A 144,179-nucleotide genomic window follows, 5' to 3' on the forward strand; every position below is an offset into this window, starting at 1 on the left:
GGGGAGGGGTGAGGGAGGAGCAGCTGGGAGGCGGGAGCGGGGCGGAGTTCAGGGCAGGGAGGCACAAACAACAACAAGGCACAAAATGGCAGTCAGCCCAAAAGCGCAATCGGGTTGGGGCACACTATGAGCAACAGAACGCGATCTGTAGGTCAGTGGAACCGGCACAAGTCACAATCAGGCACAAAAAATCCAACACACAGGCAGCACACTTAATCAGAGCGTTGCAGCGCGCTTTGTCAGACTAGCACCGCGATAATATGCAAATGAGCTCTCGTGAACTCAGCAGGGCAGCGCAACAATGCAGCAATTAATTTGAGCGTTCTAACTCGAACTGGCACAACGAGCAATGCGGTAATTAAATTAATTCAGGCACAAGTCTAGCAAGATGTGGGCGGTACGATACCAGACGGTCTCGCAGGGCAGGGAGCAGCGTGGAGGAGCGACCGCCTCCGATGAAATCAGGACGGTCTCACACCTCTTCTTATGTTAAATTTCGCAGAACATTCTCCCCTCCTACCATACCGTACCCTGGCCCCGCATCCCTATATAATTCCTTGATAAATGATAGAATCTGCTGATCTATGCCCATATCACCAAGCGCCTTCCATAACATAACATGGTCCACGCAGTCGAAGGCGGAACTCAAGTCCACAAATGTCACAAAGAAGTTTCCTCTCTTAGCTTGAGTATATTTAGCTGTTAGTAGTGCTAAATTAAGGCCTTGTTCGATTGTGCCCTCGCCTGTGCGGAATCCATATTGCAAGTTAGTGATAATATCCGTTTCTTCCGCCCAGTCCTGCAACCTATTGAGGATTATCCTGCCAGCCACCTTCAATAAAGCGTCTAATAGGGATATCGGGCGGTAGCATATTGGGTTGTTTCTGTCCCCTTTTTTAAAGATTGGTATTACAATCGCTTCCGGCCAGGTTGAAATAAGGCCGGAAGCATTGGAACAATTTAACACATTTGTTAACAGAGGTGCCCATAGACCTAGCTCTGCTTTATGTATGTCTATCGGGACGCCATCCGGGCCTGGCGCTTTCCCCGAAGCACTTTCCCTAAGTGCTCTAATCATCTCTTTGTAATCAAATACAATCCCCAGGGGGAACATGCCTGCTGGGACAACCTCTTCATGTAATACGGTTGAATTATCTATGTCTTTATCGATCTCAGCTGTAATCGGATTATCATATAAATTGGTGAAATGGGTGACCCAGATGTCCCCTGGAATAGCTAGGTCGATAATATCTAATTCCTTATCTTGCAAAAAGGGTGTATTAACTCCTTTCCAAAATGCTATGTTATCATTCCTTAGACATGCCTCTTGAAGGGTCTGCCAGGTTTCACTTTTTAGCTCTCTTTTCCTTCTAGCTAGGGCGGCATGATAAGATCTTTTTGTCTGTCTTACTAACTCCGTTGATCTAGGGACTTCATGTAGTGCATGCTTCAGGTTGTGATGAGCCCTAGAACAGTCTTTATCAAACCAGCCCTGAACTTTGTGGGTGTTATTTTTATATTCCCTTGTTAGTTGTTTTTAAATTTCCTCCGTGATTTTACCGAAGGAATCAAGCACTTTGTAGTTCTCTTCAGACGGTGAAAGACATATTTTCATATGGTCGTAAGTGTTAATTACCAATTTTCGAGTGAAGGCTTCGGGATCAACTTTGCCCCATTTGATGGTATAACCATTGGAGCTTGCAAGGTTAATGGGGGACTTATGAATAACCTTAGGGTTTGCTTCCTCCCCCTTGGTTTTCAAGCAAAAAGAAATGGGATAATGATCACTCATGGGGGTATCAAGTGTCTCCCATGACGACACAAGGGCTGAGTATCTAGAAGATAAAAGGGTAAAATCAATTATAGAATTAACCCCTCTCCCATTAAAGGTTCGTTGGAAATTTACCATTGGGGAACAGATTTAATTTACATAAGTTAGATCGAAATGGAATAACAATGTATTCAACAAATCCCCTAACTTGAAGTGGGTAAAGTGGGTTGGGACATCTTCCTTATCCTCCCCCAGGCCACATATACCAGAAGCGCTGCGTGGACACAGCATACAATTAAAGTCACCCACCCATAGAAGTGCCAAGTCACCATCCCCCTGATCCTCTAAACTGAGCAACGAGCTCTTGAGAGTGTTAATAATCTCTTCCCTTAGGGATGTATAGGCATTGTTATAAAAGTTAATGATGGCCATATTTTTCATTCCTGACCAGTTAACTAATAACATCTGGTAATAATCCCTTGAAATGAATTTAGCAACTGAGATCCCTGCTGTATTTGAAATGTAAGTACACAGACCCCCTTTGTTTCTACCATGTGGACTTACACTAGCGGGTGTATTAAAGTTTGATATCCTATTAAGTTAATTTCTTGAACCACCCAGGTTTCTTGGAAGCACAATATGTTATAATTGGTCACTATATCTAACCATTCTTGGCGATCTAATTTATCTTTTAATCCCGCTACGTTCCAGGATATAATTGGTTGGCCCCTGGTGAGTCTCCTTCCTGTCATTACAACCTCCACATCCTTAGTTCTCGTGTCAATTGTCCCTTCTTTTCTATGTATCAGACCATCCTTTAATAAAGGATGTATAATATGGTTAGGTGTTATGGGGATTTCTAGGTGGGTCAGTTTTTGGACTGTTTTAATTTCAGCATCTATAACCCCCCCTATGTTATCATCACCATTGCTTTTTCTCCCGCCATATTCTCCTAACTGAATACATCCTTCTGAGGTCTGTTCCTTCCTACTAGTCCTTGCTTGTCAATCCTGGTCTTCCAGGCCAGATAACACTTCGTAGTGGCTGCTCAGAGGTATATTCCACCTAGCCATATATCTGTCATGCTGCAGTTTATCATTAAAGGTGGAAGGGGGCCTACCTGAGTTTAAACTCGGGGATAGAAGGACCCTAATGGGTTAATGCTTATGGTGTTGTTTCTGTTAGATCTTATTAAGATTTCATGCACAAGACCGGGATCACAAAAGGTCAACACTATACAATCTCCAGACATCGTCTTATTCTCTTTACCTAACCAGGCCACCCTTCTTGCCATTTTAAAGCAATTAAATAGATCATGGGTTAAGCCAATTTGATTCCCCAACCAATGGAGGGACTTATTCCTCAATTCCCCCCATGTCTCAGTCTTCCCCTACGGTAGAGTGGGAACATTGGCCAATACTACCACATTTGGCGTGGCAGCAGGAGGTATATCTAAGTGATCCCTGTTTTGGCGGATGTTAGGGGTTATAATTTCTTTTATTTTAGGGGCATTAGAAGTGCTGGAGATTTTATGAAGGGCACTTGCCTGAGCTAGGGGATTCATCCAGTCGGGATGCATCAATGAAGTGCTTCTATTTATTACAGTTCTTGCTTCTAAACGCTTAGATGGTGCTTTTCTTATAGGACCCGTTGCACTGGGTGGGCCAGATATAATGTGTGGATGATTGATAACTGTGTTTTGGGGACCCGTCAGTGTCCTGCTATCATTGTCCCCCCCCCGTGGTGGAATGCTTCAGGTTGAATGCCAGCTCCAGATTATTCATTCTATTAGTAAGTGGCTCTAGTGATTCACCAGGGGGTGACGGATGGTGTCAATGACTTTGAAGAGGATATCAATGGCGATTATGTTACCTTCTGATAATGTTGGAAGCGTTCCTTTTGTTGCCTTATTTTTATTTGGGTTGCTTGATTTGCATGCGTGAGTTTTTTTCAATGGCAGTTTCCCTTTAAGTTTGTTCCTAGACGTATGCTGTCTAGGAGGACTAATATGAATGATGCTCTCATTAGTAGTTTTATTAGTTATACCCCCCGTTAGGTCTGGGTTCTTACTGCGCTTATAGGGGGGTTGAGCCTCTTCTTCCGAGGCACTCGCTTCTATCTCTTCCATGAGAACCAGTACGCAACCATTGCGCACGTTATCCCGCTGATGTACCTTTTCAATGGGATTCGCCCCGGGTGATATGGATACGCTCGCCTCGGGGTTCAGGATGGAAGCTCCTTTCCCCAAGGTCTCTTCTACTGTATTGATTTGTTTTTCTATAACCCCCATGGCCCCCACAAGATACGAGAGTAGTGACACTTGGCCCCCTGTTGGTGTCTCTAAGGCACCCTTTGCTCCAGCTTGGGTCTTTTTCCTTTTACTCATATTCTTGATTTTTTAATTATCACCCTGATAAGATAACCAGTATGCTATAAATTCCGGTTGATAGTAGCAATAACAGGAGTCAACAGTTAAACAGTTATTCAGAAGTAACAGAAAAGTGTACCAGTTATTGAAGCAAATTTTAGAGGGGTTGCCCCAGCTTAGCCTCCTTCGGGCTCTGACGGGCGCGGACGGGCCCGGGCTTCGCCCGCGCGCGTCCTCCGCCGCGGGAGGGCTCCTCAGTTTTTTTGCGCCTCCCGGCGCAGCCGACGATGATCCGGTCTGAGCGCGCCCCGGGGACTCCGGGTGTTGTAGTCCGAGCGCGCTCAGACAGCTGCAGGCCCCCCTCAGGCTGTGCGACGATGTCCCGGGGCTTGTAGAGAGGAGGAGACAGGTAGCGGAGGCAAGGGTCCAAGTAGATAGGATTCAGAAATGCTTGTTGTGTTAAAATCTCTATCAATATCCTTTTACCTTTTCCCACAGGTGCACACTTCTTATTTTTTGATTTATTGGAGTACAAACCGGTTGTTACATACAACGGAAGAAGCAAATTGATATACTCCATTTTTTGCACCAGTGTAATGTTTCTGTTAAATGGCCATTTGATTAAGAGGTAAGTCACATTCCTTTGGGAAGAATTTTTTTTTCAACCTTAGCCTGGAGAGAAACCTCATATCCCAGAAGGCTGGCACAGGTGGATATGGATTTAAATGAACAAAGATATCTGAGCCTGAAGGCTAGATTGTTTGTTTGAATGTTTACAACCACAAAAAGGCTTTTTTTTTAATTCACTAAACCCTTTTGGAGATTTGATAAAGGTTTAACAAATCACAAAAAGGATTTAGGAATGGATACTGAATTGTAATTTGGGAGAGGTACATTTCAGGCGTCCCTTCCCAATTGTTATTTAGTACCAGATGTATTAATGGTTTACAACTACAATTCTGGTTGCAAAACATTGAAATATAATTAGTACTTCAAATAAGGATAGTAACTCATTAGGTCTCTTTCCACTTTGTGAATGTTAAAAAGGTTTTTGGGGGAGTAGTCAATGGTCCGCGGGACCACTGCACACTCCCAGTGAAATTTGAAAAAAGTTAACTTTTCTTATTGAATGCAGCCATGTTTCCTTTAGGGAAAATGGATGCAGTGAGAAAAAAGTTTGCTTTAACTATTTCCAATCACAGATATGGTGATCCGCTGACCCTAGCAGGACACCATCTCTGCGATGGCCTCCAATCAGAGAGATGCGCAATTTGCTACCTGCGTCATTAATATTCATGAGATAGGTCGAATTGATTCCTATTTTGATTGGGAGATTGGGGATTTTGTGAACTGATGTACTAGTTCATAGGTCAGTTTGAAAGATCAGAAATGATTTGCAAAAATTCGGTGTGCAATTTGTAACTGCTTTTTGCAAAAAAGATTCAGAGTACAGCTGGCCCTTGGGTGTGTTTTGCAACACCCACAAAAACAGAGCAAACTGGGTGCAGTACTTTGAGTAGTGCAAGTGAGAGCAGCCAAGAACAAAACCAATGACAGGAATAACATGTTGGCAGCTAAAATATTTCCGTACAGAACATTTCTAAGTCTCCTCCACCCAAAGGAGTTCACAGTGTTATACCTGGCAAGCACGCCCAGATTCAAACTGCAATGGAACTGTTTTCCTTTGAACCCTCTTGTGTAAACACTTGTGAAAGGTGCATAGTTGGACCTAGCCAGCAAAACAGATTACAACACGTTTTGACAATGTTGAAAAAACTGCCAAACTGTTGCCCAGCCCCCCATTACAGCTTTATAGTGACTGTGAGCGTACTTGAGCCTGGCTAATCCCAATCCTTGTGGTATTCCACAGCAAATACACTGTTTCATGTTCATTGTTAACCTTTGAAAGGAAAAAACCTTCTGATACAAAACAAATTATATCATATCAGAATTGAATGCTGAAATGGAAGAAAGTCATAAAAGGTGATAACCAACTCCTTCCCACTCTAGTCTTCTACACCAGCCAATGTGTGTGCACACAAGGACTAACTAACATAAGTGTGGGAGATCTGTTAGTTATCCTCTAGATTAAAACGTATCAGGTTAGGGCTGACCCACCCCCTTACCTAAAGAGATGGCCCCTGGAATTATGCAGCTGTGGAGAGCTACATTATGCCACAGGGTAATCGGAAAATGCAATGGAACAAAACATGCAGGAAATAGCGACTCTCTAATTGCGACTACTTAAGAATCGTAAATGCAATTAGGGAATCGCTATTTGTAATTACGACTCCATTTGTTCCTATGGGCTTCAAGGCCCATAGGTGGGAATGGTCTTGCATTATGTAAATTGAGATTACCTAATCGCAAATTAGGTAATGCAAAGCCAAGGGTGCCCAGGGGCCTATGGACCCCTGAGGCGCCTCTAACAAAAAAAGGTGCAAATGTAAGGCACACCCATGCCCTAGGGGCATGGGTGCGCCACATGGCACGAAAAGTATGCACATGGTTACCGTCATCTTGAAGTTGACGGTAATTAGCATTTTCTAAATGCACAGCAGCTAATTTATGAAAGGCTTCTTACATTTGCATTAGGGAATCACAAATTGTGATTCCCTATTTGCATTCCCAATTTAGAGAATCGAAAATAAGTGCGATTCCCTAAATTGCGATTTAAGAAAACTTTCATACATTAGAATGCAGCACATATGGAAAGATGAAATGGCGAGGAGGATAAAGATATTACTCCTCGTTCCTCCTCTCTGTGGTAGGCACACCTTTTTGGCACAATCCCGGATTTTCTGGAGCTTACAGCCTGATTCATCAAGCCGAAATCGGCTCGCAAAGGGCCAGATTCTGAGAATCTGGCCCTTTGCGAGCGCTATTTTTGCATTTGGGATTCATCATCCCAAATGCAAAAATCGGTAATAGTGATTTCGCAATTTAGCGAGGAATTACATTTAAGGAATCTCTATTTGAGATTCCTTAAATGCAATTCATCATCCATTTAAAAATTGCGAATTCGCATTTTCGGCCCGCTATTTACCGCGAGGTCAAACCTCGTGGTAAATAGCGAAAACTTAGAAAAATGCTTTTAAAAGCATTTTTCTAAGTTGCATGTTGCACACACACATGTCCTTTGGACATGTGTGTGTGCAACACCTGTTTCAATTTGCATTTAAGGGGTGCTACAGGGTGTCCTTTGGACACCCCTGGCACCCTTAAAATCGCTATCTTATTTGCGATTAGCTAATTGCTAATCGCAAATAAGGAATACTCCCCATTCAATTCAATTCAATTCAAAAAATCTTTATTTCGGTAAAATTTTTACCATAAAAGACGTTTAGAACATTCATTTAAAAACTTTGTTTAAAAAATGGAAATGTATACAGTATAGAGTCAACATTGTCGTTAAAAACAGAGTTCTTATTACACTATCAAGTCCTTGGTGCATTAGGGTCAGTTGCCAGCCCTAATACATTTCCTTCTCAGACACCAGATAGCACCCAGGTATTTGGCCACTGCGAACACAATGTGATCAGTCAGATTGGATTTCAGTACTCTATGAGCAACCAAACACTCCACAAAACCCAGATTCCTGCATAGGGGAACTATCCATTTCTTGCGAACTTCTCGGTTTGGCCCATAGGAATGAATGGGGAGTTATTTCTTATTTGCGATTAGCAATTTGCTAATCGCAAATAAGGAATCAGTAGGAATCGCAAAAAATATTGCTATTCCTACATGATTCTGTTTTGCGAGTCTGGAATAGCAATTCCTTATGAATCGCTATTTCAGACTCGCAAAACGTCCCAATGATGAATCAGGCTGATAGTCACTACTCCACTAAACTGAGAGCCCCTGACGAAGGGCTCTTTGCCCGAAATGCATCGGGATGGAGGAGGGATTGTAACTAAGAGTTTGGTCAGATATACACATCACTGCTGAAGTAATGTGATTTTGAGGAATTTGAACAGAAGATGGCAGATGACAAATGCATTTTGCCTAACAACAAGAAAGACTCAGTGTCTGAATTTATTTAAAAAAAACATTATAATTGAACAACCCCAGGACGACGGGGCCACACAGTGCAATGGGGGACGGACCCTAACAGGGGACGCTACAATTTGCAATCCCAAATTTACCAATGTTTGTAAATATGGGACTGCGTCAATTTTCATGGGTGGCTGCATAGGAATACCCATGCTCCACCCGCATAATGACTACAGCAGCAAAATGTAACGCAGAGCAAGCTCCGGCATTGGATTGCGTTTCTGGACAAGGTCCTGCGAGGTGGCACAAACCGTCCCTTGCATAGCTTTGTAAATCCTAGTTAAGGGGTTGCGTGGCCTTGTGATAAATTTTGTTACGCAAGGACAATGCTTGTCCTTGGGAAATCAGGGCCTCAGTGTTGAGCTGTGTGAACACCTAGGCTATAAATGCAAACTTCTGTGATAAAACAGTGTGCCTCGTTAAGTCAATGCACTTCAGTTCTATTCTAAAACCTATATTCAGTTTTGATTTCCTATAGGGACTCAGAAAGCACGTTTTCCATTAAAAACAAGGCCTGCAGAGTGAGGTAGTGCACATCATACTGGTTTCGGTTCATTTGACCTGCAAGCAATATTTTTTTGCTAAACTATGTAAATTATGCAGCAGGTGATAGATTATGCCGCTGTTGCAAAAAAACATATTTATTGAGGAAAAGCCAAGGCTGCTAAAGATAGTTAATTAATAGCCCTGACCTAGGCCAGGAAAGATGCTAATCTGTCAGAGACCTGAGCTTTTGAGGAGAGGAGGTTTACGGGAGTGGCAACCTGTTCAACTGGTGAAGCAGATGGATGAGGTGAACAGTAGGCACGCCTAGAGAAAATGAGAAATCTAGGCCAAAGAATCTTTGAATAAGAATGCAGGATTTAAGGAACAAAACGTGCAGTAAGCAGGTCTTGGTGAAGCATGATCCTGCTTGCTTAAATCACCTGGCACATGAGCTCAAAAGTCAATAGTCTGCCGTTAGTATATGTTAACGATGCTGTTTTGATAGGTCCAGATTTACACCATCTACTATAATAGATAGGTTTGGCATACCGACTCATGTAGCAATGAAACAACTTTCAGAAGATTAATTCTATCACAATTTACAGGGGCAGCGACCTACACTGACCTCACAGAGACTGCAAAAGAAGGGCAAATAGTTAATTTAATTCCCAGCTAGGAAGATTATTGCCCTCTCATCCACTTCCCTGGCCAATTCCTTACTGAGGAGGACACTCCATTCCCTCAGGCCAGGTACCCATGTAGAACAGTATCAAACCTTCGAAAATTGAAGATGTTGCCTCAGTCCCTGCACAGGCTAAGCCCTCCCTGTATGAGGATTTGAAGGAAGCAGAGACCTGTGTAGAGAATGAGGCTAAATCCTAATATTTCAAAGGATTAGGGAGCATGACATGGGCAGCCTGACATGATCTTCTTATGGCATAAGAACTGAGGAATGTATGTCATCACATCGCATGCTAATACCACGCATGCCATTACAACGCGGGTATTACTACGCGATGTCAATGACAACGACATGCCATTACATCGCATACTTTTACCACGAGTATGCCTTTACCACGCATGCCATTACAACGCAAAGGCATGCGTGGTAAAGCTATACTTGTGGTAAAAGTATGCAAGGTAAGTTACATCCCTAACCCTACGCCTACACAACAGCCTACTCCCACCCCTTCGCTACCACAACCCAAAAACACTACACACTACCCACACTACTCCCACCCCTATACTACCCTAAACTCTAAAACACTACTATGCTACCCACACTACTCCCACCCCTACACTACCTCAAACCAAAAACCCTACCACACTACCCACACTACTCCCACCCCTATACTACCCTAAACCCTAAAACACTACTACGCTACCCACACTACTCCCACCCCTACACTACACCAAACCAAAAACACTACAACACTACCCACACTACTCCCACCCCTACAATACCCTAAACTCTAAAACACTACTACGCTACCCACACTACTCCCACCCCTACACTTCCCTAAACCCTAAAACACTACTAGGCTAACCACACTACTCCCACCCTTACACTACCCTAAACCCTAAAACACTACTACACTAACCACACTACTCCCACCCCTACACTACCCTAAACCCTAAAACACTACTACGCTAACCACACTACTCCCACCCCTACACTACCCAAAACCCAAAAACACTACTACGCTACCTACACTACTCCAACCCTTACACTACCCTAAACCCTAAAACACTACTACGCTACCCACACTACTCCTACCCCTAAACTACCCCAAACCCTAAAACACTACTACGCTACCCACACTACTCCCACCCCTACACTACCCTAAACCCTAAAACACTACTATGCTACCCACACTACTCCTACCCCTACACTACCCTTAACCCTAAACAACTACTACGCTACCCACACTACTCCCACCCCACCACTACCCTATACCCTAAAACACTACTAAGCTACCCACACTACTCCCACTCCTACACTACCCCAACCCAAAAAGACTACCACACTACTGCACTACCACACTAATCCCACCCCTACACTACCCTAAACCCTAAGACACTACTACGCTACCCACACTACTCCCACCCCTACACTACCCCAAACCAAAAACACTACCACACTACCCACACTACTCCCACCCCTATACTACCCTAAACCCTAAAACACTACTACGCTACCTACACTACTCCCACCCCTACACTACCCCAAACCAAAAACACTACAACACTACCCACACTACTCCCACCCCTACAATACCCTAAACTCTAAAACACTACTACGCTACCCACACTACTCCCACCCTTACACTACCCTAAACCCTAAAACACTACTACGCTAACCACACTACTCCCACCCCTACACTGCCCTAAACCCTAAAACACTACTACGCTAACCACACTACTCCCACTCCTACACTACCCCAACCCAAAAAGACTACCACACTACTACACTACCACACTACTCCCACCCCTACACTACCCCAAACCAAAAACACTACCACACTACCCACAGTACTCCCACCCCTATACTACCCTAAACCCTAAAACACTACTACGCTACCCACACTACTCCCACCCCTACACTACCCCAAACCAAAAACACTACAACACTACCCACACTTCTCCCACCCCTACAATACCCTAAACTCTGAAACACTACTACGCTACCCACACTACTCCCACCCCTACACTTCCCTAAACCCTAAAACACTACTAGGCTAACCACACTACTCCCACCCTTACACTACCCTAAACCCTAAAACACGACTACGCTAACCACACTACTCCCACCCCTACACTACCCTAAACCCTAAAACACTCCTTCGCTAACCACACTACTCCCACCCCTACACTACCCAAACCCAAAAACACTACTACGCTACCCACACTACTCCAACCCTTACACTACCCTAAACCCTAAAACACTACTACGCTACCCACACTACTCCTACCCCATAACTACCCCAAACACTAAAACACTACTACGCTACCCACACTACTCCCACCCCTACACTACCCTAAACCCTAAAACTCTACTATGCTACCCACACTACTCCTACCCCTACACTACCCTAAACCCTAAAAAACTACTACGCTACCCACACTACTCCCTTCCCTACACTACCCTAAACCCTAAAACACTACTACGCTATCCACACTACTCCCACCCTTACACTACCCTAAACCCTAAAACACTACTACGCTACCCACACTACTCCCACCCCTACACTACCCTAAACCCTAAAACACTACTACGCTATCCACACTACTCCCACCCCTACACTACCCCAAACCCTAAAACACTACTAAGCTACCCACACTACTCCCACCCCTACACTACCCCAACCAAAAAGCACTACTACGCTACCCACACTACTCCCACCCCTACACTACCCTATACCCTAAAACACTACTACGCTACCCACACTACTCCCACTCCTACACTACCCCAACCCAAAAAGACTACCACACTACTGCACTACCACACTACTCCCACCCCTACACTACCCTAAACCCTAAGACACTACTACGCTACCCACACTACTCCCACCCCTACACTACCCCAAACCAAAAACACTACCACCCTACCCACACTACTCCCACCCCTATACTTCCCTAAACCCTAAAACGCTACTACGCTACCTACACTACTCCCACCCCTACATTACCCCAAACCAAAAACACTACAACACTACCCACACTACTCCCACCCCTACAATACCCTAAACTCTAAAACACTACTACGCTACCCACACTACTCCCACCCCTACACTTCCCTAAACCGTAAAACACTACTAGGCTAACCACACTACTCCCACCCTTACACTACCCTAAACCCTAAAACACTACTACGCTAACCACACTACTCCCACCCCTACACTGCCCTAAACCCTAAAACACTACTACACTAACCACACTACTCCCACTCCTACACTACCCCAACCCAAAAAGACTACCACACTACTACACTACCACACTACTCCCACCCCTACACTACCCCAAACCAAAAACACTACCACACTACACACAGTACTCCCACCCCTATACTACCCTAAACCCTAAAACACTACTACGCTACCCACACTACTCCCATCCCTACACTACCCCAAACCAAAAACACTACAACACTACCCACACTACTCCCACCCCTACAATACCCTAAACTCTAAAACACTACTACGCTTCCCACACTACTCCCACCCCTACACTTCCCTAAACCCTAAAACACTACTAGGCTAACCACACTACTCCCACCCTTACACTATCCTAAACCCTAAAACACTACTACGCTAACCACACTACTCCCACCCCTACACTACCCTAAACCCTAAAACACTCCTTCGCTAACCACACTACTCCCACCCCTACACTACCCAAACCCAAAAACACTACTACGCTACCCACACTACTCCAACCCTTACACTACCCTAAACCCTAAAACACTACTACGCTACCCACACTACTCCTACCCCTAAACTAACCCAAACCCTAAAACACTACTACGCTACCCACACTACTCCCACCCCTACACTACCCTAAACCCTAAAACACTACTATGCTACCCACACTACTCCTACCCCTACACTACCCTAAACCCTAAAAAACTACTACGCTACCCACACTACTCCCTTCCCTACACTACCCTAAACCCTAAAACACTACTACGCTATCCACACTACTCCCACCCTTACACTACCCTAAACCCTAAAACACTACTACGCTACCCACACTACTCCCACCCCTACACTACCCTAAACCCTAAAACACTACTACGCTATCCACACTACTCCCAACCCTACACTACCCCAAACCCTAAAACACTACTAAGCTACCCACACTACTCCCACCCCTACACTACCCCAACCAAAAAGCACTACTACGCTACCCACACTACCCCCACCCCTACCCTAAACCCTAAGACACTACTATGCTACCCACACTACTCCCACCCCTACACTACCCCAACCCAAAAACACTACCACACTACTACACTACCCACACTACTCCCACCCGACACTACCCTAAAACACTACTACACTACCCACGCCACTCCCACCCCAACACTACCCTTAACCCTAAAACACTACTACGCTACCCACACTACTCCCACCCCTACACTACCCTAAACCCTAATACACTACAATAAACAAACACTACAACACTACACTACCCTAAAACCTAAATCACTACACTACATAAACACTACACTACACTCCCCAATACACTACACTAAACAAACACGACAACACCACAACATACACTAAAATGTTTTTAAAAAACACACACAACACAAACATTACCACACTACTTTTAAACTACCCTAAAACCTACAAAATTACCCCCCCTTGTACAAACCCCCTTACCTCTCTCCTCTCCAGCTTTGCCGTCGGATCCTGCTTCCTCCTTCCTGCTTGCTTCACGTCGTTGTGAGGAAACAGCCTAAATTTCCTCACAACGACGTGGATAGCCTCCCTGCCGCCGCCGCTGCCATTACACATTACATCGCATGCATTGTAAAGCCGCATGCAATGTAATGGTATGCGTGGTTTTACCACGCGTTGTAACATCGCATGCGTTGTAATGCATGCAATGTAAAAGCACCGCGTGGTAAAACCCGCGTTGTAATGGCTGTTCTCCGAACTGAAGCTAGGAAAGGAGAACTGGAGTAATGAAGAGTACCTGTAAATAATACGACCAATAGATGCTATTCCCAAAACAGAACACTCTCTATGGCACTGGAGACAGATTTGCAACTTTAAGAATGGTCTTTTGTGTAGGTCATTAGAGTAGGACACAGACTTGTGAAATTGAAGAGTCAGGCTAATGTACTGAAGAGAAGTGTTGCAGGAACCAAGCTGAGCTGATCACAAGATGGGCTGAAGGTCTTCAGGCCTTAGCCAAATAGTAAATAACAGGGTGTTACTGTGTTTTCTGTGGGCAAGGCAGCAGAAGACCTAGGCTCTCATTTACAAGGTTTTGCCATAGGGCAGCACTGCAGGCTTTATTCCTGCACTTCCCCACGGCAAAAGGAAAGGGCAGGAATGCGCTGTATCTATAAGATACAGCGCATTCCTGTCCTTTTTCACTGCGCTGGCGCACAATGGGCTGCAGTGTGCCAAAGCAGGCACCTTTGCACCATGGTGCAAGGTGCCTGCATTACGGGGATCATTATTTATGTACAGGAAGGGAAACCTTTCTGTACAAAAATAATCACTAGAGGCTTTTTCCTCTTTCACATAGAAAAAGAAAAAACGAGGAGAAATAAACATATTTCTCCTCAGTGTTCCTCCCTTACGCCTCCCCTAGGGAGGCGTGAGCTTTTGGCGCTGCCTGAGATTTATGATTTCTCGTAAATTTGGGGCAGTGTCAAAAGGCCGTGGATGTTTCTGGGAACGCCCCCAGCAACACCCATTGCACGCCCCTTTTATGCAGAACACTGCATTAAAGGAACTGATATTTATCAGGCAGCATTAAGCCCAAAGAAGTGGCTTAGTGGTGCCTGATAAATATCACGCAGGCTTCTGCGCCATGGAACATCACAAAAAAGTGACGTTTCTGAGGCGCAAGGAGTCTCTGAAATGATCCCCAGAGTGTTTCACTATGATCCTGTGGCAGGTCCCTATTCATGGTACAACATTAAATTATTTGTCTTGAGATAACCTGCACACCTTCTTTATATCTACTGTTTAAACTCTGTTTTTATCTTATTTGTTTATTGGTGCAACCCTGCTCTGCCTGACTAACCCCTGTCAGGTCTCTAATATGTCTAAGGGTTTCTAAACACAAATGTGTCTAGTCGCTGGGATGCACTGTTCAAGTTGCCCTGTAAGGTGCAATTAAATTATTAAATGCTGCAGTATCACAAACTTTTCTATTATCAACCTAAATTCTTTTTCAACATTTCATTTTTAATTTTTTATGATGTATTATTTGACAATATGCATATTTCCAAAATTTTAAGCATACAACTATGCGTACATATTCCGAAATCAAGAAAAACTCAAAATAATGCTTCACTCAATTATTCATATATGATTTCAAAATGTTCAATGTTCTGCGTTTTAATTCCAAATAACATAAACCATGTTCCACAATTCCATTCACAATTTCGAAATTTCCAAAATCTTCTTTTTCACAAATCTTCCCAATGCATTTCGGTGCCTTGCACCTTCGTCAGGGGAAGACTGTTAAAACCAAAATAACATAATGACACCATTTGTTATACTTCAAGTGTAACTACTGACATTTTATCATCAAAATTCTCTTTAACAATCAATATCTACAACACGTTTTCCACCGTGTTACATTTACTTGTTATTTTTGGGTTTCACCAGCACAAATCATTTATCATTTACGTTTTTATATTCAGGTATATATGCTGCCAAAGTGCAATTTGTGCTCTCATTGGAACCACCTCTATTATATGCGTACCTTTATGTGAGTCATTTTTTAAATGGGCACCTTACTAGAAGAATATCATGTCGCATAGGGTAATTTTGAGCGCACTCTCGTGTTGTTACAGATTCCCTTTTCACAAAATACTATGGACGACTTAAGAAGCATGTAAGGCATGACAGTACCTGCATAGGTAAGACATTATTACCTAGAACAACACATATTGGGTGGCATTTTACTAAAAAGGGTGTGTAAAATAGAAGGTCAGGCACAGAAAGGTACGCATATAATAGAGGTAAGATTTTGGAAATTTCTTGATTTCGGAATATGTAAGCAAAATTGGATGCTTAAAATTCTGGAAATATGCATATTGTCGGATAATACATCATAACAATTAAAAATTAAATGTTGAAAAATAATTTAGGTTGATAATAGAAAAGGTTGTGACACTGCAGCATTTAATAATGTAATTGCACCTTACAGGGCAACTTGAACAGTGCATCACAGCGACTAAACACATTTGTGTTTAGAAACCCTTAGACAACATTAAATTACCCATCAGTCAAGTCATACGTTGCAGGGGGCTTACACATATGCTGGCTTTTGCATAGTATTCATAGTATGGATATGTCATTGTTTTGGGCCATCATAAAACACATCCTCTTTCTGTTGTGATGGTCAGTAAAGAATCAGAAGCCAGATATACCTAAGTCCTAAAGAAAAACATATTTGTCTCTCTTTATTTAGCAGCCCAACTAAGGTGTTTAGTAGTCAGTAAGTGGAGAAGCGTATTGTTGAATACTCGGGACACCTGCCTAAGACAAGCAAACCAACATTAGAGTCATTTCCCTTAATTACGCAGCCAGTGACTGCTCATCAGCTGTACAGTGCTGCTGTGGAAATGGGGATAATATAGCTTCGTTGGTACTAATGTGCAGGTATTTCATAATTCACTTATTTTATATAAAATTCAGAATCTGTGTCTGCTTTATTTTCGGTTTCAACTCAATGTTTCACTTCTACTCTTATTCTGTACTTGGATACCATTATGCCTGGACATGCTATGAACTATAGATACAAAGTGAAGAGCGTTTTTAACAGCAATAGAACATGTTTCCCATGTAGGTGTCCACCAGTCTGAACTATAGGCAACCTAATGCTTGGTGGACAGGGTACTCAGTCAAAAGGTGGCAGGTGCACTGTGGACCATATTTTGAGTGCCACTGAACACAATGCACTTATAATACAATGGGCAGGACATCCGCCATGTTTATGATGGAGTAGGAACCTGACCACCAAACTCTAAATAAGACCTTAAGTCTGGATTAAAGAAATAACAAAATGCCTAGCATTCATCTAGTGATCAATGGGGCCATTTGGCGGTTCAGTGTAGCTCTTGCATTTCCATCCTTCAACATACTGTTGTCTATTGGGTCAGAAAAGCAAAAAAAAAATGAAAAATGAAAAAATCATTGTTCTGCCATAAACCAGAGGCCAATATATACATGTAAATAGGAAATGCTATATATGTAATTAATGACAGGTATAACAAACAATTATTGGAACGAAGGATCATCACAATGTAAATAAAGATACCTGCCCTAAACAGAAGTTTTTGACAGTACCAGCACTGATTAGGTGATTTCGGCCACTGCACAGAATACTTAGGGCATTGCAAAAATTGTGTGTCAGGACAAGTTCTGTATTCATGACCATGTACACTAACAACATTGTCAAGCTTAGTATCGAAGATCAGTCACTGCATGGAGTGCCTGCAAATATTAATGGTGACATCCTGTGCAGACGACAATGAACCTAGTGAGAATGCTCTAATCTTGCTGGTGTTTCTTCTCCAACTAACAAAGGTTTGTATCTGCACCTGCAGAGGAGAAAATATGCAAGCAAAACAATCCTCATGTGAAAGTTAAACATCGGATCTCAGGAATTTGAGGCCTGCAATTAAGCTAAGTTAGCACAGCAGTTAAAGTGCACTTGACATTTGAATATAGGTGTACTCACATTCACAATTAGAACATATATGGAATATCATGTGGAATAAAATTGTGACTACATATGGCTGTGTGTTAGATTAATAAAGCATGTGTATAGCTATGAATGAGAACTACATTTTAATTAAAATCTTCAACATTAGTATGCACACATTAAGTGATGCTATTAAGTTTGTATCATTAAATACTTCAGAAATACATTAGAAATCACATTTGTTTATTAGAATGTCAGGCCACACAAAATAAAATAAGTGGCAATCAGCACAAATCAACGTAAGTAAGTAAGCCAAAATTAAGCTGCTCCCAGTGGAACATTGCAAAGGGAGGGGGTTCAATATGTTCATGTTGTTTTATTCTGTATATTCTTTATTTCGACGATATGTAACCTAAATGTCAATGACAAAACTTTGTGGTGTATGATTTGGAGGATGCCTTTTGTATTAAGGGGCTCTGCCCTATGTTTGACTATTGACACAATAAAATGTGTTTCTAAAAAAAAAAAATTAAGCTGCTCCACTAGTAGTTAGGTTCAGTGGCCCCACACAATGCATGCATCATTGAGCCTAGTAGCGAGCATCAGTGACTCCACATTTAATGAATCAATGACTAAAAGTGCCAGCGCCAGTCACTCAACACAGCGGGAGTCAGCGGTTCTACGCAGTGCATCGGGATGAAAATGGCATTGTGCATATCAGTGGCCTGTATTAATTCAAGCATTTCCATCCATCACTATTTTTCAGAATATTCTGTAAGAAAAGTAAAAAAAAAACGTATTTACTCACGACTTCCTAAAACAAACGTGCTACAGAGTTGAAATGCGCAAAATGTTATCTTCAAACGGAAATGTGTGAAAAAAGACATGCTCAAAATTACTATTGGATCACTTACTTATGTAAACTGTCCCATATTTCTATGATTAAATACTAGAGGAAATGTACAAAACGTATGTCGTCATTCTTTTTCTCTTTGTGGTAGCACTTGTGGATAGGTTTTTCTTTTTTCCGAGGTCACACACCACACAACATGCTTCAAGTATATTTTCAATGAGTTGACAGGTACAAATAACATATGCATTATTTAAAAGTTACTACTCTGCCAGAGGTAAACTTAATTATAGCAAGCATTGGCAAAGCCAATACGTCTGGCTTATTTTAGGTGTGTGTTCTTTGTTGCAAGAACTGCAATGACAAATTCTGCAATTATCCTTCCGAAATGCAGAGTTCAAAAGTTATGGAATTAGGAGTTGGAGCAGTGCTCAGAAGCACTGCTCCAGCTCCTCCCAAGGCGGTGTAAAAAGCTGGCAGTGTTGTGTGTAATGCATAAACACCACATCTCCTGGAGCCTTTGAGAAGCCAAAGCCCAGGCCAAATCCTGGACAGGGAGAGTGTGGCAGGACTTAGTGTGGTTGCCCTGGGTGCTCTGACCCAAAGCACCACCTTCCCAATGAGCAGCCATCCAAAGAGTGATCTAGAGTTGCTATCCCCATACGCTGAAGCCCCTTAGGTCTGGCGAGGAAATTAGAAATAAAAGCAGTGCTGAGCAACTTTCACCATTTGCCCAGGTGAGAGCCCCAAGGTCCACCATTGCTGGTCCAAATACCTACACGATACCCCGCCGTACACCAGCTGGACTTGTCAATGCGGGGTGCCATCAATGACAATTAAAAGGGTGCATCACCCTCCACGTGTGACCAGGGCAGACATCTTTGAGTCACGCTGAGGTTGGACAGCTCCTTGGAGTAGGTTTCTACTGTTTAAATTTTAAGCTCTCTTCAGAACCCTCTGAGAAATTGCAAAAGTGACTTTCCTACGCCAGCACTAGTGTGTGTGCACATGCGCTAACTAGCACCATCAGATGACTCAACTTGAAAAGTATGGGGTGTTTCAATGGGAAAGCTATCTTCAAGATAAGACTTTCTGCACGAAAACTATATAAGCAGGGCTACCAGTTTTATGGAATTTTTGACAGTTCTGTATTTATCAATATATCTTTTCTCATTGTATTGATATTTATACATATTTACTTTTTTCCAAAGAAAAAATAAAATTGCAACTAGCATTGTTCCTCGATTATGTCAATATGGTTTTTTGTGTATTAGTGTGCTAAGTAAAGGTTTACATTAATCGATATATTCACTTGAAAATATTAAAAGCCCAGCTTCAGCAATGTTATCTTCATCTTGAAATGTTGTTCTTATCTCGCCTTTCTGTCAGTATGCACAGCTATTGGAATGGCAGTCATGACTGATGGAATGGGAAAGTACACCAGATACCGTCACATTTCTGTATTTTTCAATTTTGTTTTTTTTATATTTAAATGCAGATGGAAAAACTGAATGTCATCTATATTTACATGCACAAATCAGTAAAGATGGAAACCCGTGAGCTTTAAATATAATCCAAGTGACATTTACTGAAAGTGTAACCGAGATAAGAACATTAGATCATTATTATAGTTATCAGGGCATGTTTTACAAACAAATCATTTGTTTTTGAATCCCAAAAGTTATTTTCTTGAAAATAAGATTTAATTATAACAGTGAATGTATGTACTGTCTAGTTAACACTTCAAGTAAACCTTATTTTTGCTTTCAGAGGAAAAAGTCTGCCTTACAAGATGGCTTCCATGTTGAAGTCCTCCAGGAGCAGCTTAAACAACCCTGCCAGCTGCTGCTCTTCTCTAGGTCATGTTTCTTCATGTTTCCATCTCTCACACTAATAGCATGTTTTGCAGGGCTGAAGTTCATATACGATGCTCCATTTTAAAGTCTTGCCAGTGTGAGGCACAAAATAGGACACCACCTCTATGTGGACAATCAATATTACACCAGTAATAGGGCTGCATGCAAACGGTTTCCTGCGGCCTGCCTTTGCCACACACAGAGGTAAAATGCCACGTGTCATGATGAATGACATTGCCAGCAACAAATGGCTATCCAGTGGGCTGATCTAAAATGTGAATGACACTTACAACAAAGCAAGGGCTGAAAGGGCTGACAGAGAGCCCTCACTCTTTGTACATTTCATCATATCTGTACCGATTCACACAAAGGTAAACTGAGATGAAAGTCTAACTTTACGACTTTTGTCTCAGTTAAACGTAAGTTTTGGTCTTAAATTTAACTGAGACAAAAGTCTAACTTTACTACTCACAAATGCCCTTTGCGAATACGGAAATTCGTAAAGTTAGTTTACCATTGTGAATCGGGCCCAACATCTTTATTTCGGCCAAGAATTACCATAAAAGCACATGCTAACACAAAAGTAATCAACATCACCATACAAAACCAACACAGGTAAAATCATTAGTTAAAAGTAAATATACATAATCCATATAATAAAAAGTAAGAAATGGGGATAAATTAAGATTATACATAAAATATATTTAAAAGAGCATTTAATCACGAAGTTTGACAGCTAATTTTAAACATTAGCCCATCAATAGACGTATTCCATGTGTACATAATGACTGCAAATAAATAAACTCAGCTCTGCAACCTATTTCCCTTGGTCTTTCTTACTATTGGCACGAGCAAGCCCTTAGATAGTTCTCTATATTATCTGGAAAAGAACAAGCAGTGCAACAAGGTTTAGTCCGATATTTCAGCACAAGGTGAGCAAAGAATGGTGGTAGCATCATATTGACCAAGATGAGTTAACGGTTTCAATTTACCAGTACCCCAGTGAAATCTGGTAAGAAGAGATCTCTCCCAAGGGGGGTTGACTCACTCCAGCTATGGCTCGATCCTGGGTCATGTTTCCAACAACACAAAGCCTCTGAAGAAAGCTAGATTGGACAGGGCCAGCTCCCTGTCCCTGTCCCTTGTTAACAAAAAGTTGTCCTTCAGCCATCTCTTGTCCTCCTTCTTATTAGAGGTTGCGTCGAAAAAGAGGCTAGATTTTCCAAGGCTAAGAAAAGTGGTCTGTACGTACAATACTCACAGGGGCGGCTCTAGGCTCATGGTGGCCCTGGGCAGGGAGCGTAGGTTGGGGGCCCCGGAAGAGGGGGTCCGGGCGGGGCGGAGCGCAGAGGCCAGTGAAGAGGGGGGGGGGGGGGGGGGGATCAGGGTGTTTGGAAGTGGAACAGAGCCGGAGGCCGCCAAATCCGTGCCAGGGGCCGCCACACAAATATGTATCCATCCTCAGAGGATTATTATATTAAGGATATATATTGGCGTGGGGGCCCCTGGGGTTTGGTGGCCCTGTGCAGGTGCACAGCTTGCACATGCCTAAAGCCGCCCCTGATACCCATGATACTGAGGGACCAAGAGTGCTCACCAGGCAGTCTTCGATAACCTCTCTCGAGAGACAGGCCTGGGTTTTACACCAAATACAGAACCAGAGCAGAAGAGGAGTTAATTTAACGTGACCCTCTACATAATCCAGCCCAAGCTTCTCCTGCACCATAAAGTTGCAGGTGATTGGGGAACCCCCAAAAGCCTACGGAGCACGCAATTTTTTTCGACCTGTCAGCTGATGCGCATTTCTTTTTCATTACATTGAGATCATGTCGGGTATAAAAAGTGCGCTTCACTAAAAAAAGACAAACATTTAACATTGATTACCGGTGAGTTATCCCTTTGCTTCAATGCAAAGAACATGTAAGTAGGGATGCAGTGAGTGTCTAGTATGGCCTTGTGTAGCCTTGTTATTTCCAGTCTACATTAGGGGAACCATATGAGTCTATTTTAACAAGCAGTGAATGCTTTCATTCCGAATTTACAACGATTGAAGTCTGACTGTTATTGTGTTATAGGTCTTTAAATTGCCAACTCTGGTAAACTTCGCCAACTTTTCAGGTAGGTAAGAGAGCTGTGGTGGTGGGGCGAGGTGGGGGGGTTTCGATAGACAACGATGACGAGGGAAAATTAATTATTTATTTAATTTCCCCTCGTTGTCATCTGTAGTATACCCCCAACCCGGCCCCACCCCTCTTACCTACACAGGCCGCAGCTGCCACTTTGCTTAGTTTTCTCAGTGTATAAACTACCAGGGGCCTGATTACAAGTAGATTGTCGTTTTCTGACCCCTGTGTAAACCCCTGTTTGAGCAGGGGTGGGGTATTATGAGATTAGAGCTATTTAAATAACTCAACCTTCTTTAAATTGGGGCAGGTCAAGACTGCCAACATTTTACTCAGGAAAAGCATACAGTATTTACTGTATCATGCAGATTTTGTTGCGTTAAACACCAAAATCCAGATGTTATTCCCCACAAACTTTTAATAGGTGCTATTTATTGCACAGATAAATAACATGCGCCATTTTATTGGTATTTATCAGGTGCAATTATTAGCACATTTACTCGTAACCAGGGCCTAGATGTTTTCAAAACCAACCTCAAAAAATTGCACAAAATCTTCTTTCAAAATCTTTTCTTTAAAAAAAGTGTTGAGATAGAGGCGTTTTCTACAAGTGTTGTTCTCTATAGAACTCTGTAAGCTAAATAAGCCTCACAAATATTGCAAACGTATTTAAACAAAATCCTCAACAAATGTGCAGGGTTAGTACCTTTGCAACTTAGTGCACTCCTTGTTGCCTAAAGGTACCACTTTACTCTTGCCTTATTTTTATTTTGCCACTTGTAGCTTGCTGCAGCTGGGCTCCAGACCTTGAAACAACTCTTAAGGTTACCAGAGGACAGCAAATAAATCAAACTTGCAGAACATCACTCCAAATAACTTACCACAACGATGGTAAATGCCGTGCTCTTGTAAATTTCTACTCATCCATGTTAAGAGAGATTAGCACATGGATAAACAGACAAATGCATGTATAAGGTTTATGGTAATGTAAAAACTATCTTCCTCCCATTAAAGTTGTTTGTGACTAAAGAAAGGAGGGAAGATTGTTTGCAATGTAGTATCCTCTGCCAAGTATGAGAGTGTCTGGAACAGCTCCCATATGTACCAAAGATTAAGGAAGAGATGAATTTAGGTGTCTGGCATGGTACCAACCTAGAAGACTCATGACCTGGGATGAACTGCTCTGGTCACATGAAGCTGTACTACAGCAATGCCGACATGCATTCAGACCTATGCAGAGACAGTTAATTTTTTCAGGACAATGAAACAAAATAGGACAAATTACTGACATTGCACCACTGAATGAGCAGTTCTGCACTAGTGGCATTGCAATATTGTAAACATATTTGCATTGAGAGAGCAGTGCAAAATTACATTTTCAATCTGTGCAATGTCGTTTATGCACTGATCAGTGAACGTGAATGTGTTTTGGCATTGGTCTGCGCTTTCAAATGCTGGTGGAAAATTTCCCATTTATGAGTAAAAAATAGCTCAGCCACAAGTTCAGCTCAAGTGACTAATCAACTGGGATGTTTTATTTTTTTGTTAATTTTATTAGCACAAACATGGCCCAGGGGTATCAGAGCGGTTTACAAGAGAGAGTACAGTTACCATTAATCATTGTGAGAATATATTTGAGACACAGCTCTGGAAAAGATAAACAAAAGACAGAAACGTGTGTGGGAGATCATAGTTTTAGCCCAAGTGTCTTTCAAAAAGAAGAACATTACGTTTCTTTTTAAAGCTAACAATGCCTGGAGGTTCAGAGGAAGGGAGTTCCAGATTTCTGTCGTGCTTCTTGAGAATTATTGGTTCATGTGTCATTCTCGTTTAAAGATCGGAAGCTCGAGGAGAAGGGATTGTGCATTTCTTGGGCCCTGTTTTGCTACTGGGCTTTTCAAATGTTATGCTAGGTAGATGGACAAAGAGGAATACAGGGCCTTTCGAATGGTGCAAGCAGTTTTGAATTGAGCTCTCGCCTCAATAGGGAGCCACTAGAGGGATTGTAGGATCAGTGTAATGTGGTCAAATGTCTACTGTCCTGTAACAAAAATGGCCAAAGCATGAAGAGCTGGGTATACAGACAAAATATCGAATCAAAAATATAGAATAGCAATAATATCGAAGTGAAAATATAGAATGGACAAAATATCGAATGGACAGAATATAGTCAACAAAAATATCGAATTTAAGGCAAGTAATTTAATATCGATTTTCATAAATATAGAAAGTCAAAATATCGAAGTATATAACATAGGTATTAAATATATCGAATTTTAATAATATCGATTTTTTTAAAGTGTTTTGTATGTTAGTATATGTGTGAAAAGTGTATATTTATTTTATAATTTATTTTAAGTAATGAATGTTATGTTATTTAATTTTTGCGTAATTTAATTCTGTAGCGGGTTGTGGGTTTATAGGGGAATAGGGTGGGGAGTAATTTAATTATAATTAATTAAATATTTAAATGTATTTATTGGTATTTATTTTGAATTAATTGTTAAATAATTTTTAATTGTTAATTAATTACATTTTAATTGGTAATGAATTTGTATTAATTGATTAATTGATAATTATGTTAATTTTATAAATGTATTTCCCGTAGCGGGTTGTGGGATTATAGGGGAATAGGGTGGGAAGTAATTTAATTGTAATTAATTCAATATTTTAATTTATTTATTGGTATTTATTTTGAATTAATTATTAATTAATTTTTAATTGCTAATTATTTAATTGTTAATTGGTAGTTAATTTGTATTAATATGTAATGAATTTTAATAATTCATTTTTATTTGTATTTTTAATTGATTAATTATTATATTATATTTACTTGGTAATTACTTTTAATTAATTTTTTATTGGTATTAATATTTAATTTATTTTTATTAATGTATGAAGTATTTACTTTCCCTACTGTTGCACTCACTGGAGTGGGAATAGTAATTTTTTCCCCTATGCTTTCCAACGCTTTCCCTACTGTTGCACTCTCTGGAGTGGGAATAGTAATTTGTACCCCTACGCTATACAACGCTTTCCATACTGTTGCACTCTCTGGAGTGGGAATAGTAATTTTTACCCCTACGCTATCCAATGCTTTCCCTACTGTTGCATTCACTGGAGTGGGAATAGTAATTTTTACCCCTACGCTATCCAACGCTTTCCCTGCTGTTGCACCCTCTGGAGTGGGAATAGTCATTTTTACCCCTACGCTATCCAACGCTTTCCCTACTGTTGCACTCTCTGGAGTCGGAATAGTAATTTTTACCCCTACGCTATCCAACACTTTCCCTACTGTTGGCCTCACTGGAGTGGGAATAGTAATTTTTTACCCCTAAGCTATCCAACGCTTTCCCTACTGTTCACTGTCTGGAGTGGGAATAGTAATTTTTACCCCTACGCTATCCAACGCTTTCCCTGCTATTGAACATGGCCGCGATTTGACTCTGGAGGCTGAGCTGATTGTTGAAGATGAAACCAAGCTACTTGACAATGACAATGGTGGATTGGAGCTACATGGCGGGCAGGGATTTTATCCGTTGTTGCTAAGCTGCGTTGGGTGACATTTTTGTCAATCTGGCGCCAGGTCTCCGAGACCTGTGCCGCTCATCTCAACCTTTGAACTTTTAGGAGCTACTGGCAAGCCCATAAAGAAGCAATTCCTCTTAACTACAGAGAGCATGCATCCTACAAAGTACACCTAATCACTCATCCAGCGGAAGCTGGAGAGCACCATATCTACAGAGATATGTCACTCTCCTCCCATCTTCCTACCACCGGTGCAGAATTTTGGCGACGAGCGCCACGCGCACACCTTTGCACCATACTGCAAGGATGTGCGAACGAGTCTAGCATAGATTTTGTATTTGAAGGGTTTCCTTCCAGTACAAAATACTATGTCTAGATAACTTTCAAACCTTTTCCTACGTTATATGTGTGCTGTACAGTGCATCACACATGCAAAGGTGGAAAAGAAAGAAGAAAAGAAAACACCTCCTTTTAAAGCCTGCTTTCGAGTGGCGTTAATATTTGATGCAAAACCCTGCCTACTTTTGTTAGTAGATAGGGTTCTGCATCAAAAAGCAGCAGCAAAGCAAATATCATGGACAGCAGACAAAAAACATGGATGGACTGTGTTGGCCACATATGGGAAGCCGGAGCCACAACCATATTTAGTCAACCATATATCCCCAGCTGCTCAAAAAACACTTTTAAAATTACGGCTGGGAACCACCATATTAAAATATCACACATCTGCATGGAAGCAAACATGGCTGACACCCTCTTGTAGACTATGTGGGGAAATGGAAGAATCCTTGATGCACATATTGTGTATTTGTCCATCTTTAACAAATTTGAGACGTTATTACCTAATTCATGTTTTTCGACTTTCTCAAATTAGATCATGCCGCCCGGCCGTCATGCTGGCCCTGAACAGCTACAAACTGCAGACAGCTTGTAGGGCCGCTAGATTTTGCCAAAAGGCACTTCAGCTAATCACGAACACTGAGGTAAAGGACGGCAAAGGTCCGAATCTGACTGTGCGAAGTGCAAATACAACTGAAAAATCACTATGTACACAGACATTTTAGAAAGTTTCTCTATTTTAATGTATCTTTAGTTTATATACTTTAATTTTAAAGTACAAGTTGCTTCTTTTATACAACAATATTGTAAAGGTTTTAATTAACTATATACAATAAAAATTTACTCTCTGCATCAAAAAGCATGGGTGGTTGCAAGGGAAGGCTCATGTACCACCCATGTAATGCCCCCATGATGCTCAGTAACGCATAGCAGTGCTTTGAGGTGCTTTGTGTTACTTTTAGGCAACTTTCCAGTTCAAAACTAGTTTTGTGCTGGAAAGTAAAGAGGAAAAAAAACAATTTGCGCTGGTGTGCATCACTTTTGTGATGCAAAAACAATGCAAAATGCTTGTAAATCCGGCACATGTGTGCTGCTTTGTGCAGCACACGTAAAAGTTGCAACTTGGCATTTTTAATGTGCAGGAAGGGACACCTTCCTGCACATAAATAATCATGCATGATGTTTTGCTGTATGACAGAAGACCGAAACGTAGCGACTACATTGTCTGTTTCCTTACCAATTGTTGTGTCAGTGAAGACAATATGCTCTATTATGACATTTGTCAAATTTTTGATTTAATGAGGAATGGACATTTTCATTCATGAAGCATAGGTCAGAGTTTACTGTACCTTTTTCATGTCTTTGCATTTGAAGTAATGTGATTTTTTATATGTACCCTATCAATTTATTCAAAAATGTTGATAAGATATTTTCGTGTCTCTTTTGCTCCCTTCTCATTGCTTTTGATACCTTGTGCTTTAATGGCATAATTTGTCCAATTTATTAGATTGATTGGTTTAAAATTGATAAACTATGAACCACGAGAAATTATTTTAAGAATTCTTTGAATCAGTACACATTTCTAAATGAAATCCCTTGTTGACATACTGTACCCGTCATTATAACCACCCAAGCCTCCAAGGGTATATTGGGTTACCCCATTTAACTATTCTAGTTATTTACAAGGCAGCATTAACTCACGTTACGTAGCCTAGCACTGCCTTGTAAATAAGGCGGAGCCAGTATCGCCACAGGAACATCGAAAAAAGTGACGTTCCTGTGGCGATAGTGGCTTGTAAATATACCCCAAAGTATTGATTAAACAATACAAATCTGTATTGTGGCAAATGATTAGTTATCATGGCACAGGAAGATGTTGTGAGTGTCTTCAATGGGAGCTTGGGTGATCGTTTTCAGTCATAGTTCATCATATTAGCACCCTTGTAATTTCTTCTGTTGTGAGAGGGGCCACTTATCTTTACAAGAAGAGCCCTCCAACTCCTCTACGCAGACTAGGAAGGTACCATTTCAGTTTTCTCATGAAAGTGATGTGCCACAGTAAAGGCGCATTCCCCAATTCCCCCCCCCCCCTTGTGGGGGGCAAAACTAAACTGGTATCAATCTATCAATCAATGCAGCTATAAGTCAGATCTTATAATCTGTGAGGTTGTGTCTCCTAATTTGTCAGAAACATTCTATGTGTAGTATTAACTAAAGAAAAATAACTCTTTGATCCAGCTATGGCAGAGAGATAACCCTAGCATAATTATTGTAGTAAGAAGGCTAAAAATTTGAGAAAAATATTAAAAGAGCGCTGAGAAAAGAAAAAGGTAAAAATATTATTATAAGCCCCGAAATGTGGCTAATGCACTGAGTAATTGCCTAGGCAAATCAGAAAGGTGCTAGCTGGCTCTGTTAGCTCAGTGGATTAATGGATCCACTCCGGGGGCGGAATTTGACATGCAGGCAAGAGGCTTGAATTCCAGGAGGACCATTGAGCCATTCATTCTTCCAAAGTCAGCAAAATTAGCGTTGTAGGTTAAAATAAACATCTGTTATTTCGGCGCAAAGAGGGCCGAGAGTAAACGTGAGCTTTACAAATAAACCTAATGTTTAAATTCTAATACCAACTTTGCTCCACGGAAATTCCACAATCATTGGTAAGGTGAGCCAAGATGTACATCAGTATTCCCTATAACATGATCCTGGTCCCAGAGTCCCTGGGCATGACTACAATGAGCCAGCTAAATGATGCCCCTTGTGCAAACCTCCGTTTTCCCAGTGATTGAAATTCTAAGTTGTGTGTACTATAGCAGCAGATAAGTATCGGGTATGATAAGGTCAACATCACAGATACGTTTCAGCAGGTCAATCCTAAAGGGTGTAAAAGGCCCTGTATTCACAAATATCCCATTATCCAGTGAAAACTAAGTGGAACTTATTGCATCTGATAACTCGTGAATCCAGGGGAATTGGATTTTATCGTGTGCGATAAATTCTGTATAGCCTGTGTGTAGAAAAAGGGTAGGGCTGATGGCCAGTTTCAAGATTGCCCGGCGTTAACCGCCTCTATACCGCTCTAGTTACCAAACAAAGAGGCAGGCGCTGGAGACCGGAAGGCAGGAAACAGAAGTTTTTATTCCGACGGAGCAGAACACATCAGATCAGACAACAAGGTATCGTCTCGAGGTGCTCTAACAGCCTCTCTGAGGTCTGGCCTCTTATACCCTGGTTTATGACATGTGAGCATTCTTTATTGTATAAAAACTCTGTGAACTCATAAAAAAACATCCCCGTAATCCTCGTGTCAGACCCACCCCCACATGTATCCACAATAGAGGTCCTCACCCTACTGATAATAAGAGGGGGTTATCACGCAGCTGAGTGTTCCGCCGATTCTTAGGATGTGTGCGCCTGATCGTATCCCAGGGGGTGGGGAGGCCAGGATCAATAGTGGGCCCTTTGAAGAGGAGCGACTTCATACAATAGGGGGCAGTAAGCTGTATCTCCCGGCTAGGCGATGGCCTCGGACCTGTGTGGACAATCGGACTCGGGGGAAGGGGTCATCAAAGGAGAGGTATTCATGCCGCGTGGACAATCAAGCGCGGAGGGAGAGTTTACCAACAGAGGGGTATTCTTGAAAGGAAAGGAGGTGTTGGTCAGGTGCGAGCATGACTCCCAAGGACAGAGTCATGCAGAAGAAGAAGGTTTATGACTTGCCCATTTGAGGGAGGGGGGGGAACCAGGGTGCGCGGAGGATGCTCGCAGGGTCAGGGGAGCACGCTGGCGATCGATCGTGGACAGGGAGACCATGATACCTAAAATGGCTGTCGTGCATGTTGTACGTGGGTGACAAGCTGGCGCAGATGATGTTCAGCTCGTGTAATAAAATTCCACAGTCCTCCCTTTTAACATGTCTCGCCAACTTGTCAGTTCAGATTTATCCCCATAAGGCCACGTATTTCTACGTCATAGAGGGGACTCATGCGCTCATTTCTGAAGTCCAAAGTCTTTGGGCACATACAGTTAGTAGCGAGTGCACACAAGGATGGCAGGCATTGGATACTTAAGCAACACACACATAGTATCACAATCGGTATCAATAAAAAGGAAAACAACCTCCAACCCCAGTCCTTCAAAGTGTCCCAGAACCAGCTCCCAAGCGATCATCCTTCTTGTTCTTGGTGAACCTCCGAGGAAAGTCTGTGGAGGTGTTCAATTGCTTTGTAGACTGAGGGCGAGTTATCTGGCAAGTAGGTGCAACAGCTAGACCCGATGATGCGGCATGCTCCTCCTCGATCGGCTAGAACCACATCTAGAACAAGGCGGTTTTGAAGGGCCACAAGGCGGACCGCCTGAAGCTCAGCCGTGTTGTTAGCGAGGATGCCAGCCGTGAGGTTGATCGTTGTTTCTACTGCCTGGGTCAGGTGTCGGATAGCGCGACTGTTCGCCATTGGGCCCCACAGAGGAACAAGTCCCTTTGCTGTATCCAGGAACTGTGCTCCAGTGGAGTCGGCTTGTCCAATGTCATTTGCGCGCCTCTGCCGGTGATGGTTAGCAGGGGCTACATATGTGGGAGGGAGAACGAAGGCGATGTAGCAGGTACCCTTCCAACCTTTCGGGAGCCAGGTGTAAGCTTTGGGGCCACAAACAAAGTACATATTTGGAGAAGCAACAAAGGAAGGGGGATCAACTGAGTCCAATGTTCTGGTGATGCGGCAAGAACTGTGACCCACCAGCTGCGTTCCCCGGCCTTCAAGGCACACAAGACCTGTGACTTTGATAACGGACAGGGCCACAGTCAGAGTGGCGGCAGTCTGTTTCTGCAGATTAGAGAAGGTGGGTCTAGCTGGATTGTGGAGCACTTGCACTTCAACACGTTCTTTGGCTGGGATGTTCATAAGGAAGGCGGCACCCGAGGGCACAGGACACAGGGGAGCAGAGGTCCTTCCGGTTTTGTTCAGCCAAAACACATAGTAGAAGTGTGATACTGTCTGGCCGGAAGAGGCGTTGTCCTTGTGGCTCTCTTGCATGAGGATCAACCAGGCGAGGCAGGAGCCGTGAACTGAGAAAGGAGAAAGGAGAAGGGATGAAGGGGATGGAGTGTCCAGTGGCATGCGGGAGCAACCCGCAGATCCAGCAGTTCGTGGCATTTGCAGCAAGGTTGTGTTGGTGCAACAGTTGCACGAAGGAATTGTTCCAGAATTCCCTGTGCCTTTCTCGGAGCTGAGGCGGCAGGGAGATCAGGTGATGCTCTTTCATGGAGGTCGGTTGTGCAGTGGGCAGCAACGCCTGATGAGCGGGGGTGCTTCCCTCCAGAATCCAGAAGGAGGTCATGAGGAGGAGGCAGAAGAGGAGGACAATGAAGAGGGCAATTGTCTTTGATTTGTGCAAATTGTCAGTCTTTGGGTTTCTATAGTGGGTATTTCCGGTTGCTTCCATCATCTTCTTATCTGGCGCTTCCATCATCTTCAAGGTGCTCGGTAATGGGCAGAACCACAGACTTCGTTTAGCTTCTCTCCGGGTAACCCTTAGTTGTGCTTAGGTCACCGTTCTGAGATTTAACTTAGTCCGTGGCCTGCTTAGCCGAAGCTCCTTCCTTTCGTCGCAGGAAATACCCTTCTCTAGATGGCACAGTGGGATCAGGGAATTTTGCAAGTTCAAGTGCCTCAGTATCGGGATAACAGTTCAATGCTGGCCGGTCTTTGTTCAGGAGCTCTTCTTGGGTGTTGACGTTTTCTGTCGTGGCCAGGGTCGGGGAGACCCTCCTGCAGTGGTGCGCGTGCAGCCAGTGCCTCTTCCCCTCCACTCGAAGCGCCGTCCGGGTGGTGATCAGTACTTGCCAGGGGCCCGTCCACCAGGGTTCTAGACTCTTGGCCCGTTGAAAGTTCCGGACTAATACATAGTCCCCCGGTTGGATGTCGTGACCCGGACCCCTGGAAGCATCGGGGATGGCCTGCTGCACCTGTTGATGAATGACAGACAACGTTTTAGTTAACTTGCCCAAATAATCAGACAGTAGGACGTCCGGGACGTCATGAATGGAGGTCGGTTTGGGGGCAGCCCAGAGATTCATCGGTCGCCTGAATACAACCTCGTAGGGGGTCAAATGGTGTTTGGTGGGAGTGGAGCGCATCAATAGCAATGTCAGTGGGAGGGCATCTGGCCACTTAAGTCCAGTGGTGGCCACTATTTTTGACAGTTTCAGCTTCAATGTGGCATTATGTCGTTCCACCAAACCGGCGGATTGGGGGTGGAAGACTGCATGAAATCTCTGCTTCACCCCCAACCCTTTCAAGATTAGTTGGATGACCTCAGCTATGAAGTGGGGGCCATTGTCGCTCCATAAAATTCGACAAAGGCCATAGCGAGGGAGGAACTCTTTCAGTAGTACTTTGGCAGTAGTCATGGCAGTGTTGTCACGGGTTGGATAGGCCTCTACCCATTTGCTGAAGGCACATACAATGACTAGTACATACTTCAAGCCTTGGCATCTCTCTAGCTGGATGTAATCCATCTGGAGGACCTCAAAGGGGTGATCGGGGATCCCAAACCCTCCCTGGGGCACCACAGTTCCCTTCCCGGGGTTGTGTTGCAAACAGATAAGGCACTGCTGGACCAGGTGTTTGGCTGAGTCGGGGATTTTGTCGTTGTACCAGACTTTGGAAATGAGTTCGATCATGGGTGCAGATCCTATGTGTGCGGGGGAATGTGCCATAGTCAGTATCGGGATCAGGTATGAGTCAGGCAGCAGCCATCTGTTTGCATCTTTTGTCCGCCAGCAGCCCTCATCGTCCTTCAAACCCACCCGTGCCCACTCGGTCAGTTCGTGAGGGGTGCTGGCCGACTGGATGTCTCTAATCATTTCCCTAGCGTCAGTCCATTTCTCTGCTTGGGACCTGGTCACATATATGCGTGTCACCGTCTTATTCTCAGCTGTGGTTCGTGCAGTGATGTCGGCCAGTGCGTTCCCTTGTCCGACTAAGTCTGTCACCTTCTTGTGCGCCTGGCATTTGATCACTGCTAATCGTTTGGGGAGGAGAACTGCTTCAATCAAAGCAGAAACCAGATCTCCGTGAAGGATGGGTGTGCCGTGGGACGTCAGGAATCCCCTTTCCCTCCACAGGAGCCCTAAATGGTGAACCACCCCGAATGCATACTGGCTGTCTGCGTATACGTTCGCGGTGCTTCCTGTTGCTATGATGCATGCTCGTGTGAGGGCTATCAGCTCTGCCGCCTGTGCAGATCGTTGTGTGATGCGGGCTGTCTCAACTACTGTTCGGGCTGTCGTTACTGCATAAGCAGCTGAAGTGGTGCCATCTGGGAGTTTGATGCATGAGCCGTCTACCCATAGCTCTCCATCAGGGTCTGTAAAAGCAGTGTCTCGGAGTTCAACTCTACTCCTAGTCTGTTCGTCCGTGAGGGTCACACAGTCGTGTATGGGAGGCACGTCGGGGTCATTTCCAGGCAGGGGCAACAGTGTGGCAGGATTCAAAGTCGTGCATCTCTTTAGTGTGATGTGGGGTGCAAGTAGCGTCAATTCGTACCCTGTCAGTCGTGCGCTAGTCAGGTGTTGAGTCTTGGTTTGGTTCAAAAGGGTGTCGACCGCATGGGGTACTAACACGGTGAGGTAGTTTGAAAGTACGATTCCCTCGCTCTGACGGATAGAAACAGCAGCGGCAGCGACCGCTCGAAGGCAGGCAGGCAAAGCTCTGGCTACAGGGTCAAGAGTGGCAGAGAAGTAGGCACAAGGGCGCTGCTTAGGACCGATAGACTGTGTTAGGACAGACAATGCACACCCCTCCCTTTCGTGGGTGAAGAGGGAAAAGGGCTTGGAGTAATCCGGTGTTCCCAGGACGGGGGCCGAGCAAAGGGCATCCCGTAGCTCCTTAAAGGATGCTTGACACTCAGGGGTCCAAGGAAGCGGGAAGGGGGCATCTTTGGCCAGCAAGGCAAGTAGAGGTTTTACAATGAGGCTGAAATTTGGTAACCATTGTCTGCAAAAAGAGGTAAGGCCAACCAAAGAGCGGACTTGCTTTTGTGTTTTTGGGATGGGGGTGTCTAGGATGGTTTGGATTCGATCGGGCGTAAGTTTCCTCCCTTCTTTGGACAGGAGATGGCCTAGGTATGTCACTTGTGGCTGGCAGAACTGTAATTTCTTTTTGGAGACTTTGTGGCCATTTTCTGCGAGAAAGTGCAGGAGTTGGACAGTGGCTGTGATTGCAAGTGGGGTGTTGTCAGCCGCCAAAAGGATATCATCGACATATTGGATCAACACCACTCCATCTGGTAGCTGGACGGCGTCCAGCTGTCTTTTGATGGCCTGGCTGTAAATGCTGGGACTTTCAGTGTACCCCTGGGGAGCTCTACAAAATCGGTACGAGCGGGATTTTAGGGTGAAGCCGAAGAGATAACGGCTGTCTGGGTGGATGGGGATAGAGAAAAACGCATTTTTTAGATCAATAACAGTGAAGGTGGTAGCAGTGGACGGGATGAGGGTCAGAATGGTGGTGATGTCTGAGACTACGGGGTATTGGGGTACAACCACTTTGTTAATCTCTCGCAGGTCGATGATGAAGCGGTACGCTTTCTCATCTCCCTCGCCTTGCTTCTTAACAATGGGTAGGATAGGGCTGTTGCAGACATTGCTAACCACTTCTTCGACCACTCCTGCATCTACCAGAGACTGAATGATCGCTACCAGTGCCTTCTCGCCCTCGGGCGATATCCGATACTGTGGGAGTTTCGGGAGCATGGTGTCCTGCCTTACAGTTATATGAATGGGGTCAATCATCATTCGTCCCACATCAGAGTAATTTTTGGCCCATAGGTACGGGGGCAGGGCGTCGAGCAAGGACAGATCACAGTCAGTCAGGGAGTACATGTGTCGTGTTGGGCAAGATTTAGGCACGCTCGGGTTGTCGTACAGGATGACTCGGACTCAATCTGGGGAACACCTGATAGTAGCTCGAAAATGTTTCAGCAAATCAATGCCCATAATGGCATCAGGGGAGTTGGAGGAGAGCAAAAATGTTGTGACAGTGGTGTTGTTATCTAGGTCAAAGGGGATAGGTACGGACAGGGGGTTAGTGGAGGGCGTCCCATCGAAACCTATCGATGTAATGTGTGAGCCAGACAAGGGTGCCCTTGGAATCAGTCGTTTCGATAACACACTACGTGTCGCCCTAGTGTCTACCAAAAATGGAGACTCTGTACCCAGGACCTTAGCAGTGACGTAAGGACCTTGCTGGTCAACACAGAGCTCGACTGGATCCCTCCCTTGCCCCTGGCAGTCCTATGCAAAATCAGGGGCATTCTCACCATCGGACAGTTGATACTGGTTCTGTCGGGGACGGTCAAATGTGTTCGATCTCCCTGGTCTGTCATTGTTGGTGTCGTTTGTGTACCCTCGTCCTTGTCCCCTATTTCTCGGCCCACCCGCTACGTCCTTGGGGTCCCTATTTCTGTTCATCTCTAATAGAACCGGACACTGGGATTTCCAATGACAGAATCCTTTGCAGAAGGCACACTGGTCCCCGCTAATGTCTCTACGTCCAATGTGGGGTGTCGGGGTGTGGTCTTTGGGAGGTGGATTTCTAGGGGTGGTCGATTGGTAGTTCCTCCCGTGGGGTTCCCGTCCGACCGCTATACCTTGTATCTGGGCTATCATCACCCTTTCTTTCAAATCTTTCTTCTTTTTCTCGGATGCCCTATCACTCTCATTCTTCTGGTGCTCGTAATACTGAGCCATCTGAAGGATAGCTGCGGGTTTGGAGGCCCCCCAACTACTCTCACTCGTCTGCAGTTTTTGGGAAACCTCTTGCGATAGACCCTTTACATAATTTTGCACAAACAGGTGTTGTCCGGTTGCGGTGGTCATGTTTTGGCGACTGTAGTCGGAGAACACTGTCTCGAATCGGGAGAAGTATCCCGATACATCTTCCTGGGGTTTCTGACGACAGGCCGTGACTACCGACCAATCTACCTTTTTCTCTGGGATCAGTGTCTTTAACTTCTGAACTAATTTGTCTGGGAGTTCTAATATGTCCTTTACTGGTTTTCTTCTGGGCTCTCGCTGTCTATCTAGCTCACTGAGTTGCTTCCAGGTATGTCCGAACAGATCCGTGTGGTCAGCCTTCCGGATTTGCTTCCACACGTCAGCTGGCAGGCATAACCCGAAAAACAAGTCAATGTCCGCTAAAGTCATTATCGTCGAACCCAAGGCTGTGCCTAATTCGGTATAGAATGCTGTCGGGTTCTTTCTTAAATCGGGCAGAGTTTGTCTAAAGGTTAAGATGTCTTGTCGGTCCCATGGTTCGTAAACCCAATTGTACACAACCCTCCCCTTTGCATCTGCATGGTTATTATCGTTGTTTGTTCCCTGGCCACGCGGCGGAACCCAGTAAGGGGCCGCCTCTCTGATGGGCATCATAGTGTTGGCTACTTCTACTGAGGACTCGGTTGTTTCAGGGACGGTAACCTTGAATTCTGGTTTCTGTTCCGTGAGGTGGCGGAAGACCTCAAGCATTTGCATGAAGAGGTCCGTCGCATCACGTTCAGTCCCATCTCCAACATCAATCTTTCTATATAGCGCTGTCAGTTTAGCGGGGCCCTTACTCTGATATCTATCCTCATATGCGTTCAGGGTGTGGTAGCTGAATCGTAAAATGAAATGCCGTCTGTGGCTATCGGCATGTGAATTATACATGTTCATTGTGTATTCCTCGCTCTCCTTCCGTTCTACTAGTGTCTTTGCTATTTTGTCAATCCCATCCCGCTCATCTTTACTCAACCTATTTGGTCTGGCTGGTGGTTGCTTGCTAGCCTCGGGGTCATCTGGTGGTGTTGCTAATGTGGCTGGTGCGGAGGCCGTGAGGGCTGGTGCACTAGCGCTAAGGTCGCTCTCGTTCGCACTTAGGGCTTGCAGGTGTTGTTGGCAGGGGGCATATGGAGGGGGCATGTATATGATTGGGGGACCTAGCAGTAACTCATCGTTCGCCCGTTGTTTGGAGGGCAATTCAGGGTAGAGCGTAGAGGGGGTCCTAACAGGACATTGACCTGTCAACCCTGATTCTTGTTTTTGTGTAGCTTTCTTTCTTTCTTTTATTTCTTTTTCTAGTTGCTTAGCGGCTAGGTGGGCTGCCTTTCGTAATTCTTTCCCTATTTTTGCTTCTTCTCTTTTTCTTCGTTGTTCCGTTTCTTTGCGCCACATGCCGATACTATCGAGCATAGTGGGTGTAGTCTTATTTTTCTGGAGCGCTATTTCTAATGTTTTTATTTTATGATCATCAAAGGAACCTATCAGTGGCCACTGACTTTCGGGGTTCTTCTTTGTATATTTATGCCATAACTTAGTATAAGCTATAGCGACTAGTCCATGCTTAGTGAACATGTCCTTATTAGGGGTGCCCTCCAGTGGAGCTGGATGGTTCATCTCTAATAAGCGGTCCGGGCTAAACAGGCTACCAATCAGTGGGGAGAAGATAGGCATGACGGGTTACAATGGGGACAAAGGTCTGCACTACCTATCTTATCACGGCGTGCAAAGACTAGACAGAATATTTCTATTCTCCGTTGTTTGCAGGCGGTGAATACCTCAAAAGAACCAATACCGAACACTTAATGTACGGTCAATCAAACAATCAGTGGGGAGAGTAAGTAGGTACGACGGGTTAAAAGTTTGCGTTACCTACTTTTTCTCTACCTGCAAAGAGAGACCTTGTTCTTCCCTGTTTGCAGACAGAGAATCTCCAGACAACAATCCGCGAACAACAGTTCGGGAAAACAGTGGGGGAGGAAGATAGGCACGACGGATTACAACGGGGACAAAAGTCTGCGTTACCTATCCTTCACTGCTTGCAAAGGGAGAGCCTGTTGTTTCTCCGTTTGCAGACGGTGAATCTCCAGAAGAACCAACAAAAGATTAATACTAGTATTATCCAAATCAAACAATCATTTCGTAATTTTGTCGCGTTTACACGACCTTACCCGGACCGCATGGACAGTTTCCTGTCTTCGGAATCCAGCGCCCGATCGTCCTCTATTCTTCATGATGTTCGCGGCACTCCTGATGGTTCCCAGTCAGGACCGTAGATCACTCGAGAGAGGTCTGTTCAGAACCAGTGAAGTTCGGATGATCGGCTGTCAGACGAGGGTCTATCGGACAGGAGCTCTCCCGATCGTTGCAGCAGTTCACTCTGTCGTCGGGACCTCTCCCACTGGATCCACGTGTCGCTGATGGGCCCCACGCTTTGGGACGCCAATTGTAGAAAAAGGGTAGGGCTGATGGCCTGTTTCAAGATTGCCCGGCGTTAACCGCCTCTATACCACTCTAGTTACCAAACAAAGAGGCAGGCGCTGGAGACCGGAAGGCAGGAAACAGAAGTTTTTATTCCGACGGAGCAGAACACATCAGATCAGACAACAAGGTATCGTCTCGAGGTGCTCTAACAGCCTCTCTGAGGTCTGGCCTCTTATACCCTGGTTTATGACATGTGAGCATTCTTTATTGTATAAAAACTCTGTGAACTCATAAAAAAAATCCCTGTAATCCTCGTGTCAGACCCACCCCCACATGTATCCACAATAGAGGTCCTCACCCTACTGATAATAAAAGGGGGTTATCACGCAGCTGAGTGTTCCGCCGATTCTTAGGATGTGTGCGCCTGATCGTATCCCAGGGGGTGGGGAGGCCAGGATCAATAGTGGGCCTTTTGAAGAAGAGCGACTTCATACAATAGGGGGCAGTAAACTGTATCTCCCGGCTAGGCGATAGCCTCGGACCTGTGTGGACAATCGGACTCGGGGGAAGGGGTCATCAAAGGAGAGGTATTCATGCCACGTGGACAATCAAGCGCGGAGGGAGAGTTTACCAACAGAGGGATATTCATGAAAGGAAAGGAAGTGTTGGTCAGGCGCGAGCGTGACTCCCAAGGACAGAGTCATGCAGAAGAAGAAGGTTTATGACTTGCCCATGTGAGGGAGGGGGGGAACCAGGGTGCGCGGAGGATGCTTGCAGGGTCAGGGGAGCACGCTGGCGATCGATCATGGACAGGGAGACCATGATACCTAAAATGGCTGTCGTGCATGTTGTACGTGGGTGACAAGCTGGCGCAGATGATGTTCAGCTCGTGTACTAAAATTCCACATGTGGCGTATAAGTCTCTATGTAGCCCCAACTAACTACTAAAGATATCAACATGAATTGTCTCTCAGAAAACTATTATTTTCCACTTTAATTTGAATAAAGAGAACTCTCTGATAACTGTTTATACTCTTTAGAATATTCTTACTACAGTTACTTTGTTATTGTTCCAATTGTCATTTTATTCTGCTCCATATAGAAAGCATTCAATGCCCACATTGGTGCAGATGCACCATATAAAACCATATAAAACAGTTAAATAAATACATAATTCATATTTCCTCATATCCTGTTTCTTGAGTGGCTTCGTAAGTTTCGATTTCCATCTGGGCTCGCTTAGATGCAGAACTGAAACTGTCTATAATTCTTTGGAGTATTACCGCCAGACTCTTTTTCAAATGTTCTCACCTCGCCCTAACGTTCTTTATGAATATTTCTTTAAATTGTATTTGTAAATATGTTATCATGCTCTGCTTAATAAGTATATTTTACACTCTTTCTACAGCCCTATTTGTACCACACTCTGACACCTTTTTGACACCTCTTCTGGTCTTGTCTGTGCTTTGGAAGCCTATCATGTAGAAAAATAAAATAAAAAATAAGAACCTATTTATTAATAGTATTTGCTTTCATAGTTGATTGTAGCACTGTAATTAACAGGTTCTGTTATCCATTAACATCTGTTTCTCATTCTCATTCTGAAGAGGCAGCGCTGAATATGCATTACTTAATGTGTGCCATGAATGCAGGTCTGTCCCATGGGCACTAGAGGCACATGCATCAAACTAATTACTGATTGCAAACGGGCTGATTCACTGACTCAGCCCCTTTGCGACAGATAATTAGCCTTTTGTGATGCATCAAGCCCAACGCCATTCGCAAAATAGGTCATCGCAAAATATGCGATAACCTATTTTGCGAATGCAGTTAGGGAATCGCAATTTGCTACTCCCAAATGCAATTCAAGAAGAATTCTCAGAATGCGACTTTGCAATAAGGAATCGCAAATTACCATCAATTTCAAGTTGATGGTAATTTGCAATTCCTTAGAAAAATGCACAAAAAAGCATTTTTCTAATTGCCATGTGGCGCTCACACATTCCCCTAGCACCCTTGAAATTGAATGCACAATTTGTGATTACCTTTTTGGTAATCACAAATTGCGAATGGTTTCCCAATTCATTCCTATGGGCCTCCTGGCCTGTAGGAAAGAATGGAAGGCATTCCCTTTTAGCGAATCGCAATTTGTACTTCCCTAATAGGGAACATGTAGGAATCGCAATTTATTTAGCGATTCCTACATGCATAAGCAATTGCGATTCCTAAATAGTGATTCCTTAATAATCACTATTAAGGAAACGCATTTCCTTATGTCAATGCATGTGCCCCTCAGTTATTTTTCAGGGCCGGCAGCTATTTTTCGTCATCAGACTTTGACCCGGAGCAAGAGAGAGAAAATTACGAAATGGGCACAGAAGGAGGAAGATAATGACAGAAAAACTGTGACAAAGGGGAAATCAGGGGTTAAAATTAACCTATAATATACATATAAGGGATTAGGGAGTGTCTGGAGATGGATTAAAGAGGCCTGAGGTGGATATAAAGAATAACAGTCTTGGTATTTGGTATTTGGCATTTGGACCTTCAATAGTGCTGGTTGCAGGCTTTTCCAAAATATTGGGGGCCAGCATTAAAATGCTTTTAGGTTGAAGATTACCAGACAGGTTTGCTAAAGACATCTTGGGAAATTCAGAAAGCTTTCCTGAAATGCATTCCACCCGGTGCTTACCATTGGCGTTGTGATTTGTAACTCCCATTTTCTGGCTTTCTATTTGCTGACGTTATTTGTTTTAGGCTGTCCAGGGTCAGTTTGTCACTCCAATGAGCAAAGCCGTTTCACACTAAATCTCCTTGAATCCTTCTAAGAGTGCTCCTTTCTGTAAACAGGCATGTGAATCTTGTTTTTATCTTATCACCTTTGCTGTACATTCAAAGACAAAGGTCAAATGTCAGGCTCTGTCTTCAGAGGAAGCTTGGTGTTTACTTTTCTTTCTCAAACTTCAAAGTGAGAAGATTTATGTGACAATATTGCTGGATACCGGGGGTTAGAGGAAAGGGTTTGTTCTAGCACACAACAACATTCAGATGAACTGTGCAAGTATTTCAGAATATATAAGAATCAGCAAAGCACAACTGAAGCACATTTGTGTTAATTCTGATGTGTTTAATATGAGCAAAACAAATCAATACACTAGATGCTGCCATTTCCACACATTATCGTTTGTGCCCTGTATAGTTTCATTAGTAAAATTGTATGTCTGTAGAAATGTAATGGTTATTTCAATTGAAAATGTATTGTCTGTAATGGCAGTATACTACCACACCAGGCACACTCCACTTTATGCCACTCCTGTCTACACCACTCTACTCTACTATGCACCACTCCACACCACTGCACTCTACTCTGCACCACCCCACTTTTCACCATGCCAATGCACTCTCTGCCATTGCACTCTATGCCCCACCACTCTACGTTACATCACTCTATGTTTCTCTACTCTATGCCAATGCACACTATGCCACTCTACTCTACACCATTGCATTTTTCTCCACTATACTCTAAACAATCCAGTCGAGGCCACTCCACTTTACTCTGCACAACTCCACTCTGTGCAACTCCACTCTATGCCACTCTGCAACATTGCACTCTGAGCCACCACACTCTACACCAATTATACACTACTCTATACCATTCCACTCTGCGCCCCTACACTCTATGCCAATCTACTATATGCCACTCTAATCTACTCCACCCCACTGCACTCTATGCCACTACGTTCTACACCACATTACGCCATCACTATGCACCACTCTCCTGTACGCCACTGCACTCTACTCTGCCCCACTTCACTCTCTGCCATTTCACTCTACTCTCGCCACTGCACTCTGCACCTCTCCACTCTACGCAACAGCACTCTAGACCACACCATGGTAGTTTACGCCACTCTACTCTAAGCTACTCTACTGTAGGCCACTACAGTTTATGCCAGTGTATTCTATGCCAATCCATGCCACTGCACTCTATTACATTCTACTCTGCAACACTGCACTCTCCACCAATGAACTCAACACCACTCTACTCTGCACTCTATGCCACTAAACTTTGCAGCTCTCCACTCTACGCCACTGCACTCTATGCCACTCCACTTGACTCTATTCTGCACCACTCTATGCCAATGCATTCTACACCACTCTACTCAGCACCCCCTACGCCACTGCATTCTATGCCATTCTACTCTACATCACATACTCTGCACCACTGCAGTCTACACCACTGCATTCTATGCCACTATACTCCGCACCAGTCCACTCTGCAACACTGAACTCTCTATGCACCACTCTAATCTACGCCAATGCATTCTAGGACACTGCATGGTATACTGCTGAATACAATGCCGCTGCACTCTCTACTACTATTCTCTGCACCACTCTATGCCAGTGCACTCTACACCAGTCCACTTTACTCAACACCACTCTATTCCATGCATCTCCACTCTACTCTACTCTGCACCTCTCTCTCCTATGCCGCTGCACTTTTTGCAACTGATATCTAAACCACTCTATGACATTCTACTCTATGACGTTCTACACCACCGATCTCTATGACACTCTCTGACACTCTGCACCAATGCAATCTACAACACTCTACTCTACAGCACTGCACTCGACACCGCTGAACTGTATGCCACTCTCCTCTGTGTCACTCCACTCTATGCTACTGCACTCTACACCATATTCTACTCAGCACCATTCTATGCCACTCTACTCTGTGCCACTCTACTCTGCACCACTCTACTCTACACCACTCTAAGTCACTCCCCTCTACGACACTCAATTCAACTCCACTCTTCGCCATTCCACTCTATGACACTCTATGCCACTCTTCTCTAAGCCACTAACTTTTTGCCCATGCTTAACTGCTGCCACGCTGGTGTGCTACATGGCTAAAACACATTGACACAATCAATAGCTCTGCATTGGCAAGACCTACTGGCTGTGCCAATGCTTGTTTTACAAATCAACCACTGTGAATATTCCCTGTCCTGCAGTATTCAGAGTTGTTGCAGGCTGCATGCAGAGGTAAGCAGTAAGAGCTTAAACAACTGAGCTACAAAAGCACCCCAATGTATTTGACACCAAAGGGTATTGCCAGCTTTCAACCCGGCCTGGATATCACTTCCGCAAATGCGCAGCTATTTATTTTCCCACTACCTATAGGAGTGAAACATACAATTTTTTTTAAACATATTTGGGTATGTTGTTCACAAACAATTTAGCATGCACCTGTTTTAACTGACTAGTTTCTGCATTGTGTGATTGTGCATGCAAACGGTTAAGCAAATCATGGCATTTTAAAAATATCCCTTCTACCTCCTTGGAAAATATTTCTCCATGAAATATCTTTGCTTATGCTTCCTAAACACAATCTGTCCTAATAGAGAGCATCTGTGCACTTGTCCACTCTTTTTCAAACATGTACACTTGGGGGCTCATTATTTATTTTTGCACTACCTACATGAGTGAAATATACAGTTTTAAAAATTAAACATGTATGCATATGTTTTTCACAATCCTGCCACGCACCTTTGTTCTGACCTACATGTGTACAGTCTCCGTATTGTGTGATGTGCATCTGAAGGCCTAGAGAAATCATGAAACATCAAAAATATTTTTTGATATTCCATCTCCCTTTTTTCTGAAAAATATGTTTCCACATTTGCTTCCTGAAGCCAAACTTTGAGGCCCAGTTAGACCCGATTATTAACATGGGTCGGTAATAGGAGGTACCAACCACATTGGAATCATAAGTTATGCAGGAATACCGCAGTTCCATGGTGTCCACCATGAGATTTCAACTTCAGTAAGAAAAATTCTCTGTGTGAAATACTAGGGAAAAACATGTGTAAAACGGCACAGTAAATTCTAGCCTCGTATGTTATTCCTCAAAATGTGTAATCCCCATTGTTTCCTTCTCCTGGAACCACTGAGACCCCCACAAGAGAAAGATAATGGTGGTTATTTGTGCCTCTTGTAATGAGTGCCTTGGTCAGCTGCAAAGTAATGTCTACAGACAAGTGTATTTACAAGAATTTGTCAATATCTAATACGTCATTGGGTAAAGCCAATTTATGTTGTCTGCATGACTGCATTTCCTCAGAAACTTCTCTGGCACTTCCATGAAAACGACCTGCGCTGCATAGTATCTTTTGAGACCTAAAACACAAGAAATATTGCTTATAGATAAAGCAGTCCTTTAAGACCTCAAAAGCAGCAGGTGCAGTGGCGCCAGGGTCCAGGCATAGAAGTGATTGACTGCATCCCAAATATGGCTGTCTTTCACTATCAAATTGGTTGATAATGTGGTTCTTTTCCATGCCTGCATTAAGACCTCCAGCACTCTTCTACTGAAGAATTTAAACTGACGACCTTCGTTTCACACTTTTCCAAAAAGGGAACAAATACTCCTGCTTCAGTAGTGGAATCATAGGTAAGGTGAATTCCGAAGGCTGGCGTTACCTCTCAGCTTTGGTTTCATTATGATCATCCTGCTACATCTGATGACGGGGTATATGAGAAAATGCCTTTTGTGGTGGAAATAATTTAGATTTCTATTTATTTGAGAGAAATCACTTCCTTGTTCTCTGCCTTTACAAAGAAGAGAAACCAGACAGATTACTAAAATCAGGGGACAAAAGCACCGAAATCAACTTCCTTATTAATGTGACGAAATTTGGATGTAATGACTGACTTTGACCTTAACCTGACCTTCAGTGAAGAGTAGTTATATTGCTTTTAATGCCCTTTGTTATTTGCCAAATTTTGTAAGTTTCGCTTTCAGGACTTTTCATATTTTGTTTGAGCATTACAGGGTTAAAACGGTAATCCCTGTGGTCAACTCACAACAGCTCAATAGTCAATAAACTCCGATTCCCAATTCCTAAAAGGAAAGGTGAAAAAATTGGAAATATTCTTTCGGAAGTTTACTCCTATGTTTAGACCACATTTCGGGAGAAATTTTGGACTGCTCACCAAATTGCTGAATACACTTCTGGAAATCTGTGAGACAAGGTTAGCATGTAGTATCAACTTCCTTAACAAGACACATGCTGAAAATGTAGCATGACAGTCGAATGTTTCTCTCTATCTTGAAACTATTTTTCCTCGTGCAGAATCCATTTCCCAAACAACCCCTTTAATATGGAGCTCTTCCCTCTTCATCCACAATGGAAGATCACTTATTCCGCCCTTGAAAGTAGTAAACTTGTGTGTGTTCCAGGTTGGGTAACTGCCTGCAAATTGTTAGGGAAATCCCACAAACTCTTTGGTCTTAGATCAAATTTTAAAAGGCCGACCCACCCCAAAATACCCAGGGCCGTTTCTACCATTAGGCAAGACTAGGCAGCCGCCTAGGGCGGCAAAAGGTGGAAAATATTTTTAATTTAAAATTAAACAGCGAATGAATTGAGCAAATTAAGGGAGAGGGGGGAGGGAGCGCACACGCCGGGCCTTACAACCAAATTATTGAATTTGCCATATTCACCATGCAGACAGAATTATCCAAATGTACTTTGTAGATAGTATATTCAACCAATTCCGATTCGGTATACTAGGCGTGGGAATATTTTCACACAAAGCGAACATTTTGGCATCTAAGGGCCAGATGTAGGTAAATAGTATTTACCAATTCTAAAATACCGAATTTTACCGATTCGGTATTTTAGAATTGGTAAATGCTACGTAGCAAAAAATTGGGTAAAAATGACAGAATCGGTAAGATTCGGTATTTACCGAATCGGTATTTACCGATTCGGTAATTGCCATTCATTCCTATGGGCCTCCAGGCCCATAGGAATGAATGGCAATTACCGAATCGGTAAATACCGATTCGGTAAAATGGGGGACACATTCAAGGGTGCCAGGGTGTCACTTTGACACCCTGTTGCACCCCTGAGTCGTGCTTGTGTGCAGATGTGGCACACATACATGCCCTAAGGGCATGTATGTCTGCCACATGGCACAGTTGAAAATGCACTGATTTGCATTTTCAAAGGTATTCGTTATTTACCACCAACTTATAGTTGGTGGTAAATAACGTATCCTAAAATGGGAAAAACACTCATTTGAGTGCTCCCTACATTGCAAATTTGGTAATTTACTGATTCGGTATTTTAAGGAATCGGTAATTTCGGCCGTTACCGACCGGTATTGGCCACCTACATCTGGCCCCAAGAGTGCAAATTCCTTCCTTCTGAGTCATTTAGGCCTGGGTGCAGGCACTCTAGATTTACAACCAAGACAGAGAGATCTAAATTCAATTTGTAGTTGTGCAAGGGATCGTTGGGTCAGTACATCCTGTTACTCAGCATAAACTTGTGACACTGACATTGTGAACTTTGGGTTTGTTGGTACATTAATATCACATCATCCAACAATAATACATAGCACTCACTCAAAGATTGTAACTTGGGTATCATATGTTTTGTTTCTGTGTTTTTAATTAGAAAGCGGGAATTCATCCTTGTGCAATAACTGGTGATATCATTAGTCGATCAAAGTCGGTCTTTGTTTCCCCTTTCACTTCTTTGTCTTGTCCTCTTAGGACCCTTGTACCCCAAGGGTTTTGCTCTGCCTTCCCAAATGCTGAACGCCTATTTTAAGTCTCTGCCAAACTCAACCACTCCTAAGCCTTTCTACATGTATATCCATGAAACACTGTTACCATCCATTTGGAGGCTTTGTGTCAATGGCAATATCTTTTCAGCGTCTTTTATGATTGGTTGCAGATTGGATGAGGGATGATTGTCTTAACAACCTACAGAAATGGGAGAGATTGATGTGGTGGGCATCCAGGTGCTGTGCAAACTACAACTCTCACCTCAAATGCAATGCTCATGACCTCACCCATCATAGGGCAAATTACATCACAAGTTGGACTGAGTACATCACTAGTGATATTATATATCACCTTCCCATTGACATCATCAATTACAATTACTATGGATACTGTTAGAAAATGGGTTTTTAGTTGGCAGAGTTATGCACCCTGCCCAAGCAGGAACCACAATCCTTGTCAGGGTAATTCAGAACACACCCTAAGTTACCCTGTGGGCTCTCTCTGGTAGCTTGGCACAGAGCAGTCAGGCGCAACTTAAGGGACAATGTGTGAAGTGTGTGTGCAACACTTCAAACAGTAACACAGGGAACATAAAACAAGTAGAAGTAGAGATATGAATTTAAAAAAAATAATTGTCAAAATAGCACTTGGAAGCATTAAGAGCTTAAATGGGTTATTTGGCAGTGCAAGTCAAAAGTTCAAGCTGACCATGATGGAGTACAGTCCAGATACAGAAACCCACTTGGGCCCCCAGACTAAAGTACCTTGATCTGCGATGCATCATCATCGACGAAGATGCAAGGTGCAGCCAAAGCGATGTGTTGGTGTCAAGACACGCAGTGCACAAGATGCATTGATTTTCTCAACGCAACTGCGGCAATGCATCAGTTCTGAGTGTGAGGCACTGGTTCTGAATGCGATGAGTGGCTGCTGCTCCCGCAGTAGGCGAGGCATCAATTCCGAAAGCAATTCGCTAGTTCCGAAGGTGATTTGCCTGGTCAACTCCATGCAATGACGAGGATGCGCTTGTTCCGACTTATGCAAAGGCAATGATGCGCCGATTCCAATGAGAGCGCATGGGTTCTGGATGTAGAAGCACCGCAGGCATCACTTTCAAGAGTGGAGTGGCATCACTTGGCAGGGCAGATTCACAGCTTGTAGCATCTAGGTGCACATGCAGGAAGGTGAAGTCTTTGATACCCCTGAGGCTTAAAAGAGGAGGCAAGCCCTTGAAATTATTCTGGGTTCAAGTGATTCAGGTCCAGTCCTCACCCAAGCAGGAGAACAGCAGGCAGCAGGGCAGATGAGCAAGGCAAGAGCACAGCATAATAAGAGAAATGCAGCATTCCAGCAGAGTGGTCGACCTTCCAGCAGCATAAAAGCTCATCTTCCTGGCAGAGTATTCTTTTTTTTTATTTTTATTTTTTTATTAAATGTTTTTATATTTACCAACATTAGTCCGCAAATGTTACAGCACATTTGTTTACAGCTGCCATACATATCATATTACAACTGAAAATCCGACATCACAGGATATAAGTAAATAAAAGAAGTAAAGAAAAAAGAGAAAAAAAAGAAATCTATAGAAAAGAGGTCTATCCCTGATGCGTTCCTATCTTAAGTTTACTGCCCTCCCCATTCTGGTTTTCCATAGTTCTATAGGTTGCCAGATCTTACCACCTAATATTCTTGCTCTCCGCCCCTTCCTACCCTATATTGCACATTCCAGATTACATGTGGAAAGTAACCTAGCTAGCCAGCTTTGAAAGGGTGGCGGAGCTCTATCCAACCAAGCTTTAGCAATACAGATTCGTAATAATGCCATGGCGACAAACATAAACTCTATGTATTGTCCCTCTCCCTCCATTGTCAGCCCAAGCAGTATCAGTTTTGGAGACATTGCTACTGGAATCCCTAGTGTGCCTCCTATAAAGGACTTTATTGCTGCTATTAATGAGTATAGTTGTGGGCATTCAGCAAACATATGGACTATGTCCGCATTAGCTGAGTCGCATCGTGGGCAGGTATTCCTGAGGTGCCCCCCCATTGTGCTATTCTAGCAGGGGTATAATAATGCGAAAACAGCGTTTTGTAGTGTTGTGCCTGAAGCGTGGCTGAGCATAACACCGTGCAGCCTAAGTCTATTGAATCCTGGAACTTCTCTTGCGATGAGCCTATTTTCTCCTCCCATTTTGCGGCGTACTTTCCCCTGTCATCTTCTTTCAATATATACAGTTCTGCATATAGCTGCCGGATCGTGCAGTGCTGGCCACGCTGTACATATTCCCTTATTTTGCACTGCCCAAACCCCAATGTACCCCCCTTCTTGTTCATAAAGTAGCTTCTGGGCTGCAGGTACTTAAAGAGACTCCTTCCGTCTAATTTCTACTTTGTTTGTAACTCCTGAAACAAAAGAAGGCCTCCCTGATCGCAGAGATCCCCTATTTTTCTAATGCCCTTTTCCTCCCATTCTCTCCTAGCTAGATCCCTGAATATGTCCCCCGATAGTGAGAGATTTGTATACAGTCGAGTGTATCTGTTGTATCTCCCCAATCCTAGTGTTTTGGACACTGCTGCCAACACCTTGTAGGCTGCTTTCGGAGTCTTGAACCTCGTATGCTTAAAGTAATGAAATCAACTGTGTTTAAGAAGGCATTCTTCGCATCCCCCCCATCAGTGCAGTATATACATTCGTGAAATTAATTCCAGTGCCCCCTTGGTCTTGGTCTTGACCCCCTCCCCCTATCATCCCCAGGAAGTACTGCAGGGCTGCTGTCCAATAATACAGTCTAAAATCTGGAGCGCCCCAGCCCCCTTTCTCTCTCGGTAGTGTGATGTGTCGATACGCTCTCCTCGTTTTCCCATGCGCCTAGATAAGTCTATTGAGGATTAATTCCAATTTGGTAAACCAAGTGTGTTCGAAAAAGAGTGGGATGGCCCACAAAATATAGAGAAATTTGGGGAAGGTGATCATCTTTATAGCATTTATTCTACCCATTAACGTCAAGTGCAAATTACGCATTCTTTCGGTATTTTGCTTCACTTTTGTTATTAAGGGATCCATGTTCAATTCAACCAACTTATCCAAATCCGTAGTAATTTTAATCCCTAAATACGTTGCCTCTAATACTATCCTATTGTCCTGATATACAGTGTTATTATTCTGTACGATCTGTGTCTTCCCCTTATTAATTGAATACCCCGAAATCCTTCCAAATATCAATGCCTCCTGCTCAATTTCCATGATGGCCCTCCCTGGATCTGGTGTAATGATTGCCACGTCGTCTGCATAAGCAAACACTTTGAATTCCCTATTGTGTAGCTTAACCGGGGCGATATTATTGTTGCCTGTAAACCTCCGTAGAATAGTGTCTAAATATAAAGCAAATAATAGGGGCGAAACGGGGCAGCCCTGGCGGGTTCCTCGCCCTATCCTTACCATTTCGGTATATCCTTTATTAATCCTGATCCTTGCCATGGGTCCCGTATACAGGGCCTGAATTGCTTTAATAAACCCCTGGCCAATCCCAGCCCAGGCCATCACCCTCCACAGATAGTTCCAGGAAACCCTGTCGAAGGCCTTCTCTGCGTCGAGAAAAATAGCCGCGACAGGGTCTCCCGCAACTCCTGCAGCATCGAATATGGTGATCATTTGGCGTGTGTGTTGAGTAGTTCCCTTCCCTGGGATAAACCCATGCTGTGTATCACTCACCAAACTCTCAATTACCCTGCTCAGCCTTTGTGCCAGTGATTTGGAGAAGATTTTAGCGTCCGCGTTCATAAGCGTGATCGGTCTATAAGACCCCGGTTCTAGTGGAGACTTATCTTTTTTGAGTATAACTATAATATCTGCCCCTGCCCAAGAGGGGGGACTGATAGCCCCTGCTGTGCCTGCCCAAGGGTCCTATGCATATCTTCCCCCAGCACCTTCCAGAAAGTCTTATAGAATTCTGCCGGGATTTGGTCCGGACCAGTGACTTTACCCGAGGGGAGTTTCTGTATAGCTCCCTGAATTTCTAATAATGTTAGTGGTTGGTCTAGCTCCTCCTTCCCCTCCTCTGCTAATTCTGCATGTGGTGTCTCAGACAGATATTCCATAATCTCAGCGTCCGTGTTTGGGGGGCCCTGGTTGTATAAAGCCTCATAAAAATTCCTAAAGGTCTCTCTGATCTCTTCCACCTTATTTGTGACCACACCTGTCCCATTCTTGATTTCTTTTACCTCGCCCATAGCCGAGCTTTGCCTTGCTCTAATTGCAAGCAAATGCCCAATCCTCTCACTGTACTCATAGCATTTTTCTTTATTAGCAAGATACCTACAGGCGGCCTTCCTCGCAATGTTTTCGGTGGCTTCTGTCTTAGCTACTTCCATCTTTAATAAGATTTCCTCTAACGAGTCTTGCTTTACTATAGCCTCAATAAGGAGTTCTTCTAGATCTGCCAGTTCTTTAATCTTTTCCTGTACCTTACTCCTTTCCTGCCTATCTCTATACAATGTATAGCTCAGGGTTCCCCCCTCACTGCAGCTTTAAACGCGTCCCAAGTTATGCCCGATAAAGCTGTTCCCCTATATATTTTCAAAAATTCAGCGATCCACCTTTGCATATGCTCGAGATAGCCATCCTCTCTAAGAAGCCCCCTCTCAAAGGTCCATGTAGTCTCCTTCCTGCTTTTGTTCTTGTGAGGTAATGATAAAATGAGTGGGTTATGGTCTGATACTATTCTTGGAGTCCTTTCCAGCTTGCTGTCGCTTACTAGTGAACTAGACACAAAGAAATAATCTAAACTGGCCACCATCCTATGGGGTGCAGATTAGTATGTGCTCCCTGTACCAGGTAGATTCTTCTGAGCCCATAGATCTACTAATGCATTATTCCTTACTAAGTTCACAATAGCCTGGGAAGTCTTCTTTTTCCTCCCCCTGTATGGGCTCCCGCCTGTTAGACCTATTCCCTCCATGCCGTTTATGTTAAAGTGCCCACAACAAATTATAGGTTCGGGCCAGATCGCCAGTTCTGTATCTAGAAATTGGAAGATATCTGGTTCATCATCAGTGGAGCCGTACACCGAGACAACTGTGCATCTTCCCGCCTCTGTTTCCCCCTCCACCATCACCCAACGTCCCCATTGATCCTCTTTTTTCCTCAGAACCCTAAACCCCCCTTTTTTTGCTAGTATGGCCACCCCTCTTGTTTTGGTGCCTTGTTTCGTGTATGCAAGTACCTCAAATCCTAGCTGGCTCAATATATGGCTGTTATTCCCTTCCACATGAGTCTCCTGAAGGCAAATTATGTCTAATCTAAGCATTCTCAACATGGTAGCCACTTTCATCCTTTTGCCTCCCTCATTCAAACCACAGATATTTATCGAGGCTATTCCTACTGTCATGCAAGTTTCCTTGTGGTTTGCAGCTTCTCTTCTATCTTCCTGTGTGCCATAGTCACTCCAAAATAAATGTGTCTCTGTGTCTTATTGTCTTTGTGCTGTAGTGTACCTTCCGCCGTCCTCCATTCCTTCCCCACCCCTGCAACCCCTCCTCCCCCTGTAGAACCCTCCCCCCTTTTACAGGCAAGTAGGTCAAGCATGACCTATGTGTGGCTGTATTGGATTGTAGTGTCGCTACCCTCTCCTGCCTAGGCCAAATTCATGTTTGCTACCTCTAAGGTGCCTGAGGTGGTCTTTTACCTCTACTACCTTGTCCCCTTCCAATGTCTGTGACTTCCTCTAAAAATTGGTTAGCCTTTATTTCTGAGAAAAACATCCTGGTCTGCCCCCTCGTTATGACCTTAAGTCTTGTTGGGTACAGCAGATAGGCTTCTGTGCCCAGACCCTGGAAAGGGGCAAATAATTGCCTAAGCTTCTACCTCCTCTTCACCGTTATGTGGCAGAAGTCTGGTCTTGAGAAGAAGGTGACCCCTTCGGCTGTTATCTTGGAGTTAGGTCTGGCTTTATCCATTATTGCCAAGAAATTTCCTAGGAACACCAGCATGGCCCTGGGTAAGTTATCCTGACTGCCATCCCTGCCTTTCTTAAGTGTAAGCGGGAAGCGGTGGGCCCTTTGGACCTCCGTCTCCCAGTGCCAGTGTGTCTCAGGGAAGGTGGCCTTCAACAATTTGATAACATAGCCCCTCGGATATTGCCCTTCAACCCCTTCCGCCAAACCAAGAAGTCTAATGTTATTTCGCCTCTGACGGTTTTCAAAATCCTCCATCTTCCATTGGAGATCTTCCATCACCTTCACTTGATCCGCTTTAAAAGTCTGCCAATCTGCTGCGTCATCTTCTAGTCTGCCCGTTCTTTCTTCCACCTGGGTCACTCTTTCATCTATTTCATCAAACTTCCTATTCATCTTCCTTAGGGAGCCTTGGATTTTTTTCGTTGCATGCCAAGCCCTCCGGCTCTCTGCTCTGGCTTCCCCCTGCATCTGTTTTAATGTATTAAACTTTAAGTCAAGTGTGGCATGTTGCGGGGGGGACCTGGTGCTGCTCCCCGCGGCTGCTGCCCCTTCCCCGAAGTTAGCTTCTTGGTACAGACTAGTAGTAGCTGTGTAGTCCCACAACAGTTTTTTATTCATACTATCAGGGGAGGAGCCTCCTGCCTGCTCTCGCACCGGCTTCCTTCTTTTCTTTTGCGTGCTTTTTCCCCCAGAGTCGGTAGAGCTTAAGTTAGAATCCGAGGTACCCCCCAATGCGCTTCCTGTCCCATCTGAGGAAAAGGAATCTGATTCCTAATTAACTGAATAGAACTTGTCCAGTTCTGGTGATCCACTACCTCTGGCCCCTTTATTCTCCTCCTTTTCTTTTTGTGATTCTAGGCTTGCCAAGCTGCCCCACTTATTTACTCCTTCCACTCCTTCCACCCTCCTGCTGTTGAGCCCTGCCTCGACCTGCAACAGCGCGTCCAGCATGTCAGTGTTCGTGTTAGTGATATTCAGCTTCCCTACGGGTTGCGCTATTCCCTGTATCACTTTATCACAGTCTCTCCCCCCTTCTGCACCTCCTCCGCTCACCTCCTGTTTGCTGTCCGTGTGAGCTTCTATCAGAGCGCTTTCGGTGGGCGGCGCGTTTTCCATGCCTGACTCCGTCTGCTGTGGTTGCCTGGTAACCATGACACTTACGTTCTCGAGGACGGCTTTCCCCTGATCAGCGTCCACTGGCAGCAGTGACTGTCTCCGATCGGGCCTGGCTGTCGATGATTTCGCAGAAAATGCTTCCGTTAAGGTAGGCTGCCTTAGTGCCGTTTCGCTGCTATCACCGGCATTCAGCGTTGTCTTCCGTTCCAAGCCCCTTCCTTTGTCTAGCTTTTTAAGCTGTGCCTTTGTTGCTGTACTAGTGGTTGCTGCCGATCGCGTTGGGCTGTTGGGCTTCCTCACGTTGCTCGCTGGTCCCGGGGTGTCGCGCTGTCCCGTCGGCTTCGGCAAGTTAAGTAGCGCAGGTAGCAACTTTTCTTTCTCGGCTCTTGAGCGTTGCGCCATTTCTCCCACTGCAGTAAAGTGAGCAGCACCGCAGTAGACTTTTTTCCACCAGGCTCTCACTAATAGAAGTAGCGAGCAGAGCCTCCGATTTACACACTGATCTAGGTGTACGGCTGCCTTCACCTTTGTCTGGGGTTCAGAGCTCCACAGAATGCCTGTGTTTCTCCACCATCAGCATCCCGCACAGGAGAGGGTATAGATGCGACTGCCTTCTACAATCCACTAGCGGCCATCTTGCCTCCCCTCTCCTGGCAGAGTATTCAATGGTCCAAAAGTGACCTAATTTCATAGTGTCAGAGGTCCAGTACTTATATTCAGTGGTGCCTTTGAAGTGGGGGAGACTACAAAGAAAACTTTGACGTGCACAGAGTCCCTGTCCTTCCACTTCCGGCTTACAGGTGGGTATGCAACACTCTGTGTGGGAACAGGACACTGGCCATTCAAGTATAGATGTCAGCCTCTTCCTCCCATCCTGTCCAAGATAGCCCATCAGGATGTGGATGGCCCATCAGCTAAACCTAAGCTCTCTTTGTGTGTGGCTGTCTAGCGGTATTGCACAAAGCCCAGTTGTCACCAACCCAGACATGTATTCAGAGACAGGCAGAAGGCATCAAATGGCTAAAGTAAAATAAAGTAAATACCAACTTTCTAAATGTGGCATTCGCTACTCCGGAATCTAAAATCCAAATTCATCACAAGTTGCAATTTTAAATTATGATTCAAGTAACAGCAAACTTGAAAATTCTATCTCTTCACAATTGGCCAGGTCGACATGGCAGTTTATAACTGCTCATACAGACTCAGCAATGGCAGGCCTGAGCCATGGTTAGAGGGCTACTAAAGTAGTTGGCACAATGAGCGCTGCAGGCCTACTAGTAGCATTTAATTTATAGGCCCTAGGCACATGTTGTGCACATTACTAGGGATTTATAAGTAAAATAAATACTCCAATTGGGGCTTAAGCCAATGTTACCATGTTTGGGAGAGATAGCACAAGCACTTTAGCACTGGTCAGCAGTAGTAATGTGCTCAGAGTCCAAAAACCAGCAAAAGCAAGGTCAGAAAAATGTAGGAGGTAGGCACAAATTTGGGGGAAGGCCAGCCTAAGTCTGTCAGGTCTAACAGATACAATATAATTTCTTTGTTTGGATGTGTGGTTATCTAATGATGTGTTGTTAAGTCCTGTTATTTATTGGCATACATATTATGAAGTCTTAAGTATTGCATTTGGGGTTACAGTTGTTGTTTGCATGATAGGTGCTCCATTTGGACGAAAGTGTAGCTCCCACTCACCAAAGATTTTTTTTTATTTTTAAACTTTAGAAAACGTTTTTGCCCCTACACCTTCCCCATGCCTCAGAAACAGTGTGTACTTAGTGGTGGTGAGATGCACTCCGGTTTTTCCATTTTATTCCATGCTTTACTGTTTCAGACTATGTAGGCGTGCACACTGGATCCGCGCTCCGCCCACTTGAGCTTGTAAACTCAGACGAACACATGGGGGACCTATTCTGATCCCACTCCAGCTGCACAGCCATCTCTACGGCCAAATGAATCCAATAAATCAATTGTATATTTATATTCTTCATTTTGCTCCATATTTTAAACTCCATTAACTTCCTCTTTTTCCATTTTTTATCGATTTATCATACCCATTTCCATACAAGAATATCCGTAGACAGGAGTTGTTTCCGCACAACACGACTTTATTTTAAAAAAAAACAATGCAAAATAGATCAGTACAACCAGTTCATTATAAGCTCTGTACTTACATTGCAATCAGTAATTTATTGCTAAACTGATGGTTGTACTGATCTATTTTTTATAGATACCCCTGACGAAGGTTTTATACCGAAATGCATTGGGTTTTTAAAAAAATAAAGTTGTGTTGTGCTGAAACAACTCCTGTCTACGAATATTATTGTATGGAAGTCCCCAATTGTGCAGTCTATACCGTGTGTAATATAGATCCTGTAATACTTTACAATGACGAAGTCTTAGGTGAGATACAGTCAGGATCATGTAGTCCATTTGATTACTTACATAAATGACATGCATTGAAATGTTTAAGTACATTTTCCTAGTCCACATGTTAGCTGAATTGTCAAAGTTATGTTTCTGATTAGTTATGAGAAATCAGTCAGAGTTTTGCAAACTCCCTTCCCTAAGAACGTTAACTAAGAATTCCCAAAATTAATTATGGGCACAGTTAAAATCATTAATTGGAAAACGATGTGAAACATTCTTAAACTGGAGTGTTCTAAAAAACCCATATTTAGTATTGTACACTTCATCTGTATGTCTTCAAAGGTTAGGAACCCCCTTCCTTGAATAGTTGGCCTGCTGTCTTCAAGGATAGATCATGCCAGCTACATGAATGCCCATCTTGTCTAAATGTTGGCTGGTCAGTATTAAACCAGAGCATTGTTCGTGAGTTTGCCTGTGTAATGTTAAACAAAGATCTAATTTTCCACCATATTTAATAGTATACTGGTAGCATTTTAAATATTGTATGTTTAAAGTAGGTCAATTATACCTTTTAGGCATACATTTTCATGCACTAGAACTAGTAATCTGGATATAAGAAACTCTGGTACCATTCATTATTATCAGTAACCATTGGTAGCCTGAATATAAAAGTGTCAATATAGTCCAGCCAAAGCGATGGAAGCGCCAATCTCCCTCATTAATAGGAAGCTATGGGAGTCAAACGGGGTAACCTATTCATGGTCTACGTCGACCTTAGTGCGGCGTTTGACTGCGTAATTCACGCAAAGCTATGGTCTATTCTGGAGGAGTTGGGGGTCGATCCGCCGCTAATCAAATTTTTGAGCGAGCTTTATTCTGAAGCTTCGGCTTGCGTAGGATTTGGAACAGGTGGCGAATTAACATCTTCCTTCCCAATAACTCGCGGAGTTAGACAGGGTTGTGTCCTGGCTCCCTTCCTGTTCAATTTATACACCAATGGTTTGGAAGCAGCCATGCTCGAAGGGAGTCAGGATTTACCTACCATTAACCATCGCCCTATCCCAGCATTGCTTTATGCTGATGATTCAGTAATCTTCGCTAGGTCCCTGGTACAGCTTCAGAAACAGTTGGACAAATATTGTAACTATATGCTCTCACTTGGGTTAAATGTGAATAAGACCAAGACCTTTGTCATGCAAACAGGGCCTAAGGTGAAAAGCTCCAAACATCTTTGCATCGAGCAATCCAAACTAGAACGAGTTAAGGAATACCCCTATCTGGGTATCCTAATAGATGAACAGCTAACGTGGAAAAGGGCATTGGTAACTAGAAAACTGCTTTACCAACGTGCTACCTCTGCCCTTGTTTCATTTTCCAGAAAAATGGGTAAGCCATCCCCCCCCCGTACTACTTAAAATTCACCAAGCCAAATGCCAGAGCATTGCTACATACGGAGCTGGTGTATGGGGCTATGTAAACACGGCTGAACTCCAAAAAATTCAAAACGGCTTTGCGAAATACCTGTTGGCCCTCCCACAGTGCGCCCCCACATACGGATGTCATATTGAGCTTGGGGTTGACTACTTAGCTGATTACATCAAATGTCAACCAATGCTACTATGGCACCGTATCTGGTCTAAGCCTGAATGTCATCTCACTCGTGCCTTGATCTTAGATTGCCTGGGGATGACATCCTGGAAAAAGATTCCATGGTTGGCATATGTTATTAACTTTTTGAAAGATTTGGATCTTAACCAATATGTAATAGAGCCATCACTAATTAGTGAGCTAAGCAGAAAAACCCTCAAGTGCCACTGTCTTAACCATCTCAGGGAACTTCGTTTGAGCAGCGAAGTACCCAAGCAATCAAATGCTCACATCTTGATGGTCCAAGTGTCACCAGGTATACAGCCTTATCTCACATATCATTTGTCCAACCACGAAAAATACCTACTAACCAGGTTCCGTTTTAATTTGTTTTTCCGATTAGTGACTTTTCCAAACCCATTAAATTGGTCTCATGACTTGGAGAAATGCCCATGCGACAAGGTCTCGTCCCAAACCACCATGCATGTAGTCTTTTTCTGCCACTTTTACACCACAACACGCAAACGCTGGGTTTTGCCAGTGTTGCAACAGTTGGGGCTGAGGACCTGCCAACCGGTGTTTCTAGCATTGCAACAGCTAGAATCGCAATACGCGGCAAAGAATTTAGCCATGTATTTGAAATCATGTTTAACAATTCGTAAAACAATAAGAAATGAAGACTTAAATCCATGAAATTTTGTACCATGTAGTTGATTGAAAGTGTATTTTCCCTTTTTTATGCTCCTTAATTGTACTGTAACGTGTTTTTTTATGAGAATATGTTTTAAAAATTATGATGTACTTTTTATGGTTAACAAAATATTTAACCGAATAAAAGAATTTGATGATGATGAATAGGAAGCTGAAGAAAATTAATGGTGCGCCCCAAGTCTTTTATTCCGCCAAATAAAATGCTGCTATTAAGGTAATTTTTTATCATGGAGAAGTACCTCCAAGACCATCAATCAAAACTTTACTCTATTTAAGAAACCAAATTATTCCTTCTTCAAGCATCCATAATTTAGCTTGTTTTTAGTATGTTGTTCGATACTGTACACTGAACTGTATCACGCCTCAATAAATTTATCAAAAATACTTTTAGGAAAATTAACAAGTAGTCCTCTTTTCAATTCATTCTTTTTTTGACAGGACAATTGTAAACACATACAAGCGTTACACGGTGGTGTTGTACATTCATTTGACGGAAATTACATTCTTGGACACACTAATTTAGGACAAAGCACGTATAAACAAAAAACACCTAACATGACATGATTTGTAATACATTTGAAAAGGAATGAAACAAAAACCATACAGGAAAAACGGGATACACAGTTGCGTATTCAGTGTCCTACACTGTCAGATTTATAGGGCATTTATCACTATAACCCTCATAGTTGTAGTCTTCAGCATTACTACTTGGCCCTATTCCAAAGGTGGTCAGAGGCTACATTTATGTTCCGATGTGATCTTTTGATTCATCATCCGTAATGCACAGTTTTATGCATTGATGTTGCACTCAAAAGTCACTCCTGACCCCGTTTGTGTATGCACCAACGTGTTTCGATCTTCAAGGTGGGTCTAAGATGTATTTCATGAAAGGCCTTCTTCAGGGTTGAGAACTTTGTGGCTACGTTAAGACAGCTGATTGCTGTCAGTTTTCTCCAAGGGTATATCAAATTCCTTTGAGTACACCTCCCATTCCATTGTTTGGTCCTTCTGGTTTGTTTATGATGGAAACCTTCTGGGTTCTTTTGAGGGTCCTGTTCTGGTGCCCAAGGATGCCTTGGTGTCCAGCTTGTCTGGTGGCTATATGCTTGTTTGGTGGCCCTCTGGTGGGTTCATTTGGGGTCCTTGGTTAGCTGAGCTCAACTCCTCACTCTGAGGTCTTGTTCCCTGCGTGTTCTTGTACAACGGTCAGTAGATGGGTGAAGTAGATGGGTGGGCGCCACTTGATGGATGCTGCCTATTAAGAAAAAATAAACTTGGGATCAAAGGGGATCTGCGAAAGCCAGGTATTACTGATCCCACGAGAGAATTGCTACACACACAAAAGTCCATCTGGCTATGCATCAACAAGAAAGAAGGTAACAGAAAATAGAGTCTATGTGATATTGAGAAATAGGGAGAAATTCCCTTCATGATAAGAACCCTCACTCACTGTTAGGTGGTATGCTTCATCATATGGGTTCCCTCCTTACACAGTGGTGTGCGCTACGACTCCCCGAGGGGAGGAGCTGAGCTGTTTCCTCTGAAAATTAGCGTAAGAGAGTACAGATAAATGAGGGGAAGAGTGCAAAGAAGAGAAAATAGGTGATTTAAAAATCCAGAGAGACATTTTTAAATCAACTATTTTCTCTTCTTTGCACTCTACCCCTCATTCATCTGTACTCTCTTAGGCTCATCTTCTGAGAAAACACCTCAACTCCTAACAGCGAGGATTCTTGTCCTGAAGGGAACTCTCCCTATTCCTCAATACCACATAGACTCTATTTTCCTTTGCCTTCTTTCTTGTTGATGCATAGCCAGACAGACTTTTGTCTGTGTAGTGGTGCCTATTAAGGTCATGACAGCCCACAAAATCCACCAGGATACCCTATTGTACGTCCCTTCAGCATACGATATGATCATCCCAACCGATTGGCTATATTTACTTCTATTTCAATAGCAGATATTTCTATGTTAGAACGGAAAGTTGTATCTCTCTCCGGAATGAAACCATGTTGCATATGATGGACCAGATTGTTTATTATAGTTGATAGAGTTTAACAAGATAGGTAGATATGATCCATAAGTTGATGGATCTTTATTTTTTTAGTAAAGACAGAAACATGTGTGTCGTTCAATAAATGAGGCAACACTTTGGATCATTCATAGGAATTTAAAATTGTATGCATAAAAGGCACCAGATTCTTGGAAAAGATCTTGAAAACTCTGTGGCCGGATTTCTGGACCTGCTGCTTTTCCAGATGCAAGTTGAGAGATTGCCATCTCTATTTTAAGTCTCCTGGTGGGAAGGTCAAGAACTCTCTTCTGTCGGTCTGTCAATTTTTTCAGAATGATCTTATTAAGGTGCACATTAACTTGGTCCTGAGTGCCTACACAAACCTTGTATAATGAGCAATTGAAACTTTGAAAGACTTATGGTATACCTGTCTGCCCTGTCACTACCTGGCCCTCCAATTCGTAATAAAAATAACTGAATTGCTGCTATTCTTTTGTGTAACTTGTTGTGCCCGTAAGAGCAGCCCCATTTCCTGACTATTTTTAGAGCAGGGCCTCTCCCTTAAGTTGGCCCTTTGACTTCCTTTACCCACATTTCTTAGTTTTTTCAAATGCTTCTGCAGGGAAGTTAGCTGCTCAAAAAAAAAGCTAAGCTCTATTTTCTGGAAATCCTTCTTTAATACTAAACGTGAGTTATTTCTAGTTGGAGTAGGCGTAGAAGCATAAGCTCTTTAGTTAGTCTTTGACCTTACCTTGTAGGATAGTATAACTCAAAGTGAGCCCACGCGCTACAGCCTTCAAGTTATCCCAAGCTATATAGTAACTGAACCAGAGCCCACATTCATTTCAGTACATTTTCTAAGGCAATCCCTTATTTAACCTTGATATTTATAATCTTGTAACAGTTTGCAATCAATTGTTTAGTGGTATGGGAACATCTCTATTCTAACATACCTTTCCATAATAGAAATAGAAAGGGCATTGTGATCAGATTTAATTCTAGGTTATAACTTGAACGATCTATATGGTAAGAAAGCATAGTCTGCAAACATCATATCAGTTCTCGGGAAAGAGCAGTGTGGAAAGAAAAAAAGTTTATCGAGGCTCAGCAGGGCGACAGAATCACTAAAAATCTGCCAATGTATATGAAGCTGGAAGTTGTTTTAAGGCTCCCTGGATTTCCACATATGTACTTGAGAGGCAGTTTCAGACTCTTGTGATCCTCAGGCATCCAGTTCTGGTTCCAATGCTAGATTAAAATCCTCACAAAACAGGATTGGATCCTTCCATTGATATAATTCGCCCGAAAGCAAGTTAAATGAGATTAGAACATCTATGTGTGGCGCACAAAGTATGCTTATTGTAAATCGACACCCCTTTTTCTCCACCTTAACAATAAACCAACTCCCTGAACTCTTCAGACTTGATCTCACTAGCCTGCCAGTTACAATTGTGTTCTTACTGCCACACCATGCTGTGGTATTTCAGATCCTGGTGTAGCTAGTAACTTATAACCACAGCTGTAGGGATTCATTCCTTACTTTTTTGCAACATGCGGGCTGTGTCACAGCAGCTCCCTTCTGCTCTCTTGTGCTTAGCAGTGCTTAGTTTGTAAAAAAATAAGTGTCAGGGATCTAGTCAGGAAGTCTCTGCAGTTTGCACCACCAATTGTCGCTGCCAGCGTTGCCAATGACTGCACCGACACAACTATTGACCAGCACACCGCTACAAGTGTGACAAGTCAGACTAATCCAGGCCCCCAAAGCTATAAAAATTACATTGGGTGGCAGGTATTCGTTATTTTTGATGCATACTGAATTAATAAACAATTTCTGTTCTACTCATCTCTAAATAATACAAACAGCGCCTCCATGTGGCAGCTGTCATAAGTGCTGGTGTTGACATTTATATGCTGGTGCCGACAATTCATTGCCGGTGGCGAGGACCGGATATTACCAACTCAAATTAAGCACTGTTGCTGAGGAGCACCTGTTTGAGTCCGGGTACCTGGCGACATCCTCAGAAGGTTCTATCTTGTTTCTTCCGGCGCGTGTCAAGACTGCACAGAGAATTAAGGGGCAAGTATCCCTGGATGCCGGCTTCTACAAAAACTGCATACACAAGAGCTATTGCCATGAAGGCTTTGAATATTTAACACTTCCAGTCTCCAACTTTGGTGTTATGACATGTACACTTGCATTCCTTGTTGCAATTCTTTTATGTGATCCAGTTATCAATTCAATTTTTTCAATTCAAAAAGTCTTTATTGCGATTGTTCATCTTAAAAGACAGGACAGTCAATTAATTACAAAAGGTTACAACCATAAATACACCTTAGCAAAAGTGCTGTCTTTACATGGTTTGACAGAAAAATCTAAAAAAATAAATACTTATAGTTAAAGTTTAAAAACAGTTCTTAAGAAAGGATTAAATATAACCCACGCACAAGAATTTATACACATAATAAAATCCTTAAAATTTCAGTTCCACACGGTGGACACAGTAACCCAACAATTTAATCAAATGGCTTTTGAGGCCCTCCATATTTCACCCGTAATGCCCATGCCCAACTCAGGAACTAAGCTACTCCAATAACTGCGATATCGTTAGAGCCAGATTTCAGTATCCTCTTAGCGACGATCGCAATGCTAGTTCCTTGGTTCCGACATGCTGATTTCAGCCACAAGCTTCTGGCAAACATATGAAAGATGATCAATATCTTCTGAATCATCTGGGCAAAAACGGCACTTATCGCTAGTTCCTGGGTGCAATTTACATGTTAACCTGCTAAGCGGCAGTGTCCCAACTCTAAACTGATGATAAAACTTCTGATCTAAGGGCTTCGTTATGAGATCCCAGCAACTTTCCAGGCAGGGTTCATCTTTTAGATCAAGGAAATCCATAGACAGAGTAGAGCTAGTAAGGGAGGAGAATCTCCTGATTTTAATTAGCTCCCAATATGCTGCTCTACAGGATTCTTTTGAGGGGAATTCCTCCGTCTCTGGGCTTTCCCAGAGATCCCTCATGCCCATATCAATAAGTAGAGCTTTAATACTAAATACCCATGAGATCCTGTGTGAACGATCCTATCCCCTTACTTCTAACAGCGCCCTTGCAAAAAGGTGGAGCTCTGGAGTGATCCAGAGACGCCTCCAAAAAGCAAGCGGCCTGTAGCGAGCGATGTCCTCAATTGCATGGCAGCCTAGATCAAGGAGCAGTGGAATGCAGGGGGAGGACTGAGGCAGACCCACAGCGGATCTCATAAATTTATTCTGTGCAATAGACAGTTGGGTCAAGTTACTAAATCCCCAGATTTCAGCACCATATAGGATAGCAGGAATGACTTGCGTAGAGTAGATTTTAACAACAGGAGCTATGGGTTTGGTTAGAGATAACCTGTGTTCCTTAATCAATGCTCCAGCTAATTGGGGTATTTCAGCGCAAGGATCTTAACTTGGAGTTTCCAGCTCAACTTGTCGCCGAAAGTGACACCCAGATAGGTGAAGACACCAGCTTCCCACCCATAAAAACTTGTGCTTTGATGGGCCTGGACCCATGGAGCACAATAAACTTAGTCTTCCCTACATTAACCACAAGCTAATATTCGCGGCAAAACACCTCGAAGCGAGTCAGTGCCAGCTGTAACCCCTGTCTCGTCTTCGATAGTATCCGTGTGTCATCCGCGAACATGAGCAAGGGCACCTTGAGGCCAGCTAGCATCGGCGCATCGGTTGGGTGATTAATAAAATACTGCACCACCCCATTAATAAATAGCGAGAACAGGGTAGGTGCCAGCACACACCCTTGTCGGACGCCTTTCCCTACTTTAAATTTCTCGGTGACCACACCCGGTTTGCCCCAACGTACCTGGGTATAAGTAGATTCATGGAGTCTTACCATAAAAGAGACTAACACTTTAGGCATCCCTAGCCTTAATAAAACTTCCCACAATTTTGCTCTTGGAACGAAGTCAAAAGCAGATTTTAAATCCACGAAGCTGCATAGAGCTTTCCCCCACCCAAAAAGACCACCTTCCAATATATTAACACAAATCTAAAGGCGTGGTCCAAGGTCCCCATATGGGACCGGAACCCTACCTGTAGAGGTGATAGAATGTCATCTTCAGCCATCCAACACTGAATCCTACCCAGTATCACACGTGCTGCTATCTTTTGCACTGCATCAATTAAGCTGATGGGTTTATAGTTGTCCGGAGCAGAGCGATCACCCTTCTTATAAATCGGAATAATTTCCGCTCCGAACCAAGATACAGGAATTGGTGCACCACCAGCTAATGAATTTATCAGATTGGTAATATAGGGGACCCATAGATCATTATCCTGCTTAAATAAATCAGCTGGAAGGCAGTCAGGCCCCGGTGCCTTACCACTTGCGATAGACTTCAACACTGTCTCTACCTCTTTAACATTGAACAGCAAGGGATCATCGATTATAATGTGTGGAGCAACCTCTATCCTCTCCGTGCCTAATTGAAATTGGGCTTCTAAGAAGGCAACCCATTGCTGCGGTTCAACATTGTTGTTCGGGGTTGTCGACCGCTGCCCGTTCCCCCATTTAATAAGATCCCAAAATTGGGTCATATTCCTGCCTTTCCAGATCCAGTTATCTTATTATGTATTATACACTGCCAATGTAAAAACAAACATGAAATAATGTCATAACATAGACCATATACGCAGATGTGCAGAATGTAATATGCCATTCATTAAATGTTTACTATTGTAACGTAAAATAGATATTTACCTCCAGGAAACTTCTCCAGGCTACTTCTAACGAGGTCCAAATTTCTGTAAAAATGCTTATCACCAATAGTCTATTTCTTTGAATGACTACTTAGCAGGGTTGTTTTCTTTATGTATTTTCTTTTAAAGTTAGCAGCATGCCTCGCAATAAAGTATTTATTTTTTTATGTGATCATGTAACTTAAAAGATTCCTTCCTCAATGCCAGGGAAGATGAACGGGAAAGATGCTTTGTGGAATCTTGAAATATGTAAGCTAAATTCGTGCTGACAGGGGTTACGTTTCTGAGGAAAATATTGACTTCACACCAGTGCAGCTGAATGGTCGGCAAGGCAGGGGTTAAATGAAAGAAGCAAGATAAAATCTAGATGCACAATTGTACTGACAGACAAGCTAAATGGCCGTTCGCAGGAAGATCAGGTACTATGACAACTATGTAATGCGAGAGTAAAGCTGTCAAAATATTGGAAAGTACTCATCATTATGCGAGGAAAGACCTGTAATTAGACCTTCACGTTTAAGTGGCAAGGAGGGATTATGCTGTAATAAGTTTCAGAACGTGGCAACATTATGTTGAATTATTGCAGGTAATTTCGTAATTGCAGCTGATAAAACATGCATTGCCAATGTCATTAAGCAGCCATGCTTCGCAGGGCATTTTCTTTGAAATATGGTTTGGATTGTTGGCAGTATTAAGTAAGATGAGGGTTGAACCTTACCTTGTAGTTTAAAATGCCTTTACTATATTGTTTCGAACATAGTTAATTAAAAAGTGGATAGGGGTAATGGAAAAAAGCAGCAAGAACCTATTAACTCATTTCAACACATAACTGTAACATCAGGTTAACCTTTGTGTTTTTGCAGTCGATTTCTGGGTTTCTTTAACATTAGGGAAGATCTCATTGCCATGTGAAAATGTAACATTATTTTAACCTTTGTTTTTTTTCTGTGAATTTCTTAAGTTTTTTGATCATATTCATACTAGATTCAGAAATGGGGGGGGTGATGAACAGAGTGTCTGAATTAAGCAGACCACTCTTACCCAGTCCAAAGATCAGGGCTTGATCCATCACCGTTATTTAGCTCACTGCACCATCCCAGCTCAGAACCTGGCTGTATATGCAAATCAGTCTGTCCCTGGCCCAGTGCATCATGGGAACAGGGCAGACTAAACTACCAAGCCAATTCTTCACCAGAAAGGAGACAAGCTTCCGGGGACCGGTTTCTGGCATTTCAGCCGTCGTCGGCCTGGCTTGCTTGAATCCTGATGGTGCAGTGAGCAAGGGACTCATGTCTGAGTATACCCTGCCACACCTATAGTGGCCAAAACTGATTCAGAAAAGGGGGTGGTGATGAACAGAGTCCTGAATTAAGCAGACCACTCATACCCAGTCCAAAGATAAGGGCTTGATCCATCACCGTTATTTAGCTCACTGCACCATCCCAGCTCAGAACCTGGCTATATGCAAATCAGTCTGTCCCGGGCCCAGTGCATCATGGGAACAGGGCAGACTAAACTACCAAGCCAATTATTCACCAGAAAGGAGACAAGCTTCCGGGGACCGGTTTCTGGCATTTCAGCCGTCGTCGGCCCGGCTTGCTTGAATCCTGATGGTGCAGTGAGCAAGGGACTCATGTCTGAGTATACCCTGCCACACCTATAGTGGCCAAAAACGATTCAGAAAAGGGGGTGATGATGAACAGAGTGTCTGAATTAAGCAGACCACTCTTACCCAGTCCAAAGATCGGGGCTTGATCCATCACCGTTATTTAGCTCACTGCACCATCCCAGCTCAGAACCTGGCTATATGCAAATCAGTCTGTCCCTAGCCCAGTGCATCATGGGAACAGGGTAGACTTAACTACCAAGCCAATTCTTCACCAGAAAGGAGACAAGCTTCCTGGGACCGGTTTCTGGCATTTCAGCCGTCGTCGGCCGGCTTGCTTGAATCCTGGTGGTGCAGTGAGCAAGGGACTCATGTCTGAGTATACCCTGCCACACCTATAGTGGCCAAAAACGATTCAGAAAAGGGGGTGGTGATGAACAGAGTGTCAGAATTAAGCAGACCACTCTTACCCAGTCCAAAGATCAGGGCTTGATCCATCACCGTTATTTAGCTCACTGCACCATCCCAGTTCAAAACCTGCCTATATGCAAATCAGTCTGTCCCTGGCCCAGTGCATCATGGGAAGAGGGCAAACTAAACTACCAAGCCAATTCTTCACCAGAAAGGAGAAAAGCTTCCGGGGACCGTTTTCTGGCATTTCACCCGTCGTCGGCCCGGCTTGCTTGAATCCTGATGGTGCAGTGAGCAAGGGACTCATGTCTGAGTATACCCTGCCACACCTATAGTGGCCAAAAACGATTCAGAAAATGGGGTGGTGATGAACAGAGTGTCTGAATTAAGCAGACCACTTTTACCCAGTCCAAAGATCAGGGCTTGATCCATCACCGTTATTTAGCTCACTGCACCATCCCAGCTCAGAACCTGGCTATATGCAAATCAGTCCGTCCCTGGCCCAGTGCATCATGGGAACAGGGCAGACTAAACTACCAAGACAATTCTTCACCAGAAAGGAGACAAGCTTCCGGGGACCGATTTCTGGCATTTCAGCGGTCGTCGGCCCGGCTTGCTTGAATCCTGATGGTGCAGTGAGCAAGGGACTCATGTCTGAGTATACCCTGCCACACCTATAGTGGCCAAAAACGATTCAGAAAAGGGGGTGGTGATGAACAGAGTGTCTGAATTAAGCAGACCACTCTTACCCAGTCCAAAGATCAGGGCTTGATCCATCATCGTTATTTAGCTCACTGCACCATCCCAGCTCAGAACCTGGCTATATGCAAATCAGTCTGTCCCTGGCCCAGTGCATCATGGGAACAGGGCAGACTAAACTACCAAGCCAATTCTTCACCAGAAAGGAGACAAGCTTCCGGGGACCGGTTTCTGGCATTTCAGCCGTCGTCGGCCCGGCTTGCTTGAATCCTGATGGTGCAGTGAGCAAGGGACTCATGTCTGAGTATACCCTGCCACGCTTATAGTGGCCAAAAACGATTCAGAAAAGGGGTGGTGATGAACAGAGTGTCTGAATTTAGCAGACCACTCTTACCCCATCCAAAGATCAGGGCTTGATCCATCACCTTTATTTAGCTCACTGCACCATCCCAGCTCAGAACCTGGCTATATGCAAATCAGTCTGTCCGTGGCCCAGTGCATCATGGGAACAGGGCAAAATAAACTACCAAGCCAATTCTTCACCAGAAAGGAGACAAGCTTCCGAGGACCGGTTTCTGGCATTTCAGCCGTCGTCGGCCCGGCTTGCTTGAATCCTGATGGTGCAGTGAGCAAGGGACTCATGTCTGAGTATACCCTGCCACACCTATAGTGGCCAAAAACGATTCAGAAAAGGGGGTGGTGATGAACAGAGTGTCTGAATTAAGCAGACCACTCTTACCCAGTCCAAAGATCAGGGCTTGATCCATCACCGTTATTTAGCTCACTGCACCATCCCAGCTCAGAACCTGGCTATATGCAAATCAGTCTGTCCCTGGCCCAGTGCATCATGGGAACAGGGCAGACTAAACTACCAAGCCAATTCTTCACCAGAAAGGAGACAAGCTTCCGGGGACCGGTTTCTGGCATTTCTTCAGTCGTCGGCCCGGCTTGCTTGAATACTGATGGTGCAGTGAGCAAGGGAATCATGTCTGAGTATACCCTGGAAGCGTTGAAGGGTATACTCAGATGTGAGTCCCTTGCTCATTGCACCATCAGGATTAAAGCAAGCCAGGCCGATGACGTCTGAAATGCCAGAAACCGGTCCCCGGAAGCTTGTTTCCTTCCCAGTATAAGAATTGGCTTGGTAGTTTGGTTTGCCCTGTTTCCATCATGCACTGTGACAGGAACAGACTAATTTGCATGTAGCCAGGTTCTGAGCTGGGATGGTGCAGTGAGTTAAAAAACGGTGATGGATCAAGCCCTGATCTTTGGACTGGGTAAGAGTGGTCTGCTTAATTCAGACACTCTGTTCATCACCACCCCCTTTTCTGAATCATTTTGTGCACCACAAGCGTGGAAGGGTATACTCAGATGTGAGTACCTTGCTCATTGCACCATCAGGATTCAAGCAAGCCGGGCCGACGATGGCTGAAATGCCAGAAACCGGTCCCCGGAAGCTTGTTTCCTTACCAGTATAAGAATTGGCTTGGTAGTTTGGTTTGCCCTGTTTCCATCATGCACTGGGACAGGAACAGACTAATTTGCATGTAGCCAGGTTCTGAGCTGGGATGGTGCAGTGAGCTAAAAAACGGTGATGGATCAAGCCCTGATCTTTGGACTGGGTAAGAGTGGTCTGCTTAATTCAGACACTCTGTTCATCACCACCCCCTTTTCTGAATCATTTTGTCCACCATAAGCGTGGAAGGGTAAACTCAGATGTGAGTCCCTTGCTCATTGCACCATCAGGATTCAAGCAAGCCGGGCCGACGACGGCTGAAATGCCAGAAACCGGTCCCCGGAAGCTTGTTTCCTTCCCAGTATAAGAATTGGCCTGGTAGTTTGGTTTGCCCTGTTCCCATCATGCAATGGGAGAGGAACAGACTAATTTGCATGTAGCCAGGTTCTGAGCTGGGATGGTGCAGTGAGCAAAAAAACGGTGATGGATCAAGCCCTGATCTTTGGACTGGGTAAGAGTGGTCTGCTTAATTCAGACACTCTGTTCATCACCACCCCCTTTTCTGAATCATTTTGTCCACCATAAGCGTGGAAGGGTATACTCAGATGTGAGTCCCTTGCTCATTGCACCATCAGGATTCAAGCAAGCCGGGTCAACGACGGCTGAAATGCCAGAAACCGGTCCCCGGAAGCTTGTTTCCTTCCCAGTATAAGAATTGGCTTGGTAGTTTGGTTTGCCCTGTTCCCATCATGCACTGGGACAGGAACAGACTAAGTTGCATGTAGCCAGGTTCTGAGCTGGGATGGTGCAGTGAGCTAAAAAACGGTGATGGATCAAGCCCTGATCTTTGGACTGGGTAAGAGTGGTCTGCTTAATTCAGACACTCTGTTCATCACCACCCCCTTTTCTGAATCATTTTGTCCACCATAAGCGTGGAAGGGTATACTCAGATGTGAGTCCCTTGCTCATTGCACCATCAGGATTCAAGCAAGCCCGGCCGACGACGGCTGAAATGCCAGAAACCGGTCCCCGGAAGCTTGTTTCCTTCCCAGTATGAGAATTGGCTTGGTAGTTTGGTTTGCCCTGTTCCCATCATGCACTGGGACAGGAACAGACTAATTTGCATGTAGCCAGGTTCTGAGCTGGGATGGTGCAGTGAGCTAAAAAACGGTGATGGATCAAGCCCTGATCTTTGGATTGGGTAAGAGTGGTCTGCTAAATTCAGACACTTTGTTCATCACCACCCCCTTTTCTGAATCATTTTGTCCACCATAAGCGTGGAAGGGTATACTCAGATGTGAGTCCCTTGCTCATTGCACCATCAGGATTCAAGCAAGCCGGGCCGACGACGGCTGAAATGCCAGAAACCGGTCCCCGGAAGCTTGTTTCCTTCCCAGTATAAGAATTGGCTTGGTAGTTTGGTTTGCCCTGTTCCTATCATGCACTGGGACAGGAACAGACTAATTTGCATGTAGGCAGGTTCTGAGCTGGGATGGTGCAGTGAGCTAAAAAACGGTGATGGATCAAGCCCTGATCTTTGGACTGGGTAAGAGTGGTCTGCTTAATTCAGACACTCTGTTCATCACCACCCCCTTTTCTGAATCATTTTGTCCACCATAAGCGTGGAAGGGTATACTCAGATGTGAGTCCCTTGCTCATTGCACCATGAGGATTCAAGCAAGCCGGGCCGACGACGGCTGAAATGCCAGAAACCGGTCCCCGGAAGCTTGTTTCCTTCCCAGTATAAGAATTGGCTTGGTAGTTTGGTTTGCCCTGTTCCCAACATGCACTGGGACAGGAACAGACTAATTTGCATGTAGCCAGGTTCTGAGCTGGGATGGTGCAGTGAGCTAAAAAACGGTGATGGATCAAGCCCTGATCTTTGGACTGGGTAAGAGTGGTCTGCCTAATTCAGACACTCTGTTCATCACCACCCCCTTTTCTGAATCATATTCATACTAGGGCACAATTTTTTTAATTTTCAGTATCCTAAGCGGGAATCCTATGTGACCAAATGTCTAGATATACTTAACTTTTTAACCCCTTTGAACCCCTTTGAGCCCATTCTGAGGACCTCTTTAAATGCAATTGTTCGTTTAATGGCTGAATGGATTTACACCATATTACACAAAACATGCTTTTTGAATAAAGTTCTAACATTTTGCCAAAAATAGTGTTCTTTCAATCAGCTGTTCTGGATCAGAGACTAGAGTTGCCTTTTAAGGATAAATTTGCACATCAAAGTTCTGAGCACCACTTTTTCTTGCACTCCACTCAAAGGATAATTGTAAAACTTTACAAGAAGGAACTGAGGTATATTACCTTTTTTTCAAATGTTTTGTGCATATTTGTCATATGGCAGCAAAATGATCAGTAATATATACCTATGTAACACATACCTGATGAAAAGTAACGCATACCTGATGGAAAGTAACGTAAGATAGTGCAATGCCTTGTAAAGGTTTTACAATCGGAGTTGTTGATTCATTTGCTCTTATTGCATACAAGTCAAGATGTCTAGTGCATGAGCAAATGGAGTGTTTAAAAAATGTATTCCACACACCTGTGATATACTCTGTATGCTTTGTTCCTGTATGGCCTCAATACTATAGTTAGCCATATCGATGTCTTTTACAAGACAGTGACCTTGGAATTACTACAGATAACATAGGTTAATCTAAATAAAAGCAAGTTATCAAGGACCCAATTTCTAGGTTTGACTGTATTACATTATGAACCAGCTTTTCTCACAAAAATGTAATGGTCATAGATTTATTATGAAATGAAATGAAAAGAACTTTTGTATAGCATGGTAGCTACCCTGAGGCGTCCTAGCGCTGCGGACAAGCGTATGTAAATGAACAGTAGGAACCTAGTCTGATTTTTTGAACAACAGGGTTTTTAGCTTTTTGCGGAAGGACAGTAGATTGGGCTCTGATCGCAGGTGGAGGGGGAGGGAGTTCCAGAGCCGTGCTGAGTTGTAGGAGAACGAACGGCCCCACATCTGCCTCTCCGGATCTTGGGTACGGTGACCCGGAAGGAGGAAGCAGATCTGAGCTGTCTGTTGGGGTGGTATGGGATGATCAGAGAATGATTAATGGTGGCACGCCTTTTCCAGAAGGCACGGTGGGCAATACACATGCCCTTGACTTCGATTCTATTCCTGTCTGGGAGCCAGTGGAGATTTTTAAGTTCTGTTTTGACAGGGAGGCGACGGGGCATCTGAAGAAGGATTCGAGCAGCACAGTTCTGGGTGACCTGGAGCTTATTTAGGGTGGCAGGGGGGGCCCAAGGTAGAGGGTATTCCCAAAGTCCAGGTGGGACAGAATGAGACCCTGGATAATAATCTGCCTCGCCTTGAAGGGTAGTTGGGGGAGGATTTTTTGAATGAGCCTGAGTATACCAAAGCAGGTGGCTGAAAGTTTAGCTGCTTGGTAGTTTAATTTCAGAGACTTGTCCAGCCATAGACCCAGGCTCTTGATTGTGTCCTTGGATGTGTGGGCAGGTCCAAGACAGGATGGCCATATGGAATCAATAGAGGGGTGCGGGGAGTTGCCAAGAACCGTCAGCTCAGTCTTGTCTCCGTTCAGTTTGAGACAAGACAATGTCATCCATGAGGTCACTGCTTCTAAGCAGTCTCTCATGTTACTGGGCCCGGTGTGGGTTTAGTTCAGAGCCAACACTAACTGAATATCATCCGCGTAAGAGATGATTTTTAGCCCGAAGGGGCGGACATTCTCAGCTAGGGGGCTCATGTAAACATTAAAGAGCGTAGGGCTCAGGGAAGAGCCCTGCAGGACACCGCAGCCCAGAGGTTTGCTAGGGGAAGTGATGTCACCCTCGAAGACTTGGAAGGAGCGATCAGACAGGAAGGACTCAAACCATGTGATTGCCATCGTTGAGATTCCTAGATTGATAAGTCTGCGCAGTAAAATGTTGTGATTTACAGTGTCGAAGGCAGCACTTAGGTCAAGGAGGATAATAGCAGCGGTGTCTCCTAGGTCCATGATCTTCCTAGCTTCCTCTGTCACGGCGAGAAGAGCGGTCTCGGTCCCGTGCAGGTGTCGAAACCCTGTCTTGGAAGGGTCAAGCAGATGGTTGATTTCGAGGAACTCCGTCAGAGTCTTATTGACGTGTTTCTCAGTTATTTTGCTTAGCCAAGGCAATAGGGAAATAGGGTGGTAGTTCCCTGGGTTGTTTGGGTCTAGATTGGATTTTTTAAGAAGGGCTATGACCATGGCCCTTTTCCAAAGGGGCGGGACGATACCCGTTGTTAGAGAGGCATTGACCAAATCAAGAATGGTGGGGAGAATGTGCGAGGACACAGTTTGCAGGGTACGCGGGGGTTCTGGGTCATTAGGGGAGCCGGATTTTACCTGAAGCATAATAGATTGTAGTGTGGTGAGATCAAGCGGGGAAGGTTTTTGAGAGTGGCAGGGGGGTGGATCCCTGGCTCAGTAGGTTTAATGTGTGAAGTGGGGATTTGAGTGTGGGAGAAGGAGGAGTAGATGGATTGTATTTTATTGTAGAAAAACTCTGCTAGATCGCTACAGCGGGATTGGGCATGCGGGGGTTTTGAGGTTTTTCTGGGAGTTTGAGAAAGGTTTTTGCAATTTGATATAATTCCTTGGGTCTGGAAGCTGCTGCATTAATTTTATTTTTGAAAAAGGTAGCTTGCGTGATTCTGATTTCAGTTTTGTAGGTTTTTATTGCAGTTATGTAGGCAGTTTTTCTGGTAGGTGAGTAGTCCAATCGCCATTTCCTCTCCAGCTTTTTGCATTGGCGTTTTCTTTCTCGTAGATTCTGGGAGTACCAGGGGGCCGTCCTGGTACTCTGCTTGGATTCAGTGCATTTTATAGATAGTACTGAATCTAGTGAGTGTGTTATCCATCTAATATAGTTTTCATTGGCTAGGATGGGGTCGGGGTTACTAAGTGGTCTGGAGATTTCGAGGGTTGCTGCCCATTCAGCCTGGGGGAGTTTTGACCAATTGTGTTAACTCCGAGTAACTGTGGAGGAGGGGAGTGGGTGAGTGGGGTGACTCAAGATACAGGGATCAAGAAGTGATACGTCCACAGTAGGGGAGAGGGGATTCCTACTAGGAGGTCTGCACAATTGCTAAAACTAGGATCAAGGAGATGACCCTTGGAGTGGGTAGGTTTAAGCCCTAATTGTTGGAGTTGTAGTGCTGCAAGGCTGGTGGTCAGTTCTAGGGCAGTGTGGTCCGTGGAGTCGTCAAAATGGATATTAAGATCCCCTAGGAGAGTATAGTTTGGTGAGCTGCATGCTCGGTTGGCTATAGAGGAAGGCAGGCAGTTGAGAAATTGTCCTAGGGTCCCAGGTGGGCGATCTATGAGAATCCCTGAGAGGGTGCTAGTGGGGGAGAAGTCTAGGGAGGAGAAGCTTTCACAGTTGGGTACTGGGTTAGGGGAGCTGTGGCAGTCATAGCAGTCTTTATAAATGATAGCTAAGCCACCTCCTCTTCCTGCAGAGCGGTCTTCGCATAAGATTTGGTATCCTCCGGGTAAAGCTTGGATGATGGGATCTGACTCGCCATGAAGCCAGGTTTCTGTCAGAAACAGAGCGTCAGGGTTTAGCTCATCGAGAAGCAGAGAAATCTATGTAGTGTGTTTGGAGAGTGATCTGCAGTTCAAGAGAAACATGTTGTGGCCCCTGGCCCTGGCCGTCCGCGGATGGGCGCAGACGGGCTTGCCTCTGGTGTGCCTTTGGCGCGCAGACGGCGTGCCCGCTGCGCACGTTCGCTGCACGTAGCGTGTGACATGCCGCTTTTATGCAGTGAAGTTGGTCATCCAATCAGGCTGCGCCCTCCTCCCCTTGTTGTGAATGTATCTAGGACCCTAATTAAATATTCCTGATTCATGCCCTTATGTGGTTATGATAAATCATGTCCTTATGAAGGCATAAGAATCATACCCATATTAAGTCATAGCCCATGCAGCCCAAATACGGCAAGGCTACTTCCTTAGATTCCTAGAGAGCACAACGAGTTCTTTCGACACACCAAACCTCCAGCAACCTGGGAATTCCCCATGTCTTTGATTTGTCATAGAACTCCTGCGAGCACTAAAGGAACAGCCAGTTCTTAGTGACATCTTTTATTGGCGTCATATGTCCAACCTTACATCAAACACGGCACCTTCCAGGTATAAATATACCAACACTTGCCTTAAGCAACACACAGTGGTGTGGAGCAGAGCGGCTATCTACTCGTCCGAAGCCCAGCTGATGCGAGATCCGAAGGAAGCCGTCCCTCCCCTTTGACACACCGGGAAAGAAGCTGCTTTTTCTCACGCCGAGAAATCCAGCTCCGGTGTTTCCAGTCACCCTTGCGGGTTACTGGGAGATCGAGTCCTGAGAAACGAGATACAAGACCTCCTTCATTCTATAACCAAGGTACAGAGCTGATTCAAACCTTAGAGAGAATTCTTGATTCAGATTCTTGGCAAAAGCCCAACTTAACTTCAAACTGCAACTTACTTACTCCTTCCCACGTATTAGGCTTAGGTCAGGTACACCGGGGTAGGCGTATCTTAGAAGCACCAGTTGAGTTCGCTAGTCAAATGTTTTTATGTATGTAAATATTTTATCCGTTTTAAAGTATCATATGGCTAAGAAACCATATCAATGCTTTTACAGTATTATTTCATAATACTCCTTTTACTGTACGCACTTTACTTCATGATAAGTATTGCAATTGTGGCAATTCATTTCTCTTGCATGAGAAAGAAGACTGCTCAATAAAATAACACCTTTTATTGAAAACGCCCGCCTCTCTATTTCTCTGCACTCTGGTGAAATTAAGCATGCACGATTGACTGAGTGAAATAACTGTCTATTGTTTTCAAACGACTCTGGAGATATACTCCTTATTCTGGGGGAGCAAAGTTGTCATGTTATATGGTTGTCAGAAGCTAATCCCTTCTTGTCTAAATCAGGGAAGTTACCCCCTCCCTATTCATTTGAGAAAGTTTCTAGTGACCTCTGAGCTAGATGGCAAAACTAATTAAGTCTAACATAGTCAGTAGAGACCTAGATGACCTCAGTCCTACGTCTACACTGCTGTTTATGTCATTCCAATGCGCAGAGCCTATTGGGAATGTAGGAACTACACTACATGGCGCCCAACGTATGGTAAGGAGATAATTTAACGCAAGATACTAGAGTAACTCAGTCGTGCTTTTCACACAGACCCCTTTCTCCCGTAAAAACTCCAATAGACTTCTGGAGTGGGTGAAAGGTTAATATCCGCCGAAACTTAGTGGGATGAGAATCCTATGTATTAGTTTACGGTATAGTCAACGTTGAAGGATACAGTGTTCCAAAATATTGTGCACCTAATCTTTGTTTCCTTGAAACTTGATCTGCAACAAAAAACTTTCTGTTGGTAAAAATGTCAGACAGTGAGGACGAAAGGGAAAGAGTTAGACTAGCAGCTCAACTCTTACCGGAGGACAGTCATCCAAAATGACGACCCGAATGCAATACTCATCCCGGTCAATATAAGAAAAACCGTAACTATAAAACTTATAGAAAATGGGGTATAATCAAGAGGTGGTACAGTTGTATTTGTGGTAGGGGCCCATGAGTATCGGCAGACAGAGGTATTCTATTCCTGGATAACTTTTCCAGCAGCACATGCTGTGACACGTGAGTTCCACTACTATAAAATAGCGGAGTCTCCAGAGGAATACTCTCCTTTCGAGGAAATTGAAATTCCACTAACATACCAAGAGCACCTGCTCTTATTTAATGGCACCCTAAAACATCAAAATCACATTACCAGGCTCGGTCCACTAGGTAGACCAGGAGCCACATGGCCGGTTCTAGCCAGCTACATACCACACCCAGACATTGAAACAATGTCAAGCGGAGAACTTTTGGTTCAGCTAAAACAACTAATTAAAATTCATAGACAATTGGTCCAATATGTCATGTAGACTTCAACAGTCCAAACTACAATTAAAATTCCACAAAACACCCCTCATCAGGGGAACACAAATATAATTACACCACAGAATATACAATCATGTCTTGGTAAAACACCCGCAAAATGGGAACAAATTCCTTTCTGGTTCGCTCAAAAAATCACTCAGATAGAGGCAGTATTTCCTGATACTACCCCTCACGAAAAACACAGAATTCTGACTATCTGTCTCCCAATGGGGATCGCACCACATGTGGAAGAATGTGACACTTGGGGCACGGTCTTTGCTTCTATCTACACAAAAACACATGGTGTTCCGTCGTGGCGGTTATACCAGATGTACTAAGACAGATTCAAAACGAATACGGTCCAGAACCTGCTTTAACTCTGGGTATGAAATTACTGAAAGACTTTAAGCCGGTCTCGGCCATATTATTAGCCAACATAAAAGGAGAAGCAGCATGTGGGGCAATCCGCCTAAAATTGAAGGAGACGGATATAACAGACCAACCTTTTGAGCTTGCTAAAATAATTGAAAAATCCTATGAAGAATTAGGCAGAGATAGTTTGGGTGGTAAACCAGTAAAACCCTAACTAATTGAAAATCCTGAAAAAACCTTTATTAAAAACAATCTCAATTCTCAAAAGAAGACGTGGGAGGGTAATAGACAAACCACTCCCAGAGAAAAACAATTTCAGTCCAGAGGAAGGTCTCCCCAATGGAGAAATAGATCTCCAGATGGAGGGGGCAAGTCTCCCCAAAGGGAGCCCTCTGAAAAAAGATACAACCTTGGAGATAGGGACCTGACAGAAATCAAGATATTGATACACGTCCCTCTCGATCTTTTCAGACTTCCTCACAGAAATCGGAAAGAAGAGGACGGTCAGAACACAAGGAAGAGCACGTCAAGTCCAAAGACAAAGAACCTGCTCATCAAAGTAAAAAATGACCATTTCCCAGAAAGAAGGTAGCAAGTATTAAAATTAAACATGCCGAGAATCCTGAGGACACAACTGAAAAACGGAGAGTGGGCCCAGACAATGCTAGACAGCGCAGCAGAAGTATCCATAGCTCGCAAGATCCTGATGAATCTTCTGAAGACAGTGGACACGAATGAATACATTCAGGTGGAAACTGCAGAAACGCGAGTTAGCGTGCCCCATAAACTATATGAAATAACATTACGTATAGAGGGAGATAAAACTAGGAAAATAAGAGGTCTCTTTTGGGAGAATTTATCTAAAGGCTATGATATCATGTTAGCTGAAAAAAGACTGGCCACCAGAGTTTGTCAGGGAGTGACTTCATGGCGAAGAAATGATTATGCCTGCCTTCTCAAATCATATCCCAATTAATAAAAAATACACATTTGCAAGAAAAATCATGTAGGATGGGATGAGGATTCTCCTCCCCACAAAATCCAGTTAAAAAGTCAACCTACTGCACAAAGGCAGTACCCAGTTAAACAAGAAGCTAAAAAGCAAGTCAGGGAGATCTTAGATCAATTTGAATATCAAGGGGTGATTGAAACTTGCACCTCACAAATGAACAATCCTTTGTTTCCTATCTCCAAGCCAGACGATTCATATCGTCTAGTTTTCGACTACAGACATCTAAACTCCTGCTGTAAAACTTTTGCAGTCCAAAACTCACAGAGTGCAGCACTAATGAATAACATTGTGCGCACAAAATATAAAACGACATTAGATATATCTAATGGATTCTTCTGTCAAAACATTGCACCTGAAAGCAGGTATTTGACCGCTTTCTCAATAATGGGGTCGCAAAAACAATTTTGTCGACTCCCACAGGGATTCAAGAATAGCCCAGGATTATTCTCAGCAAGGGTAACAGAATTACTACAAATATATGATGATGAGGCATTATCCTATGTTGATGACATCTATCTTACAGACGATGACCTGGAGACTCACTTGAAAAGAGTGAACACCATAATACTTGGGTTTGCATCGGAAGGTTACAAATCCAACTTTAAAAAGTCAAGAATAGCCCATCTAACTGTCCTGTTTTTAGGATATGAATTATCAAGTGAAGGCAAAAGCCTAGCAGACAATTTCTTAGAGAAATATGCAGTGCTCCAAGCACCTAAAACGCTGAAGAATTTACAATCAATACTAGGTTTCCTGAATTTCGGAAGAACATACATTCTAAATTATGCAGAGAGGGTTAAACCTCTCTACGAATTAATAAAACCTGATTTCAAACCAAATAATTGGACTCAAAAACGCACAGACATTTTTAGATCATTACAGACAGACATGTTAACTAAAACAAAACTGCAAACACGCGCAAATGAACGCAACCTTGTAATGTGAGTCATCCCAGGAAGATGCAGATTCACATACCTGACCTCTAATGAGGGAGAAACGGTACCAATAGCTTACAAATCACATTTGTACACACAAGCTGAAATGAAATTCAGTTCTACAGAAAAAATTCTGACAGCGGTTCAAACTGCTGTAGCAAAAGAAAGAGACCTCGCACAAGGTAATAATAGTTACACCTGTACCTGCATTAGAAGCAGTAACAAGAGTAAGCATTCCAAATGCTAAGGCACTACATCCAAGATGGATACAGTGGGTTAATTCTCTTGCTGCACCAGACGTAGTATACGAACTTGATCCTAATTTAAAAACACAAGAATTTCTCCACTATGAATATGAATGTCCGCTGCCGACCGAAATCCTGCCTCTCGAACAGTACACCTGTGTAATCTACACAGACAGATTTGCACAACATTTTGTTGTGGAAAAGCAAATTTACAACAAAGCGTGCGCGATTGTTAAAGGTCGTTGGCGCTTAGGTAAATTCAGACCGATGGTCACTAAAACCGAATCATTCAGAAACTGTACTGCTCAGCGAGCTGAAATAAGATCTCTAAAGATGGCGCTTGAAAATGCGATCGCGAATTCCCCACACTAATAGTGTGCGATTCACATTACTGCGTCCAATCTTACAATAAGAACATGCAGATTTGGATTCAAAATGGTTACAAAGATGAGACAGGTGCCACAATAAAGCATAAAAAGCTTTGGGAACAAGTAGTTCTTTTGCAGAAAGAACTACAAAAGACTCACGTGATACATACACTGAGTCATGGACGTGATGGCGTTCACGTTGCAGGGAATTCATTGGCTGATAGAGCCACAGCGGTAGCTGGTCAACCGGCTTCCGTAGCCACTAAAAAGCGTTCAGAAAAACAAATAGATGGAGAAACCATGCTGGCAGTAAAAGCCTCATTAAAAGGCGACTATGCGGCATTACCTCTCAACTATCCACTCAATAATACATACATAATTGATGCGAACTCCATTCCGTTTGCTCAAATCCCTGGAGTTGGGGGATGGAGTAATTCCAAACACGAACCGGAGAATCTTCTTGATACAAGAAGCACACATGGGAGGCACCAAGAGATCCTGAAATCTCTGATAGAATTGCAATCACAATACTGGTGGCCGGGGATGAGCGTAGAAATTTACAATTTTGCAATGAATTGTGAGGACTGCATCAGAGATCGCAGTTGTGAACCGTTCCAGGCACCAGCCCAGACACCACTATTAGACAGCATCAGGCTATCTATGCGCAGACGTCGACGGGACAAATGCGGCCCCATAATTATTAAGACTAGATTCGCTAAAGATGTGGCCCCAGTGCTCGGCTGACGCCATAACTGTTATAAAAGATTTGTGAGTCTCTATCGGCACATACGCAATTGGCATGCTACATTCTGACAAGGGTCCTGCATTTAGCTCTCGAGCTTACAAAGAGGCCATGACTAGCATGGGCATTGCATTGCAGTACTCTTCTCCCTTCCATCCTGAGGGAAATGCGGTTGTGGAAAGAATAACCGTGACATAAAGCAATCTATAACAGCGAGGGTATTAGGTTTGGGTGATGGGTAAGTCAAACATCTAACAAGTAACAAGTGTCCAACGTAGTCTTAACAATCTGCCAAAAAATTCTCTAAAGGGTTTCACTCCATACAAACTATTATTCGGCACTAGAATGAAAATCCAGGATTTAGATTGTCAAACTTCAGTGGTGGAAGAAAAAACCTTTGATATCAAAGATCGTTTGGCTGCTTTACAGGACTTTAAAAGAAACAAGAAAAAGTCTAAGTAACATAAAGTCTAAGCCAACAACCACTGAAGACCCACCCGTCCCAGCAAGACCTGTCTGGATTCCAAAGATTGGGGATCTGGTCAGAGAAAAGATCGCGGTGAAGAAGGAATTTGGGCCTTCTTACAGAAAAGCAGAACCTGTCTTAGCTGTCAGTGGAACAAGATCAGTAGTACTACTGCCACTTGCTGGTAAAAAAGAGAACAGAGTTGTATCCATCGACCTGGTGAAACCACAATCATGTGGCCAATAATAAGTAGTAGGCCCAGTGGACTCCCAAGAAATAGCTGAAGACCAAATATTGCTACAATCCAAGAGGATCAAATTGAAAGACTAATCACTTTCGATAAACCATCAGTGAATAAAAAAGGACTATGCAACAAAGCCATGGAACTTGTGTCTCTTGAAACCCAAATTGCAACAGTTCATGAAGAAACACCAGTCTACAATGATGTAGCCTCAGACTATACAAATGTAACAAAAGAAAATGCAAAGATCAATGGAAATCCGGAAGCAATCCCACCAATTGACAGAACTGCATCTGGCTACTTTATCAACTTTGATGATTTTTCCGATGATCCGAGTGAACATGGAGACAAGCCAGCAACAAAAACTTTCAAAAAGAAAATTACAGAGCTTTTTCATCAACTCAAAGATACATATCTGATTTCCCCTTGGATTGAACTATGGATTGTGTTAGGTGTACTTATCCTACTACTTTGGCTGATCTTAGTTCTATGGTTGGGAAAATATATTGATGGAAAATACAGTACAATGGACACAGCAAGTCAGAACATCGACTTGGTCCTGAAACCACACAGATCCTCTCACATAGAGAAAAGAGACCTATCATCAGTGAACATCACAGCAAAGCCTATACCTAGTGGTATAGCATGGGGCAGAACTGACTATGAAATCTATGGCCCGGTAGAGCTCTTGAAGTATCCACACCAATTCAAGATTTCATTAAGTGACTTTGTGACACCAAGTTCTTTCTCTGCCGATTGGGACTTTGAAAATATTAATAATATGATGTCAGATTTAGAAATGTCAGCAAAATTTACAGAACATGATTATTTACAGGGTTCATCGAATTATGAAGAAATGTATTGTTATAACCACTATGGTCATCATTATCTTCATAAGTCTGCGAATCCTAGAAATGTTTTTACTTATAATCAGTGGGAACATTGTCCAACTCCGCCAATAGGCAGTTCAAAAACATTTTATGAAAAATTCCCATACTTTTAAGGGTTTAATCACATTGATCCAGAAATGTTTTATTTCAAAATGTTAAATAAGACAGGAATGAAAAACATGCTGACAAATACTAACTTGATTTATTCTGAAAAATGTTATGATAAAATGTCTACATTTGGTTTTGAGTTTTGGAAAAACAACATTGAAACAAAAACCATCTGGGGAACAAAAGAATGGCAGGTACAAGGTCTAGAAGCATTATTCAGAGCCTGCATGATCCCAGAACAAATAATGTTCCTGAATGACACAATTCAGCAAACAACCTGTCTTGGTTTAGCCAAGATAAAAGATTTAAATAACTCGTCTATACCAAAACCTATGCCTGATAGAAACACCACTACAGATGAGGGGTTAGACGTGTCCTATATTTTACAACAAAACAGAACAAATCCTGATTGGAAAAAATGGTTGATCTGGCCCATAGGCACAAATAACTGTCAAAATAGATTCCTGAACAAAATACAGGGGTTCAAACAGAACAGGCCAGACCCTAGATATTCCCAGAGACAACATCCAGGGATAGTCACAACATATAGTGTAGGAAAACTATGCCTTGACTGGCTACAGAAATCCACACTTCCCGAAATCAAGCAACACTTAACTTTACTTAAAGAAGGTGCTGACTTGTGAGATTTCATAATGGGACCTCGCAAACAGCGTCAAAAACGTTTCATATACGCCGGTATATACGCAGCTTACAATGAAGCTTGGAAATTAAAACAAATTGAAACTGCAGAAAAAATACGGGAAATTGATCGTATTAATTTGGAGAAATCACTTTCTGTAGTGGACAATGGGTTAACGACTCTGTCCTCCAGAATCTATTCACTGGACAGCATTGTATCATCTGCTATTGATATAATAGTGCAGGACATGCTAATGTTACAACATGGCCAGTCCCAATTACGTTCTATTGTACAGCTAGGCTGGACGTTGCAAAACCGGCGTTCAGGCTATGTGCCATGGCGTTTAATCAACACAACGTCATTGTTTTCTATCTTTAACCTTACTGATAAACAAATCCGTTTGGCACAAAAAGGAGCAGACTATACGATACTGAGCATTGAAAAACTTGAGAGATTACCATTGACAATGTCAGAAAAACCTGTCATTGAATGGATAATACATGGCACCATTACAATCCCGATAACAACTTTTCAGTTTCAATACTGCCAAAAATATATACCAGCAGGCCTGTATGAAAGGTTGGGTAAAAGATACATCAAATCGACCTGGAATTTACCTTATACACACAAATGTTACAGTGAAGGGAAAAAAGAGGTATTTCTTAGTGGTAATGATTGTAAAAAATCACTAAGCAGTACACTCCTGTGTCAAGGTATTAACTTGCATGGGGCCTGTGAAGGTTCATCAAACAACCTTTCATGTCATCTGCAGGGCACCCCTACTACACAGATAGAGCCATTTTTCAGACAACTATCCAACGGTAGCTACGTTCTAATAAGTGACCACAGCTGCTGTGGCATGTGCCAGGAAAACCCTATCTCGTAACTGTAACGTCCAGGGTCATTTGCTGTATACAAGTATTGTATCCAAACAGCAATCCAGACATGGAGGCGGCAATATGGCCTTATGTGAATATCTCTTTTATTCGAAGTGATACTTTAAGCAGAATGAAGTCTATTCTTTTACAGACAACTGTGCCTTTAACCTCGTCCAAAGAGACGGATGACCTGGAAGTTGCAAGCACAGCGGCAGAGATACATACCCTATTATCGACAAATTGCCCCATGCATTTCGTAGAAATGTTAAGTCAAATCTTAAACATGTCAGATACCAGTGGCATTGCAAATGTATTTAAGACAATTTTTTCGGGACTACTAACACCCTTCGAAGCAGTTCTTGGCATCTTCCCGAATTTTGTGCATTCGCTCTTCGGTGGCCTGCCTCTTATTTTGGGACTCGTAGCAGGAATTTTATTTTTGTTCCTTCTGCTCCGATATGGCAATCCAAGTCACAGACAAAACTCTGGCTACGATGGAAGAAACGATCCTAGCGGTACGATACCGAGAACGTATCACTAAAGTCCTCGGATTGGCCCGGCTAAGAGATCTGAATACTACCTTGTTTCTTTCATTCAGACCAATTTGGCAAAATTGCATCTTACCTGTGCTTCAATGTCTGCTATGCGGAGAAGAATGCGTGTTGGACGTTTGTCTTACACTACCATCAGCAGTACCAATGGATATAGACGCTTTGCTTTGTCCGGTAACGACTCATGCAACGTGTTGTCCCCAGCGGCTACCTATTCTGATGACATATTTTACAAAACAAGGGAACCCAAGGTGCAATCGCTAGGGACCTATGGGTAGTACTTTTTAACAGAGACAATGGTCCCTAAGCAAACAGAATAATTCAATGAATATAGACTAGATAGTTCTATATTAATGTCCAGCCGGAAAGTTTTTATTTAATTGCATGATTAATTGTATCAAAATTTAAAAAATGTAAGTGGGACACCAGCCGGTGCCCGACTAAACACACTCCACAAGAGGAAACATACAACATAAATTGTAGGCAAAATAAGGGGCAGTCTGATTGGCATAAATTATACACAGACTAATCATGAACTACACATATGCACACATAAATTCTCAATACATTAGTGACATTTGTGTATGCTGTCGACGACGTTTCGAACTTCAATTAATTAAGAGTTCATCTTCAGGATAATTGATCCTTTGCCTAATCTAAATGGCTGAGCTAAATTCACATGCCAATAATACATTATTCAATTTGCCAACAAATAAACCAAAAAGTAAAAAAATACACAAAAATGAGAAAGAAGGGGGAATAAAAGCAGTGCATTAGAAATTGGCATATCAGGTTATCCACAGTTTTTATCACATTTTATATATATAACCACTGTATTCTCTCCAACAATTGTGGTAACAAACAACCACTAATAAATCAAACCTTACAGCCCATGTGACTTAGTGCAAGCCAAGGTGATAAATTTCATATACCCTTATAAGGGTATAAGGGTATATGAAATTTCTCAGAGAATACAGTGGTTACATATATAAAATGTGATAAAAACTGTGGATAACCTGATATGCCAATTTCTAATGCACTGCTTTTATTCCCCCTTCTCTCTCATTTCTGTGTATTTTTTTACTTTTTGGTTTATTTGTTGGCAAATTGAATAATGTATTAATGTATTATTGGCATGTGAATTTAGCTCAGCTATTTAGATTAGGCAAAGGATCAATTGTCCTGAAGATGAACTCTTAATTAATTGAAGTTCGAAACATCGTCGACAGCATACACAAATGTCACTAATGTATTGAGAATTTATGTGTGCATATGTGTAGTTCATGATTAGTCTGTGTATAATTTATGCCAATCCGACTGCCCCTTGTTTTGCCTACAATTTATGTTGTATGTTTCCTCTTGTGGAGTGTGTTTAGTCGGGCACCGGCTGGTGTCCCACTTACATACATTTTTTATATTTTGATACAATTAATCATACAATTAAATAAAAACTGTCCGGCTGGACATTAATGTAGAACTATCTAGTCTATATTCATTGAATCATTCTGTTTGTTTAGGGACCATTGTCTCTGTTAAAAAAAACCTATTTTGATGACTGCATTCGTTGAGACTTCGCCATTACGATTAAGTGGCGGTGAGGTACGAGATGAAAGCGGCACCACACAGGTACAACTTTCTGTGAACATTGCTGATCCTGACATCGATGATGGCAATGCATCGCACATATGCACTATTTCCACCTTTTCGGAGTTGGCCCAACTTTCACCTACTGTTGTAGACACATTTTTTTCCGGCCTATCAGAAGTAATGTTCTCCCCTAACAACAAGAATAATAATTTAAAAAGCGAGCTCACAGCGTTCCCTGAACTCTGAATTCGGCCTTCAGTTTTGATAAACAGAACTCTAAAAAGACAGTGAAACTATATTTTTTTTCTCCCTTCCTAAGAACGAAATTATTTTTCCCAAAATTTCCAAAATATTTACTGTTTTTTGGCACATGGTACTCTGCTTAAAGTAGAACTATTCTTAGAGAACAGAACTTCTATTTTTTGAGACTCTAGAGACAATATTTCGAATCAGCCTCTAGCCTATGTACAATCTTGTATAACTTTGTGATGAAATGGTCTCGACTTTTTTTCTGTATTCAGAGCCATTTCATAAGTGTAATTTTCGCAATTCATTCAGCCAATATTTATATTTGCATTTCCTGAATGATAACTCTGCTTGAAAGCGTACAGTATAATACTCATGTCGTGTATCTATACCATTTCAAATGCATCCATTGTATTTTGGGGTGGGCTGGAAAACACATCCATACCTATATGTTTATATATTGCTTAGTATTTAGTAATGATGGACATTATATGTGGAGTGGGTGTTGTGTTGTATCTAGGACCCTAATTAAATATTCCTGATTCATGCCCTTATGTGGTTATGATAAATCATGTCCTTATGAAGGCTTAAGAATCATACCCATATTTAGTCATAGCCCAAGCAGCCCAAATACTGCAAGGCTACTTCCTTAGATTCCTAGAGAGCACAACGAGTTCTTTCGACACACCAAACTCCAGCAACCTGGGAATTCCCCATGTCTTTGTTTTGATTTGTCATAGAACTCCTGCGAGCACTAAAGGAACAGCCCGTTCTAGTGACATCTTTTATTGACGTCTTATGTCCAACCTTACATCAAACACGGCACCTTCCAGGTATAAATATACCAACACTTGCCTTAAGCAACACACGGTGGTGTGGAGCAGAGCGGCTATCTACTTATCCGAAGCCCAGCTGATGCGAGAGACGAAGGAAGCCGTCCCTCCCCTTTGACACACCGGGAAAGAAGCTGCCTTTTCTCACGCCGAGAAATCCAGCTCCGGTGTTTCCAGTCACCCTTGCGGGTTACTGGGAGATCGAGTACTGAGAAACGAGATACAAGACCTCCTTCATTCTATAACCAAGGTACGGAGCTGATTGAAACCTTAGAGAGAATTCTTGATTCAGAGTCTTGGCAAAAACCCAACTTAACTTAAAACTGCAATTACTTACTCCTTCCATATCAATGATTTTACAGTATTATTTCATAATACTCCTTTTACTGTACGCACTTTACTTCATGATAAGTATTGCAATTGTGGCAATTCATTTCTCTTGCATGAGAAAGAAGACTGCTCAATAAAATAACACCTTTTATTGAAAACGCCTGTCTTCCTACTTCTCTGCACTCTGGTGAAATTAAGCATGCACGATTGACTGAGTGAAATAGCTGTCTATTGTTTTCAAACAACTCTGGAGATATACTCCTTATTCTGGGGGAGCAAAGTTGTCATGTTATATGGTTGTCAGAAGCTAATCCCTTCTTGTCTAAATCAGGGAAGTTAACCCCTCTCTATTCATTCGAGAAAGTTTCTAGTGACCTCTGAGCTAGCTGGCAAAACTAATTAAGTCTAACATAGTCAGTAGAGACCTAGATGACCTCAGTCCTACGTCTACACTGCTGTTTATGTTATTCCAATGCGCAGAGCCTATTGGGAATATAGGAACTACACTACACCCTCTAGCCTGGAAGTAATAGATGTGTCGCACCTCCCTCCATAACAATCTGGAATAATTCCCGTGGTGGACCGGGGAGAATGCCCAGGTTCCAGGTGTCAGAGAGTGCAAGAGAGCGAGTGAGCTTTACTTAAAGTATTTTAAACTGTGAATTCTTAAGGGTTAAAATTCTAAAAAGTTAACTCGATTTTTAAAAGCACAATAATAAGGACAGTACCGTGGTGAAGTGCAAGCGTTCTGTTACAGCACGCGTCTGCTGCGCGTAGCATGTGACATGCCGCTTTTATGCAGTGTAGTTGGTTGTCCAATCAGGCTGCGCCCTCCTCCCCTCTAGCCCGAAAGTAATAGATGTGCCCCGCCTCCCTCCACAACAATCAGGAATAATTCCCGTGGTGGACCGGGGAGAATACGGAGGTTCCAGGTGTCAGAGAGTGCAAGAGAGTGAGTGAGTTTTACTTAAAGTATTTTAAACTGTGAATTCTTAAGGCTACAAATTCTAAAAAGTTACGGCGATTTTTAAAAGCACAATATAATGAGGACAGTATTGTGGTGAAGTGCAAGCTTTGTGTTACAGCGCGCGTCCAGACAAACAAACTTACTGACACATTGTACACTGATATCATTGTACCCCATTAATGGTGAGCTCTTCCTGTACAAACATTAAAAACATAAGGGCCAGATGTAGGTAAAATAGATTTACCGATTTTTAATTACCGAATTTTACCGATTCGGTAATTAAAAATCGGTAAATATAAGGGGTGGATATGTAGGTATTCCAGATGTGCTGGAATACCGATTCGGAAGAATTCGGTATTTACCGATTCGGTAAATACCGATTCGGTAATGCCCATTCATTCCTATGGGCTTCAAAGCCCATAGGAATGAATGGGCATTACCGATTCGGTATTTACCGAATCGGTAAATACCGATTTTCATAAGGGTGCAGGGGGTGTCACTTTGACACCCTCTGGCACCCCCAAAACAGGCTCAGGTGCCATGTGGCAGGCATACATGCCCTAAAGGCAGGTCTGCCTGTCACATGGCATATGTGTGCATGCACACATGTGCATGCACACCGGAATCGGTATTTTACCATCAAATTGGATTTGATGGTAAAATACCGATTCGGTAAGGCCTCTGGGACTCTGAAGAGTCCCACCTACATCTGGGTGCCTCAGAATCGGTAAAATTACTGAATTTTTATTTTACCGAATCGGTAAAATTACCGAATCGGTAAAATAAGGCCCCCTACATACCTGTCACCCATTTACCAATCGCTAACAGCCAAAATCGGCCATTACCGCTCGGTAAATGGCCTCAAACGGCCACCTACATCTGGCCCTTAGACTCTACATATTGAGCAATAATATACTACCAGGTACTGCTTTCGCTTGCAGACTAGTTCTCCTTCTCCCCATGTAGCCTGAGGACTCATGTCTTTCTACTAAATTAGATGGTGGCACACATATTTTAAATATATGTAGTAATGTACAATATTAATTGAATAAATCTGCGTATTGTGTGGTTTCTTTCTGTTTCTTTAGTTTGACAGCCTTGAGGAAACTCCACTTATGTAGGAACAAACCACGTTGGCCACTGTGTTTACATTATAAAAAGAAGAATTATCATGTAGTCACTGAAAAAAATCAAAGGTTAAAGTGACGTTATTGTTTGGTGAAAATATAAAATAATGTAAAATTTTAAACTCACAAAATAATGAAATTCACCTGTTATTGAGTACTGACCTAACAATAATGTGTGCCCCCGCCACGCAATGCTAGGAGCTTCACATACATCCTTGATGACATCACTGACGACCTCTTGCAAAACATTTCTAAAGCTTCTGTACTGCTTATGAGTGTGTTTGTAACATTCTTTCCCTTCTAATGGGGCTTGCATATGTGGATGGTGCGGCGCTCTATGGAGAGTTGTGCACAGGACAATGGCTATGTGTACAACAGGCTTGCCACCTAATGGGACTTGGGTGTGTGGAGGGTGTGGTGTCTCTGTGAACAGTTGTGCATAGGGAAAAGACTTTGCATAGTAGGGACTTGTCCACTTAATAGGGTTTGAGGTTCTAAAGGTGGTGGCCTCTCCATAATGAGATTTGCACATGTTTATGTCTTTGCGTCGGAAAGTCTTGGAAACCTACGAAGGCTTGAGAATCTGGAGGGTGTGACCTCTCTGTGAAGTGTTGTGTACATGGTAGAGCTTTTAGGTAGTACTGGTTTGTGCACCTAATGAGGCTGCGTTGTCTGCATGGTGTGAGATGATCTCTGTGAAAGGTTGTACACTAAGTGAATGCTGTTCACAATAAACTCTTTCCAACCAATAGGGCTTCGGTGTGTGTAGGGAGTGGACTCTCCTTGAAGACCTCTGCACATAGTATACTGTGCACATAGTAGTAGTTTGGCCACTTGATGAAGCTTGGGTGTCCGGAGGTAGAGCTTCCCTTGATGTGTTTACTCAGTGAACGCTGTGTGGAGTAGGGGTCTATAACAACCAAAGGGCTTTGTGTGTCTGAAAGTAGAGGACTCACTGTGAAAATGTGTGTATATTGCGAAGGATGTGTATAGTAGGAGCTTGGTCACTTACTGGGGCTTGCGAGTTCAGAGGGATTGGCCTATAGTATATTTATTTTTTATAACCATATATGTTTATGTAATTTATGCTTCACATGATTGTGTGCTTTTTAGTAGTTATTTGTATATTTCAAAGGGTGTAGCGGTCTGTAGAGAAAATTGAATAGCTGTAAAAATGCCATCAGTCATGGGTTATGTAATATTTGAGGGTCATAAGCAGTGCATGGCGGGGGCACATTTTATTCTTATCTCAGCAGATTATGACTGGGGAATTTCAGTGTTTTTTGGGGTTTAAAATGACAATTTATGACTGAAATTTTCATCTACCTATAACATATTTTAAGGTCCCAATTCCTAGTCCTAATTATAATGTACCTTTGTATGTATATATATATATATATTTAAATATATGTATATGAGTATATATATATGTAAATATATATATGTATATATATATATATATATATACAGTATGCACACAGACATGCACACACACACACACACATTTTTTTTTATTTATTTCTCTTAACCAGTATGTAGTGTGGTGCTCGCAAAAGGATCAGACTTCCCTTACAAGAGCTAGCAAGAAGGATTGTGGTACTCCAAATGTTTATATCCCCATGTACTTTATTGGTGAAGATGACGGTAATCAACAACCTTTTAGGCTTGTTCACGGCCAGTAAGTCTTTCATCAGTGTCTATTTACATACTCTGCCCTTAAGGTGGAAATTGTAGTTGATTAGGTAACATGTGACCTTCTAGTTGTGGGGACATATAGGGTTTGTAGTGCCTCCCAGAACCCAAGGTACCCATTACCAACACCCGAGATGCACCGTACATTGGTTTTTCATTGTATACCGAGCATAGATCAATTCATGTGGTGAAATCTGTAGAGTGAAAAATGGGTATCATTGAAACCTATGTATTTCTGAAATGAGCACAAGATGTGGAGTTTAGTTGAAGTGGTTATTTTTTCATTTCAGAATATGTGGGTACTCATACTAGCATTTGAATGAGAGGGTTTTTTTCAAAATGTCTTCTTTTCTACATACTGGCTTACATTTGGAAGGTACAAATGCAGTGAAATCCAATTGATAATAACAAATGTCCTACTATTCTATGCTCCCATCTGCCTTCTGATAGGAAAAGGTGCATCACTTGTGTGGGTTGACCTAGTGCCTGCATGAGGAACGTGCCCAAAGCACAACATGGACACATCACATTTTTCCAAAGAAAACTGTCAATTTTTTACAAAATGGGTAGCTGTGGCTTTTGTGCCCTAGTTCAGCTGGCACTTAGGGAAACCTTGCACATTTTTGAAAACTAGACACCTGGAGAATTCAGGGTGGGGTAATTTGCGTAGCTCTCACCAGATGTTTTTTACCCAGAATCGAAAACAAACCTCACACTTTTTAGCTAAAAAAACACATTTTCCTCTAATTTCTGTTTTAGAAAGTTCTTGAATATATGGCAAGCCACAAACTTCCTTACACCCAGCATTTCTCTAAGTCTCCCAATAAAAATGGTACCTCCGTTGTGTGGTTAGGCCTAGTGCCTGCGCCAGGAAACAGTCCAAAAGGCATTCATGGATTCATCACATTTTTCTACTAAAAACAGACCTTTTTTTTGCAAAGTGATGAGAATGCTCTCGGCCATTTCTACCAATTTAGCTCTGCTTAATAGGCCTTGAAAGTAGCCTGAGAGAGAGAAAGGGATCATCAACAAATTTGAATCTTAAGATACAGTGTGATAATTAGGACCACACAAATAAAATCTGAGTCAATAACTTGAAGTTAAATGGTTTTTTACAAACTCAAAGCTAGACGAATAGAAATCAATCTCAAGAAAATACTAAAAAAGTACAGTATTATCAAAGGAAGACCTAAGCGACATACAATATTGGTCCTCAACTGCAAGGAGCATATAGCAGTAATGCAACAAATAAAGGAAAGGATTTGATGACTAGATTAATGGTTTTGATCTTTCTCCCCATACAGTGGAATGATTCGCAACATCTACTAAACCCCACACAAAACTAGGAATTGGGGAAACCCTATTAAATCAAGTAAAGAAGAAAGGTATCAGCATCAGAACCTCTGTAGCTGTTCCATAGGTAAGGAGTCATGTCTAGCATGAAGCCACACAGTCAGTGATGACTAGAGAGGTCTGTACCTCTACAAGTCTAAAGAGAATCTGACCAAACCCAAGATGGGTTCACTAATTAAAATGCACAAAGAACATTCACGAAATATGACCTCTTACACATCATAGTACTTTTCCAGTTCCCAAGAAAGAACTTTGTGCCTTGAACTCTACTCCCAAATCCCAATCTCTTCTTCCAAGGCGTCCTTGAATTCCTCCCTTCCTCTGATATTACCAACTGGTAACACTCCATTTGTTCTTCATTTGAAATTATTTGAGCTTGCCAGCTCTTCCTCGCTTCATTAGCTCTGAAATACAATGTACTTTTTACTAACTAATGAATGCCTTTGGTCTGCACCTACAGAGGAGACAAACATGGAGAAAAATAACTTTCACATTAGTATTAAATGTCTCAACTGCAAGCTTAAGGCCCACAATCATACTAATTTAACAGTTTTCTTTAAAGGCATGTTAATTCTACAACCTACATATAATCCCAAAAATTATACTGCACTCTTATATGTGGAACAATAAATGAATACATGTATTATTAACCAAAAATGACAACTGTTCACAAATTATAAAGAAAGCATTGAACACATATATGATTCATACTCGCTAATCCCTGGTGAATGCACTGCAATAAAATGCATTTTAGAGTACCACCTCACAATCTAAACCTATAAAAGAATAATATCAGCAATCCAGATGTCTCTAAAAAAAGAAAAAACTTTAATATACACACACACATATATGTCAAAACACACAATAAATGCACATTCTATACCATTTTTACCATATCTCAAAAGTAGGAATGCATTACATGAGTACATAAGACCAAAGCTGAGTATATATGTGCCCTTAAATCAAGATTTGACCAAGGAATCCTTACAACAGTAGTGACTCGTCTTTGCTCACTGCATCTGAGTGAGGATCTTCTTCTGTATGCTGTCTGTCATATCAATCCTGTATATTATACCTAGCCTGTCTTTGAATGTGCAAAAATGTACACAAAAATAGTACCCAAATTTGCAATAAAGTGCATATTTTTAAAAAAAACCTCTCCTATGCACATTACCTTAAACAGAGGAGAACCCCTAACCAATCCTGTTTTCTATTGTTGCAACCTGTATATACCAACACTGTCATGTCCCTATAAAATATGATATTAAAAACCATATGGTATTCAGAATGCACTTAAAGACAGGTGTATAAGTCCTCGCTAGCATTCAACCCAGCCGGGTTCTTGGAATCGAGCTCCAAGATATACCATGTTTCCAGGAGGCGCAACTTCGCCTCTCGATCACCTCCACTCTTAAGTGTTAACACTGTATCAATAACAAAATATTGGAGGTAGCTTGGATTCCCTTCATGACTGCACAAAATGCCTAGCTAAAGGGTAGGCCTGATCGTTCCCACTGATAGCTCTAATGTGCTGGAGTATCCGCTTGTGGGCAGGTAAATTGGTACTACCAACATACCTAAACCCACACGGACACTCCAGCACATAGACTGCATATTCGGTCTTACATGTCAACCTCTTCATAATCAAGATGGGTTCAGCTTTAAAGCGGCTGACATAATGGGTCTTATTACACCCCAAATTTGCATGCTTTGCAACTAGGGCACTTCCTGAATCCCTTGCTCAACGCCATCCAAGTGGCAGGAATAGACACTTAAGGGCTGCTGCTCACCAAAGAGCTACCCATGGAAGAAGATTTTCTAAATATCAGTGCCGGTTTACTGGCAACTAGGTTGCCAATCACTGGGTCTCCCTTTACCAAGTTCCAGTTCCTATAGAATATCTTCCTAAGTTCTTGGTGCTGTCTACTGAATGGCAAAATGATACAGGATTGTATATTAGTGATCATGGCACCTTCAACCCACTGTTTGGCTCTAGGGATTAGTGCATCTCTTCTGGACAGGCTTCTCATTTTCATAATGGCACTGTCAAGTATGTCCTGAGAATAACCCCTGGCCAGAAAGCGCATCCTACTGGCTTCTTGCGCTAACTCCCATTCTGAATCAGAACTGCATATCCGCCTGATACGCAGCATCTCACATACGGGATGTTGCATATCTGGTGGTGCGGATGGTGACTTGTTGCATTTAGAACTGTGTTGCCAGCGGTCGTTTTCCTATACAGTCTAGTGGCCAGGCAATTATTTTCTACATACACCTCAACAGCTAAAAAGCAGATTGATCTAGAATGGATAGTTGATGTGAACTGTAAGTTTAAGCAATTGCTGTTAAGCTCATCAACAAATTGATTTGTAGTGATTTCTTAACCCTTCCAAATTAAGAATAAGTCATCAATGTATCTAAGGTATACAATGGCATGCTGTTCCATAGTCTCTCTGTGTTGTCCCATCAGGACCTGCTCCTCCCACAGCCCCATGTGCAAACATGCGTAGCTGGGGGAGAAGCAGGCCCCCATTGCGACTCTAATCTGATGATAAACTTGACTATTGAAAAAGAAAAAATTCTGTTCCAAGCATGCCTGTACCATCGATATCAACATCTTATTGTGTGATGAAAAATTCATAGGATGCCTGTTCAGATAGTGCTCCACTGCTTTTAGACCATCACAATGCCTGTGGAGAAGTGTGGCTCAATGATTAGAGCAGCAGACCCTGATGCAGAGGTCTAGCCTGGGACCAGGGTTCAATTCCCTGCCTCGGTGGGTCTTGGGCTAAAAAATTCCACGGACCTGATAATTCTTGCCTGAGTGCCTATTCCAATCATGGAGTCCCACTCTGCAACTCTGGGCAATAGCTTGCTTAATCGCCACAACGGCCCCCACAACACTAAGGATGCCTGGCACCCACCTTGGGGGTGCCCAGGAGTGGACGCCTCACAGAGAAAGCCAGGATGGGTCCCACAGCGGTATTCGTAAAAGCGCCTTGAGACCCTTGCGGGTGAGTAGTGCGCTATACAAGTATCAATTTACAATTTTATAGAAGTGTAAAGAGATGCTACATCAAGAGTCTTTAAAAACAAGCCGGGACTCCATACCACATGTTCAATTTTACGTATAAAGTCTGAAGTGTCCTGTACATATGATGTCAACTCCTTAACTCAATCTTGTAAAACAAAATCAATGTACTTAGAGGTATTCTCCATTGAGCTGTTGATGGCAGAGATGATTGGTCTCCCTGGGGGTTTTACTATGCATTTGTGAACTTTTGGTATCAAATAGAAAGTGGGGATGACCAGGTGTTCTTTAAAAAAAAATGATATTCTGCATCAGATATCAAACCCCCACTTTTCCAAGCCAGTTATTTCAGATACTGGTCGTTCCATGCTGCTTTTACTACATGGATGTTGCTCTTTTGGTAGCATGCAGGGTCTGCAAGTTGAAGTCCAGCTTCCTCCATATAAAGCTGACACGGCCACAGGACAGCGTTGCCGCCCTTGTCCGCTTGTCTAACAATGATGTTGTGGTCAGATTCCAACTTTTGCATTAACTGCCTGTAACACAGATTTTGTTTGCTTATAGCGTGATGTATTTTATTATTGGCAGTATACAATTTCTTCAAATCTTGCGTGACCAGATCATGATGTACATCCAGATTATCATGCAACATAATTGGCTGGAAGACAGATTTTGGTTTAAAAGGAGTTGTGCACACTCCTGTATCCTCCGCCGATAATGATGCTGTAATGCATGTTCCCCCCTCGTGTTCATTTTGTAGGGACCAGGCATCTTCAAAAAACATGCGATCACTAGCGGTCAACAACGAGGGACTTGTAGTAGTTGCATGTAATATTGTTTTCTTCTTAGGCTGCAAGCAAGGAAATTTACTTAATTTGAGTTTTCTTACAAAATCTGTAAGTGTCCATGCGAACATCAGCATAGTTGAAATTGCACGGTGGGCAGTATGACAATCCTAATCCTAGTCCTGCTTCCTCTGCTGATGACAATTTCAAGTTCGTTAAAGTATTTACTGTGTTGGAGTCTTCGCTTGAACCGGATTCCGATTTTGGAATCGATTCCATCAACCTCTTGCTGCTTTTTTGCCCATGCCTTTGCTTTCTTTTGTTACATTTTCTTCTCTGACCGCGTTTGTCGTTGGTTCTTTGGTTTTGCTGCCAGTTGGCCCACGGGGTCTCAGCGTTTCCCATCGATCTTGGCACAGGCAGTTCCCCTCCTGTGCTAGGGACAACTTGATAAACCCCAAGCCTTGTGCCCTTGCGGTGTCGCCTTCGGGATCACTTTCAGCGGCAGAACTCAGATCTGAGGCGGAAATAGACTTGGTAGTAGCCTCACTAGATTTTCTCTGGGGCGGTCTACTTGTTAGCGCTTTCACCGCATCATATCTACGAGTGAACGTGAAGACTTGTCCATTCTGGTAGTCTGCCTTGTCCCGTTCAAATTTAAAGGCTTTCCTTCTTTTGATGACCTCCTCATCTTTACTCAATCGGGCCATCATATCTTCCCTCATTTTTTTGACCTGCTCATTTAGTTCCAATTTCCCAATCTGTGCCTCCAACAATTCAATTTGGACTTGCAATTTAGTGCGGTCACTTTCCGCGTACTTTACCAAGATAGCCATCAGCTTGGTCGATGATTCAAGATTTGACCCTGCCCACTCAGCCAACATAGCCTGGTCGGGATTTTCATATCTGGGTGCCAAAGTAATTCGCAATCCTCTCGGCACTCTTCCGACCTCCAAGGATAATGACCTGTGCTCCCACCACTTGGACAGCTCTGAGCGCATACGTTTTTCCAGCCTCTTGAAAATGTTTCTAGTAGTGGAACTTCCTATTGCTGTGTTGGGATATTCAGTAGTTGCCAACCCCCCAGCCAGGGAGTCGATGAACATCGTGTGGGCTGCCTCCTCTCGATGACGCAACACGTTGGCGGACATATTTGCTGTAACGTTGTGCCAAAATATCAATGCACGATTGGATAAACAGTTGCTAGCGTCCTGAACAATATCAATGTTAGCACCATGCACAATCCTCACTAGCAAATCTACCTTTGCAAAATTCCTGCGCTCGCTCCGTTCGGCCGACATGGGTTGCGCTGACTTCCACGTTCCAGGCAGGTCAATCTGCAGTTCCTAGGGGCTCCCACAGCTTGCTCCACGCCGGAGTTTCGTAATTCAGTTCCAGGTGAACAGAACCGGCTGCTTCCTGCTGCCGAGCCCAAATCAGGGAAGGGTTCCGCTTGTACCGCTGAAGCAACTCGGTACTAGGATACGAAGGCTTCGCCACCAACAATTGTCTTCCGTAGACAAGAAATGACGATAAGCTGACCCAAGGTTCTTGGTGCCAATCAATGTGCTTTATTTGTGCCCAGCAAGTCTACCATAACGCGTTTCGACCCCCACTCAGTTCTTGTTCACATGACGTATTGCGGATAGAAAAGACAGCATTTAAAGTGCAGGTAACAGGAAATGACAACAAAAAGTGCAAATGCATAGACGCTGTAAAGTTACTTGTGGCAGCATCGAGATTTCAATACAATGTGTAAAATTGTATGCATAATGTAAACATTCACAGGCGATAAATATATAAATATATATAAATATGTATTACAAAGGTTAAAAATTATGTTATTTCCTCTCAAACACAATGAATAAATAAATAAAGCCCAATGAAGCGATAAATGAAATTTATAGGTAATCTGTTATCGTTCTGATTTAAACAGACCCACAGTCAAAGGACATAGATAAGTCATGTACATCTTTATAACACATAGCCATTGTCCCTTTCATCGCCACTGTGTAGAGAATACCATCTCTTTGCTTAGCTTTCATTACTGATAAAGTGCTGTATGTATATATATATATATATATATATATATATATATATATATATATATATATATATATATATATATATAGATATATATATATATACATATATATATATATATTCAGTTTCTCCTTTTCACCACCCGTCGCTCCTCTTTGCCTCGGGTGCCTCCTTACCGCACGGTGAAGTGCGTAAATATTTCCAGAAACACACAGTCCTCACTCCCGGGACCGTTCCACAATTAAGGGCACTCACAGCACTTTCACGTAGTTTTTCATTGCCATAGTTTATTTCAGGCGCTGCACAATCGTATCAACATACGCGTTTCAGTGACTGACGAAGGCGGCAACGCCGAAACGCGTTTGTTGATACGATTGTGCAGCGCCTGAAATAAACTATGGCAATGAAAAACTACGTGAAAGTGCTGTGAGTGCCCTTAATTGAGGAACGGTACCGGAGTGAGGACCGTGTGTTTCTGGATATATATATATATATATATATATATATATATATATATATATATATATATATATTTATACATATATATACATATATATATATATTTATACATATATATACATATATTCACTGAAAAAAACACAGGTTATAGTTAGTTGGACATTTCACTCGTACAAAACCATAGAAATTCCCCCGTTATAGTTAGTTCAGCTAACTATAACTCGCGCCCCTGCAATGCACTGCCCTGGGTTCCCGCCCACTAAAATCTGGGCCACTGGCTAGTGGGAATACCGCATGGATGCCCGGAAAACCGAGTCCAGGAGTTTAGAATTCCTATTGTGGTATACTGTTTTCTCATTCAGTGGATACCCTCCCAGGTCGTTGATCTCTGGATCAATGAATTCTGACTGTTGGATCCCCAGAGTCCCTTCCACTGGATCCCCTAAAGCGAGCTGCTGGGTCCGTGGAGCACCGGTCATCAAAGGCCCAGAATCCTGTCTGCAAGATATTCCCAGCCCCACAGCTGGATCATTGACAAACGGCGGATAGAATCTACAGAAAGTGTAAACGTAGTGGGCAGATCCTGCGTACGCCAGTCAGGGGCAAAATTAGAGCCAAATTTCGGGGGGGGGACTGATTCTTTTAGTCAGTGGAGAGGCGGGGGCTCTAAGAAAGGGTGAAAACACAACAAAGCCTCATTTACAGGTAAATGGTTTTTTAAAGACCTGTGAATTACTCGGGTGCTGCGCTGAGAGCCGCACACCCAGTGCATTCATACTAGGGGGCCATGCTGAGCGCCACGTTAGGATCACCACTCTAAAGTTTTCTAAAATAGAAGGTTCACTTCCATTCATTTATGTTCGCTCCGAGGACCCCGTCCCTCGGGGCATGCCCAATTCTTGAATATTTTTATTAATCATTAGGAAGGGGGGGGCGCGTCCACTTTTGGCCCCGGGAACCCCATTCCCTGGGGCCTGGCTGCTTTTTTTGGGACCATGGGGGGGTGCCCCAATGCCCCAATGGTCCCACCGGCTCCCCGCCTCCTGCAGGAACCAGCATTGCTTTTGGGCAAGGGGAGCTGCTAACATGCAGCTCCCCTTGTTCTGACGGGACCGAGCCTCCAAATCCTCATTTTTTGATCGGATCAAACCCAGTACTTTATCCATGTGCAGGAGCTGCTCTTTGGTTTCGACCTGGAACTCATGAAAGTCTGAGTTACAAGTTTTCAGCACATCCAGCAGCGTCTCGTGCACTCCCACCTGCTCTTTAATGGCATCTAATTGAGACATGAGCACATCCAACTTTGTGTCTATAGTGTGGAGGCTGGAGCGGTAAACAGTCATAATATCGATTCCAAAATATAGAATGGACATAATATCGAAGTAAAAATATAGAATGGACAAAATATCGAATGAACACAATATAGTGGTTAAAAATATCGAATTTAAGGTAAGTAATATCGATTTTCAAAATATAGAAGTCAAAATATCGAAGTATACAATATAGGCATTAAATATATCGATTTTTTTAATAATATCAAGTGTTTTGTATGTTAGTATATGTGGGAAAAGTGTATATTAGTTTTTGTAATCTATGTTTAATGTATTTTAATTAATGAATTTTATGTTATTTAATTTTTGCATGATTTAATTCTGTAGCGGGTTGTGGGTTTATAGGGGAATAGGGCAGGAAGTTATTTAATTGTAATTAAATAAATATTTTTATTTATTTATTGGTATTCATTTTGAATTTATTGTTATTTTTTAATTGGTAATTAATTTTTATTAATTGCTAATTAATTAGTATTAATTGTTAATCATGTTAATTTTCTAAATTTATTTTCTGTAGCGGGTTGTGGGTTTATAGGGGAATAGGGTGGGAAGTAATTTAATTGTAATTAAGTAAATATTTTTTTTCATTTATTGGTATTGATTTTAAATTTATTGATAATTAGTTTTTAATTGGTAATTAATTTCTACTAATTGGCAATTAATTTTTATTAATTGGTAATTCTTTTGTATTACTTAAATATGTAATCATTATGATAATTGTATTAATGTATTTTCTGTAGTGGGATGTGGGTTTATAGGGGAATAGGGTGGGAAGTAATGTAATTGTAATTAATTACATATTAAAAATACTTTTTGTGTATTGATAATTAATTTACTGTTAATTTTTAATTGGTATTAATTTTTATTATGAATTAGTTTTTGTTATTGAAAATGAATTAGTTGTTAAATAATTAGGAATAGGTTATTAATTTTTAATACCTAATATGTTGTTGTAATTCTAATTAATTATTACATAATATTAAATTGGTTATTAATTTCAATTAATGTTTTATTGGTATTGATATTTATTTTATTTTTGATAATATATTAAATCATTACTTTCCTTACTGTTAAACTCACTGGAGTGGGAATAGTAATTTTCACCCTCCCGCTATCCAACGCTTTCCCTACTGTTGCACTCCCTGGAGTGGGAATAGTATTTTTTACCCCTACGCTATCCAACGCTTTCCCTACTGTTGCACTCTCTGGAGTGGGAATAGTAATTTTTACCCCTACACTATCCAAAGCTTTCCCTACTGTTGCACTATCTGGAGTGGGAATAGTAATTTTCACACTCCCGCTATCCAACGCTTTACCCAATTGTTGCACTCTCTGGAGTGGGAATAGTATTTTTACCCCTACGCTATCCAACTCTTTCCCTACTGTTGCACTCTCTGGAGTGGGAATAGTAATTCTTACCCCTACGCTATCCAATGCTTTCCCTACTGTTGTACTCTCTGGAGTGGAAATAGTAATTTTTACCGTTCCAATATCCAACGCTTTCCCTACTGTTGCACTCTCTGGAGTGGGAATAGTAATTCTTACCCCTACGCTATCCAACGCTTTCCCTACTGTTGCACGCTCTGGAGTTGGAATAGTAATTTTTACCCTCCTGCTATCCAACGCTTTCCCTACTGTTGCACTCTCTGGAGTGGGAATAGTAATTTTTACCCTTATGCTATCCAACGCTTTCCCTACTGCTGCACTCTCTGGAGTGGGAATAGTACTTTTTACCCATACGCTATCCAACGCTTTCCCTACTGTTGCACTCTCTGGAGTGGGAATAGTATTTTTTACCCCTACGCTATCCAACGCTTTCCCTACTGTTTCACTCACTGGAGTGGGAATAGTATTCTTTACCCTCCCACTATCCAACGCTTTCCCTACTGTTGCACTCTCTGGAGTGGGAATAGTAATTTTTACCCTTACGCTATCCAACGCTTTCCCTACTGTTGCACTCCCTGGAGTGGGAATAGTATTTTTTACCCCTACGCTATCCAACGCTTTCCCTACTGTTGTACTCTCTGGAGTGGGAATAGTAATTTTTACCCCTACGCTATCCAACGCTTTCCCTACTGTTGCACTCTGGAGTGGGAATAGTATTTTTTACCCCTACGCTATCCAACGCTTTCCCTACTGTTGCACTCACTGGAGTGGGAATAGTATTTTTTACCCCTACGCTATCCAACGCTTTCCCTACTGTTGCACTCACTGGAGTGGTAATATTAAATGTTACCCTCCTGCTATCCTACGGTAAAAAATTGTACATTTTTTATTAATAACTTAAATTAATTATATCCTAATTTTAAGGTTATTTGAGTATTTTTAAGTATGTTTTATTTAATTATATTTATTATTTCATTCATTTTAAATTACTTTTAAGACATTTAAAAAAAATCGATATTTTGACTGACTATATTTTTTACAGACTATATTTTGGATTCGATATTTTTGTACTTACCTGTTTGTAGATAGGAATTCGATATTTTGGCATTCTATATTTTGGTGACTATATTTTGGTAAGTCTATATTTTGTCATTCTATATTATTTCAGTGATCCGGCTGGAGCGCATCTCCAACATCAACATACGTAGGTCTTCACCACGATCTTCAGCCTGCAATTCGGTCAGACGTCCTGATCTGCCCTCCGGATCCTGCTCCATCATTCTGGTGGCCCATCTGTTGTCAAATGTTAATTTTGGTTGCTTTCCATGCTTTTTCTCCATGGTGACAGGGCTGTGTGGGACCAGTATTGTTGTGTGGATATAAACGGGTATCACCAGCGGATCGCTCCCCTCCCAATCTCCTTTTGACCCCACCGGAACTTAATCCACAACCTCCAGCCGGCGGCGACACTACGATCACAGCCTGTGAGCTGTATGGGCAGGGCGCCAAACTGGCACGAACTAAGCAATGTCCTCTGAGGCCAAGGCAGGTATATCTTGCCTCCCCTGTCACCATATGTATTGGTCTCATACTGTCCACACCTGCTGTCTATCGGCAAGGAACACACATCTCTGCCCTATCAGGGGGAATATCCTCCGGGCCTCTGGCAGATAGAGCAGGCCTCTCCTTCCATTCACCCAACTGGATTGTCATTTCCGCCGTCCGGAGGGGCCCAGCATGTGCACTTGCAGAAGTGAGGTCTTGCACACTCTCCTTCTCCCCGGGGAATCTTCACCGACCCTCCAGCACGCCGCCTCGACGACTCTGGCCCGGGGGCCTGAACTGCCTGACTCCAAGATGGGTGCAACCTGGACTCTCAGCGGATCTCCGGACAGCAACAAGGGACCGACAGGCCCCATCAAATTGAACTGGTAGCCCCGCACTCACCCAGCGATGTGGGAGAATCCATGCTGTTCCTCGGGGGCTCCAGTGGGTTCACGCGGCCCTCTCCCATTCAGCACCCGAAGCAGCTGCGGCGGCCCTAATGGCAGGCGACTCCGCAATCCAGAGTGACTATAACGGGATCAGCAGTACCGGATCCACACATTTACGGTTAGTTGCTGGACCTCTGGTATTTGGATTTGGGTCTAGTGGGCAGTCCCCCTCATGGCCTCTGCCTCACAGGCAGAGGGCTCCGGTGGCTTCGAGCAGGCCGCACTGGGTCCTGGTCTCCATGGCGTCACAATTACACCCAGCGGCTACAGTGGTGGGTCTCGTCGGTGTGCGCCTCTGGAGGCGAAACTCGGAGGCACTTTACTTGTGGGGATGACCCTCTGCATGTACAGATTATGTCAGGATTCATTTCTCGGCCGGCATAGTGCGCTTAACTAGCGCGTATCGTGCAGGGCGGCCAGACCACGCCCCCCTCCATAAAATATACTTAATATGAGATTAAATGAAATACCATATGTCAAAGGAAAATGATGGTAAGTAATTCCCTCTGAAGCAGAAGCGAGTAACTGAGTACAAACATAACTTCTAGCATTTTTGTCTATGTACTCATAAAGCAATTTAAAAAAGAAATATTCAAGGTATATCCCCTCTTGATACATCTGTGTGCAATTTCTTAACCCCCCCCCCACAACGGCATGTTACTATCAGAAGAATGTGGCGTGGTAGGGGCAACAGTAGACTTATATTCCACTGAGCTATCTGTAGCTGAATATATAGCCCTATAAGCACTATAACTAACAGTGCAACTAAAGCCATTAGTGTGCCCATTATGATGTATCTATGCTTACTAGTATTAAGATTAGCTTCCATTACTTCTTTGGAATCCAAACCTTGGGTGAAACGTAGCAGCTGCAGAGATTTCTCTGTCCATTTCTACCTGTGCAAACAGCAAAACCAATTTCTAAGAGATATGAAACAATATATATATACAGGAATCTGTGTGAGTCTTCCTCAGCCCAAGTCCATGTTCTTCTAAAAGACAACCTTAGAGTCCTTCAGATCCCTTGAGCCTTAGTACTCTTCTTTCTTTCCTGCAAAGTGTATGCAATATCTTCAATAATAAATGGTTCTAATTCACTCAGTAACAGTCCCAGTATGAAATGCTTCAGTTCATCAGCTAGTACAGGAATCTCGTTTGTATCCAAAAAGGGAAATTCAGCCACAGTTAACATAAAATGTCTCAAAGTACTCAGTCTTTTTAACTAAATTCAAAGGTAAGATCAAACTGGAGATCATGTTCCCGAAGTTTCAGTTCAACTTTCACAGTGATCCCAAAATTCCCAGAACTCATTCTCCCTGTCATACGAAGAAAGTATGTCCATTCCGGGAAGAAGTACCTCTGGCAGAGCACTGTTGCTTGTTTCGGCCTCTTGAGTGTTGCCTCTTCTCCTCCTTCACTCAGGTCGGAATCTTCTATAAACTCTGGAGTATCTGGGAGATCACTTTTTCCTTAGGGGACCAGTCTTTCTCTTGCCGGCCTCCTCGGCCAACTTTCTTTTGCTGCCCCCGCAGTTCTCTAGCACTAGACTGTTCATCAGGGTTTGAATCTATCTCTGTTACAACCACTGCATTATCCTCTCCGTCACTAGTTCTGTTATTCAACTCTCCTGAACCCTACTCAGGCTGATCAAGTGCTATTTAAGTTTCTGATTGTTCCAGTACAGCTTGACTAACCTGCTCCTGCAATCTCTCGACCACCACTGGCTTGTCTAGGAGAGGTGCTGTTATTTCATCAAGGGAACATGGAGCCTTGTGAGTATGGGCAGCATGGATTCCATTAGGGAGACCTCCACACTTCCCAACAGTTGTGGTTACAAGTATGACTTCTAATGGTCCTCGCCAATGGGGCTCCAAGCAAGACTTTCATACATGCTTCTTCACCACCAGACAGTCTCCAGGACTTATGTTGTGGCACTACCCCCTGTTGTGCAGGGGCTGTAGCAGTGCCAACCTGATGAGATACAGAATGCACCACACCAGCCAATCCTTTGCAGTAATCTAGTATCAGATCATTAGCAATGTTCACAAGTGCATTTGCAGGTATAGCTGGAAATCCCATTGCCCTTCCCATGATGATCTCATAGGGAGACAGTCCTGTCCTACAATCAAGTGTACTGCACAGCCTCATCAACACAAATGGCAAAGCACCCGGCCATTTCAAAGATATTGAAGCACACACTTTGGCGCGTCTTGATTTCAGTGTCCTATCAACTTGCTCCACCAACCCTGAAGCCTCAAGTCCGTAAATACACTGCAGTCTCTGTTCACCCTGCAAGGTCAGCACACAGCATCCTCAGCACTTCGTTATTGAAGTGCGTGCTTCAGTTTGATTCCAAAAAAGATGGGAAGTCGAAACTTCATATCAACTCTCTCAACAACAAATTTGCTACTGTGAACCTATAATTTCTTCTTGTGGTATATGCCTCAACCCATTGTGAAAAAATGCACACAATAACCAACACATATCTCAACCCTTGCACACAGGCATCTCAATCAAGTCCATTTGCATCCTGTTGAAGGGGCCATCTGACCTCCATATTCAGCAGCTCCCGTCAAAGGGACATGCAACTATTGCAAGCAGCCAGGTCACTACGTACATGAATGCCCAGTCTTGAAACATAATATATCAACAGGAAAGACTAAAGAAAGACCGCGTCCACCTAGACAAGACCAGGTCCAGCAACAGACTTCACAGAATATACAGCCTATGCAGAATTCACAGCCTACACATGCTTCATCACATACAGCACAGACGGTAGCGGTACCACAGCCACAGCCCATTGCCGCGACTCAGCAAGTGTCACAACAGATGTACCAGTATGCCCAATCTGCTTACCCCGATTATCCACGATACACATGAAACAGCCTAGAGAGGGAGTTGGGCTTGCCTCTTATTGAGATTCCTGTAGATCAAGAGGGTCCTTATGTACACAGTCAAGTGTTGGGAAAAGATAGAAAGTTTTTAATTGACACAGGGGCAAGCCGCACAACAATCAGCCATGACGAAGTCCCAGGGGCACCCCTCTCAGGATCACAGAATGTTTCCCTTGGTTTTTCAGGACAGCCTATTGTAAATGAGGTATCAGAACCAGTCCCCCTGGCTGTGGGTCCATTATCACGTGTTACAGACTTGTTACTTACAAAATCATGTCCAGAAAATCTGTTAGGTATCAAAACATTGAAGGCTCTAGGAGCCGTGATATGTTGTTCTCCAGAGGGAGTTAGACTCTTTCTGCGAGATTTCAAGGGTCACTATGTTTTACGAGAGTTTGATGTCAGATTGAAAAATTTACCGGATCACCTGTGGGCACAAGGCCCAACCGATGTAGGCTGCATGCACATTACACCATACCGTGTTACACTGAAACCAGGTGTTGTTTTACCGCGAATCAGACAATACAAGTTACCACCCGATGCTGTAGTGGCTTTACTAGAAATCATTGAAGAGCTCATTGCCCAAGGAGTGGTCGTAGAGACCGACTCCAATATCTGTAATTCCCCTATCATTCCGATCCTTAAACGTACTGATCCCAATGCACCGCCAGTATATCGGTTGGTGATTGATTTACGAGAACTAAATAAATGCATTGTACCACAGTACCCTGTGGTTCCCGATATCTCTTCCCTATTGACTGCTATTGATTCTGAAGCAACGTTCTTTACTGTAATTGATCTCAAGAACGTCTTCTTTAGTGTGCCTATTGACCCAGAGAGCCAATACCTTTTCGGATTCAGTTTAAATGGACGAAGTTTCAAATTTTCCCGCGCACCTCAAGGATTCACAGAAAGCCCCAGCATCTATAGTCAAGCACTGAAAAGACAACTAGATTGTATTCAAATGCCAGTTAACACCGCCTTACTGCAATACGTCGATGATCTGCTGATCACCGCACGAAGTGAGCCCGAATGTGAACAAGCATCACTGACAGTTTTACATTTTCTGGCCGACAAGGGACACAAGGTGTCCCCTTCGAAGCTACAATTCTGTGTTCAGCAAGTTGTGTACTTGGGTCACTTGCTGTCCAAAGTGGGGAGACAGCTCACTCCTGATCGCATTCAGTTAATTGTAAATATGCCGCAACCCCAGACACAAAAGGAAGTGCGGGCCTTTATAGGCCTCACCTCGTACTGCAGACAATGGATCCCTCAGTATGCATTTCTAGCTAAACCACTCATTCAGTTGACAACACAGGAGGCAGCGACTTCGATTGCCCTTCCTTGGACTCAGGAACACACACAAGCCTTTGAGGAATTAAAGAAAGCTTTATGCCAAGCACCAGTTTTAGCGACACCATGTTACAGCAAACCTTTTACACTTTTTGTTACAGAACGTGAGGGTACAGCGTTGTCTGTCCTCACTCAAGATCAAGCAGGTTCACATAAGCCTTGCGCTTATTTTTCAAGTACATTGGATTCAGTAGCCCAGGCACTCCCTGTGTGCTTAAAGTCAGTAGCAGCAACAGCACTAGCAATCAGACAGAGCGACTCAATTGTTTTAGGACATCAATTAACAGTACAAGTTCCACATTCTGTAGAGGTTCTTTTAAACAGAACCCAGACTCAACACTTGACCATAGCACGACTGACAGGTTATGAATTGACGCTATTCCAGCCACACATAGAAATTAAGACGGTAAATCAAATATTTACCACATTATTTTGGCGCCCGAATAGGGACCCCTCCCCCACCCCACGCGCCGGTTGGTGCGTTGCAAGCTCTGTCCCCTGCCATCAGTTAGACGGAACTACGCGTACTGGCAGGATTTCCTGTATCTTTCTCTGGCACACGGAGGTGACGAAGACTGCGATCAGCACCCAGACGAGGCGGTGAGGAGTGCGGAGGATCCCGACCAGAGCCTAGCCGAAAGAAGCAAGGTCCGAGGTGTCAAGAGGCCCACCAGTTTCCGAAGTATCCACGTGTCGAGTCCGGTCCAGTCCAGTCGAGTTTTCCGAGGCCTTCTGTTTCCGTGCTTCCCGGTGAGTACCATTGCTGGGACGTATCTAGACGGGTTTGGGTACACAAATTCGGTCTGCACTGTTTTAGACAGTGTATCTGTACTGTTTAGCAGTATATCCGTTATCCTAGTTCTTGCACTGTTCTTAGCAGTGTATCTGTGCTGTTTAGCAGTACATCCAGTAAAGGGGGGTAGTCATATATGTCACAAATGTCTTTCATGTGATTAATGTCGTGGTATGAATGACTGTTTTTTTTTATGTGCATTATTGTGTTCTTGTGTAACTAGTTGTGTCCAGAATTAAGTAGCAAGGATTGAGCGTTCAATACTAAGTAAACAAGATGCCGTTTTTCAATAAGTTAAAGCAGATAGGAACTAGGAAAGGGATACTAGAGGAAGAAATTCCTATCCCCCCTAGGGATACTCCTGGAAATTTCATGTATCAGAAACATGGCATAGACGCCATATTGTATCTAGATTTATGGGCCGATTATACTAAGCATCTAGACGAGAGGCACAGGTGGCCTGTTACCGGAACATGGGATGCCGAGTGCATCATGAAGGTAGAAGAAGCGCTATGGAAAAAGAAAGCCAGACAATCTCAGAAAGACGCCATAGAATTTTGGCATAAAGAATCACATAAACGTGCTGAAAAAGCACTCCGTAGAGAAGACAGACATAGAGAAGAATCAGATAAGGCCCGAGACAACGAATTAGTTACTGAAGGGATTCGAGTAAAATCAGAACAAGTAGACCGCGCACGAAACAATCTCGTAAATGGTATGTATCTTGTGGCCGAAGGTTCGCCTGAAGCCACTTCAGAAATACCGAAAAATCTGCCACCACCATTGGTTCCAACTAAAGTAAATCACAGAACTACTAAAGACATATTTCTGAATTCCTATCTAAACGATGTAGCACCCGCTTACACCAATCCACCGGCCCCCGTCCCGCCTACTGACGGTGACGGAGGTGGCAACCCGCCCCAAGATCGCATTCTGCCACCACCGCAACAAGGTTCCCCCGTCCGACAGCCTGCTCCTCCACCCCCACCACTTCCATCACCTAAGGTTAAGATACCAAATCCGTTCACCCCTGATCCTACTAAAAGACAAGTTCAAGTACAGATACAGACTCCACAGAGAGATACTGCTCAAGCCTCCGCCTCAGGAGGTGCGACCGGGGGTCACCAGACCCCGCCGGCAACACACAGATTACACCTTAGGGATATGCAGAAGCATTTTTCACTCCAATCACCCCGTCTCGACATACTCAAAGAACCGCTTCAAGTTTGCAGATACGATCCAGTACCCGGTAAAGATGATAGGATGTTTTTAGCATCACTACGCTTACGACAAGCTACAGATTATCTACTGTTTTTCTCAGGAATGAAAGAGCACCTAGATAGAATATATCATTTTATCCAGACTGGGGAAGACCCTGACAGTATTAATGAGGCCATGGCATATCAGAAAGTTGACACTCAAGCATATATACTACGTTTTTTCATAAATAGTTTAATCAGAGAACGAGACAGGCCTGAGACAGAACAAGATGAACTAGAGGGACTCAACAAGTGGGGTCAAAATATATCCGAAGGAAAACATGACAAAGGGGGTTGCATAGCCAGTATGTACAAGAAAATAAGAAAAGCAGTGATAGAAATACACGAAAAAGAGAAAGAAAAAGCTTCCTCCGAGGAGGAGGAAGAACCTGAAGAACCAGAAAAAACTACAGATACGATAGCGTATGTAGGTAAGGGAACTTACCTTAGGAAAGGCATTCGTCCAGAAAGCAAGAGAGTTTTTCTCTCTGGCATATCAAAACCGAATTCTCCTGAACATCAGTTTCAAGAGACTGATAAAAGGCTTCGAGAACGAATGGGGTACCATGTACTCAATTCTATGGATGAACAAGAACTAGCCCGGTCAGCAGTACTATGGGCTGACAATGCGAACATATACAATGATGACACAGTAGCGCAGACATTCCTGAACCTTTCCCCAGACGAGCAGAAATTAGCAGGTGTATACATGATTCAGCACCTCCTCACGTTATACAGAAACCAACATTCTGATCCAGGTCCCTTACACGATACATTAGAAGCACTACTCATGGATAGATGGAGAGGTCTAAGTACCAAGTTAATACAAATAATTCTAGAACAACGGCACAGATACAACACGTTCTTAAGCTCCGAATATGTTCCCGTTCCGCCCCCAGAAAGAAAAATGTACCATATGGAGCGACTGCATGGCATTGAAAGTCAGAACCCCTTACGAGAAGTACATCCAGTTATGGGTACCGATAATAACTTGAAACGTGTGTATGTACACACACCTCTGACCAAGTTAGAACTATTAGAAATGAAGAAACTAGTACCCTGTCATGATAAAGACCCTGCAGGTTTTCACAGAGAACTTAAAGACATGTTACTGATGGGAGATTACACATATGAAGATATCATGAAAATGTTAAAAGTACTGCTGCCCACCGGCATCTACGAGAAATTAAAGGAACGAGAATGGGAGGTGGGAGAGAAAAAGATTGCATGGGCAGAAATAGAAGACGAGGAGAAACTTCGTACCCCTGGGCTAGGTCTCGGGGAGAAAACTAAAGCATTACCAGGTTTGATAGTACAGGTTCTGCCAAGATTACTGACAACTAGAAAGGAAGACTGGGACGCAATTTCAGCCTGTAAACAGAAACACGATGAAGACACTAGTGACTTCTATTCCAGATTCGAGAAATGTTTCCTTATTAATAGTGGCCTTAAATCAAGTAGCGAATCGTACCCGCACCTTTTTGTATCAAAGCTAGTCGAGAATTCCCTGCCAGCAGTTAAAAGTCGTGTATACAAGGTTGAGAGTACATGGCAAGCAAATACGCCATCCCAGATGTTACAAATGTTACAATACCATCAGAACAGAATTAGAGAAGAACAGGATCATGAACAGAAACGTATGAAAGACACGAAAATGAAAATGTTAGTGGCCCAGTCGGTTCCAGCCGACGGCCAGAGAAAGGGTACGACCCAGACCCAGAATTCAGCAGCTCCCGTCAAAGGGACATGCAACTATTGCAAGCAGCCAGGTCACTACGTACATGAATGCCCAGTCTTGAAACATAATATATCAACAGGAAAAACTAAAGAAAGACCGCGTCCACCTAGACAAGACCAGGTCCAGCAACAGACTTCACAGAATATACAGCCTATGCAGAATTCACAGCCTACACATGCTTCATCACATACAGCACAGACGGTAGCGGTACCACAGCCACAGCCCATTGCCACGACTCAGCAAGTGTCACAACAGATGTACCAGTATGCCCAATCTGCTTACCCCGATTATCCACGATACACATGAAACAGCCTAGAGAGGGAGTTGGGCTTGCCTCTTATTGAGATTCCTGTAGATCAAGAGGGTCCTTATGTACACAGTCAAGTGTTGGGAAAAGATAGAAAGTTTTTAATTGACACAGGGGCAAGCCGCACAACAATCAGCCATGACGAAGTCCCAGGGGCACCCCTCTCAGGCTCACAGAATGTTTCCCTTGGTTTTTCAGGACAGCCTATTGTAAATGAGGTATCAGAACCAGTCCCCCTGGCTGTGGGTCCATTATCACGTGTTACAGACTTGTTACTTACAAAATCATGTCCAGAAAATCTGTTAGGTATCAAAACATTGAAGGCTCTAGGAGCCGTGATATGTTGTTCTCCAGAGGGAGTTAGACTCTTTCTGCGAGATTTCAAGGGTCACTATGTTTTACGAGAGTTTGATGTCAGATTGAAAAATGTACCGGATCACCTGTGGGCACAAGGCCCAACCGATGTAGGCTGCATGCACATTACACCATACCGTGTTACACTGAAACCAGGTGTTGTTTTACCGCGAATCAGACAATACAAGTTACCACCCGATGCTGTAGTGGCTTTACTAGAAATCATTGAAGAGCTCATTGCCCAAGGAGTGGTCGTAGAGACCGACTCCAATATCTGTAATTCCCCTATCATTCCGATCCTTAAACGTACTGATCCCAATGCACCGCCAGTATATCGGTTGGTGATTGATTTACGAGAACTAAATAAATGCATTGTACCACAGTACCCTGTGGTTCCCGATATCTCTTCCCTATTGACTGCTATTGATTCTGAAGCAACGTTCTTTACTGTAATTGATCTCAAAAACGCCTTCTTTAGTGTGCCTATTGACCCAGAGAGCCAATACCTTTTCGGATTCAGTTTAAATGGACGAAGTTTCAAATTTTCCCGCGCACCTCAAGGATTCACAGAAAGCCCCAGCATCTATAGTCAAGCACTGAAAAGACAACTAGATTGTATTCAAATGCCAGTTAACACCGCCTTACTGCAATACGTCGATGATCTGCTGATCACCGCACGAAGTGAGCCCGAATGTGAACAAGCATCACTGACAGTTTTACATTTTCTGGCCGACAAGGGACACAAGGTGTCCCCTTCGAAGCTACAATTCTGTGTTCAGCAAGTTGTGTACTTGGGTCACTTGCTGTCCAAAGTGGAGAGACAGCTCACTCCTGATCGCATTCAGTTAATTGTAAATATGCCACAACCCCAGACACAAAAGGAAGTGCGGGCCTTTATAGGCCTCACCTCGTACTGCAGACAATGGATCCCTCAGTATGCATTTCTAGCTAAACCACTCATTCAGTTGACAACACAGGAGGCAGCGACTTCGATTGCCCTTCCTTGGACTCAGGAACACACACAAGCCTTTGAGGAATTAAAGAAAGCTTTATGCCAAGCACCAGTTTTAGCGACACCATGTTACAGCAAACCTTTTACACTTTTTGTTACAGAACGTGAGGGTACAGCGTTGTCTGTCCTCACTCAAGATCAAGCAGGTTCACATAAGCCTTGCGCTTATTTTTCAAGTACATTGGATTCAGTAGCCCAGGCACTCCCTGCGTGCTTAAAGTCAGTAGCAGCAACAGCACTAGCAATCAGACAGAGCGACTCAATTGTTTTAGGACATCAATTAACAGTACAAGTTCCACATTCTGTAGAGGTTCTTTTAAACAGAACCCAGACTCAACACATGACCATAGCACGACTGACAGGTTATGAATTGACGCTATTCCAGCCACACATAGAAATTAAGACGGTAAATCAAATATTTACCACAGTTACAAGTATGACTTCTAATGGTCCTCGCCAATGGGGCTCCAAGCAAGACTTTCATACATGCTTCTTCACCACCAGACAGTCTCCAGGACTTATGTTGTGGCACTACCCCCTGTTGTGCAGGGGCTTTAGCAGTGCCAACCTGATGAGATACAGAATGCACCACACCAGCCAATCCTTTGCAGTAATCTAGTATCAGATCATTAGCAATGTTCACAAGTGCATTTGCAGGTATAGCTGGAAATCCCATTGCCCTTCCCATGATGATCTCATAGGGAGACAGTCCTGTCCTACAATCAAGTGTACTGCACAGCCTCATCAACACAAATGGCAAAGCACCCGGCCATTTCAAAGATATTGAAGCACACACTTTGGCACGTCTTGATTTCAGTGTCCTATCAACTTGCTCCACCAACCCTGAAGCCTCAAGTCCGTAAATACACTGCAGTCTCTGTTCACCCTGCAAGGTCAGCACACAGCATCCTCAGCACTTCGTTATTGAAGTGCGTGCTTCAGTTTGATTCCAAAAAAGATGGGAAGTCGAAACTTCATATCAACTCTCTCAACAACAAATTTGCTACTGTGAACCTATAATTTCTTCTTGTGGTATATGCCTCAACCCATTGTGAAAAAATGCACACAATAACCAACACATATCTCAACCCTTGCACACAGGCATCTCAATCAAGTCCATTTGCATCCTGTTGAAGGGGCCATCTGACCTCCATATGTGGCTCAATGTCACAGTAGTTATTTTCCCTACATTGTTCTGTTGGCACACAACACATGTGTGACATAACACTTCTACCATCAACCTGATCCTTGTATTTAACCATGTTTGATGAAACAATATGACCACAGCATCCCTCCCAAGATGAGTAGGACCATGGTAATGTCTAGCCACTGGCGGCAATAAACTATTTGGTAACACAGGTATGCCATCTCCTGACACCCATATTTCATCTTCATCTCATTTAAAACAACCTGCGTTTACCCAACTCTGCTATTCTGCTTCTGACATCTCTTCCTATAACCTTAACTTCCTCCAAGTATCAGCTGCTGTGAGCAAACGGTTGTAATTGGTCTCATCTGCCCCCCCATTTACATACTCTCCATTAAAAGTACCAGCATTGTAAGCACAGTATCTTGCGACTTCATCAGTATATCTGTTACAGACTTTCACATAGTCATCTCCCTTGCAATGTGTGGAACATTTCATGACCGCAACTTGCGCAGGCAATTGCGAAGCCTCTAACAGTTTACCCACTTGCTCACCGTTATGTATAGGGGATCCTGATGATGTCCCAAATCCCCTCTGGGACCATAACGGTCCTAAGTTGTGCACCACACCAAAGATGTACTGACTACCTGTCAATATAGTCACCTGTAATCAATCTGAAACTTCTCAGGCTTAGGGAAGAGCAATCAATTCAGCCACCTGTGCGGAGACTACTCCTTGAAACCTAGCAGATTCTACTACTCCTTAAATGGTGCAGACTGCATAAGCAGCTCTCAGATTTCCCATGTGATCTCATAAACATGAGCCAACCACAAACAATCATGATCAGATTCAGGTAGTGGTTTATCTTGTATATCTGTCATGCCCCACCGTATTATCATCATTGTCCTTCTCAGGAAATGGTAGCAGAGTGGCAGAATTCAAAACAGAACTCCTCTTTAGAGACACGTTCTCTGCCACCAGTATGATTTGCTCATACCTGGTCAGGCAGCTGTTTGTGAAGTGCTATGTCCATGTTCTAGTTAAAATTTCAACATAATGAAGAACATACACAGTCAAAAGATGACTAATTACTATACTTTTGCACCTTTTGATGCTGACACCTGTCGATGCCATCGCTGTAAGGCAGCTAGGCAACGCTGCAGCCACTGGATCTAATGTGGCTAAGTAGTAAGCAACTGCTCTTCAAGCTCCCCCATGATCGTGTGTTAACATTGAAAGAGATCAAGCTACTCTTTCACTGCAAAAAAGCAAACATTATTTGCTGTAATCAGGCATTCCTAGTGCTGGAGCACCGCAGAACTTTATCTCAACTCCAAAACGCTACCCGACAGTCAGGTTCAGGTTCAGAAAGCTTTATTCGGTTTGCATAGTACAACCATAAAAGCGACAATAGACAGAAAAAGGTATACATGCAATTACATAAAATTGTAAAAATACAAAATTATTATTATTTACTAATGGCATATTTATCTAAGCATTCATTTCCAAGCAATTGATAGCACTTGAAGGGAAACATTATTAATAAATATTTTAAAAAGAAAAATATATATAGCAGCTATTTCATTAAAACATTGTACTAAAATAGTGTCCTAACTAAACATGTTTACCAAGAATTTTTTAAAGTGACGTGTGCATAAAGAGAGCTCACATTTATAACAATACAACGCATGATATGCATATTCATTTTCTCATGCAGAAAGACAGAGGCAAGTGAAAGTCAATTTCGCTATATTTTGGAGTCTAAACTAGACTTAGTACCCGAACTATATACACATAGATGAAAACTAGCGTATATTTTCCTGACAAACCAGTTGCAAATTGTTACAAAACTATTGATTTCCTGGCTGCTCTACATTTTAATATAAATAAAGCGACCCGGAAAAAAATATCTGTATTCTCGAGAGCACACAATAAATTCATTGCATCCACTGTTTTAGGTACATTATATTTCAGAAAAATAGACTTCAGATAACAAATTTTAAGGGAGGAATAAAATTTACAAAATAAGAAAAAATTGCAACAACTCTGGTTGGAAATATTGTCACAGGAACATTTCGTGGAGGACCTTTCTCCCATTTCTGGGAAGGATACTAAATGGTGGGCGGTGCCCAACCTCAGGCGTGCCAAAACAAAATGGTGTGAAGATCTTGACACCTCTGTTAAGTATGCCTGGAACCCATTTTTGAGACCAAGTTGTGTATGAAATATAAAAGTTTTTTGATGCCTGATTAATTTTAATCGCTCTTCCCTTTTATATAATAAGAATGAGTCTTTAATTTCTTTGTATAGGGAATTGCGTATTCTGACTCCTTTAGAAAGTTAAAATCAAACAGAATGCTACACCAATAAATAATATAGCTCAACCAAGGGATGCGAGAACAAAAATCTAATTTAAGACAGTCTCTGATTATTCTCTGTGTAAACTCAGTCTCCCTCTTACCCCAAATCGAACGCCACAATAGCAATGGGCGTAGAGCTGCTAAGTCCGCTATATAATTGAGGCCAGTTTCTTTGTGTATTAAATAGGCTGAGGCCGACGCTGGGGTACTCAAAAGGCGTTTTAAGAAGCAGTTTTCGCTCTTTTGAAGTTCGGCTGTGGAGGAGTGACCCCATATTCCAGCTCCATACAGAGCAGATAAAACACATCTGGCATTATAGATGGTTAGCATATATTTCATCCTCCGATCCCCTAATTTACTTGCGAAGCGAAAAATCCCATTTGTATTTCTTATCATTTTTAATTTAATGTTTTCTTGCTCGCCTGTCCATTTACCATTTTGGTCAAAGGTAATGCCTAAATAACAGAAAGTTTTAACGGCTTGTATTTTCGAACCATCAAGAAAAAAAGGCCTTGATGTCTTCTTTGACCTCCCGCAGGCCATGGTATAAGTCTTTGACTTGTTAATTAAAAGATTCCTTTCTTTTATAAAATGTGCAAATTCATCAATAAGCCGCTGAAGACCTAAAGGGGTGCGGGAAATTAAAACAGCATCATCTGCATAAAGCAGAACAGACACCACTGTACCATCAATTATTGGGGCGTCTGCTGGGATATTATTTAAAACTTTACCTATTTGGTTAATAAAATGGGAGAATAAAACGGGGGCCAGTACGAAGCCCTGTCTTATACCTCTTTTAACTGGGAAAAAAGGAGTTTGTTCTCCTGTAGGCCCATATCTAACACTACATGACAACCTCTCGTAAACTCTCGCCAGAAAAAATACAATCTCCTCCGGGGCCCCAGATTCGAGCAACACTTTCCACAGAAGGGAATGGTCTACTAAATCGATCGCGCTACTCAGATCAGCAAAACACATAAATGAGTTGCCCTCTTTGGCTAAGGTGTATTTGTTGATGAGAAGATCTAAGTTAACGCATTGTTCGAGTGTTCCCATACCCTTGCGGAAACCATACTGCATCGGTGTTAAAGCCCCGTTTTCTTCGGCCCAGGTTTCCAGTCGTTTCAAAAGAACGCTGCTCATCACTTTTACGGAGGAGTCCAGCAAGGAGATTGGCCGGTAGTTACATGCCTCCGAGCGTGAACCCTTTTTAAAAAGTGGGACAATGAGTGATTGTGCCCATGTAACAGGGAAATTTCCCAGGGCTGCAGTGTTAAAAATTGTTGTCAGAATCGGTGCCCATAAATCCATCAGGTCCTTATACAGATCTATTGGGACAGCGTTCGGGCCCGGTGCTTTTCCCCCTTTACTATTTATTAACCCTTCCCTCACCTCTTCAGCAGCATTTGATATCGGGAGTCTTGGCAATGTAAAATCGTTTTCTAAAGGTAAAGTTAAAACCAACCTATCCGGATTAAAAATCTTAGAAAAATGTTCGACCCATTCAGTGCAATTTACATGAGATGTCAATTCGGGAATGCAGTTTTCCTTTAAAAACGGACTATTAACAGTGTCCAAAAATAGTTTGCTATTTTTAGTATCGGTAGCCATGCTTAGCTTATCCCAAGCATCTTGCCGCAATTCTTTTTTATGCATAAGCAGGGTTTGCTTATAAACCTTTCTGAGCTCTTGGATAATCAGTTGATTACGGGTTTTAGACCCTAACGCTATTTTAAGCTGATGTAATGCCTGCGTACACTTTGGGTTAAATCACCTCGTACCTCCCTGTTTATTCACTCTTGGTATTTTAGTTAACAGTTTTGTGATTTCATTATTTATTTCTGAAAAAGTTGTTAATAAAGTTTCAGAAACAGCATCCTCTTTAAGGCAGTAGTCGATAGCATCCCAACATCTGGTGACCACCTCTTTTTTAATCGTCGGGGGATCTACCCCATCCCACTTTATTCTCACCCTGTTGGGCCGAACAGGGATAATATCTACAAGGCGATCTCCAGTATTAGGTATTTTTCTGCCCCAATCTAGTAATACTATAGAGATGCTATTGTGGTCACTAACCGCCTGCTCCTCTATCCAAAGATCTTTGAAGGAACTGTTACCTGAAATTATGATGTGGTCTATATTACTATACCCGTCCTCCCCGTAAATGTTGGGCATTTAATATGACATTTCTGCATTGAACAATCCAACAGCTCAAGATCAAATTTTGCCATCAGTGTATTTAGGGCCATACCATAATTGCAGTGTGGAAAATGTATGTTATGCTCATCTTTTACCATAGTGTGCTATGGGTCTTCATCAAGCCACATGAATTAGTCAAAGTCGCTGGGCATACCCGAATGTTGAAATCACCCGCCCACAGGGTAACCACAAATTTCTTAGAAAGATTCAGTACTCTGTCTAACTCCTTCTCAAGTGGTGCTAATGGTGATTTTCCTTTCCTAATTAAAAATATTTTTATAATAGTTTATTAAAACCAGATCCCTACCCTTCGCAAAAGTTAGTCTTAGAGTTGGCTATAGTTACCAATTGGTGTATAACTTATCACTTTACAACCAAGCAACTTAGTTGATATAAGTAACAGCAGCCCCCCTTTGGCCCTTCCTATTCGGGAGGGTACTTCATTAAGACAGTAGGATGTGTATCCTTCTACAATAACCTCTTCGGTGCACCATGTTGCTTGTAGGCAGACAAAGTCGCTGCCATGGGTAGTAAACTCCTGACAAAAAGGGGTATCTAACTTTTTATTCAATCCTGCGATATTCCAGGTGGTTAACGTGTACCCCTCCTGTTCTACGCTGTCCGTACCCTGGATCACTTCTAGATTAAAATCAGGAAGCAGACGTAGTAACATCTTGTGATTGGGTCCTTGATACCCAATCAATACTTGGGTTGTGTAGAATTAACCAAGGGATTCCAAGAATCAATTTGAATTGCGGAGCGTCTATGATGTCAAAATGGATTCTCTCTCTATGAATTGGTGAACAATTCATCTCCAAAATTTCTGTCTGTTTATTTATTGGACCTGAAGTTAGCTCTTTTCCATCAGCTGCCTTAACAATTTCAGGGTGAGTTTTTGCAACTGACTTAAAGCCTAATTGCACTAGAAAGTGAGTATCTATAAAATTACCTGTAGCTCCAGAGTCAATTAAAGCATCCACTTTAAAAATCTTTGAAGAATTATTTATGTCTCTTAGTTCTACTAGGATACAAAAATGTCGACACCCAAAGGTGGGACAGTGGAGGCCAAACTAGAAATTGCACCCGATAAACTGACCTCGTCCTTCACCGAGTGAGCTAGTTTTCCGATTTTTCTAGTGTAGTGGCAACTTCAGTGGATTTTGTTTTAAACTTATTAGGGCGAGTTGGGCATTCTTTCACAAAATGACCAGACTTTCCACAATAAAGGCCCTGATTTAACTTCCGTCTTTTTTCTTTTTCGTCTTTAGACAAAGGGCCTCGAATTGAACCTATTTGCATAGGTTCTACAGGATCAAGTTTAGAATTTATATCTCTAGTGTTAGAAGTTTTTTCCTTAAGAAATAGCAATTTGCGATCGGACTTTCCCTTTTCTCCTCTTCTCTCATTTAACCTGTGATTTAATTTCACTACTAAATCTATGAATTCTTTGATGTCATCAGGAGGTTCTAAAATTTGGGTCACCAGGTCCTTTAAGTCATCCTTTAGACATCTATAAAACAATGAGACTCTTTTATCGTAAGGCCAGTCCGCTTCTAGAACCAGGTGATTGAATACTGAAATATAGTGAAGTAAATCAGAGGATCCTTGTTCTAAACCAAGAAGCTCATTGTCTGCTGATTGCACAAAAACATGCTTAGCAAAAATCTTCTTTAAAGCACGTTCAAAGTCTCTGAAATTATATAAAATGGGGTCATTTTTCTCAACAAGAGGGACAGATCAGAGTGCAGCGTCCCCACCTAAGTAGGAAAGCATAAAAGCCACTTTGGAGGAATCATCAGGAAAGGCTGATGTTTTGGCTAAAAAATGTAAATGACACTGATTGAGAAATATTGAGAATTTGTTACTGTCTCCATAAAACCTCTTGGGTTGAGCGAGAGGAGTGGGTACTAGTGTTACCATCTGAATCTGAGTCTGAGGTTCAGAAGTTGAGAAGGCACCTTGAAAAGTTGCAGGTTTTAGAATGGGTTTGTGTTGAACTGCATTTTGTAGGGTTGACATATCTCTACGTAAGGCTGCGTTATCAGATTTAAGATCCTTTAGAATACCAACTATTTCCTGCAAAGAAACTTGATCCATTGCGTCTGGGCGAAAAGATTTTCTTGGTCTTTGCCTTCTGTCAAGGGGACTACGTCGTCTCTTACCTTGTTCTGAGACTTGAAGTCTTTAGACGATGTAGATGATTTTCGCAGAAACGCAAGGGACCAACTTCCCAAATGACTAACCCTAAACTTGCAGATTATAATTATACTACAAGAGCAAAACTAGTAATAGGGGAGGAGGGCCGGTACTGGACGTTGGAGGAGTGGAGTTTCTTGCTGTCGACCTGCGAAACAACAAGCATTAAGATTTTACTCCTTTATCCAAATGGTAGAGCCTAAACCTAACCTAATTCCTAGTTTACTAAGGGTAATTCTGAGATCTGAGATTAATTGGAAAGCCTACCTGCGATCAGTGCTTTCTTGTTTAGCGTCCATTATGTCTTTGTCTTGTGGGTAGATCAAGTCGTCAGGTGATTCTCTGGTGATTCTTATGTGCTTGTCTTTTCTTGGATTACACTAGAAAATTCAAGATTCAGTTAAAACCTTGTTCTTCTCCTTTACTCTGAGTTTTACCTCTAGACACCTACTACATTAATTCTTACTTACTAATATTAGTTCTTGTAATCCTGATACTTGTGGGGTTCTGTATTATCTAAAAAGAATCTGGTTACTTTCATTAGGAAGAGAAAGGTACAAGCATAAAATTGTCATACCAGAAAGCCTTCATGATCATAATTAAACTATTCAAGCAAGTGATTCAAAAACATTCATTACATTGCCCAAAACTCAAAATGTCCTTTTCCTTCTATTACAATATTTCTTGCATTGCTTTTCAAAAATAAGGATTCCTAAATGTCTCCTTAGTAATTGTTCCAAAAATTGCCCTTGACCCCTTTCTTGCGAAGGGCGCCAGAAGATATCACTGAAAGATTTACTTATCTCTTCATCTTTGTCTTTGTCTTTTAGGCTTCGAAGAACTCAGAAGATCTACAGAGCTGCTGACGAAGAGCGCAGGAAGAAACTGAATTCCCAAAGGTAATTTGTAGCACGGAGCTCCTGCCGCGATCCTCAGCTCTCTCTTCAGTGAAAGGCAAAGCGACTTCTAGAAGGCTGGGTGCGGTTTAAATAGAGGACCGCACCCAGCCGCACCCAGCCGCACACTAAAGAACGTGCGCATGCAGCACGTCGAGCCGATGAACATTCACCGAACCCGCAGATCGGGCTCAGTTTCAGCGCGACTTGGAATACTTTAACTTCAGGCAATATTCTCCGTTCTCCTCATAAATCAAACCACATGATTCAGGAAAGCTAAAAGGTTACATGAACGTTTTAAGACAGGAAAGAAATACAAGTTATCACTATGAGTCGTATTGCCAAACAGTACACCAAACACACTGACAATGATGCGTGCAAGGTGCATGGGAAAGGGGTGGGATTTTTAAGGCCTTTCTGAAATGCCATATTCAGATGGTGGGATACTGACTGTATTTCTAGGAGTAAATTAGGGATGGATGCAGCAAATCGTGACACACAGTGCCGCTGTGAATAGAGCAGTCGCAGTTTAAGTATCTAGGAATCTGGATAACTAAGCACCCAGACTCATACTGTGGTGCAAACCTGGACCCTCTGCTCAAACTTCTGGAGCAAGATGTGAAATATTGGCAGTCAATGCCGCTCTCCCTACTGGGGAAGGCAGCGGAGTTTAATATGGTTGATGGTACTTCAAAGATTCTATTAGATACTTCAGCATAGCTCCTAGCTCCTATAAAGTACCTGAAAAGTTTTTTGTAAGGGTGGAGGTACTGGTATGAACACTGCTATAGGCAGGAAGACAACCCCGAATAGCAGGAGAGTTCTTCATTGGTCAAAATATGAAGGGGTATTGCCTTACCAAAAGTATAATGAGGTGGCACAAGTGAGTATTGTGAACTACTGGGCATCCCCAACTGGGAGATCCCGGCATTTAGACAAGACAGAGTAGGAATAGGAGAAAGAGCTACCAACACACATTGTAGGGGAGCAAACTGACGCCTGCAGCGTGTCCAGCGACGGAAACTGTGGGAGGGATGTGGAAGAAACTAACCAGGAAAATGGGATAGAGTCGTTGATTAACTCCCAAAACACCATTATAGGAAGGCTCCAGTCTATGGCCAGTTAACGCCCTGCAGGGGTTTAAAGGTTAGGACGCCATCGGCTTTTCCGCACTGGCATATGTGTGGGATGCAAAATGGGGTGGTCTCCTTCTACTATCTACCTCAAGAAACACATTGGTTACAGTATAGTCAGTTGCAGCATGCTCTCAGGGAATGTGTGTCCCTGGAAGAGGAATGCAAGAGGACTCCCCATTATAAAATAGACTTCTGGAAGGTTTGGTAGAGAAGGAATTGATCTCACTGATCTATGGCGCAGTAATGAGAACCAAACAGGCCTCCCTGCTACCGTTACAGGGTAAGTGGGAACAGGATGTGGGGAGCTGGATGAGGATGATTGGCGGGAGGCATTAGAGTTCCCTGCAATGGTGGCAATAAAAGCGAGTTTCAGACTGATCCAGCTCAAGGTCCTGCATAGGTCATACTACACGCAAACCCTGCTCTACAAGATGGGTAGGACTGGAGATGCGAACTGTCTGAGGGGCTGTAGAATGGAGGGTACGTTTCTACACGCAATATGGAGCTATCCCCATATTCAAACCTTTTGGGAAACAGTTGGGAACTTGTTGGCAGCAGCAAGTGGGTACCTCTGGAACTGAAGGTCAGGTTGACAATACTGGGTGTATGGGCCCAGCAGACTATTCCTGATACCAAAAACTGTTTGTAAACTAGGGCTGTATGGTTTCTAAGCAGGACATTGCAGAGTAATTGGGATCTGGGCTTCTCCCTACAAACCAAACTGCGAATTAGGAATGGAATTTTGTAGAATAATGGAAAGGGAAGCCTACAAGTGAGAGGATGCATGAGAAAATGTGATAAGAAATGGGGGATGGGTCACAAACATGTGTAAAGAGAGGGGGGCAAGGCAGACCCCTCTTCTAGGCGGACTGAGAGGGGAAAAATACATCCATCGTAGGCTTTAGGCACAAACTCGGCCATTTGATGGACCCATGATGTAGTGTACTGTAGACATGGTTATAGCTCCTGTATTTGCCAATATATGGGATTTAACCATGGAAAAAACAGGTGGTGGGACGTTGTCGTGAATGTAACATTTCTTGTATTTGCTGACATGAAAAGAAAATATATTTATAAAATGAAAAAATGTAGATACAACAATTAAAACTTTTTTTAAAAGTGTTAAACAATGAAAAAAAATTAGAAAATGTACAACATGCAATAGTTTTTAATGAATCAATCAATCAGGGTTCCTATTAAGAGCAACTAGTCACCTGTGAGGGTCTCAAGGCTTTTAGTGGGGGAGGTGGATCTTCAGTTCAGTCGAAGAGCCAGGTCTTGAGGTCCTTCCTGAATTGCGGCAGTGATGGTGATTGCCTGAGGTGCAGAGGCAGGAAGTTCCGTGTCTTCGCAGTGGGGTAGGAGATGGATCTTCCTCCAGCTGTGGTCTTGCAGGTCTGTGGGATGGTGGCCAGGGCCAGTTGGGTGGAGCAGAGCTGTCTGGGGGTGGAAAGAGAGACGTGGTTGAGTTAAACATTTTTTATTTATTAATGTAAAAAAGCATTAACAATGTACAAATATACATTAAATATACTTTGAAAACTTAAATAAATGCCTTTCTTCTATAACAAAATGAAAATATTGACATTATTGCTTACAAATATACAACTAACTAGTTTTTATTAAATTTCTTGTTTTTTTCTCTTACACAATGTTACACACATATAAATACATTTTATGAATTTATCCTAAAGTTGATTGTGCCTTTTTTGTCAATTATTCCCCAAGGGGGCTGATAAAAGCCATGAGTTCAATATGTTTGTACACAGTTAAACCAAGAAATATAATATACATCAAATATTTCACATAATTTTCTTCATTATAGCCAAATTAATTACAGTATGTCGTCCCACGTAATCTATTGTTTTCCATTTACCCATTCTGATAATGGTGCCCAAATCTTTAAACCTTTAATTTGCGCCAAACAGCTTTTTCTAGGTTTTATGTAGCCAAAAATTGGAAGAGCCACTGCTGAAATCAAGGAGGATAGGGATCCAGCCAAGCAGAAGCAATACATAATCGAAATGCTGACATTCCAATAAACACCAACTCATAGCCTTCATTACCCAGTTCTTTGTCCCCTACCCCCAACAAGAATAGGCTTAGTGACGGGGTGCATTCTATTCCTAAGGCTGACTTAAAAATGTGATTATATCATGTTTAACCTTTTGAAAGCATACTACAGGAAGCAAAAATATGAACGAGATCGGCCTGATATATGGCACGCCGAGGGCAGTATGTCCTCTTGCCTCACCCCCACTTGGCTATCTTATACGAGTATAATAAAATGAAAAACAGGCCTTATAATATTGTGCCTGTAGTCGAATACATATTCTGATATGCCAATCCTCTCCTTCCATTTTACTGCCCATAGTTCCCTATCATCCTTCATCAGGGAGTTGAATAGATTACAGAAAACCTAAATGGAGAGACCCTTATTCTTTACCAATTCCTCGATTATAGTATTTCTAGAGAAACCATTTGGTCCCGCACCTTTCTTAAATAAAAAGCCCCTTATTTGAACATACTTAAAGAAGTCTCTCCGGTTAATCCCAAACGTCTCCCTGAGCTCTTCAAAGGAGATTAAGCCTTCTTGAGAAAAAAAGTTCCAAAATTCAGTCAGACCAGCATGCCCCCATCGCTTAGCTGTATAATCCTTAAAAAACTTCCCCTAGAAGGTTTGGGTTGCATATTAGTGGTGTATAGTAGATAAGCCTGCCTATGCCAATTGGTCTTCGAACTGCTTTCCAAACTTTAAATACTCCCTCTAATGTTTTGAAGCGTACCTTTTTCTAGTGATTATCATTTAAGTAGTGCCATAGTCATCCCCAGGCCGCTCCTCCCATTATAAGTTCTGGGGAGGTCGGGACCTCTTCAGCATGTCTTTCAAGTGGTTTTTCCTGTAGCAGCACCAGGTTATGTGGAAGTGTGGTGGCCCAATAGTAAACACTGAGATTAGATAAAGCACAGCCCCCTCTTTTCCGGGGCATGGTAAGATATTAAGAAGTCCTTTGCGTTTGGCTTATGCCCAGATAAATTGCGAGAATAGATCTTCTAGTTTCTTTAACCTATTGTTAGAAAATTCTAAAGGAATTGCCCCAAAAAATATAATATCTTGGGAAAGAGTGACATTTTAACTTTATTATATGTGCCAATAATGGATAGATGCAAATTGTTTATTCTAAGTAAATCCTGTTTAGTTTGAACTAATAGAGGTTCTATATTATCTTTAACAATATCCTCCATGTTTGCAGAGAAACGAACCCCTAAATACGTCGCATTCTTGACCACTCTAGAATCATCTATCTCTGTATTCCCATTAACCACTACTTTTGTTTTACCGCGATTAAGTGCATACCCAGAAAGCTTCCCAAATCTTTCTGCTTCTTCTACTATATCCTGTAGTGCACTAGTAGGGTCAGGGGTCACAAGGGCAATATCATCAGCATATGCCAACACTTTTCTCTCCCAGCCATGTGCCATGATAGGTCTAGTGGCCCGATTATTTTCTAATTGACGTATGAAGGGGTCAATATATACCACAAACAACAAGGGTGAGCTTGGGCATCTCTGACGGGTCTCCCTGGTTATTACAAATGGATCTGAAAGTGCGCCATTAACAAATACCCTGACTGTTGGATGATAATAGAGCATTTGAATGACCTGTAATAGTCCACCTTTACTTCCAATCCAATACATGACCTCCCGTAAAAAGTGCCATGAGACCATGTCAAAGGCTTTTTCCGCGTCCAATAAGATTTAAGACATGGGGTCCTTGGATACCACTGAGGCATCCAAGAGAATAATAACTCTCGTTAAATGGTCACTCGTCCCACGCCCTGGAATACATCTATGCTGTCAATTTAAAATTACCTTGTATATGATTGGTGCCAGACGAGCTGCTAATACTTTCGAATACATTTTGTGGTTGCTGTTAATCAGTGTTATTGGACGATATGAGCTGGGCTTACTCGCCGGTTTATTATTTTTGAGGAAGATTACTATTTTAGCAGAAGACCAAGAACTTGGAGGTTTTCCCCCCTTAAACAATTGGACAAACAGTTGAGTCATACATTCTTTAAGATCCTGCGAGAATTACTTGTACATTTTGGTGGGTCAAACTATCCAACCCTGTCGCCACACCGTTCGACAGGCTATTGAAATATAATAGTATCTCGGTCCATTGTGGGAGATCATCCAAAGGTTGTTGGTCTTCTACAGAAAATTGTTCTCCAGGAATTGAGTCCAGATAATCATGAACTTCTCTTGTATCCCTTTGTACATCATCTCGGTATAACGTCTGATAGTACATATAAAATGTGTTTCAGATACTATCTGGGTCTGTTGCTATTCCCAATGTAGGATTCAGAATTTCTTGAATTAAGTTTTGCATTGTTTATTATATCGCTCTAGTTGCCAGGTGCTACCCAATCCGCTCACTTCACTCGTATGCCTTTTCTTTCCATACCAGAAGTTTATCTGCAGCTGCTACCTTTGCTTGCATATCATCCACATCCCCTCCCTGTTGTAGAGTTCCCACTAAGTCCTCCTCTGCTTGGCCCAATCGATTCTGTAAATCATGTATTTCTTGTTCTTTTTTTAAATTGCGGATCTAAGAATATCTAAGGGTTTCCCCATGTATCCCGGCTTTCAGTTTATCCCACACAACGTCTATTCCTGCACTACCTATATTTTCCTTTAGAAATTGTGGGATCCATTTCTTAATAAGACTACAATATCCTTCATCAATCAGCAATACTGGCTCAAAGCTCCACGTTCTCACCCTATATTTAATATTGTCTCCCCTAATCTCAATCACTAAAGGGTTATGATCGGACAATATACGTAGAGCTTTCTCTATCATACACTCATGAAGCAGAGATTGAGACACAAGGATAAAATCAAGTTGGGCATGAACTTTGTGTGGATAGAAAAATACGAAAACCCTGAATCTGTTGGGGTTTGCCAGTTCCAAGCGTCATTCAGCCCATGATCCCTGCATAACAACTTTAGTGCCCAAAATACCTTGGGTGTCCGGCCATTCTACAACCAATTATCTTTTGGGCCTAATGCCTTGTTTGCAGGTATATTTATGTTAAAGTCACCACACAGGACAACGGGGAGTTGCCAAGCTACCACCTCCCTATTTACCTGTTCGAAAGCTCATGGGTCATCCAGAATGCTTCCATAGATTGAGCAGATAGTGAACGATTCCCCAGTACTTTTACGGCATTCCATTATAAACCATCTGCGCAGCTGATCGGTTAGGGTTCGTGTAAATTGTAACTTATTACTAGATGAAGGGATCGCCCCCCCCCCCTCGTGTCAGGGTATTTTGTGTACTCTCCCTAACCAGCCGATAGCCAAATGAGTTCAGCAGGTATAGCTGAGCACCCTCTATGTGAGTCTCCTGCATGCATATTACATCTGCCTTCAATGATCGTAACCCTATTGCCGTATTGTGTCTTTTCTTAGGGTCATTAAGGCCACAAACATTGATCATGGGTATACGAATTTTACCCATCAGAAGTATGCTACAAAACAGTCATACTGTGCACCTCACACTCCTGCCAGCCCTCCCCTACCCAAAGCCCACCCTAGGCCCAAACCCAGCCCCTAGCTTTCGCCCACTCCTACCTCCCCCATCTGTAACTGAGGCGTAGAGCCAGGATGATGTCATCTGAGTAATCACTACCTTGTCACCCCTCCCGTCCTTTCCCAAGCCACCCAAAAAAGAAAACATCCAAACAAAGAAAACAAATGCAGTGCCACTGTCCAAGCTGCACATGATCAAATCCTCACATAATATTTCATTCCTAAGCAATTTGTACTGAATAAGCCACACTAATGAGCTTAAACAAATTGCCAAAATTTCCAGCATCTCAGGTGCCTTAATATTAGATTATGTGGTCTATTCTCTTAAACCCCATTTTCATGTCTCCCAGAAATTTCCTTTAAATATGCTTGAGCCTGAATTACTGATGTGAAACTGCGTGTAGCCTCCCAGAATTTTTTTTTAGTCTTGCTGGGTTCTGCAGGTAGACTTCCACCCCTAAGTGCTGAAAGAGAGAAAAGAGCTGCCTCACTCTCCATCTCCGCTTCACTGTGGCATGAGCGAATTCGGGCCTAGTATAAAATCTCACTCCCTCGTATTTCTTCTTAGCAGTTGGCTGAGCTAGATCATAAAGAGTCTGACGTAACAAAAAGTTTCCAAAATATAACAGCATGGTTCGTGGTCTTTCAGAATGGCTCACAGGGCATTTTGGGGACATCAGTGAAAACATATGGGCTCGCTGTATTTCCTTGTCCCAGTCCCACATACCAAGTTCAGGAAAGGCGCTGCTTAATAGAGAGACCATGTATTTCCTGGGGTCACTTCCTTCGACCCCTTCTGGAATTCCTAAAAAGCGGAGATTGTTACGACGTCTATTTTGCTGCTCCTCCAATTTCCAAGAAAGGTCCTTAACGATCCCCTTGTGCGCATCACACTGTGTCTTTATGGCAGCAACATCCTACTCCGAATTCTCAGTCTGTGCTTCTACGAGGCCATTCTGTCTGATATCTCTGCAAAGGTTTATGGCCACTTTCAGCACTACCCACTCTATTTGTTAAGCAGCAATACAGGCTCTACGGTTATCCATCTTTACTTCCTCCTGGAAGCCCATGATCAATTGCAGTACCAGTGCTAGGGGGGTCGATCTGCTTCCCTGGGCTCTCTCCAATGTTAGCCCTTGTGATATTTACCTTGATTCTAGGCATTTGTTCCATTAGAGTAGTTTGTTGTGAGGCCGAATCATCCCGCTTCAGTACCCCAGACTGCCACCGTTAGAGGGCTCACTTAGATTTTCCTTCTTCCTTTCCTTGATATAGATTTTAATAGCCCTTGTGCCTTTGCAGAGTATTCCAGCCCAGGGCTGCCGTTCCAATGATCCCCTCTCCCTCACTTGAGGTTGATATGCTTCATTCCAAGATCTCTGATTTATCAGTTAACTGACTGACTGAAATGCTTATAAAGCGCACTATTGCCGAGGCGTCTTGGCGCTGAGGTGTGTGAGAGCCAACCATGTAACTGAGGGATCTTATGGCATTAGAAAGAGCCAGGTCTTTATCGATTTCCTGAAAAGGGCCCTGTTTGGTTGTAATCTAATTGTCATGGGGAAGGAGTTCCATAAGATGGAAGCTTGATATGAAAAACCCTTTCCTCCCCATGTGGCTTTCTTTATTTTCGGAACGTGAACCAATCCTGCAATGGCAGACCTGAGACAGCATTGTGGTTGGTATGGAGGAAATAGGGTTCGAATATCCACAGCTCCACCTCCGTACAGAGCCTTATGCACTAGACATAGTGCCTTAAAGTTCACTCTTTGACAGACTGGGAGCCAGTAGAGCTGCTTGATAGCCGCAGAGGTGAGGTGATGTTTGGGCAAATCAAGCAGAACCCGGGCCGTGGCATTCTGAAGTGACTGAAGTTTAGCAATCTGTCCTATATCAGCTCCTAAATACAGGGTGTTACAATAGTCGACTCTGGAAAGGACCAGGGCTCCGACAACTGTTTTCCCAAGTGATAAAGGTATAAATGGTAGGATTTTGTGCAAGATTTTTAATGTAAAGAAACATGCAGAGGACACTTGATTTGTCTGTGGGGCAAGTTTCAGATCCTTGTCAAACATGACACCAAGGCTCCTGGCCTTTGACACAGGCACTGGACAGTTACCTGCCTCCGGAGGCCACCATGCTTGACCCCATGCTGACGTTTTTTGACCAAACTCAGTGACCTCCGTTTTTTCTGTGTTGAGCATCCAGAAATTCAAGTTCATCTAAACCATCACATCCGTGAGGCAGTTACGAAATCTGTCACCTGTTAGATCCACACTTTGTGTCACCGACACTACTAACTGGGTGTCGTCAGCATACGACACCAACATAAGTCCATGTTCTTTGATTAATCGTGCCAGTGGTCTAACATATAGGTTAAACAGTGTGGGAGACAGGGCCGACCCCTGTGGGACTCCACAAGGGAGGTGGAATATTCCTGATTGAAGGCCGTCCCAGTGAATCATTTGTTCCTGTGAAGCTAGGAATAATGTAAGTAGAGTTAGCGCCACATCTTCAATACCTGCTGCCTTCAATTGACGCAGCAGAAGTGCATGATTTACGGTATCGAAAGCTGCCATCAGATCAAGCAGGATGAGAGCAGCTCTACCTCCTCCATCCATTACTTTGCGTATCTCATCTGTGGCCATGATTAAGGCTGATTCGGTGGAGTGCCGAAGTCAAGGATGTTATTATTGTCTAGATAATCTGTCAATTCCAAGTTCATGGCTTTCTCTAGAATTTTTGAAGGGAATGGAAGGCAGAATATAGGGCCATAATGCTTAGCCTCCGTGGGATCTAAGGAAGCCTTTTTTAGGATGTGTCTAATGCATGCCTTTTTCCAGGTAGCTGGAAAATCCCCGGAGCTGGTGATCTCATTTAGTAGAGGGGTCAAGAAGGTACTAACTTGCTCAGGAACCAGCTGCAATATATGCGGAGGGCAGGGGTCCAAAGGCGAACCAGACTATGGGGTCGATTATGATGGCGGACGGATTGCCCCCGCCGGCTGGCAGTAGCAATCCGTCCGCCATCCTCCCTGAAAAGACCCCCCGCCACATTAGGATGGCTGGGGGATCAGCAGCGGACGGGAAGACAGCCCGCCGCTTTTCCGCCGCGGTCGCCTTCCGACCGTGGCGGAAAAACGCTAATATGGTGGCTGTGTCTATCAGACACCGCCAGCCATATTAGGATGGGCTTTGGGGAATGCATTTCCGTGGCGGCAATGCTGCCACGGAAAGGCATACGGTCTTTGCTTTGGGGGCCAGTTGCGGGCCCCCAGGGTGAAGGGGGGGTGGGGGATGCACATGGGGGGTACCTATGGTACCCCCTGTGTTTCAAAGTACAACATGGCAGGCACCGTGCAGTGCCTGTCATGTTGTGCTTTGAAACGCACAACATGCATTTTTAGCATTGCGGCGGGCCGTGCTTTCAGCACCGCCCGCCGCAATGTTAAAAATGCGGGATGCACCCGCTACTGTGGCGGGTGCATCCTAATTCGGTGCACAGGACCTCCGCCATTAGGGTGGACTTGATCTTCTGCTAGAGCAGAAAAATGTGACAGACTATGCATCGTTCGAGTCCTCCGGTAGATCTGTACTATTTCTCTCATGCTCACTTGCTGAGGTCTCTAGCGCGTTGTAAACCATTTGAACTTTGTTCTGAAAAAAAGTGGCTATTTGGTCCACAAAATTTTGATCCGGCGAAAATACACTGTCACATGGACATTTTGATAGAACCGTCACGGTTCTGAACAACTCCTTAGAGGAGCTCCTGACCGCCAGTATGTTATCAGTGAAGTTTACTGATTTAGCGTGTTTTATAGCTGCCTTATATTCCTCTAAAGTGATATTGTATTCCTTCCCATGGTCCGCACTATGGTCCGATCTCCAGATATGCTCCTTACGTCTGCATTTAATTTTAATTTGAAGGATCTCAGTCGAGTACCAAGGTGAGGTAACTTGTTTGCTCTGGGAATGCTTTGTTGTTTCAGGAGCAAGTGTATTTACTGCTGAACTGAGCTAGAATTCAAAGTTTCTGGCTGCGATGTTAGAGTCAGATGCTACCTCGGGGGGATTCCTCTCCAGGGCTGTTGTCAGATCACTCTTTTGGATGGATTTCCAAGAGCGAGTTTCAACCGCACCAGATCTTTCCCGAGGTCCTTTTCTCAAATGAGGAGTCTTTATGCTAAAGTAAACTGCAGAGTGATCAGACCAAGGTAATGGTGGCATGCTGACTAGTTAAGGAGTAAAGATTTTTCCTGTACATCAGGTGATCTAGCCTGAGGAAATGAGGCAGTTCCTACTTTCTTTCTGACATCCTAATCCCATGGCTGTAGATTTTAGCTGTTTTATCCATTTTGTTGTCATTCTCAAAGGTGGGGTTGCCTGTATTAAGTTCTAATCCAAGGTTTGTCCGAGGTTTGAATATTGGTTCTACCACAAGGGTGTTGTAACACCAGCGCCAGCTTGTTCTTCGCTTCTCCCCTCTAGTTCCGGGGCCGTCAGACCATGATGACCACCTACAGTTGGCCCAAAAAGGTTGGTGATTAATGGCTGGCAGTCCTCTACATCCCGAGTGTTTCTCAGTGGGGCCTTCTTAATTGTTTCTGGTTTTTCTGCTTTTTCCTCCTTACTGCTGCACAACTCACTTTTTTGCACTGGGACAGGAACAGACTAATTTGCATATAGCCAGGTTCTGAGCTGGGATGGTGCAGTGAGCTAAAAAACGGTGATGGATCAAGCCCTGATCTCTTGACTGGGTAAGAGTATTCTGCATCATTCAGAAACTCTGTCCATCACCACCCCCTTTTCCAAAATCGGTTTGTCCACACTATGTGTGGGAGGGTATACTCAGACGTGAGTCCCTTGCTCATTGCACCATCAGGATTCAAGCATGCCGGGCTGACGACAGCTGAAATGCCATAAACCGGTCCCCGGAAGCTTGTTTCCTTCCCAGTATAAGAATTGGCTTGGTAGTTTGGTTTGCCCTGTTCCCATCATGCACTGGGACAGGAACAGACTAATTTGCATATAGCCAGGTTCTGAGCTGGGATGGTGCAGTGAGCTAAAAAACGGTGATGGATCAAGCCCTGATCTCTTGACTGGGTAAGAGTATTCTGCATCATTCAGAAACTCTGGCCATCACCACCCCCTTTTCCAAAATCGGTTTGTCCACACTTAGGGGTCGATTAGGATCGCGGACGGACTCAAGTCCGTCCGCGACCCCAGAGTATGAGGGAACGTCCGCAGGGGCTGCGGCGTTCCCTCATGTGCGATTAGGATGTGACCGCCACCCTGGCGGTCACATCCTGGATATTTAACATTGCGGCGGGTGCTGCTTCAAGCAGCACCCGCCGCAATGTTAAAAGTGCATGTTTTACATTTACATGCCCAAAGCGGCAGGCACCGCGCGGTGCCTGCCGCATTGTGCATGTAAATGCTGGGGGGTACCATAGGTACCCCCCATGTGCACCCCCCACCCGCCAACACCCTGGGGGCCCGCAACGGGCCCCCAAAATCAAAAGTACACATGCTTTTCCACGGCGGAAAAACCGCCGCGGAAAAGCATGTTTACTAATGCTTCCTAATTTGGCTGGCGGTGTCTGATAGACACTGCCAGCCAAATGAGAGCTTTTCCGCCGCGGTTGTAATCCGACCGCGGCGGAAAAGCAGCGGACAGAAACCAAGACCCACCAGCCATCGTAATGCGGCGGTGGGTCTTTGGTGAGTCCGCAGAGGATTTTCCGCCTCCTCCGGGCCGGAGGTGGCTTCCGCCGGCCCGGAGGAGGCGGAAAATCCTCCATCCTAATCGGCCCCTATGTGTGGGAGGGTATACTCAGACGCGAGTCCCTTGCTCATTGCACCATCAGGATTCAAGCAAGCCGGGCCGACGACGGCTGAAATGCCAGAAACCGGTCCCCGGAAGCTTGTTTCCTTCCCAGTATAAGAATTGGCTTGGCAGTTTGGTTTGCCCTGTTCCCATCATGCACTGGGACAGGAACAGACTAATTTGCATATAGCCAGGTTCTGAGCTGGGATGGTGCAGTGAGCTAAAAACCGGTGATGGATCAAGCCCTGATCTCTTGACTGGGTAAGAGTATTCTGCATCATTCAGACACTCTGTCCATCACCACCCCCTTTTCCAAAATCAACTCACTTTTTTTGCCAACTGCACGATTTTTGGAAGCAGCTCTTTTCTTGTGTTGGAAAGGCCAGTAGCCGTGGTAATTGCTAGGTTGGGTTGATTATTCTTGCTTTTGGCAGCTTTGGCCACAAGTCCTGCCAAAATTGGTTTTAAAATATCTTGCTTTGTAAAATTAAAAAACCCACTGAGACTTCTTTTTGTCCGTGAAAAAGACACTCTGGCAAAATGAGGATAAGTGTTAAGTTGAGTGTTTTGTTCGGCGTATCCTCGCGTCGCAGGTCTGGCTGGATTGGCAGGAGCACCAAGAGCACCGGATGGAGCTGTTGATGCATGACCGGGGGCCGCAGGCAGAGAGACGATGCAGAACCCCAAGTGTTCAATGCGGATGCCCTGAGCTGTTTTGCGCTTCGCATCACGATGCTGCCAGCCTTGACAGTCATGGAGGGGATCGAATTATATTTTCCCACAGATCACTGATTCAAAGTAAGTTGGCGGTGGCAATTTTAGATACGGCACGGTGTATCCTTGGCATTGGGTGGCTTGTGATCCGACCGGAGGAGCACTTGAGAGGAACGCTCACTCAGGTGCCATCTTGCCTCAAATAGTTTTAATGATATTTCTAAACACCAACAATACAAATTCAGTAACACAAACAATTTATAATGCATACAAATAAAATTAAAACAAAGGATTTCAGTCAGTCAGTCAGTCAGTCAAAAAGGCTTTATTTCGACATATAAAAATATCTTAAAAAGCGTACATACAATAAAATTCATTTCAGTACATTTAAAGATAAAAACCACAAATTTAAATAGACCCTGATAAAAAACATAATTAAACAATTTGTCTGAGTCTTTTTGACCGAATTCGCCATGCCCACCCAAGGTACTTCGAGGTGGCACATGCGTAAAAGGTACGAGTGTCTGAAAGAAGAATCCTTAGGGCCACGTTACAATGCCTAGTACCCAGTGTGCGACACATGGGTTTTAGCCATTTTGACCGTGGTACTTTGTATGCAGGACACTCAAATAAAAGGTGGGGGACGGATTCTTGGCGCTGTGGGCAGAAAGGACACCACGGAGCAGTCTGGTATGGAATTTTCCAATGACTAGTAAATTCCATTACGGGGAGGAGGCCAATTCTAAATTTAAAATACAGGGACCTTTCCCAAGGGGCTGAGATTATGTCCAAATACAGTTCTCTAAAAGGAGTATCTTTGGACTCCATGAAGTTTCTGGTCGACTTGCAAATCGAGGTGGAAGAATTCCTTCTATTTGTCACCCAGTTCCAATAAAGCTGTTTTATTGTTGATTTAGGCGGGGCTGTCTGTTGGAACCATGCTTCTTCCAGCCCTAGATTGGTGAGTAATGCTTTGATGTCCGTTAGCCACTTTGTTTTCGCCCAACCTGTCGATCTTAATATCTCCCGCAGTCCATCCGCATAACTTGAGAGTTCGGGGACTCTCCAGATGCGGGCCCACAGAAGCAAAGGGCGTAACTTTGCTAGATCTTCGATCGCCCGACAGCCCATATCCAATTGCAGTGGCAAGATGGGGACAGAAGGGCCGAGGGACATCAGGCTTCTCAAGAAGATGTTCTCAGCTCGAGTGAGGTCTTTCAAGTTCGACATTCCCCATAGTTCCGCCCCGTACAAAGCGGCACTTACTCCTCTAGCCGAGTAGATGTCCAGAACTGCAGCTATGGGTTTGGTTGAGGATGCTCTCTGCTCTTTCAGCAGGGTCCCGGTTACTCTTTTTAGGTTTAACAGCATTTTAGTCAAATGCTGGTCCCATTTCATGGTATCCATTAGCCTGATACCCAGATAATCGAAGGTTTTAGTCCTGTCCAGTGCCACGGGGCCCAGTGTTGGCGGAGGGCCAAGTTTTTGCGGAGGGTTCAAAATGAGATACTTTGTTTTGTCTGTGTTTATACAGAGTCCTCTTTGTTTACAAAAATCGTCAAAGCCCGAAAGAAGCTGTTGTAGGCCCATTGGCGATTTTGACAAGAGCAAAGTATCGTCCGCAAAAAGCAGGGTGGGAATAGAACGACCTGCCAGGCGAGGGGCATCTGCTGGTATCCTTGACAGGTGGTCCACCACCCCATTAACATAGAGCGAAAAGAGTGTAGGGGCAAGAACACACCCTTGCCGCACTCCTCTATTCACTTCTATTCTTCGGGTCTTTTGACCATTAGGACCCCAGCGGATTTGGGCATAGTTGTTTTCGTGAAACTTCATGATCAGATGAAGCAGGTAGGGTGGCAGGCTGAGGTCATTAAGGACCTTCCATAAGTTGTTTCTGGGGACCAAATCGAAGGCCGTTCGGAGGTCGATAAAAGCAAGATATAATGCGCCCTTCCCAATCGTAACGACCTTCCAGTAAATCATAAATAGCCTTAACGATTGTTCAATTGTTCCTGTGCCAGTTCGGAACCCTGCCTGGAGATCGGAAAGTACCCTGTTTTCATCTGCCCATTGCTGTATTCTAGTTAAGAGGACCTTGCCTGCTACTTTTTGTGAGCAGTCTATCAGGCTAATTGGCCTGTAATTCCCTGGGTCTTCTCTTGAACCTTTTTTATGCAGGGGGACCACTTCAGCGGCCATCCAGGAAGCAGGCAGAGGAGCACCCGCCATGGCAGCGTTCAATACAGATGAAATCAGCGTACTCCAATCGTCTAGGTCAACACGGAGCAGGTCACCCGGAAGACCATCGGGGCCAGCCGCCTTACGCGGGACGAGAGATTTTATTGCACCTTCCGCTTCTTTCTTGGTGAACAGACTTTCCTCAGGTCTCTCCTCCACTCGTGAGGGCTGTGGTACTACGAAATCCGTCGCTTCAGCTGCGGTTGTTGTGTACAATTTCGAAAAATGTGTGTACCATAGTTCCTCGGTTATGTTACAGGTTATGACTGTATCAAGGGGTCTGTTTTTCTTGTGCACTAAGTCCCAAAAACCTTTTGCGTTTTTTCCGGCGCTGGCAATTCGGAGATCCTGCCAAAATTTATCTTCCCAGTCTCTCCTTGCTGTTTTAAGCTCCGTTTTATAGCTCTTCCGTTTGGTGGCTATTAGGGAAGCATCTCCACTTTTTACGGCCGCTATCAGAGCTCTCTTCAAGGCACGACACTCCTTCGAGTACCATCCTGGCTTGCCATGCCGGTTATCACGATTAGACTTTCCATTTTTTACTTTAGCCTTGAAAAGGTCCCCAATTGACAGCGAAACCTCGCAAAACAACGCTGTAATCTGATTTGGGCAAACAGGCTCACTTTCCAAAATGGCGCAGGCTGTAGAAGTAACGGCTCTGATACATGCCAATTTCTCCTCATCTATTGCCACTTTGTCCCATTTCAGACGTCTTAAGCAGTTTGAAGGAACCACCCCTCCCAATGGCCCTATTGCTAGTGTATCATGGTTTCCACTTGCTTGGGTAATCTCTTTCCACCAGTTTGATAGGGTCAAAGAAAGAGCATTATGGTCACTATCCAGGGAGGGTAAGACTATCATATCCTTCATATGTGCCCACAAGGAAAAGTTTAAAAGGATGTAATCAATCCGGGATGAATGACCGACCCTATTATATGTGTGGGCCCCCGCTAAGTCTGATGGTGTCCTCCCATTAGCTGCTCTTAAGCCGTGCTCCAGAGTGAGGGAATTTAGCTGGATGATTCTGGGGGTCCAACTGTTTATGATGGGAAGATCAAGTGACGGGACACCTCTCCTAGAATCTTCATCATATAAATCCAGGGATTCATCGGGCAACAAAGGCTCGTATGTACAATTAAAGTCCCCCATAACCAAGATTAAAGAGTCGCTGCTACACTCGCCCAGGGTTACCTCCAGGTCCGAGAGCGTTGGTGACAAGGCTCTCCCAGAGGCCCCTCGTGTGTAGATGTTAATAATCTCCAGCTTTTCAGCTCTCCTCGGACAAGTTACAGTGAGGCGCATCAAATCTGGAGATTTTTGGGGGTGATGGTGTACCCTCCATCCCAAAGAGATGTCTACCCAAACCAAGAGACCTCCATAGGGGCGACCTCTTCCCGAAGTTGGAATTTCTGCCGGGACAAAGAAGGTGGCATGACCCACTCGGTACCTTGGTTCTACGCACCACGTCTCTTGGAATGCACAGACTGAGTGGGGTTCAATGAGCGCCACCCAGTCCGGGACATCTAGCTTGCTGTTTAAGCCTGCCACATTCCAACTAATGGTTTTCAGGAATGCATGATGCTGGGGCTCATTACAACCGCCATTCCCACCCTGTGGACCTGGGGTTTGAGTACCAACCACTAACTCAATTTTATCTGTCCCGTCACCTAAGGGAACGGTAGGCGGGGATTGGGGTACAACATTAATGGACAAGGGTACCTCCCCAGCTATGCATATTTTATTGACCCTGGGGGGGGAGACATTGATAGCCGCTAAATTATCAAGTCACCAACCCCAACCTTGTGGAATGGCTGATTGTATAGGGGTCCATACCCTTGCTCTTGGGTCCAAGGTTGGATAATGAGGGAGCCATGCTCCTCTACCCCCATCTTGAAGGGACTTGTTTAGCCCCATTAAAGGGGGGGGTGATAGAAGTACCCCAGATCCCTGGTCTGTATGTCGCAGAAATTGTGATACGACTGCTGGCTACAGATCATACCAGCTGCTCTGGGATCATTGAAGTTGATCAACACACAGTCCCCGGTAATAGCCTTACGTCTGTTGCCAATCCAACCCACGCGTCGGACGAAGGCTATTCTACCATCAATGTGCCCTGGGAGAGGTCTATTAGCTTTTAGCCAGGAGAGCGTCTTGTGTTTAAGGTCAGAGTAGGACTCACAAGAACCCTCTTTAAGCTCGGGGACCCCTGTTAAAATTACCACATAAGGCTTACAGCCAGGGGGAAGGCTAGCATTTGGCGTGTGCCGCTTTACCCTGTCTTTAGCCGGAGATTTTACCGTGGTTTTTGCTGGAGGTTTGGGCACAGCCTGTGTAACAGGAGTTGGAGGAGATGGGGTTGTAACACCCTTACTTGCGGTCATTATGTTACCAGTTACCTTAGTGTTAGAAACTATAGGCTTGGGATTTACAGCAAATTTGACCTTAGGTGCCTTGGGAGCCTGGATACTAGATTTGTTCATTGGACGGGCCAAACTAGACTCAGGAGTAGGAGTAGGAGGGGGGGGTATGGTTCCAGTGTTGGATTGCTTCGATTGGGGAACCTTTGCCATGGCGGGTGTTTTTTGGCAGGATGTGGGCTCAGGTGGGGCTGTAGAAATAGAGGGAACTAATGGCACAGCACCCCTCCTTGGCCCTCCATTTTCTTCAACCTGGGACTTAGCGTGAAATTTAACTAACGATTTCACTGCATAAAAGTTGTCCAGCATTGACTGCTCAAGTGAGGCTAGTTTGCGAGTGAGGCCGTCAATCTTATCTACGAGAGGCATCACCACAGACTTAATAATGCTCTCTACTTGAGGGAAAATGCTAGTATCTATAGGAGCCATTTGACCAGGAATACCCTCCAAGGCAGAGTCTCCGGTGTGGGATGCGTGAGGTTTTAAGTAAGGAACCTGATTCGGAGTAGTACCCCCTTTTGATGCAATGTTCCTACTTACTTTACTATGAGGTTTTAGAGATCCTCCCCTGCGGGGGCTAGCGGGACGCTTTCTCTTCTTTTGTGAGACTGTGCCTAGAGCTAGGTTCCCTACAGGTGCAGTTTGGGAAGTTACTACTCTAAGAGTGTTAATAACGGTATGTCCTGTAGTGGATGGGGAATTCACAGCTTCACTAATAAGCACAGGGGGGCTGGGGACGTCAAGGTTTTCGGGATTGCTATCTGAAATCTGACCCCCTGGAGATGGAATACTAGGAGCGGAGGAAATGGAGTGTGTCGGGTCAAGTACAATACTTGGTGCTGTGGTGGTTACCCTTTCTAAACTGGCCCTAATCCGACTCACTCTCTCGTCTATAGTTGGAGAATCAACTATCAACAAAGGAGTTAGAGGAATATGACCAGGGCTATCAGCTAGGGCAATGGCGCCCAGAGATGAGCGCTTGTTAGACAAACTCAAAGAATCCCGAGATAACCTTCGTTCTGCCAAGATTATCTCCTTCTCAACTATGGAAACTGCTCGGGTTATGAACTGGTCCATTGTACCTAAAACAACGTCTCCAGCAGATTTCTTTGTCTTACAGGATCGAGTACCTGAAGCCATTGTCCTGGTGGCTGTATATCCGCTTTAAGGGGCCAAGGGATGTAGCCCAGCCCGGCCTCCTCCGGCCCCGGACGGCCACAGACGGTCCCGCCCTTGTCCCGGGCTTCTCCCGGCGCGCTCCCGCTCGCTCCCTCGTAGCGGGGGCGACTCCCTCCTTTTAGTCTACAACTGCTAGGATGTGATAGGCGGGGGGCGTGGCCAGCGGGGAGAGCAGCCCAGGTGTTGCAGGTTGGGCGCGCAGGGGCTCCTGGATGCTGGAGTCCCTGCCTGTGCTCGCAGCCCCGCTGGTCAACTCGCCTCTCCCCGCGCTCTTCTCCAGCAACCAGCAGTCACCAGCAGCAGATGGCGCGCTGCGGGACCCGCGGAGCGGGTCCGGCGAGGTGTCGGTCGGGAGGTGCTGAGGGTCCGTTTCCCACAAAGAACAGCAGCGAATGCACGCTCCTTCGAAATCCGGGTAAGATTAGGCAGAAGGAACAGCTTCCAAAGGATTTCAGACTAAAATTATAAAATGAAATAATCACATTCCAACATAAATCATTTAAGGGGGTAACATTTACTATTCCCACTCCAATGTAAAACAATTTTGGGAAAGTGTTAGACACTAAAATGGTGTCATTTGCAATTCCCACTCCAACCTATACCAATTTGGGGATGTTGTTGGGCACTTTAAATGTAACATTTACTAATCTCACTCCAACCTATACCAATTTGGAGAAGGTGCTGGACACTACAGAAGTGAAATTTACAATTCCCACTCTAATCTCCCCATATTGTGGGACGTTCCTGGACATCAGCAGGGTGGCATTTGCTATTCCAACTCCAACCTAACCATATTGGGGGAAGATGCTTCCTGCTAAGGATGTGAAATTTACTTTTTCCACTGCAATCTAAAATATGTTGTACAAAGAAATACAAATTAAACATTTTATATACACAATCAATAATCCATGTTCATACACAATTTTTAACTATAAAGTAAACACAAATGTAATCTAAAAACACATTGACCAAAACTAAAAACGTATATATACATTTTTTAACTTTAACAAATAGTAACAAACATGTTACCTTAAATAATGAGTATATTTTCTACATATTTACTATTTTCTAAAGTTTAACCCATATGATAAATAAAATAATAATACAAAATTAACAATCATAAAATAAGAAAATATATAAAACCTGTTTTAAAATCTAAAAGTAACAATATCCATTAAATATAAAATCATAATTAAAAACATTAAAATATTTGTATTATAGAATTTTGTTTTGAAAAATTATAAATGTAAAACTTTTGTATAGGAAATCAAATTATTTTTATTTCTTAAAATGATTTTTATATATTTCTATTTTTTATATCTTTACTATTTAAATATTTGTTCAAGGGGGGTGGAGTTGGGGCTTGTGTTGGAAGCTCCGCATCAGCTGGGGGGCGGGCGGGCAGGAGATAGACTCCCAAAAGGGCAGCAGGGGTGTTATGGGACCAGCCATGATACAGGGATGCGCCTTGGGTTGATGTTCTGTCTCACTTGTGGTCATGCCGAGTAAGGAGCTGAAGTTAGTGAGCTTTAATGTCCGCAGCCTTAACAGCCCGGTGAAGCGAGCGGCTGTCCTATCACTTTTGGAAAGCACGGAGGGGGACGTCTGCCTGCTACAGGAGACTCATCTCCTTGCTAAAGATTCTCGACGAATGGCGGACAGATGCTTCCCTTTACAGCTGTGGTCTTCAGGACCTAATAAGAAAAATGGGGTGGCAATT

Source organism: Lissotriton vulgaris, chromosome 10 (assembly GCF_964263255.1).
Source record: "Lissotriton vulgaris chromosome 10, aLisVul1.2, whole genome shotgun sequence".
NCBI classification, from domain to species: Eukaryota; Metazoa; Chordata; class Amphibia; order Caudata; family Salamandridae; genus Lissotriton; species Lissotriton vulgaris.